This window comes from Cottoperca gobio, chromosome 17 (genome assembly GCF_900634415.1).
Source record: "Cottoperca gobio chromosome 17, fCotGob3.1, whole genome shotgun sequence".
In the NCBI taxonomy this organism is placed as follows: domain Eukaryota; kingdom Metazoa; phylum Chordata; class Actinopteri; order Perciformes; family Bovichtidae; genus Cottoperca; species Cottoperca gobio.
The window spans coordinates 5,663,769-5,807,947 of record NC_041371.1 but is presented as its reverse complement, the minus strand read 5'-3'; the positions used below and the strand labels follow the sequence as shown (position 1 = coordinate 5,807,947).

General features: G+C 41.7%; 9 protein-coding genes across 22 annotated transcripts in view; 4 read left to right on the top strand and 5 right to left on the bottom strand.

Annotated features, from left to right (window-relative positions):
• LOC115023064 (noelin-3-like) overlaps positions 1–6,759 on the top strand; it is a 10,204-nt gene extending 3,445 nt beyond the window's left edge. The window contains exons 3-6 of the mRNA XM_029454207.1: positions 1,088–1,243; positions 2,206–2,425; positions 3,393–3,499; positions 5,061–6,759. Coding sequence (XP_029310067.1) covers positions 1,088–1,243; positions 2,206–2,425; positions 3,393–3,499; positions 5,061–5,738 — 1,161 coding nt within the window. The 3' untranslated portion in view covers positions 5,739–6,759. The remainder of the gene's footprint in view (positions 1–1,087; positions 1,244–2,205; positions 2,426–3,392; positions 3,500–5,060) is intronic.
• A 15,905-nt stretch (positions 6,760–22,664) lies between these two features.
• On the bottom strand, positions 22,665–56,396 carry abca4b (ATP-binding cassette, sub-family A (ABC1), member 4b). Its single transcript, XM_029453072.1, has 50 exons — positions 56,328–56,396; positions 55,928–55,969; positions 55,096–55,208; positions 54,825–54,918; positions 54,491–54,632; positions 54,210–54,349; positions 53,189–53,316; positions 52,825–53,022; positions 49,656–49,745; positions 46,987–47,224; positions 46,139–46,278; positions 45,491–45,607; positions 44,983–45,180; positions 42,931–43,136; positions 41,960–42,136; positions 41,156–41,378; positions 40,675–40,896; positions 40,220–40,424; positions 40,033–40,125; positions 39,364–39,573; positions 37,630–37,807; positions 37,374–37,505; positions 36,985–37,124; positions 36,741–36,878; positions 36,171–36,352; positions 35,944–36,049; positions 35,060–35,265; positions 34,348–34,402; positions 32,947–33,119; positions 32,487–32,611; positions 32,221–32,319; positions 30,778–31,059; positions 30,553–30,585; positions 30,366–30,471; positions 30,190–30,264; positions 29,739–29,908; positions 29,427–29,604; positions 29,210–29,325; positions 28,747–28,894; positions 27,962–28,085; positions 27,568–27,697; positions 27,284–27,404; positions 26,892–26,954; positions 26,452–26,558; positions 25,513–25,654; positions 25,149–25,283; positions 24,733–24,836; positions 24,447–24,539; positions 23,951–24,200; positions 22,665–23,518 (listed from the first exon to the last, which is right to left on the bottom strand). Exons 3-50 carry the CDS (start codon positions 55,159–55,161, stop codon positions 23,402–23,404), a joined length of 6,915 nt encoding a protein of 2,304 aa, XP_029308932.1. The 5' UTR covers positions 55,162–55,208; positions 55,928–55,969; positions 56,328–56,396; the 3' UTR covers positions 22,665–23,401.
• Positions 56,397–57,911: 1,515 nt separating this feature from the next.
• Positions 57,912–88,386, bottom strand: LOC115022669 (rho GTPase-activating protein 29-like). Of its 3 annotated transcripts, XM_029453737.1 has the most exons (22): positions 88,201–88,386; positions 87,212–87,604; positions 74,088–74,231; positions 70,140–70,236; positions 69,936–70,008; positions 69,618–69,678; positions 68,841–68,990; positions 67,976–68,040; positions 67,744–67,854; positions 67,158–67,238; positions 66,678–66,845; positions 66,367–66,504; positions 65,781–65,968; positions 64,264–64,433; positions 63,791–63,925; positions 63,181–63,279; positions 62,299–62,462; positions 61,858–62,046; positions 61,615–61,752; positions 61,175–61,401; positions 60,530–60,830; positions 57,912–59,834 (listed from the first exon to the last, which is right to left on the bottom strand). In XM_029453737.1, exons 2-22 carry the CDS (start codon positions 87,510–87,512, stop codon positions 58,674–58,676), a joined length of 4,161 nt encoding a protein of 1,386 aa, XP_029309597.1. In that variant the 5' UTR covers positions 87,513–87,604; positions 88,201–88,386; the 3' UTR covers positions 57,912–58,673. The 3 variants fall into 3 exon arrangements, with proteins under 3 accessions (XP_029309597.1, XP_029309599.1, XP_029309598.1); XM_029453739.1 differs by lacking the exons at positions 74,088–74,231; positions 87,212–87,604; positions 88,201–88,386 and adding an exon at positions 71,131–71,395; XM_029453738.1 differs by lacking the exons at positions 74,088–74,231; positions 87,212–87,604; positions 88,201–88,386 and adding an exon at positions 70,645–70,689.
• A 2,881-nt stretch (positions 88,387–91,267) lies between these two features.
• acvr2ba (activin A receptor type 2Ba) lies at positions 91,268–103,092 on the bottom strand. The gene is made up of 11 exons (XM_029454092.1): positions 102,653–103,092; positions 100,316–100,523; positions 97,784–97,899; positions 97,191–97,342; positions 96,844–96,987; positions 96,223–96,366; positions 95,184–95,332; positions 94,849–94,963; positions 93,749–93,887; positions 93,378–93,502; positions 91,268–93,130 (listed from the first exon to the last, which is right to left on the bottom strand). The coding sequence occupies exons 1-11, from the start codon at positions 102,702–102,704 to the stop codon at positions 92,936–92,938; spliced, it is 1,539 nt and encodes a 512-aa protein (XP_029309952.1). The 5' UTR covers positions 102,705–103,092; the 3' UTR covers positions 91,268–92,935.
• Positions 103,093–105,608: 2,516 nt separating this feature from the next.
• LOC115022880 (gamma-crystallin N-A-like) lies at positions 105,609–108,332 on the bottom strand. Its single transcript, XM_029453986.1, has 4 exons — positions 108,312–108,332; positions 107,878–108,126; positions 107,276–107,421; positions 105,609–105,744 (listed from the first exon to the last, which is right to left on the bottom strand). The coding sequence occupies exons 1-4, from the start codon at positions 108,330–108,332 to the stop codon at positions 105,609–105,611; spliced, it is 552 nt and encodes a 183-aa protein (XP_029309846.1).
• Positions 108,333–110,296: 1,964 nt separating this feature from the next.
• On the top strand, positions 110,297–111,818 carry ly97.3 (lymphocyte antigen 97, tandem duplicate 3). Its single transcript, XM_029454006.1, has 4 exons — positions 110,297–110,551; positions 110,800–110,869; positions 111,248–111,370; positions 111,607–111,818. The coding sequence occupies exons 2-4, from the start codon at positions 110,821–110,823 to the stop codon at positions 111,717–111,719; spliced, it is 285 nt and encodes a 94-aa protein (XP_029309866.1). The 5' UTR covers positions 110,297–110,551; positions 110,800–110,820; the 3' UTR covers positions 111,720–111,818.
• A 1,002-nt stretch (positions 111,819–112,820) lies between these two features.
• Positions 112,821–118,376, bottom strand: rheb (Ras homolog, mTORC1 binding). The gene is made up of 8 exons (XM_029454222.1): positions 118,063–118,376; positions 117,173–117,244; positions 115,732–115,799; positions 115,558–115,640; positions 115,387–115,443; positions 115,000–115,047; positions 114,596–114,677; positions 112,821–113,612 (listed from the first exon to the last, which is right to left on the bottom strand). The coding sequence occupies exons 1-8, from the start codon at positions 118,112–118,114 to the stop codon at positions 113,520–113,522; spliced, it is 555 nt and encodes a 184-aa protein (XP_029310082.1). The 5' UTR covers positions 118,115–118,376; the 3' UTR covers positions 112,821–113,519.
• Positions 118,377–128,729: 10,353 nt separating this feature from the next.
• LOC115022856 (leucine-rich repeat-containing protein 30-like) lies at positions 128,730–129,965 on the top strand. Its single transcript, XM_029453961.1, is given in 2 exon segments — positions 128,730–129,784; positions 129,786–129,965. Coding segments are annotated over 2 exon segments (894 nt in total). The 5' UTR covers positions 128,730–128,989; the 3' UTR covers positions 129,885–129,965.
• Positions 129,966–135,765: 5,800 nt separating this feature from the next.
• The window catches only part of LOC115022547 (receptor-type tyrosine-protein phosphatase mu), a 146,020-nt gene continuing 137,606 nt past the window's right edge, over positions 135,766–144,179 (top strand). For all 12 annotated transcript variants that reach the window (XM_029453576.1, XM_029453574.1, XM_029453575.1 and 9 more), the window contains exon 1: positions 135,766–136,131. In XM_029453576.1, coding sequence (XP_029309436.1) covers positions 136,059–136,131 — 73 coding nt within the window. In that variant the 5' untranslated portion in view covers positions 135,766–136,058. The remainder of the gene's footprint in view (positions 136,132–144,179) is intronic.

Here is a 144,179-nt window from a genome sequence, read left to right as displayed (position 1 = left end):
CACAGGCTCTCGAAACACAGACGTTTACCTTCGAGCAACCTGGCACACCTGCATTCATACGGACGTGTCGCATTGTTTTATATCGTTGTTCATGCTTCTTTGTTGCCACAATCCTGCGAGAGATTGCAGCAGCCAGGTTCATAACCCTATTTTCCACTTCTGAATATATTACATGGATGACATCAACTGACTGAGAAGATGAGAACGCTCTCCATCCCTCCTCTACAGAACTGGAGTGTTGTCGTTTTTGTTTTTGTTTTCTGCAACAAATCATTCAAGGCCTATTGACAAGTTCTGAGTAATATCAGGCATTAAGCTTTTGATTGGGAACGTTATTTCTGTCAGAAAGTGGACTCGTTTTTATTATTTTCCCCCTATGACAGTAGCAATTTAATCTACAAACAAACAAATAGCACGGCACTGGAGTCACTCTCCTCAGTCAGTATGCCACATAACGTTGCTCTAGCCTACATTTTAATGTTGTATGCCAAAGGTTGTTCTCTGTCATTCACTGGGGCCTTTGAAACTAATGTACTAAGCTGCCTCAGGGCTTCAGTGAGGCCATTTCAGGATCCCTCTACCAGAGCCAGAAAAGTATGCAGGACACAATGTATGAGCGTTGTGCCACTTTGCTAGTGATATGCTCCAATAATGTTGGCTGGTTAGAATTAGAGTCAAAGAGAGAAGAGCACATTTATTCTTGCTCACAGGCCCATGAGCTTGTGTTAAAGCCGAGAGAGAGACACTGTGATGTTTCTGTGTCAAACATCTACTCTGAAATGTGTCAGCAAACCTACATTTAACCATTTGTTTTGAAATATGACTGCTAAAGAGAAATGTGTTTTAAAACAACGGCAAGATAGCAGCTGTAACAGTTTGGCGTCCATTTAAAAAGATCCAACCAGAAGCTCTATTCAGCTCACACATGGATGGTTAAAAGACAATCTCGTTGGAGGTCAAAATGTTGATTTGTTTATCGGGAAGTTAGAGCATGGCAGGCGACTGAACGGCTGAACAAGGAGGACATTTTAATCTCAAGGTGGACGGAAAAATCAATACTGCGCTGTTTCATTCTTTTCAAAAAAAGGTGCAGAACATGTCACAGTCAATCGAGGTGCTGAACCTGCGGACGCAGAGGGACTTTCAGTACATCATGAGGATGGAGAGCCAGATCAAAGGACTGCGGTCAAAGTTTCGACAGATCGAGTCTGACAGGAAGACGCTCGTCAACAAAAACTTTCAGGTATTTCTTCTGTTTGATGTTTAGCTGTGAAGAAACATCACAGGAGAGGCTGCGGAAGGATCTCCTCTAAGAGATACCTGCGAAGCATCTGAATAGATATAGTCTTTTTCCTGACTAGATCAATACAGGTCTACCTCAGCCCGGAAAAACAACAAGATGGTCTTAAGAGCTAGACAGGCTGTGAAGGCAGCATCCAGCATGTCATCCTAAAACTCTTATTTTGATGAGAGTGACAAGAGACGTTTAGCATTTCCCTGTTCCGTGTGTCTACACGCAGGGGTGTCAAACTCATTTCAGTTCAGGGGCCACAAAGCAGCACAATTTGATCTCAAATGGGCCGGACCAGTAACATCACAGCATAATAACATATAAATAACAACAACTCCGAATGTTTCCTTCGTTTTAGTGCAGAAAAAGTACATTCTGAAAATGTTCAAACTTAATCTTTTTACAAAACATTATGAACAACCTGAAATTTCTTAAGAAAAAAAGGAGCAATTTCAACAATAGTGGTTGTTTATCATTTACACATGTGTGTTACAACTTACAGATCATGTATCTACAAAATATTATTAATATTAAATTAGTTTTTGTTTTAATAAAGCTTCTTCTTACTCATAATAAACTTTTAATAATATTTTCCTGCAACTATTAACTACAATTAGTCTTTTACTTTTTTACGTTAATGCGCCAGAAAAACAAATTATACGCTTCTTTTGTAATAATCAATCAGTAATTAAAGTCTGCATTTTGTGCAAATGTCTACCAACTATTATTATTTAATTATTTACGTTATTGCAGCACCGACATATTCGCTCTCGATCTGCCCCTCTCTGGATATTGAGTCTTAGATGTCTTACACAAGTGTGATGTAGTGAAAAGAAGAAGGGAGCATTATAAACAAAGTCTTTTCCAGATTGAGAGATTTCTTTTCGCTGCGGTGTATTCTTGCTGTTTTCCAGGAGCTAAAGGGAAAGATGGAATCCCTGCAGCCGCTGATCCCTGTCCTGGAGCAATACAAGACAGACGCCAAGCTCATCTCCCAGTTCAAAGAGGAGATCAGGAACCTGTCTGCAGTGTTGATGAGCATCCAGGAGGAAATGGGAGCCTACGACTACGAGGAGCTGCAACAGAGGGTCCTGAACCTGGAAAATCGGCTCCGCAACTGCATGAGCAAACTCAGTAAGTCCATGGCGGGAAAAAAAAAGGCAGATCCAGGCATGGTGACCACAGATTATCTCCTGGTAGAGGGGATCATGGGCACGTTTCTTGCAGCTTTCAGCAGATTGGCATTTTAGATAGCGAGTATGGGACAGTAGAACTGCTACCGAAGGCAGAAATGGTGTTCAGGAAAACCTCAAAGAACAATTTTCCGAAGCTAAAAGTAAAAGAACGTAGCAGCGTGGAGCTTTGTAGGCTTACCGGCTGCTAATTAACACATCGCAATCCACTTACACAAAATCACGATTGAGAAGTTTATTTCACAAGTCGATTTTCTTTCTTTTGAATCCTTCTGGTTCCTTCTTTGCCATCTGCCGTTTGGCACCGAAAAGCTGTGTCTTTGACGTCTAACTCGTGTAATAAGATCAATCAGCTTTGCCTCTGATAAAAGTCTGCATAACTAAACTCCAATTTGCCACCTGCCATGTTCTAAACACTGATGGAGCCTGTCAAAGTTGTCAACATGAATCGCTAACATGTGGATGCTAATAGATGTGGCTGGAAATCTGCCGGAGTTTTGAGATGATTACTTAAGCATTCGTCGTGCATGAAACTTTGATTGAGTAGGTAAAACCGCAAGCTTGCCTGCAAGTATTCACCCGTTGTCATTTGGCACAATTAAAGTGTCTGGCAAGATGGATTAAGTGCAGCTACTTCAAATATTAAACCGGCGGTGACCCGTCTCTGACACGCAGGAGAAGTTTTTACTAGATGTTTCTGGTTATCCTCTTTATTTCTATGAGCGCAGAGAAGAGCATGTGGCAGATGGGGATGTCAAACTTTTTTTGTTTATTCTGTTTGCCTCAGATCAACGCAATCCAAGATTGATTCCAATATTACCATCATAACATTGACTGTACATTTATCCTGTGGAGCGGGTGCAGTTTTGTGCTGCATGTAACCAGAGCTGTGTGTGATGTGTCCCCAGCATGTGGCAAGCTAATGAAGATCACTGGGCCGCTGACTGTGAAAACTTCAGGGACCAGATTTGGAGCCTGGATGACCGACCCACAGGCGCCTCCCAAAAACAACAGGGTGAGCCGAGTTAATGGTCTTTTGCTGGATGTTGGGAGCTTTTGAAGCAACACAGGGCGGTTTAATAATTTACATACAACTGCTTCCCTCCTGTTGTTCAGTCGGGAGAGATCTAGTCGAATTACAATATCAAACTCGCTAAAAATCTTTTTTGGGATCAAACATAAAACATAAACTGTTGCTTGCTGGACATTTTTGGACATTCTTTCAAATGATTGTGAAAACTCACTCAACACACTTTATTATTGAACGTGTGTTGGGCACAGGGGCGTGTTTAACAGTCAAAGCACAGCCTTCACATTCACAACATCACGGCTGAGGCTTGTGTCTAACATCCAATGAGCATTAGACACATTAATGACCAGCTGTTAAAGTATGCTGCACCTTCAACACACACATTTCTAATTAAAAGTAAAGCAATAAACTGCTGCGACTTAAAACCGCCACGCACACAGCCACAGGGTAGAGTCAGAGAAGTGATGGGGAGGACGATCACTCTGTGCAGGTTTACATGTAAAGAATCAGATATCAGAGTTACTTAACAAACTGCATTGTGTGTATCTTTGAAGCCGAGGTGCTTCTGTCTTTAAATGCATTTGCAAAGCCAGTTGTTGTTGTTTTTGAATACAAGAATAACGTTGCATACATCAAACCAGACTAAATACAAGTGTTTAACATTACTATACAACTCTAACTAGCAAATCTTCTTCTCCCTTTTGCCGACACTTAGCTACGTGTCATTCAGTGCGACGGCATGAAGCAGGAAGTGCGTTGTGTAACCTGCATGCTTGTACGCGAACATAGACAGATGAAAAGAAGTAAAAAGGATTCATGCAAACATAACAGCGACCTGGAGTACTTATCAAAACTGTGCTTCATAGCACCAGTTGACTAAATGGTAAACGGACTGCATTTATATAATGTTTGTCAAGTCTTAGCGACCCCTCAAAGCACTTACACCAACACACACACACACACACACACACACGCACACACGCACACACACACACACACACACACACGCACACACACACACACTGGTGGCAGAGGCTACCATACAAGGTGCCACCTGCTCGTCTTCCCAAGGACACTTCGCCCTGCAGCCACAGCCAGTGGTCAAACACTCCACAGCGGATTTTAAACCAGTTAGTAAATAAAAACCTATCAAATTAATGCAATAAAAACTCCAAAACTATATAAAATAAAACTCCTATTCATCCCACTCGGATGCAGTATAAGTCTGAAAAAGTGTCTTTAAGTTTCCTACTATTCCCAGGGTGGTTAGAGTCGCCCTCGTATCGTCGTAGTTTGATCTTGTTCAGTACCAACTTCAAAAATAAAAGTCCATTATTGGCTTCAAACGACTTTTCATCCCCTTTTAAGTCTTACCAAGTTCTGTCATTCTCTTTTACAGTGAAAGCCATGTTTCATGAACATATTATAAAGATAACAAAAAGAAAAAAGATGACTCACAGAGTAAATACATTAGTGTTTCTTGTGCGTTTACAGCTGCCACAGTTTCCTGTAACATGACGGGAGGATTGTGTGTATTTGTCCTCAGGTCTGGTACATGGACAGCTACACCAACAACAAGATAGTGAAAGAGTATAAATCCATCGCTGATTTTGTGGCCGGAGTCGAGTCGAGAACCTACAACCTGCCGTTCAAATGGGCTGGAACCGACCACGTGGTGTACAACGGCTCTCTGTACTACAACAAGATGCAGAGCAACATCATAGTGAGGTACAGTTTCGAGACGGGTCGCGTGGTCACCCAGAGGGCCCTCGAGTCAGCGGGGTTCCACAACGTGTACCCGTACACCTGGGGAGGCTTCTCCGACATTGACCTGATGGCGGACGAGCTGGGCCTGTGGGCCGTGTACGCGACCAACCAGAACGCCGGGAACATCGTCATCAGCCAGCTGAACACGGACACGCTGCAGATCCTCAACACGTGGAACACAGAATACTCAAAGAGGAACGCCGGCGAGTCTTTTATGATCTGCGGGACGCTCTACATCACCAACTCCCACCTGACCGGCGCCAAGGTGTACTACGCTTACTCCACTAAAACCTCCACATACGAGTACACAGACATTCCCTTTCATAACCAGTACTTCCACATGTCTATGTTGGACTACAACGCCAGGGACCGCGCCCTCTACGGCTGGAACAACGGCCACCAGGTTCTGTTCAACGTTACACTTTTCCACATCATTAAAACCGAAGACGACTCTTAAGCGGAGGGACACACTGTAACCTGCGCACATGGGAAAAAATGGGTGGTTGACCCCCTGAATGTTCGAATAAATGTCATTACATATTTATTTATTTAATTAATTTGGGGGATTTTTATTCACTTTTATTTACGTCACCTTGATATTTGCCTATTTTTTTATATGAAGAGTTATTCCTCATGTGTAAACGTGACACTTTCTCTTCAACAATAAATGGACGCATAGATTAAAACACGTTCGGTGCATTATGAAACAAATATTTTCAATTTAATAATAGCACTTTTACTTAGCAACGCTCAGAAACGCTGAACAATACAATTCCAGTAATTTCGTTTTTTCTCTCCAAATTTAAAGCTTTTTTCCCCAAAAAATGAAGTCTTCATATTTATAATGATTTCTATTCAGTATTTCATTTTATTTAAGCCTCCTAATTTATTCACATTTTCACTAATTGCTCGTTTTGTTTCCTTTCTTTCCTCGCCATTTATTCATCATCATCTTGCTCATTTATTCCTGCCTTTCACTGCCTCCATTTAGCCTTCAATTTGTCTTTTTACTTCTCCTTTCAAAGGTTTGTTCACTTGACCTTGTACATGACAATGAGAAATGTGGTAAACCATAATAACACACCTGTATAGTTACTGTACATGGCTTTTATTGTATCTATGACGATTCTCAGTCATCCACGTCATAGGTATGTCTTGAAGTTCTAAGTCAAAGTACTTCCTCCTTTAATTTAGTACTTTTTGTAACTTTGTATGCCTTATTCAGTGCGGTACGTTCTGTAAGCCCAAGGATAGCAGCTCTCGTGCATGAATGTTGGCTATCCTAATAGCATTTTTACAGTAACTGTATATCTGTGTATTTTGTATCTGCACATCATTCTCCTCCTCTCTCGCTATATTAATGGTAAAAAAAAAAAAAATCCATTTATACGGACAACTGTAGACTTTAAAATCGGCATTCATTGTGTAAATAAGAAGTACAAATAAAATAAAAGTATTGTTTTCTGCGTATCAGTGTTCTCAGGAAACAGCATTGGTCAATTTGTTCAAGAGGCTTTGTCTGCAGCCAAAAGGAAACAATCATGAAGTAGCACTGCACGATGATTTAACGTGACAACACTTTGAATTATAGACTCGACTTCAACGATGCTTTTCTGCCAAAAGAATGTATTTCATTGTCCTCTAAAAAGGACACAGTGACATTGCTCATTTTACACTGCTGTAAATCTGTAAAGAGGTATTTGACATTTTCCTGGTAACTTTCAATCAGTGATGAAAGAAGTAAAAGTGGAAAACCTGTGTTACAAATACAAATAGTTTATTTACAATTCTAGGTCCAAGTACAAAATAATTAGCATAACAAAAATAAAGTAAAAACACTCACTATGCAGGACGGCCAATTAAATAGCAAATAGTAAATCACATTATTAATTTATAAATGTATACTTCACTTTAACGGTGGAGCTGTATATACTGCTGTGTCGCTAGTGAACATCAATAAAGTTTTCGTCTTATACCTATAATACTATCTATAATAATAATATAATATATAATAATATATAATATATATAATATATAATATAATAATATATAATAATAGTATAATATATAATAAATAATATAATAATTATAATATAATATATAATATATAATATAATATAATAATATATAATAATAATAAAATATATAATAAATAATATAATAATTATAATATAATATATAATATAATATATAATAATATATAATATATATATAATATATAATATATATATATATATAATATATATAATATAATAATATATAATAATAATATAATATATAATAAATAATATAATAATTATAATATATATAATATAATATATAATATATTACCTATAATAATATCAGAATGTATTTGTTTTTCATATTTTGTATTATTATTATATATAAATCTGCAAAGTAATTAACTAGTAAAATAAATGCAGTGGAGTAAAAAGTACTGAAATATATTATTATAATAGAATGGAAGTATAAAGTAGCAGAAAATGAAAATAATATAAAAATTTTACTTAATTACAAAGTATATATTATGTAGTAGTATTGACAGTGGACTTAACATTGACTAAACAATAGATAAATGTATTTCAACATTTTGTATGCACACGTCAGTCCCACTGCGATTTTGGACTGAACAATAGACGTTACATGCATCAGTGCATGTACACAGAAAAGTCAAACAAGTTTAATATGTGCCGTCAAGACAAGTGCAACGATCTCACGTCTCATCTTCTTCTATCTGCTCTAAAATAAACATGATAATTATTGTAAGCTAGTTCGATAAGAACTGGAGAAGAGTTTTGTGGCGAACAATGAGATTCTCAAGAGAAAATCCAAGAATAGAAGTTAATTATGAAAACTATTCTCCAACAGCCATATTTGACTCAAGCATTCTTGTCAGGCTAACAATGAAACGTTGATATTTTTACAGTGTAAAGCAAGTTTCCATTGCATTGAATGTAGCAGTGAAACTTTAAAAGGATTCTTTCTGCTCCAAGGTCGTGCTTTTGTGAAAGATGTCTTGAAGCAAGAGACGTGGCTGATAAGATACAGACTATTGTGAACAACTGGAATCCCCTGTGTTGATCAGGAGTCAACTGTTCAACACAACGTAGCGTGTTCACATTTCCACCTTCTGCAGTGTGTTGACTCATTAGGGAGTGTGGCGACCGCACGGTGTGTGTCATGACTTTAAGGCAGGGCGTCTTCAACGTTTTTCAGGCCAAGGACCCCCAAACTGATGGAGAGATCCCCTACTGTATATATTGTATAGAAGAGGCTTGAAGAGGTCCATGCGACGGGGAATTCTTTTAGTTCTCTCCTCTCCTTTCCTTCGCTCTGTGTGTGCGAACGTGTGTGTGTGTGTGTGTGTGTGTGTGTGTGTGTGTGTGTGCGTGCGTGTGTGTGTGTGTGTGTGCGTAACGTCTTCTGCCTCCATTTATCCGTTCGCTACAATATGTTGGATTCATGTGTATTTAAAGACATTTAAATTTGTGGGAAAAAGATTGGTTTAAAAAAAATATATTGTCTAATCAACCAAAAACGTTGCGACCCCGCTGCAGTAACTTTGCGGACCCCCTAGGGGTCGCGGACCCCCTGTTGAAGACCTCTGCCTTAAGGACTTTTTTAGCCACCCACTGGCTGCTGCGTGCCCAGAGGTAACGGTCAGCGTTGGACCAAATGTCTCCCACACTGCACACTCATACAGTACGCAGAAGCATGCACACACGTGTATGGACACATGAGTATCCACTGAACATGTTGAAAGTCTCCTGCAGGTCAGATCAATGCAGGTCAGCCAAACAGGAAGCATGTTAGAAAGGTCAGAGAACTGGCCACGGTAACTCACGGCCTTAAGAAACACATCCGGAAGGTATTTTATGTTGTGTGTGGTATTAACTCATATGCTTCCAGAGGCATTACATTTGGATTGAACTACTGTGACTCGTGCAGCAGGTCGGCTGTGCAGTAAGATGTCAGCGTGTTCTGTTCAATCCTGACAGGAAGTGCTGTACAAAATGTTACAGCTCCTCCATCTACATGAGAAGTCAACACACCAACTTTGCCACTGGCCAGTTTTCTTTTTTTTTTTCCAACCCAATATTAAACTACTCCACTCAGTGAGGCACACTCACCCGTGTTTCAGGCGGGTCCTGACCGAGGATTCGTAGCCCAAACTTAATATCTTCCAGATGACAAGCGACCTTAAACTGGAACACTAATGCTAATGGTGGCTAAATGGTAGGACTCCATCAAAACACTCACATTGCCTTCATTTTAAATCAGGGTTGACGTATCTTCCAGTACACATGGAAGCAACTGAAAGAACCTGCTTTTCTGACCACTGATCCACAAACACAGTGTGCACAATCCTGCTCAGCAAACAAAACTGTAGCCACATCGCATTTAATCAACTCTAAGTTTTTTTTCATACTTTTTTGAAAAGCATTTGTACCCAAGAATGTTTTTTTCCCCACAAACTTTAACTTCCTTGCTCATCCCTAATATTTAATGTTACAGAGGAGGACATGAAACTAAGTTTTCTGGGGCTTTAAAGTAAAGTAGCAAGAAGGTGTTTGTGTAATCCTAAATCATTTAAGAGCCTCCAGGCCAGTGTCACCTGGAATACAAACAGGTAGAGAAACAGCACATTGTGGTTTCAGCTTAACTTTTCCTGAGATTTGGTCCGAATCGTACACGATTTGACGCAAAGTGCAGACAAATTCAGCTCTGCTGTACTCTTGGGGTTCGTCCTTTCAGGGAGAAATACAACGTAAGTGCGAGGAATACACAGCAACAGGAACAACAACACGCAGGGAGCATTAAAGATGAATAAAGCCCCTGCAAGAGTTGATTTATTAATAAAGACGATACACAAACAGAGCAGAAAAAGCAAGTCGGGGCTGGGGGTGGATGGACCTTTCCTTAATAGTAGCAACAATACAGAGTGAGTAATTGCTTTTAAAGCAGACGACTCGCTGCAGTTAGATAACACGGTGCGCAAGCGTTCAGTCGACACAACATGATACGCCTTGGATGCCAGATTTACTTTATTTTCCCTTTTGTTTCCAGAGCTGTCGACTGAAATGACACAGATGTGCAGCGATACGGCTTCAACATCAAGGCTTATCATATTCCTGTTTATTAGGATTGTGTTGCTAGGTAACAGCTTGGGTTCAAATGTATTCCCTGTCAGCTATTCATATTAATATACACGGCAACAGGAAATAAAGCCCAGACTCATTTAGGATGCTGAATATTAAACAGTCTCTGGAAATGAAAGAGAGGCCGTACTTACTGTAGCACACGGTGCAACTTCTTTCGTGTTGACAGCCATTAGCCATCACCCAAATGAGAAACATAATTACTCTGGCCCATTTGATGCCGTTTTATTAGCATCCTCTGGAAACCCTTATTTATCATTATTACACTGTAAACATTAACATTCTGCTAACAGCGACTTTAGCTGTCGGTCCAGCTTTCACAACACTAAAGTATTAGAATAAAAGTGTGAATTATCATTTTCGCTGAAATGGAATATTTTTTCCATATACATTTCTGATTGTTTTGATTATAATATGTGATGCTACAAATCATCCTGACAGCTGTGAGATAAAAAAAAAAAAAAAGAAAGATCACCAAATAACTGATAAAATAGGGTTCAAACTTTTCTTGCTGTACTTACACAAACACCGAAGACAATCAAGACACACACACATTCTTCAAGTTTTTACTTCCTGTGCCAATTTCCCACCTAAATGAGGGAAGAAGATTCAGTTTTAACGGCGTCAGGTGTTCTCTTGTGCAACCGAGGCACGTTTGAGCGCTCAAGACAGAGCCACAGACTGATGTCTCTAAAACAAGTCAACTGTGGTGATGGAAGTCATTAAAGTTAACAGCTATTGGTGGCAGGAAACATTTTAAATTTACATTTAAAGCAGGACTGTAACAAGACAAGACATAGCCTCCATCGAGACGCCTCCCTTTGTAGGTCGCACTTTATAATTGGGTTTGTTTCAGATGAGTAACAATCTAAATTGTACTTTGATTGCTGTGATACTTTGACAAATGTTATTGTTGTTTTCAGTTTGAGAACGGACTGAATCTCTTTACCAGATCATGCTTCACTGCATTGTTCTTTTTGCTATAACATTTTTTATTTACCAACAAAAGCTGCTATTTTCCTCGCCCTCCTTGACCCCCAATATCCTGATTTACACAGCATAATAACCTATAAATAACAACAACTCCAAATTGTTCCCTTCGTTTTAGTGCAAAACAAATATAAGTACATTCTGAAAATGTTCAAACTTAAACTTTTTACAAAACATTATGAACAACCTGAAATTTCTTAAGAAAAAAAGGTGAAATTTCAACAATTTTACGCCTCAGTTTATCATTTCCACATGTGCGTTACAACTTACAGATCACAGTGTATCTACAAAGGCACACACATTCAGTCACAGGTATCTGGAACTGTATTTTACTTTATGATCAAAACAACTCATTTTTACACTTTGCAAAGTCATCCCGCGGACCGGATTGGACCCTCTGGCGGGCCGGTTTTGGCCCCCGAGCCGCATGTTTGACACCCCTGTGTTAGATACGAAACACACCCCAATGTGTGTGCATGAATAGAAATTTAGGGTTAGTATAAATACATTTGAATACTTTCAAAAACAATCCGTTTTGTATTATTTCTCAGGAATCCTCAACTTTGAATTGTTTGCATTAAACCCCGACAACACACTGTTCAATTGTTGAGCATTCTCGTCTTAATCTGGAGAGTCTTTTCTCGGCAAACTTGTCAACAAAACTCTAGAAATAGAGCTTTTAAAGGGCAGCATTTTAGTCTGTTATAACAAAGTGTCGGAACCAAAATGCATCTTTAATGGCAGCGTAACAGTTGGAGATTGTGTATAACTTTTAATGCAATCACCACAGTGGGAATCAAATCACCAGCCTGCCTCTTAAGTTTGAGATTTATACTACAAGAATACACACTTCTTGAACAAATAGGAAACAAAATTGCCGTCAACACTTTCCCTTATTTTTTCCCAACATCGCTCTATAATTCGTCCAAAAGCAATTATTGGCAAAAAAACAACAAAACACACGTACTCATGAGCAGCGTGAATGTCACATCCCCTCAAGCTGTTACGGATGATCAAAGCTACTGTAACGTTTGGTTTGTCTGTCCACCAAACCGAATGACTGAACCCAGAGGCGGTCGTCTGAGATCGTCTCAGATATTTCCTGGCGGGAGATAAAATAGAGGAAAATGAAGCTGGAATACTTCATGTTACATTTAGCAGGTTCAGAGTGGTAATAAAGAGATACGGAGACGTTTCGATAAAGAGATAGAGACAGCTTTTTGTCCTTCCGCACCACTTGTGTTAATATTGAATGTCACTTGTTCCCAGGTTTGCATTTCTGTATTTGGCCGTACTCCTCTGCAATCATCCCTTATCTGTGTGCACAGCAGCTAAAGGTTCGTCTCTCTGAATGAATGGGCCCAATAAACCTGTCACAGCCCAGACTTGTTGACTGCGTATTGACTCAGGTTACAGTGATCCATCCTTTTTATTAGCTTCAGTTTGGCGACAGATTTACAATGTGATGTTCTGCCCACACATGACAATGCCATTAAGACACAAAGTCACTTCATATAGTGCACTTGTTCTTGTTTTTTTGTTGCTCTCAGTACTTTTAGCGAAGAATACAACAGAGAACTACAAGTCATTGTATACTATTACTGCGGGGCTGTCAAGTAATCGTCGGCTACGCAACTACTGATACTTGAGACGAGTGTAATTGTTATTATTATTATTATTATTATTATTATTATTATTATAGGTATTCATGACTTAAATGTAGTGTAAACAGAAGACTATTGAACAATGTTGTCACTCTCACATTTATTGGCTGGTCTATAACACAAGACACAGTAATACACAACAACATCTAAATAGAAGATATTTATTTATATTGGGTAAAATACAGTAGTGCACATCACACCACAAAGACCGTACGTCCAAACCAAACATATTTTCAAAGTTTCACTTTGCAGCCTGTGCATCAAACTGATTATCACTTGTACAACCAGCTTCCTCTGTCCACGACTAGAATGAACCAGAAAAAAGGACAAAACTCATAAAATTCAACAAAAATTACCGACAATACATTTAAAAGAAAAAAGCGATAAGGACACCGCAGCTGGTGTAACAAGCATCATTAGGCCACATAAATTAAAAAACCTTCCACTTCTAATATGATTAACAGCAGAATAAAACATGGATATGCATAAACAATATGAACGCCACACAAACACACATATTATAGCTATAAGTGAGCTGCAGAGTTTTTACAACTTGTAGAGCGTAAACACACACACACACACACACACACACACAAGCCCACATTGCTTAGCAACTCTGAGGTTGTCATGTGGACAGTGGTGAAATGTAACTAAGTACATTTACTCAAGTAGAGGTACTTGATCCTAACGTAAACTTCATCAGTGGCAACCTGCCACATGAGACACAGAAACTCCGGGGATGATGCCCCGGATGATGAGTTAGTAACATACATTTACATAAAATCATACAGATAGAGAGGGAGAAGAAGAGAGGGAGGGGAGGAGAGAGGAAGAGAAGGAGGAGAGCAGGGAGGTGTCCCCCGGCAGTCTAAGCCTATAGCAGCATAACTAGGGGCTGATCCAAGGCAAGCCTGAGCCACCCCCCTAACTATAAGCTTTATCAAAAAGGAAAGTCTTTAGCCTGCTCTTAAATGTGGAGAGTGTGTCTGCCTCCCGAACACAAACTGGAAGCTGGTTCCACATGAGAGGAGCTTGATAGCTGAAGGCTCTGGCTCCCATTGTACTCTTAGAGACTCTAGGAACTACAAGTAACCCTGCAGTCTGGGAGCGTAATGCTCTAGTTGGTTTATAAGGTACTATGAGATCTTTAAGATATGCTGGAGCCTGACCTTTAATGGCTTTGTAAGTCAGGAGAAGGATTTTGAATTCTATTCTGTATTTTACCGGGAGCCAGTGCAGAGCAGCTAATACAGGAGTAATATGATCCCGGTTCCTTGTTCTTGTCAATACACGTGCCGCTGCATGTCACAGAACTTTCCACTAAATTGAGACGATCTATAGCCGTGTTCACTTCAGATGGGATGGATTCTAGGAAAGATTTCCAAGTTTATGACTTTCAAGTTTGCAATGTTGTGTAATATCTGAGTTGGACACGTATAGTGTATACTGTGTAGTCACTAAATTACGTTAGATTTGGGTTTGATCCCCACACACCTGAAACACATTAGAGCTCCTGTTTGCTGCTCTGTGGACACAAATGTTAAAGCAGGAAACAGATCATGTGAGGTGGAATATATATATAGACAAATATATATATATATATATATATATATATATAGAGTAGACACATAAGTAAACGGTATATTGCTATTGTACATACTCTAAATAGTTTAGGATATGTGGGTCAGCTAAAGGCCTCAAACATGTTTGTAAAATCTAGTCACATATTTGGTCAATTTTCGGTAAATGATGAAGTGATGGCGGTCGTCAGGTCCTGGCAGAGCCATCGGGATGTTCGGGATATACAGCAGTCAGGACAGATGCACCAAGATCTTTGATTGACACGCGAGCATGTCGAGGCATAAGCGAACAGGCCCTTCTTCCAGATTAACTTTCTACTGCTCACGCCTCAGAGATTGATCTGTGCCAAGGACTTGCGAGGCCTTGGCGTCGGTATTGTAAAAAAAGAGATTGGATCTAGTCTTTGAAGGAAAGAGCTCCCAGGGTTAAGAGAGAAAGAGCATGATAAAAAAGAAATGATGCCACTTTTATTAAATCACTTACAACCATTGTCTGGGATGTGCTCTCTGACACACACATACACATACACACACACACACACACACACACACACAGACACACACACAGACACACACACACACACACACAGAGAGGATTACGCGTATTTATAAGGTCAGTCTATTTTCAGTTTATTCTAAGTTCTGAGTTTTTCTTTAAAATTCAAACTATAATCGGAAGTTTAATCGGTATGATTTAATTAAGTGAAAACAGACAATAATACCACTCATCAAATGAAATACACTGAGGTCCACTCAAACAAGAAGACTGCTTTCAGTCTTTCTATAAGTTTAGAATTGCATGAAAACATCAGATAGTGCAGATGTTCTTGGTAGCAGTTCTTATGCACATACAGTAAGACGTTTTAAATCCATTATCTAAAAGTATTTTTAGTATTATCTTTGTGTGATTGTCTTTAATCATTACTCAATATTGGTGTTTGAGTTTCGTTGAGCAGGTGTTAAAGGCAACAGTTCAACATTGTAGGAACTGTATTACATCTTGTTTGTTTATTCCAGACACAAACACAAACGTAAAAGCGACAATTTGTAGTTTTTAGGTGTATTTTTGATCTTTGGACAGAACCAGGCCAATCTTCCAATTGTTATGCTAAGCTAAGCTAACAACCTCCTGTCTCTAGCCTCATACTTAATGCACAGACATGAGACTGATATCAATCTGCTTAGCTAACTCTTTGCAAGAAAGCCTATTTCCCAAAATGTACACAGAGGAAATTTGTTTTGTTATAGTTTCATTCACTATATTTTATTGGTCATTTTACCAGGAAAATAGCATTTTGTATTTGTCATGTGTGCAGTAGAAGTTGACAGTGACGTGCGATAAGCTGCAGGCTGTCAACCTTATTCTGTTTGACACATAGACTGTAAACATTAAGGGGCGAACAGTCGAGATGGGAGGGCACCACCTTCATTACACTCAGCACCTGCAGAAGCTTAGGTGGGACAAATGTGCTGTCAGCCTGCTCTGCATTAGGAAAGATTGAAGCACACCGTCGTTGTGTACATCAGCTGTTTCTAGAATCAGCAACTACTCTGGATTTAGTTGGACTGTAGTTGTCGATCAACCTTTGCGTTTTAGTGCATCAAGAGTTCTGTTTTCAAATATGTACATTTCTTATGACTTTCTCACTTCTAATGGTCTGAAATTAAAATCAATTAGACATTCATGAGAGATCCATATGCATTCCCCCGGGCAAATTATTCAATTATGTTCTGTAAATGAGGCGTGACTGACCTTTCAAAGGGAACTATTCCATTTCCACAATTGCCTCTGTGCTTCAGCTAATCTGTTTTGCATTTCCTGATGTGTCAAACGGGGCTTACAATATCAGAACATTTCAGACAGTGTCAGGTAACAACACAATGTTGAAGGCTGACCTAAAACTGGATTATAGTTGATATAATACAAATTGTGGCAGCCATATTGGAGGCTGGTGTGGGCATCACGCTGTGTGCTAGGTGGCTACACTGAGCAGCTAACCATCACTTTCTTGATTTGACTGATTAATGAACAAGGTGCAACCCATAAATGGATCAGGCGTCACAATTTGATGCTGTGCAGCAAAACACTGTTCAAACCCACAAAACTTTATTTAAAATGTATTTACTGATGAACCCAAAGTTTCCAGAGTAACCAAATGTGTTGTGTGCTGAATTTGGGGAAATGTGTATAACATGATGCTTCATGAAGAGTCGGAACAAGCTGATAATGAATATAGATTTTTTTTATATGGTTCCTGGGAAATAAAATATGTGTGATGTAACCACTGTCCCTTTTCAAAAAATCATTAATTTTTCCAATTTGCCTGCTGGAACTTTCCAATAAATGTGACTGAATCAAGCGAACTGACAGACGTGTAACTACATACAGGTTGTTCAATTAATGTAGTTTGCTTTGTTAACTTACAAGTTTATTATCCAGCAACTTTGTAGACCTACAGTAAAAATGTATTTATTTCTGCTTCATTAAAAAAGCACTTTCAACACAGCACAGATTTCCGTCTTCACAGCTGTTCTTTATTTCTTTCTGACCCGTAGATGAGACAAAAACAAACCCTTTTTTTTAGAATCCCAATCAATCGGACAAGAATAGCGGTGGAAGGCGATCCATGTCGATCCATCTTTCTCAATCATATTTTCCACCATCACTCCTGAACTCAATTGCACAGCCTTTAGAGGCAACAGAGTTATTCTCACTCCCCCCTTGGGAGTAACAGCATGGAGCTGAGGTGCTGTGAGAAAAGCTAATGAATGTATTTGTCATATCTCTAATGGCTCACTATATCACCACAGCACCTTGGCTTGGGGTTTATGGTAATCATGACTGCGGAGAAAGAAAAAAAGAAGTGTGTTCTGCTTTAGGATTTTCTTCTCTTTCTGATGAGACGGCTCGGCAGAACATTGAATTGACGGCGGCTTTTTTTCTGAGCCAAACTTGTGAAAACATTGACAAATGTGCTGTGTTAAATGACAGCCTAAAAACACAGAAATTGGTATTCAAATCAGCAAGAGTGCAGGAATGGTAAACTTATGATGAGTCAACTCTGCTATTGATCACAGGCTTATTTTAGCCCCTGAGGCCCACACACCCAGACCAATAACATCAACTTACTCTCAAGATGTCTTCACCGATACCAACTCCAGAAACTTTCTTTCACTTGCCTCTCAAATGTAATCCAGCAGCAGAACTTCATCTTCTTGCATTAAGTCCCGAGTGACTTTTTTTTATCTGCACTGAAAATGCAAATGACCAAGTGTCTCTGGTTCTGGAGTACAGAGCACAGCGTCGAAGACAAGTGTTCACGACAGATATATTAAGATTGATTTAAAAGTTAAAGTAATTAGTCCACGAATTAACATTTCTACGCCGCCCTTTCTGTGAATGTACCACAAATTATCAAGGGACGTTACTGTTCAAGTGCTGAGCAACTCCAGTGGGATTGCTGAAGCGTGGAACAGCAGCAGAGGCATATTTCATTTGTATGTTTTGGGAGTTTCATAAGTATATTTTATGTAGCATGAATAACTGTGTGTGTGTGTGTGTGGGGGGGGGGGGGGGTGGGGGAGGGGGTGTGAGAAGGGTGATATTTGTTCAAGATCTCTCAAGGGCGGCTGCTGCAGCTTCTGTGGAGACGAGAACACACACGTACGAGGGGATAAGATGATGGCTGGCTGCGTGGTTCTGATGCACTTTAAAAGCACAATTGATCAGCGATTCCTTCTATGAGCCCACAAATCCTTCAGACTTCAAACCCACTTCCTGAAGGTTAGGGGCACAGGAGTAGAGTAGATAACAGAGGGATGCCTCAGCAGAGACGCCTTGTCTTGTTGACACACGACATTACCGGGGTATTTTCATAAACCTACTGCCCTCATGTGGTTGCTGCTGGGTCACAGATGCATTTATTAAAAAAATACCATAAGACTTTGATGAGTTGTGGGATTCTCATGAAATACAAGTCATCACCTGCTGAATCCTGCAGGCAACAACATGATAGCCATGCAGCTCTTTCGCAGGGAACTATCTACATCCTTTGATCCAGTCAGTGCAGTCGCTGATCAATTTTACAACAAATGATTGATGATTCCTGCCTTCTCAAGGAAAACACCATTATCCGCAGCGGAGCTTCAGTTCATTACAGACTTTATCGACGGGCATGTTTGCTCTCCGAGCCGCCTGATTCTAAAACAATGTGGACCCGTTAGTTTTAGACTGCTTTGAATTTGTACATTCAGTAATCGGACCAACGCAATTGGCTAATTTTACAAATAAAGATTGTCAGATGGATACTTTAGTGAACTAACTTTAAAAACACACAATTCCAAGGTTACAAAATGTATTCACTATAGTTTGAATTCTGTTCCTCCGTCCATGCCTTTCATTTGACGTATAAAGTCGTTCTATATACTCGGGTGTCGCTTGAGTTTTGACCTCTTTGTGCTTTTTTTTTTCCTCTTTCTCAATTCAAATGTGTCATGGTGCCATTGTGATGCTGAACACTTACAGATAAAGCTGCAGTCACATGTCAAGCTGAAAGCATCCAGTCCACTGCAATCCAGACATTATTATGTTGTTATTGTACGAGTGAATCTCCTCTGTTTCCCTCCTTTCTGGCTCCTACTTGGACGGAAACTTTGTCTCTAATCCAGAACTTTATTATTTGCCCGCTCCGTGTATAGATATGTAAATAACCTTTTTTTTTGACTCCATCCTTCAACCATGCCACCCAATTAAACTTAAGACCCAAAATATCCTGCTGCACTGGCTCACAAGCTGAAACAAAGTTTGGCATATTCTGCCCACACATCACTCCCGAAAGCACTCACACTTCTATGCAGACTACAGATAGAAATGTATTCCCTGCATGAAATACTCTAATTCACACCGCGCTGGAACATTATTATTATGCATTCATACCAACCTTATCGTAACGAACACCTGATTGTCTCTTCTAAGTTTCGTGGATACGTCTTTCTTAAAGGGTTACTCCAGGGATTTAGTGTTGTACTGTACTTATAGTCGGGGGACATTTAAAAAGAATGGTCTAAATCAGGGGTGTCAAACATGAGATGACTTTGCAAAGTGTAAAAATGAGTTGTTTTGATCATAAAGTAAAAGCCTTTGTAGATACACTGTGATCAGTAAGTTGTAACACACATGTGGAAATGATAAATTAATACTATTGTTGAAATTGCACCTTTTTTTGTAATCTCAGGTTGTTCATAATGTTTTGTAAAAAGATAAAGTTTGAACATTTTCAGAATGTATTTGTACTTTTTTTGCACTAAAACGAAGGAAACATGTGGAGTTGTGGTTATTTACAGGTTATTATGCTGTGATGTTACTGGTCCGGCCCACTTGAGATCACATTGTGCTGCATGTGGCCCCTGAACTAAAATGAGTTTGACACCCCTGGTCTAAATCAAGGCAGCAGAGACCGAGGTCAAAGGGTCAAGCCCATAAAACCTGGGATCCCATAATGCAACTTGCTAGCATTTCTTTGTTAATCCCTCTTTGCCAAGAACATTGCCTCTCCTTTTTGGCTCCACATCGACACATGTAAAATTGGCGGAGTGTCCCTTTAACACGTGTGTGCCTTGTCATCATGCCAAAAGGCTGTTTGATCTCTAGATGTTGTTTTATGTGGACTTGTTTAAAGCCTTCACAGATGTGTTCGACTTCTCCATGAGGTGTTTGTCTTAACATCTAACAGGAAGCAGACATCAATATCGTATCATGTCATGTCAGTTTTGTTTGGCACAAAGTGAATGTGTTTTACATGAAAGTGCTTTAGAACTGTTTTAATTTGGAGCCAGCAAAATACAGTAGATCAAGGCAGAGAAATAAAGACTTTTAAGTTCAGGACAGTTTTATCTATATCGTAATCACTGCTGTGTTGAATGGATTTTGCAATAAACACAGTTGATCAAATGGTAAACTGTGTGTGTATTGATCTGAAGCAGAGCGCCTCGGATGGATTAGTGATTAGTACGTACAGCGGTACTAGAGGGTGAGCTGAGGTTGCGATGTTAATTAAGCTGGTAGTCAGTGTTCCCGTCAAAACCCCCGGGATCAGTTCTGTAGGATGAGCAGTTTCTTCTCTCTGCCTCATCATACTAGCAATGAAGTCTGTCTGACTCGTGCCACACTTTGTTTAAAAACTATTTGAAAACCTCAGCATAAGACCATATGGCAGCTACACAACGAGATAACTCAGTGCAGGAATATCCGTCAGTTAGATTATGAAAGCAACATGTGGACGGATAGTTTTGATATTATCTCAGGGACATGAGAAAAACCTTTCGTATTCTTTACTCAGAACACTTACATCACTGGGAATATGCTGCTGCATCGATCACTTACTGTGCACACCACCAGGTGAGCCTGACCATGAAATCTTTCATCTAAAAACATTTCAGTGCCTGATTAATAACTTGCCAGCAAAAAAAGGATTATGTGTTTTTTTACAGCATATATTCATGCTTCATATTTGGGAGAGGAATCTACTGTAGGCTACAGTATATCACAGTCTCACAGTATATAGTGCACTGACACTCGCTGGGTTAAAGAAAGGTATGTGTGTTTGGCAGTTTTCTGTTGATTTAAGTCTCTAATTTAGGCGGCAGCTGTAAATTAATAACTATTCTCATATTTGCATGTATAATATACACACTTCACATTCCCTTCACTTTCCTTTTGAAGCTGTTGTAGCCTATAGTGTATTCAGGCATTCTTAACAATTCTGTCAAGTTGCCATTTCATTAAACTTCATTAAATTCACATTTCAGGCACTGAGCTGATAGCTGAACTGAAAACTACCCATGACCATTAGCTCCACCTCGACTGGCTACAACATCAAAATAAAGCTTAGGCTACATGCTAACGCTAACAGCTAACCATTAATATTTAAAATACTAATAGTTTTTGACACTGGTAGTTACGGAGTAGCCATGCTGTGTAATGAAAGCTTAGTTAAATGTGTTACTTTTTCTGGAAGGAAGCCGGCTTGTTTGAGGAGATTAGCTTAGCTTAGCTTAGCTTAGCTTAGTTTAGCAAAATGAATAGAAGGAGGGGCAAACAGCTAGCTGGTCGCTCTCTACCAGCATCTTTGAAGCCCACTATTAACACATTCATTACTGTTTGTTTAATCCATGACGATCATCTTTATATTTAGTCACGGGGAGTCACATGCAGTCTACGAGCTAATAGCCTGGTATTTCCCTAAATATAAAAAAGATGTAGCCTAATAATATATTTAAAAGAAAATATGAATCTATAAACCTTGTTCAATTCAATCAATACACTCAGAATTGAGTTTTATATTATAGCTTTGTAGGTTGTAATGCAGGTACCAGTAGCCTATGGTGGCTAATGTTAGCTCACTTAGCATCATTTCCTTTGTGTCATGCACAAATTACAAATGTGTGTTAGAATGTTACTTTTGTTTTTGAACCTCATCTAAACACAATGCTGTTAAAATAGATCTGTGAACATTTACAATACTTGGTCATTGAATTGGTTCAGCAGTACGGTCACATTTCACAGCCTGTTACATTGGGACTCATTCGCTCTCCTACAGCGCCACTATTCATGCTCATCAGCTTCATCCAGATGACCATATGAGCAGGAGAGGAGCGTGAGATCCACACCAGAGAATTCATTAGCAGCCCTGTTTCTTTGAGGTAGCCAATGAAATTCAGCCTAGTGGGCGGCCTGAGGCAATGACAGCAATACTTGCGGCGCGAGAACAGTAATTGGACCTCGTGTCGGAGAAATCCAGGTTGTGACAAAGCACAGTGTCGCCTCGGCCTCCATGTAAATATTGCTCAGCCGCTCCACGGACCGGCGGTGGCTTTCTTAGCTTTTCACTGGAGGTCATTAGATTTATTGCAGGTCACATTGCAGAGTGAAAAGGTAGGGCTGAAGTATTTAAGAAATACTACACTTCACATAGACATTATGAAACTTCCGTTTTATTTGGGATTGAGGGTGAAGTACAAATCAGCTAGTGGAGAGCGCACGGAGCGTAAAAGTATAAAGCAAGTTTTATTTGGTCAGATACAAAATATAATTCCTCTTCATCTACAGCGATATTTATCTAATTACCCCACCCCTCCCCCGCCTCAAATTGAATCCTTCAAGAGGAATATTTCTTGCTATTTTGTACTGACACTGGAGAAAAACAGGGCAGACAAAGAAATACTGAAATGTACAAGAAGGACTGGAAAAGAAGAGATTGTAAATATGTTTTGGAAAAAAATGAACAACCGACATTAAAGACATTTGAGGTGTGTGTGTTCATGTAAACATAAAACAAAAGACTGCTTCTAAGGTGCTTAAGTATTCATTACACATAGAATATGTACACATTTGTACAAGCCAAGTCAATCTAAGCAAACATATTATTTTCCATGTTTCAGATGAAGCTGTCGTTAGTTTGTGCTGTTAACACACACGATGTGAAGTCATGTGTCAGCCATAATATTGTGGAAGATTATCTTGTAAATATGGTCCGTGGCTGGGAAAATTAACCGTTCTATCGGTCACTTTGGCAGGTTAACTGGCTACTCTCGTCTCGACTCTAAAAAAGCAGTTTGGCTAGAGAAATATTAAAAGTGCCTTTTTGAAATTGTAGAATGTGGAAAGTTATATCGCTGCCCTGCAAGAGTACCTTTCTGTGTTTCGGTACATTTACAAGTGACGATATTTCATGTTTTCCTCGGCACTGGAGAGATCTTGATGTCTTTTCTTCCGCCTGCTGTCCGTTTGTGTAACGTGGTGTCGTCGTCCTCTCCGGTCTGCTGCTTGGCAAAGTTAACAAACACCTGCACAACAGAACAAATGATTCAGCACAAAAGTAAAACTTATATAAGCGTCCCAAAGGCACAAAAGAGACGTAATGTATCCGCTCAGGATCGGAAGTCATAAAAATGTTAATGTCATGGTTATTAAATAAATCCTAAACGTGTCTTTTAAGATAAATATTGGATCTAATCGTTTTATGTAAGACATTTTATTTATGTGTGTAAGTTCAACTCAAAGTGCAGGAGGTATTAATTGATTTAAAAGGTTTCCTTTGAAAAAATATTATAACATGTAATATTAAAACATGAATTAATATTGAAGTCAAATGAGTTTTTTACAAGTTTGCATTTAAAAATGAAAAGAAAAATGTATTAAATCCAATTCTTCCTTTGTAAATCTGTCCCATGCATTACACACGGCTTGAGACTCTCATTGTCTTGGTTCTTAAGTACCTGGTCCAGTGTTGTCTGGGAAACAGAGTAGTCTTCGATGCTGAGCCTTTCTTTATTGGCCACCACCAGCTGGAATATCCTGGCCAGAGAGGACGAGGCGATCTCGTACTGCAGCGTGTTGTAGTGCTTCTCCCTCTGAACGCAGCCGGGGAAGCTGCTCTCCATGAAGCTCTCGACGGGCTCCAAATCTGGGGACAAGCCCGCTTTAGCTGCCTTAATTTTCATGGTCACTACGTAGCCGTCACCAAATCTGAATCAAAGAAACACATTGTGAAGATATTGAACATTTAAATTCTCTGAACTCTTCATAACCCACAGTTGTTGTACAACCTCATATTGTTCTTAATGTTAAAGTGTATCCTTATATATTAACAGTATCCACAGAAGCTTTTCATTCATTTGGAAGCTTACACATTTTCGACACCATCATGCAGACGATTGTGATATTAAAATGCTCCCCACACACTGAACTGCTAAAACACAGAACACCTCTTACTTGTACTTAAGATGCTGGATGGTACCCAGACACTTGAAGGTCCCATTGACCATGATGGCCAGTCGAGTGCAGAGGGCCTCACACTCCTCCATACTGTCGGAAAACAACCATAATCCATCTTTATTTTTACTGCAGCTATTTCACGTCTCTGAGCACTGGATCATAATTTATAGATCTCTATGGTAAAATCAAGAACATGTCAACGTATTTCATCAACAGTGGTTGGCAGAAAAGTTAACTGCAGCAGATGTGTGCGCTGGATTAATTTCATTATTAGATGTTGCACCTGTGTGATGTTAGCACCACGGCCCTGCCGTCCTGGATGACACTCATGATGGCGTTCCACAGGAAGCGTCGAGAGTGGGGGTCCATCCCCGTCGTGGGTTCGTCCTAAACACACACACACACACACACACACACACACAGGCACAAACACACAACAAGCTTGACTCTCCGAGCACATAATTTCATACAAGACCAAATCCTTATCTCTATCAGCATATGGCAAAGATCTCAGTTGTATGCCAATTTGAATTTAACGGCGCGGTCGCCTGCCAATGTAGAAAACATTCCAGGCCAGGCTTGACTAAACCCATATGGCTTGCCATCTGGATCCATGGACCATCTCATTGATAAATCCCTGCATAAAGCCCAAAAATCCAAACAATGGGTTCATGAAGTCATCATTATTGGCCGACTCACCAGCAGCACCAGCGCTGGGCAACCAATCATTGCGATCGCTGTGGAGAGTTTGCGCTTGTTGCCTCCACTGTAGGTCCCTGCGCAGCGGCCGGCATACTCTGTCAGGCCGAGCTTCTGGATGCCCCACTCTGCCACCTGCAGGGGGGGGAGGGGAATATGCATTTAGTGCACACGTCAATCCACATTACATTTTTAGGATGGGCAATCCCTACTGTTTACTGAGCCCTTCATAACAATGTAACAGCTAAATTAAAATGACAAATCAAACCGCAGTCAAAGAACTAAAGCTCTCTGTGCAGTGCTGACAGCAGAAACAAACATCCACTGACTGTTAAAGATGGAAAGCAGCTGGAGTCCTACTCACTCTGGGAATCTCTGACTCAGGCACCCCTCTGAGACGAGCGTACAGGTACAGATGCTCCCTGCCGGTGAGGAGCTCATCGATGGCATCAAACTGAGGGCAGTAGCCCATGTTCTGGTGCACGTCTAAAATCTCTGTCAGGATGCTGCAAAACAAGACACAAGGTGCCACTCATTGCTGTGGGCCAATGGAGCAAATAAACTGATGGGGTCTAACCACATCAACTAACCGTTAAAGTCATTCCCTAAAACATGTCATCAAGAGAGGAAGATTATTCCCCCGAACAAAATGATGTAAACACTGAACAAAAACTGCAGAAATTAAATGAAATCTTTGAATTTATTCTTTTAATTAACTACTGCCATTTAATAGATCTGTGATTACAAGATATTAGAAAGATAATAAAGAATCTAGTCATTATATATATATAAATATATATAAATAAACATATATATATATAATAAATATATATATAAATAATATATATATAAATATATAGATATATATATATATATATATATATATATATATATATATATATAAATATATATATAAATATATATATAAATAAATATATATATAAATATTATATATATATATATATATATATTATATATTTATATATTTATAAACAGGGTTGTTCTAACAGCTAGAATATTAGCACCTAAATCCCTTTGCAGTAGCTCCACTACAACACTCAAAAACTGGCTCCTAGCTTTTCTTTCTTTTCAGAGTACCACATGGGTGAGTTTAATAGTCAGATAGTGTCATCAAACAGAATTATGTCAGATTGACCTTTCCATGTTTAAACTTTCTAACTCATTGGACTGTTTCCGGTCATCTCCCATCCGGAATGGCGTGCTGGATAAACCGAGAGCAAAGTCTTGTGAACACAGTTTGTGTTATATCGACCAGGGACAGTTCAGACTGATCTTTATGTACCTGTAACCAGCCACAGTAGCCTCCCCGGAGCTGACATCAGTGTCACCCGTCAGCATTTTGAAGGTCGACGTCTTTCCAGCTCCATTAACTCCCAAAAGACCAAAGCACTAACAGGAAGAAAAAAAAAGGACAATCAGGCTCTCGATGCGAGGACACTTTCTGCTGAAACATTGACATTAAAGTGCTTAAGCGCACTCACTGTTAGAGATATCTGTTAGAGTTACCCTTCTGAAACTCTAATATTCTATATGGCTTCATAAAATGACAAGCAATGTCCTTGTACATTAATACTAATGCACATAATCTGCATGTCTAACAGTCGGGGTGGCAGCTTCAACAGTATGTAGGTGTACTTGAGCAAACACAAAAAGAGAAAACATAATATACGATAGAACAATATTAATAATAACTGTAAATGTAAATGAACTCCGTGCTTTTACCTCTCCTGCAGGGACACCCACACAAATCCTGTCCACAGCTGCCCTCTTCCTGCCCACGTACGTCTGTGCAGAGAAGGCAGGGAAACAAAGATGACTGACACATTTAGAGGTGAGGACAATTATGCCAGATGCTGATTTTTACAGCGTTAATCTGCCTGCATATAGTCTCTTGCTGTTCGGGGCTGTATGGAGTTTAATGAGGTGGGAATGAGGTCATCAGTAACTTTTCACAGGGAGTGTCCTTGAAAGCTAGTTTTGTGGATGTGCCCATAAATACTGTATTCCTTCGTCTTTTACATTTCCTTCACCTTTATACACGTGTGATTATGGATGAATGAATGAATAACTTGAAATTGAGATATCACTATAAAACAACAGCCAGTGATATTTACCTTCGAGAGGTCTCTGATCTGCAGGACGTCGGTCTTGCTCGCTCCATCATACATTCTCTGCCTCTCTGCTGCCACGTCATCGTCCTCGCCTCGTACTGAAGCCTGCTTGTAGTCTGATAACCTGCAGGGTGCAAGAAAACCATCTGTGGAGATGCATCTGATTCCTCTGAGAGTTCTGACCCTCTGTGAAACACTTTTCCTGGTGAAGTTTGCGTGGAAAGGTCGAGACGTTGGCGTAACGCTTGAGATGCTGAGAGTGTAAACTTGTACGGTCAGCGACTTACCAGTGGTCCAAGAAGAACCGGTACTGGATCAGAAGGTTGAGAATGAAGTAGACAAAGCCTTCCACTGCCATGAAAGCCATATTCTTCCCCACAAAGTCCCAGCGGAAAGGATCCTGCGTGTACTCTTCACCTGAAGACAGATATACACTGACATGAATCCTTTGTTTGGTATTTGTTATATCGAACAAGCTGCACAAACAGCGAGGACAGCGATAACTCAGCAGGACGCAGCTAGTTACTATTATCTACACAGCGTGAAATTAACCTTTGTTTACCAAGGGTACAATTATGAGAACCATTTCGGTTTACGTCGCCTATAATAACAATTATGCTGCATGTCTTTGAAATAATGATGTGAAACTGAAGGAACTGTATCAGCTCAAATAGCACTCACCGAATCTGGCGTACACATCAGTCACAGCTTGGTTCATGGCCATGTCGATGAGTCCCCGCCCCAAGCAGAAGTGAGGGAGCAGCAGCAGGCCTTTCTTCAGCCACTCATTGAACAGCAGCAAAGACTGTCAACACACACAAACACATTTCATACACACGTCACTCGAGTGCAGGATTGATAGAAACACATACACACCGTGTGCAGTGGACACACATAGTAAGAAATCATTCTCACTGGATATTCTTGCATCATCTCAGCGTCGTGTTCTCACACAACACATTTAACCGTCGGTGTTTAATCTCCACAATCGCTCGTGTGAAATCTTTTAATATTTGAAATGAAACAATCCCGTCGTCATATTTGTTTATTGGCATCTTAACCACTGAATGAGAAAGTAGAAGATAATTATTCTTCTGGGATAATCTCATCATTTTGTTCAATTGTTTTTTTTGGTGTGTGATCTGATATCGCTGTTATGACACCATTGCAGATTCTTGTGTTCACGTGTCTTTCATCGCTGGATAACACAGCTGTTAATCCATAACTCTGGTTAATTTAGCAAGCATTATATATAATCATGATCAAAATACACAATCAAAGTGACTATGAACAGCTGGGGGAATAAACAAAGGACATTATTCATTGATTGTTGTGGCTATAAATCATTCTGTAAACTTTATTTTTCCCCTCCTGTATATATCGTGTTTAAGACATGAAATATGCACCTTTACAATAAAAGATTAGACCCTTGTTAAGAGGAATTAACTGTTTAGCCTGTGTCTTACCTGATTGTTCTCAAAAAGCTCCAGGATGAAGGTGACGGCGCTGCTGTTGATGCCTATGAACAGGTTGATGCAGGACAGAGACACATACGCAGTGCTGGGGATGTTGAACATGTAGGACATGGGGTACATCATGGGCGTCACCGACCACCTATAAGTTAGAGAAAAGAGAAAGATATTTTAACAACAACTCCAGTAATCTTTCACCTGCGTTCATGTCATTTATGCATTTTGTTCTCTCTCTATGGATTTCCTTCATCGGGTTGTTATTCAGCTCCTCTTTTTGTTTTTCGAGGTGAGGCATCCTAATAAGGCCCTCTGGGTGCTTTCGCACTATAACACTAACTCAGCCGCACACACTCTCTCTCGTGTTACCTTTTTCATATCCTCTTTGTATTTTATTGTTTTTATTTAAGAGAAAAACAAAAGTGAAACAAATAAAAAGTAAGTGAAGACTTATAGTTACCCGTAGAGCAGAAGCAGAGCTATTAGAGCTGGCAGGTTGGACGGTGATGTGTAACACTTTTTATCAAAAGCCATGAAAATGCCAACGACCAATGCAGCGCTGAGAGAATAGTTAATCTAGGGGAGAACAGAAACGTTATTATTCACTTAAAGGAACAATCCACAACCTTTACACTCTCTAACATGACGATACACTTACTTTAAATCTTTCATCTTACCATGTCCCAGAAGAAGTTGGCCACCCAGTACACTAAGGGGCTGACCCCGCTGACAAACTGCAGGTGCTTGGCCTTCGTCACACGCTCCTGGATGAGGTAGAGGACGAAGCTGGCGGGGATGAAGGACATGGCGAAAATAACACAGATCGCCACCACGGCGTCGACTGAAGTGGTCAATCTGAGGAGGGAAGCGATCAAGTCTGGTCTTTGTTAAAAAATAAAGACATTAAATTGAGTAATTAAGGATATATATATATAAATAAATATATAGATTTAAAATCATGAAGCTTAAAGAATCAGTGTAACACTCACACTGTGACCTCGGAAAGCTGCTCTTTGGTGAGGTTGAGAGGGTGGTTGATGGCGGTGATGCCAAAGTCGACAGGTTTAGCGGACGGAGGTAGGAAAGCCCGCAGAATGGCGTTATTTGCCACGTTCATGAAGGCCACCATGGCGTGCCAGCCCTTGTTATTATACCATACCTGACAAAAGGAGAGCAGAGTTAACCGAACACTTCCCACTCACAACCTTCTGTGACATTTACAGTCCTGATGTACAACGTCGTGACCTGCAAGTTGATCTTCCTTATAGAAAACCTTAAGTGAAGAGCAAAGCTATGAAAGCAAGAGTTTACAGCCAAGCAGTTAACGTCCTTGTGATGTGGCAGACTTTATTCATTGCAGCGTGTAATATGAAAGCAAAGCACCAGAGGTAGACGTAACACCAACGAGTGTTTGCACTCCTGTGTCCACCCCACACGTACCTTAATGTTGAATTCACTTTCCATGAAGTGTAAGAAAGGACCGATCTCCCTCAGTGCAAGTCCAGAATAGTAACCCTGTGAAGAAAAGGATCATTGTAAACGGACTTGACGGGCTTTACGTCACGACCCTCATGAACAACAGTGTCAGTGTAACCCTAACCCTAACCCTAACCCACCGCTGTGATGTTGAGCATTCGTCCCAGCTGATGAAAGACGTTCTGGATGTCTTTGGGGTCGACGTCCAGGATGGGAAGCTGTCCTCCGAACGACAGACCTCCATATCTGTGGGACAGAGAACATTTACACTCCCAGCATCCGACACCAACTACACAAGAGGGAAAACACTAAAGCGCATATTGTTACCTTTGTTCATTCACCCAGTATTTGCTCTTCAAACTGTGAAATAAAACACAGAATGTAATTAAACAGAGGGGTGAGTCATGCGTTCATAGCTTGTTTGTAGCATTTTAATTATCTGTGTGTTTTGATTCAGCAGAGTTTTGAAGACGTAGTGTTTCTGTCTCCTTAAACTATTTTCTTTATTTGGTTTTAAGCTCTTTTTGGGGGTTTTAACACACGTGAACCCACCTGGTCCTGATGAGATCGGGGTAAGTTTTAATCAGGTAGTCAGAAATGTTCCTGTCCGTCATGTCCAGCATCGTGTCTCCCGTGGCCTCGAGTCGTTGGCGAGGGGGCAGGCCTCCGGCTCCTACGGGACAGATGGGCATCATGGTGAGCTTCTTGCTGGTGCTGCACAGGCAGGAAGGAGACGGGTTTCTCTGGTTCCACTCTGGACTCTGTAAGATGTTGCTGGCCACAGGAGAGGCGTCCGGATACTGCCACTCTGATGTGCTGTTACTACAGGGCATCCTGCGGGGAGGTAAGTGAAGGAAGGTAAAAAGGTAAGTCACATGATGCCTTAATGATATGTGAGTACACTCGATATTCAGATTTTATTCTCATTTTCAGATTAGTTTAATGTTAGCAGGGGAGAAATCTGGTTTGTGACTAAAGGGGAGACGCTGCAGGTGAATGAGGTAAACATATGAACTAATGCATCATCTTGAAGCTTCCCTTAGCTGATGACTCACATTGAAACAGAAATCTGAAATGTTATGTTTATTACAGAAATCTAAACATTGGATAAAGCCAGGTTAAACATTCTTGCTTCATTTTGATGAAATATAAGAGTCAAGAGTTTTTGGATATCTTTGCATCACTCCATAAATGTAAAAATACTTTCAACAGCCTTAAAAAAATACATTTTTGTATTGTTTTTAAGAATTTTGTATAAATCTATGAATGATATATGAACAAACCCCCCTGTAAAAAGTGTCAGAATATAGATAACTGGACAGTTTTCTATGAGAAAAAACTCATTTTGATCTTTATCTTTAAAGATGTATGTTATAAATGTCCATACATTTTGAAGACACTACAGATGAATCGGGTAAAACTAATAGATATCACCATGAAACTTCCCCAGTTGATCACTTACATTAAGACATTTATTTCTTGTTTTACAAAATGCAAATCAGGTATTATGTAATGCTAACTTTTGGTGAATATAGGGTAAATCTACATACACAAATAGATTAAAATAAACTCCTAAATGTGTATTTTGGATATTATTAGTCTAAAAGAAGACATGTTATGGAAGCAAAATATTTTTGCCTGTTAGTTATGTAGTGTCTTACCTTAAACATTTATATATGTATAAATATATATAAATAATGTATATATATATATATATATATATATATATATATATATATATTAATATATATAAATATATATATATATATATTTATATATATTAATATATATATATATATATATATTAATATATATAAATATATATATACATTATTTATATATATAAATATATATATATATATATATATATATATATATATATAAATATATTTTTGTATATATATAATATATATATATATATATATATTTATATTTATATTTATATATATAAATATTCTATCTCTGTCTCGTCCTATCCACAGTCCTGATACTCACTCTAGTGGTTCTCCTTCCATGCAGCGTGTCCCCAGGCCCGGTCTGCCCAGTAAGCGCTCTGTGAAGCGTTTCATTAGGGGGTCAAACGGTTGCTCGTTACTAAAAGGAAATGAGAAAATGTAAAGAAGAAAAAAATCAAGTTAAAGACACCGACTGATGAATTCTAAGTAGTATAATCACCACCAATCTGTCAGGCACGGCGATGCTTACGTGGTACATAACTGCTCATATAGACATCATCATTTCACAGTGTTTGTCATCCTGACCTGAAGAAGGTGAACTGTTGTCCGTACATCCAGGGGGTCAGGGTCAGACTTGGATACTCTCCGAACGGAGGGACGACCACAGTGAAGATCAGAGCTATTAGGACAAAACTGGCAGGAAGGACGATCTGAAATCCCCCAAAATATATAAGTGAGCGAAATGCTAAACTCTAGTGTATGGAAGTCTAACATAAACAGTTTGAACCATTACAAAAACACTCTGAGGTATACTCACATGTTTACAAATCGCACTATGAATTATGTTTTCCACTAGATTTAATAATAGATTTCATATTACACAAACAAATCCCAGTGTTGCCAAAGTTTTTCCTCATTGCACTTTCAAGTTACATATTCTGACACTTTAATTTGTTGTTCCTTAAGTTAAAATACACAACTCTCAGTCCACGCGTCACATTATCCAACCATCAACACTTCATGTCAACGCTGCGCCCCCCTGTACCTGTGCCAGGAAGTCTTTCTGGCTTCTTATGGCGTGGTGAAACCTCTTCACCAGCAGCGCGTGGAACTGCTTCAAGATCAGCGAGAACCCTTTCACCTGCCTGGAGCCCTTCCCTGCGCTGCTGTCTGATGCACCATGGGTAATGCCGTTAGCCTGCTTCACACCGTTATGTTCTGCGATCAACAGGAAAACACAGAGTGAGTCCCGTACATAGAATATCTACGAAGCAGTTTGCAAGAGAGGCGGCTGTACATTGAACTGAGCAGCACGTCTGAGGTTTCAGGTTCCATGCAGCTGACAAATCGTAAATGTGAGTAAATGTATGAATTTGAATTTAAAGCAGTGCTGTGCTAGAAAAGAGCAAGCAAGCAGAAGATAAAGACTAAGAATACCCACGTAGCTCCTGCTTTGTTGTTAACTGTACAAGCAGAGCATCTGCTCTAGATTCCAGACCTGGATCAATTAAACTGCTCGTACCAGATGTGTGAGGCGGAACATAATTAATGCCATTACATTGACATACCTTCAAAAACCCATAACTTTAAATGTAAATAACAAATGATTTGTGCACATGCTGATTGACCCAAGTCCAGAAGATTCCATAAAAAAAAAGCTTAAATTGCCAGAAGTCTGTGAAGTTGTCAAGTTTCTGACCTTCGTCTCCCTCGACAGCAACTTTGCTGTCGTTTTTTCTCCGGTGTAACATCCACTGTTCTAGAGGTGGGAGTGCACATGTGAGACACAAAACCCACACACAAAGCTAGAGCAGGGGTGTCAAACATGCGGCCCGGGGGACCAAAACCGGCCCCCCCAGAGGGTAAAAGAATGTGTTGTTTTGATCATAAAGTAAAATACTGTTCCAGATACCTGTGACAAAATGTGTTGTGCCTCTGTAGATACACTGGGATCTGTAAGTTGTAACACATATATGTAAATTATAAATAATGTTGTAATAATGTTGTAATTGCACCTTTTTTTTTTTTTCTAAGAAATTTCAGGTTGTTCATAATGTTTAGTAAAAAAAGATATTTCATTAAATTTGAACATTTTCAGAGTGTACTTGTACTTTCTTGCTCTAAAACAAAGGGGAACATTTGTTGTTATTTATAGGTTTGTATGCTGTGATCTTACTGGTCCGGCCCACTTGAGATCAAATGTTGCTGTATGTGGCCCCCCGTGAACTAAAATGAGTTTGACACCCCTGAGCTAGAGGGTTAAAACGGACACATGAAGGCACCACACACCACACCACACGCAAGTACAAGACAAGTCGCTGATGTTGAAGTTAGGGATTTACAGAATAACAGCAGCAATAAGAAGCTGTTCGACAAAAGGATTAAAGCGGGGTCAGGGATTCAACTCCAGGAAAAGGCCACGTGGAATATCAGTGAGGGTAATTACCAGGAGTGGTGGCATTATTGGCTGCTTCTCCATCGGCAGTGACCTTTATAAAGATCTGGGAGAAAGAAAGAAGATCCTCATTAAACTTTCTAAACTTTTCAAGCATTAAGTAAAAGCTCTTCTGCTTTAAATGCAGAAGTAAAATTATGTAAGTGTTTCATTTTCACTTTATTAAACATAACTAAAGATGTGTTGTGGACAGGAAACACGCTGCCGCGGCTAAAATGTTAATTTTGCCGATACATATTGGTATATCTTTTGAATAAAGTCTAATTGAAGATAACTTCAACCAGTTTCCAATACAAATCAACTTGTTTCAAGAGTTTTACGCAATTAAAATCTTGTTTCTAGTGCGGTTATCCTCCTGATTATGTCTTGTTTCCAGATATTGACGAAGAAAAACAGACTTTAAGGAGGCAGTGATAGACAAAAATCACTTGTTAAGATGGAGAGTTTGTGCAAGGGATATTTAACACCAAATAAAAGATGTCATTCCTGCTTTGGAATTGTAAAATGTATTATCAAAAAAAATTGTTTGCTTATTTATTCAAATGAATGCAATTTCTTTAACCTGACTAAGGGTGCTTTCTTATTGAGGAAAAAAACTAAACATAAAATCCAAACTTCGCTCATGTTACATTCTGAAAGCTCTTATTTACGACCTGTAAATGCAGCATTCAAACACCTCGACACACACAGAGTCAGTCCCCACCTCCTCCAGTGAAGTATCAGAGATGCCAAAGCTGCTGAGGCCCATGTCAGCAAGCGTCTCCTCCAGCTCCCTAAACAGGCTGGCATACGCTCGATGTTTGAAGCCCTTATTGGGGAGCAGAAAGGTCAACTCCTGGCCAATCATCTCGATGAGCTTGGCTTCAGGGACGTGGTGGTGGATGAGGCTCGTGATGCTGTCTATGTCCCCTGGGAAGAAGACAGAGAGTCATCATTAATGGAGCGTGTAGTTAAAGTGTTCCCAAAAAGACAGAGGGAGAGAAACTGCTTATTATGCCAAAAAATAAATTAAATAAACACTATTATTCAAGCACTAAAATAGATGAGTTAAATACAGTGTCCTCAGGCAGAGTTAGGAGGAAAAGGCACATGGGTCAATATCGCCACTGAATTATGAATGTGACAAAATTGTGTGTTCTGTTTCTGTGTCTGTTTTACAACTTGGATAAGTGGGCCAGTCATGAGAATATCAAGCAGTGCACGCACACACACACACACACACACACACACACATATACACACACGCACACGCACACGCACACGCACACACACATACACGTTTGCAGTACTTGTGAGGACCGTCATGGACTTAAAAGCCCTGAAAACCGTTTTAGTTATTTCACGATGTAGATTTCCGTATTTGTGTTTATATTTATGTCTGTGATCCTCTCGCTGGTTTTACGTTTTTTGTTGGAACAAGCTGATGTCACAGTCTCCTGTGCACCAATGAGGATTCAGTATTAATTAAGTGGATATTCAGAAACCTCTGGGTCACGTAACGGTGACTACGTTCATATTTCATGCACACAAACGGAGCGGCTCATGAGTACGCAGCTATCGTAAAAGAAATATGCAGCACACACTTACCATCCAGAACTCTGTCTAGATGTTGGGACTGGTTCTGAGACTGATCTTTGTGTTCGGTACAGATGGAGCAGGAACAGGAGCAGTCTGAGGCACAGTCGCAGTCATTCTGATGGAAAACAGGACAAGAACACCTTTAACAGTTTAAAGAATCCTGCCTGGAAACTGAAACGTGAACATCTCCTTGTGTGCGTCTTGCAGAGATAACGTACATTGTAGCTGCGTCTTACCTCCTTCTTCTTGAGATCCTTCATCCGGCGTACAAGTGTCAAATAGAAACCGACTCCAAAACAGTTCTTGAGGAAGAGGGGGGATCCACTACAGTGGAGTTGTCCTTTGGAGATGATGGCGATGCGGTCACTCAGCAGGTCGGCTTCGTCCATGTGATGAGTAGACAGGATGACTGTCCGGCCTGCAAAAGGGTCAAACTTTCAATAAAGTACTTTTCATCGACATGTCATTGGAATCAGAGGATGAGAAAAAAGTATATCACAACTTTAAAGTGCCTTTGCCAACAGATTATTGATTTTGTGACTGCAATGTTTGCTTCTGTTGTAGCAGTGTAGCTGAATTTTTCCGTTTGATCAGTTCACTACTTAATTCAAGTGCCTCAGGAGAGCTTTAAAGCTGTGAAGGATTTGGTTTCGTTCGTCAGTGTAGCAGTAGAAAAAAGGTGGACCGTCGGGGTGAGATGTGTACTGTTGGGGGTACAATGTGGATCTAAAGGGGTACCCTAACCCTAACCCTAACCCTGTTGGGCTGAAATATGGAGTCTAATTGGTTGAATGAGACATTTCTACCTGCTCTGTATTTCAGTAGGAGGTCCCAAATGGATCTTCTGGAATAGGGGTCCACTCCCGACGTTGGTTCGTCCAGGATCACGACTTTCGACCCTCCAGCAAACGCCATGGCGACTGACAGTTTCCTCTGCATGCCGCCTGTAGAGTGTGAGAGAGGCAACTGTTCAGAGCAGAAACAATGATGGAGGAATGAATGAAATTCTCTCTCGCTCTCTTTCACAAACACTTAGAAACATCAGTCCACCTGAGAGGTTCTGAGCCTCGTCGTCCCTCTTTTGAGGCAGCCCGAGGTCCACCAGCATGTCCTCGACCTCCCGCTCCGCGTCCTCCTGAGTGCGGCCCTTCAGCAGTGAGTAGAACAGGATGTGCTCTGCCACTGTGAGACTGGGTTTTGACAGTTTGTTTTAAAAAGTGATTCAGTATCTTGCATTCAGCAACTTCTATCGACCACAAAGTGTGAATAATAATACATGTGCATTGATTTTAACAAAGTCTGTTCCTTACTTTATTACAACAACACACAAAACTTGCTAAAGAAGTCTACTGGGGACAAACTAAAACCATTAGATGTGGACACACACACACACACACACACACACAAGTCCTGTCTGCATCATCTGTAATGTAACTCACTGTTTGAAGAGGATGTTGTGCTGAGGGCACATCCCCATGGAGGAGCGGATGGTGTCCATGTCAGTCCGAATGTCACTTCCATTAACGTAGGCTGTGCCAGATGTAGGAGGGAACAGGCCAGTCAGGATGGACCTGGAGAGAGCAGGAGCACATAAAACACAGATTGCATGACATGAGCATTGCCAACTTTGTGCTATAGGATCTTCAGGAGATCCCTTTGCAAGTTTTTAGACTTTGTAAGTGAAACTCAGTTTACATAGTGGTGGTTTTTCCAGCCCCGTTGTGCCCCAAGAAGGATGTGATCTGGCCTTCGTAAAAGTTGATGTTGAGACAGTTGACAGCTGGACGAGAACTTCCATCGAACACCATCACCAGGTCCTGAATCTGCACCCCCATCACCAGGCCCAATGGGTCGGGCTCAAAGAACATCTGACCTGCACAGAAAAACATGAAAACATGTTTGAATCTATGAGTATTTCATTATCTATCATCTCATATTATCTATCCATCATTGTGTCTATCTATATGTCTGTCTGTGTCTGTCTGTCTATGTGTCTGTCTGTGTCTGTCTGTCTATGTGTCTGTCTGTCTGTCTGTCTGTCTGTCTATGTGTCTGTCTGTCTTTCTGTCTGTCTGTGTGTCTGTCTGTCTGTCTTTCTATCTATGTGTCTGTCTGTCTGTCTATGTGTCTGTCTGTCTGTCTGTCTGTCTGTCTGTCTGTCTATGTGTCTGTCTGTGTCTGTCTGTCTGTCTGTCTGTCTGTCTATGTGTCTGTCTGTCTGTCTATCTATGTGTCTGTCTGTGTCTGTCTGTCTGTCTGTCTGTCTGTCTATGTGTCTGTCTGTCTGTCTGTCTATGTGTCTGTCTGTCTGTCTGTCTGTCTGTCTGTCTGTCTGTCGTCTGTCTGTCTTGTCTGTCTGTCTGTCTGTCTGTCTGTCTGTCTGTCTATGTTCTGTCTGTCTGTCTGTCTATGTGTCTGTCTGTCTATGTGTCTGTCTATCTATGTGTCTGTCTGTCTTTCTATCTGTCTGTCTATGTGTTTGTCTGTCTGTCTATCTATGTGTCTGTCTGTCTATCTATGTGTCTGTCTGTCTGTCTATGTGTCTGTCTATGTGTCTGTCTGTCTATGTGTCTGTCTATCTATGTGTCTGTCTGTCTGTCTTTCTATCTATCTATCTGTCTGTCTGTCTATGTGTCTGTCTGTCTATGTGTCTGTCTGTCTGTCTATGTGTCTGTCTGTCTGTCTGTCTGTCTATGTGTCTGTCTGTCTGTCTCTCTATGTGTCTGTCTGTCTGTCTATGTGTCTGTCTGTCTGTCTGTCTGTCTGTGTGTCTGTCTGTCTGTCTTTCTATCTATGTGTCTGTCTGTCTGTCTATGTGTCTGTCTATCTATGTGTCTATCTGTCTATGTGTTTGTCTGTCTGTCTATCTATGTGTCTGTCTGTCTATCTATGTGTCTGTCTGTCTATCTATGTGTCTGTCTGTCTGTCTGTCTGTCTATGTGTCTGTCTGTCTTTCTATCTGTCTGTCTATCTATGTGTCTGTCTGTCTATCTATGTGTCTGTCTGTCTATCTATGTGTCTGTCTGTCTGTCTATGTGTCTGTCTATCTGTCTGTCTGTCTGTCTGTCTGTCTGTCTGTCTGTCTGTCTGTCTATGTGTCTGTCTGTCTGTCTGTCTGTCTGTCTGTCTGTCTGTCTGTCTGTCTGTCTGTCTGTCTGTCTGACATCAACCTTGCAGTCTCACTAATAACAACACTTCCCACTTTCTCTTCTTAATCATCATCAGTTTAGAAAAACACACCTATTCTTTATTTCCTCTCTATTATTTCTCTGTCTCTGTGCCGTTCCCTTTCAGTCTTGTACGTCCAGGTGTGGTGTGTTCCCCTTCCTGTCCACCAGATGTCCTCAGTGTGTTCCCTACATGTAGGTGTCACTGTCCTGTCAGTCCTTCTTACACTGACTGCCTTCAGCTCTGTGTCTGTGTCCTCACCTTCCGTCCCTGAGTCCGGACACTCCTCCTCCACCTGGTTTTGAGTTTCCTCTTGTCGCTTCAGCAGCTCCCTCTCTCTCTCCTGTTTATCCCTCTTACTCTGGTGCTTACAAGCTTTCCTTATGCCTGAACCATTACATGTGTACGTCACCGGCGAGGCCCTGCTCTCGACGTCCTGCTCCACGTGGTCTGGCTCCAGTTTCCCAGGATCTGAAGTACACGGATCGCAGAGCAATTTCCTGGTTAGGATGTGTTTGATAAAGTTTTCTCTAGCACCACATAACCAGGGGAGATGTTGTGCACTCTGTATGAGATTTGGTCTAGAGCAGCAGTTACAAGTGGATTTGTAATAAGATGACTTGAGTGCATCCTACTAAACTATCTCCTTCCAAGATGCTGACTCGTTTCCTTCTCGGGGAGTTCTGGAGGAGGCAAGGGAGAAAATCTATCCTGTGGGCGTCCCGACTCAATACAAACCTTATATTGACCTTTCCAATACAACCACAAGCTTCCAGGGGGAATTAGAAGCTTTACCGGGAAGCAATTATTCTCAAACAAAGGCAGGAGTTCACTTCTCAGCTTTCACTTGTAAAACTGGGCGACAGACCTCCAGTCACAGGGCTGCTCCTCACTTACGAGGCATGTAAGAGATTCTAAAGTCACACTAACCTTCATAAGCCATTTCTGTGTGTGAGGTTGCAGCTAGTTGCCAGTATGAGGACTGGAATGGGAAGTAGAATGGTCGACCGATGCCGTACTGTCCTGTGAAGGAGAAAGTTCATATAATCCTCAGCATGATAAACTTGTGGTACCTATAAATATACAGTAAATCCTTCATGTATGTTAGCAGCCCGACCTGGGAAGACGTTATCCAGATACCAGGCCAGGACGGCGTAAAGGACAGAATCAAAAACCATCATGAGGATGGAGGTGAGGAAGGAGTAGGTGTCTTTCTCCAACGGGCTGGTCATGATGTTGTCCCACTGCAGACCCAAACCCTGCTCCTCATACCGCGACAGGTACTCTGTCCCGAAGCCAAAGGCCACTGGAGACAACAAGCTCTAGAGAAACAGGGGGACACAAGGATATATACTTGATTCACTGACAAGTGAAAACACCTTCAAATGTACATAATTCAGTTACAGCAGCAAGAGAAGACACTTTTGATGAAAGTTTGTTTCATCATGATGTATGACCTTGGATTTCATACTCACTACACTTGCAGAATGCTTGTGCTTAAACTGTATCTATGTGTTTTATCCGTATTTATGCAACACGCACGCAAAAAGAAGAAGGAAAAAAAAGACATACAGCAGCCATTTTCATGTTGGTGGTGATGCGGTCCTGCCAGGCAAAGCAGAGGACATGCGGCAGATAGAGGGTGAAGTAGATGATGCCGCTGCAGGCGGCCGCCAGGTTGGCCTTGTTGAAGAACACGCTCATCAGGAAACACTGCATGATCGTGGCGACGGTGAAAGTCAGCAGGAAAAAGAAGACAAGGACGGGGTTGCTGTAATTTAGCACCTTTCCACCCTGAGAGGAAAGAACATTTACAGAGTGGGATTATATTCAGGAGATCTTCATGTATACATCAAACCACTGCTCAAACGCCCAGTGCAACCATCAGCTGCATGTGTAAAACATTTCTCCTTCTACATAGAGCTTTTTTAACCCATCCACAAGAGGGCACCATTGGATGCTACAAAACATTAACCCAGCAATGTTAACGTGACCATACTTTCTCCAGAAACAATGGCTTCCTTCTTTCACCTTCTCTGTGCTGTTCTCGTACCATGATAATGGAGGTGAGCAGCGCAGTGCTTGCAGTCATCATGACGAAGCTGTCGATGAAACACGTGTACCAAATGACTCCGTTGTCGACCCCCATGGTTTTGAGAGTCTCCTTAAGGCGCAGCTCCTTCTCCAGCACAATGCTCTTCACAGTCATGGACACAGAGTAGATCCAGGCCAGCACCATGAACATGGGGAAGCAGCGGTTCAGTGTGATCATGAAGCTGGAGGAGAGGAGAGGAGTGAAGAGGGAGAGGAAGAAGAGTAAATACATGTCTCTGAAACCTCAAACTTAAAGCCACTTTGTGTAGGATTTGAACATGTTAGACTTAATAAAGAAATAGTGCTTTTAACTTGTGTTAACAATAACACACTTGTTTGTCTGGCTGCACTGATGTGTCCTGACACTCAAATCCCATTACATGCACGATCAATCGACCTACACATCGGTCAATCAATAAAGGTATCGATAAATGATCACATGCACAGCTAATCACACAGAAAAGTGCACACACGTGCATGAATATTTTCAATATTTACAAATCAATATATACATTATAAAGAGTGCACATCTGGTGGCCCTTCAGTGTGGAGGATAGAACATTTGTACTTGTGGTCAGGTAAATCTAAATCCTTGATGAAGTGTATTTATATAAAAGGTTATATTATTTAAATAAACCAGCTGTTAGTAAGACAGTGTGCAGGATTCATTTACTTTAATGTATCCATGTTAAAAGTGTTCATGGAGACAAAGCATTGACCATGTGGACGATCAGCTGTTACATGAAGTCACCGGTTTACTCACAGGTCGTCTACGTAGCAGGGATATGGCATCTGCTGCACGTAGACCCCGAGCGGCCAGTCCTTTCCTGTGTGAAGCTTGAGGATGCCGTGTTCGATCATGTCCTGCAGGTAGGCAAAGCCTCCCCAGATGTACCTCAGGTCCTCCATGGTGTCCGCTCTGGGGCCGGGGTCCCAGTACCTGAGAGGAGGACACAGAGAGGGAATGACAGCTGGTGGCTTTCAGTGGGTTAAAATGTGGCCACAAGATCGTTCATCACATCCCAGCATTTTTTGTTGGCACACACACACACACACACACACACACACACACACACACACACACACACACACACACACACACACACACACACACACACACACACACACACACACACACACACACAGCTCTTACTTAAGCGGATAAGTACAAGGCCCTTCAACAATCTGATTATTCAATTGTTTAGAGGCAGGACTCACGCTGAGGCTGTTATAGCCTGTTGGTGTGCAGTAAACAGCTAAAACATTCTGTTCACCCCGGGGAGATGAAAGGAAAATGCACGTGGGAATCTCACATGGGAGGATGAAAGGGCAGGTATCGAGTTAATACGGAACCACAAAGAGACTTTGGAAAACACATTGAGGCCAGCTGGAGAGGTTTCTCTTTTCCTCTTTTGAGGAATGTGACAAATCCATATAAATCTGCCCATTAATACGGCAGTAACAACATGAAGAAAATGAAGGAATGGTAGGTTGTCAGGGTGATTTGGATGTCTAAACGTGACTGGATTTGGATCCTACTTAACCCCTGTGGGAAAGCAAACCAGCTGCAACACCGTTGGTAATAACATGTTTATTCCCCCTTCTAGCTTCATCGTGGACATATACAGTGGTTCTTAATGAGTCAAACGTGGACACTTGGCTTCATCGTTACGGGTCACAAGCAAAACTGTACAGTCTTCGTAACGAACCCCCCACCACACAACTGCTACTGACCTGTCTTTGATCTTGTTGGTGCGCTCCACGGCGTCGATGTCCATGCGGATCTTGTACTTGACATGCGGGGGTACGCTTTTGGTCCAGGGATACATGTCCATGAAGACCACGCCGGCCCAAAACTTGCTCTCCTCGAGCAGGTACAAGGCCTGGAGGGTCATCTGGGACTCGTCCGTGTACGCCACAAACTTATCCAGATTGATGCACTGTGATCAGAGGGGAACAGAGTGTCGGGGGTTTGATGTCGGGAAGACGTTGACTGTCAGATAGAATGTTCTCCCAGATGTTGTTTGAGCCAAGAGCGATGATCTAAACAAAGATTATGCTCTATATGTGTGTGTGTGTGTGTGTGTGTGTGTGTGTGTGTGTGTGTGTGTGTGTGCTTAAAGACCTCTCATGCTTGCGTTGCTTCACACGTTTGGAAAAACCCATTTTATTGACTGCTTTCTGGCGTCATTGACTGTCGAATCCTCTCTGCTTATATACACACTACACAGCTCTACCCGTCACTTAGCATTGCCAAGAATATATATTCATATCAAATTAATCTTTACATTTTACACACTATGTTAATGTTGTGTAAACTAAATACTGACTGAAAGAAAGGTTTTGTTCATATTACACAAACTAGGGCATTAGTTGAATGAAGGAGTATAATTTGGGGTCTCGCAGTAATGATACCCTGACCTTTTGATAACGTTGTGTGTAGGTCTGTGAACTTCCATTGGCTCCTCACAGAACCATCTTTCACTGAGGCGATCTGGTGACATGGGAAAATCTGAGCTACTACATTCATTCTGCATCGACACACACATGCACACACGCACACAGACACATGCACTCATACATGCACACGTGTATCTAAACACACTTGAGCACAACTGCTCCACACACACACACACACACACACACACACACACACACACTCTCTCTCTCTCTCTCTATGAAACATGCGTAATTGCCATGTGAAACTATTACCCTACACACACACACACACACACACACACACACGCTGCTCTCTAACCCCCCCACCCCTGTGTACACCGTGTCTAATGTCTCCATTCACAATACTGTACAATACCCTGAGAGCGCTCAAAGGAAGAGGAGAGACCACTTCCTATTCATCTTTACGGAGCTATAGATTCACAGCACAATAATGTTCACTCAGAGATGGGCTGAGACCCTCACTGATACACATGTTCCAATAGGATTTCAGTGTGAGAAACATCCCCCTGATGGAGCGAGAGGACCTAATGCTAACTGCGGCAGTTACCCTATGGCCCAATGCTAGCTGACAGCTATGTCTAATTGGCTAAACCGCCTGGGTTTGTTTGTGGGGCGCTGAAGGGTCTCGATGCTTAAATTGGAGACAAAGGGCAGATTGAGATGCCCGCGCTGATAGGGTCTCCCCTGCACCCTTTAAATCAGCCCAGAGAGGAGAGAGGGAAGTCGTGAAGGATGGATGGAGTGATTTGCCCTCTTTCATTTCGCAGGCACAGGGGTCTGTTCCAATGCGGGGCCATACACTCAAACAGCATTGAGCTCATGGGGGGGTGGGGGTGACTCACTCCCATCTACTCTCCACTTTATCACTGGCTCCACAATGAGAGCAAAGGAGGGGGGTGACAGCAGGCTTGTTCTCCCCACCTTTCAGCCTACCGGACGGAAGAGTGTCTCTATAGCCGTGCTAAGTGGCCTGCTCTGTTTCAAAGGGGCCTGGCTGCAATCTCCTGGGAGCAGACCTGGAAGACTGATGCACCTGTCTGCAGAGCTGAGACTTCCTCAGTCCTGGGAATGTGCAACATTTGGAAAACACTGACTGGGGGCAAAGAAGAAACTAGAATTTGAAGTCCATGTCAAGTCGCAGTTTACGTCAAAGTATGTCCAATAGGGTTTTGTGATGTCACGGTGACCTTTGATCACCACATTCTGATCGGTTCATCCCTGAGTCCAAGTTCCTCAAAGCGTTCCCGAGGTATCTCATCCACGAGGATGGGACGTACGGACAACCTGAATCTGGCATAGACAGACGGACAGACTCGTGTTTCTTACCTCTCCGTACTTGTTGAACATGCGTATGAGCTGGTCGGTGAGGTTAAAAACGTTCCTCCAGTCAAAGTCGGGCATGTCCGTCTCCCTGTTCTCCTCTGGACCGTTGTAAAGGAAGTTCAGAACGTGCTTGGTGTTGAATTCAGTGTCCTGCAGGCTGTTGTCCATGAAGTCCCTCACTGTAGGGTTTCCCAGGGTGTCCTGCAGCGATTGACACAAAGGGTTAGAGTTACTGCTTGTAATGCGGACACATTACATATTTATCTTTCAGGAACTTGTGGCTCGAATTTGACTTGAATCGATCTCAATGATTGTTTGTTTATGCCCCTGTTTACTATTGTATGCTTCTTACACTGGTAATGTTGTAAGTACGACCTATTCTACTATTGTACTCCTTTGTATTTACGCATAAAACTACATTTCAATTACTTATGAATACTGCATCTGTGTGTGTGTGTGTGTGTGTGTGTGTGTGTGTGTGTGTGTGTGTGTGTGTGTGTATTATTCCTACTCTGATCATGTTCATCTGTACGCTGGTGTCGAAGAAAGCCCAGAGCTGAGGTCCCAACTCCTCCCAGGCCTTGGCTATATTCTGCAACCTCTCCAATTCCTCGAATGTCGTGTTGGCCTGCAACACACACACACACACGCACACGCACACGCACACGCACACGCACACGCACACACACACACACACACACAGTGTCAGAGAGTTACCAGCGCTGAGATCTGTCCTTTTCAAACAGCATACTGTAGGTAATAATAATAATAATAATAATAATAATAATAATAATAATAATAATAATAATAATAATCAAGTGGACAGTCACAGTAACTCATTTATTTTTCGCTAAACTCTCATTAACAAAACTCCTCTTGAAATTGAGACGTGTTTCGTGTGAGTATTGTTTATTTCTCCCCTCCTCTTCCCTTCCCTTCACTGCAGTAGATTGCCTGCCCCCCCACCCCCCCTCCCTATCCCTCCGCCCACCTCTGCTTCGGCAGTCAGCTCATTCCTGAGAAGGGTGGGGGTTTGGACGCATTAAAAACAGAGACGTGGAGTGGTGAAAGAGATGGAGAAGGAAGGAGAAAGTGAGTAGAGAGACAGAGAGGCAGGAGGAGAGAGGTGAGGGGTTGGGCGGGAGGTGGTCTCTCTTACGCTCTTTAATATCTTGTGGACGGCAGGGGAGTCGGGGGTGTAAAGGATCTTTCCCATCAGCAGGGGCTTCACTGAATTCCACACGATTTTTGTGATAGGGTTGGACTCCAGGGTCTCCATCAGCTCGTTGCAGGACGGAGCTGACGGTGGAAGAATTGCAAAAACAGGGAGATTATGAAAACAAATGATAGAAAAAGATATTGCACTTTCTTATATCCTCTACACATTAAGTTATTGAGTCAGTGAGTCCAACATTTCTAAATATGTTGACCTGAAACAATTGATTAAACACTAATTATTCAGGTTTTAAACATAAAATGCTAAAAGCATAAACAATTTAAATATTCAAAGAGGATCAGTATGCAAATGTTTCTGATGGTTGTTGTTGGGGATTATTGTTCTTCAATGCACAACAGAAAAAAAGAAAAAAACAATCTGCTCAGAGTTGGAAAACAAATTAAATGAACAAACAAACAAAAATAATTTATTCAATATTTGCATTTAATACCTTTATCTTTCCCTTGTTGGAGTTTAGCACTAAAGTTTCCAACGTTGTACTTTTATTTTGTGTCATTAAAGTTGACCTTTTATTTGCGTAATTAACTAAATAATCAATTAATGGATGTCGGTGTACAGCTGAAAACAAAAGAAAAAATGATATGAGATATGAGATACACATATAAATGTGTCTGTATCTGGTGTTAAAGGGAAAGTACATACATTTCCTGAATTATTATATATTATAAATGACACCGTCTGTGTATATAATGCTTGTATTAGTAAATAAAACGACACTACACACACTACATACTATAAAGACCATTACAGTCCAACGCCTCTTCACTTACTGGCAGAGTCGTCGTAGACATAGTTGCGGTACTTGGTGCCATTGACCCCCAGAAACACCTTGTAGTTGTTGTCCTCGTACCAGTTGAAGGACAGGACCCTGGAGCCGCCCCCCTCCGGGTATCCACAGAAGAGGCTCGACACGCTGGACATCACCTGGGAGAACGTGGGGGGACCCCCGCTTTGAAACAGAGAGGAAACCACCTTCAGGAGATCCTGAGAGCTCTCCCGCTCCATCAGCTGTAAGAGTCACAGGATGAAAGAGATCGTCTCAGTGGTCAACGTACCTGTTGATGTTTTAATACCTACATTAGATCCATAACAACTGTTCCTGTATTAACGAATCAGGGCTGAAATGCAAAGACTCGACCTCCTCACAAGGAGGGTGCAAAGCTAACTCTGATGTGATGAACAGGACTGGCAGTCTGCTAGCAGCTCTGTGCTCAAATATCCTCATTAACGTTGAACACAAACCAGATTTGAGGCTAATAGATAAGTTATTTGGTAATAATCCAGAAATATTGGACAAAAGCAAAATGGGTCTCGAGGAAAGCAAAGGATCAAGTCATGAAGATTCCTCCTCTGAGGACCCTGAATGTGTATTTGGCATCCCTAAAGCTGCACCGCTAGCATGGCTAAAGAAGCATGATGAGACACAGAGAGGACTTTACTGTCTGTTCTGTAGTTTACAAAAAGCATCCGATCACATCAATACTTGTCTTTTTTTTAAATAGTTGCTGGTGTGTGAAGTTATACAGAACTGTTACTGTAGAAAGAAAGAATATAAATACAGTATTTAAAATATCCTCTTATTTAAATGTTCTTTCACTAACTGTGTGGTAACACCAGGTGCTTCCAAACTTACAATTACAATCCATTTACTTTGATTTGACCCCAGTCTGATACACACACACACACCCTCAGAGGCACCCGGACTAGTTATATATATATATATATATATATATAATATAAATATTAAATATCGTCCGATCTCCAACAGGACGAATGAACGGTGAGAATTTGCTATTAAGTGTAAATAATTAGCTTTGAGCTATTTGACCTTTTGCCAGATAAGGAGCTACACGGCAGGTTTATTTATGTCCTCCATATTCATTGGCACTGTGTGAACAGCGTAACATAAACGATCACTAGGAAACAATAGTTTGGAAGATAAGCAGACATGTTGAACGGACGCCTCTCCTCACATGACGAGGACAGTCTGAGGCTGGACTAAATATCCTCCTATTGATGGAACACAAATAGCTTCATTCGAGTGCATTTCTCCATGCATGTATCATTTCCTTCCTAAAGAAATGGCGAGGAGGGTGCCAATAATTTGGAGTTTTATGTGTGAGAGTTTTTTGCTGGTTAATCCAAAAACATATAATCAGAAAATAATGAAATTAACCTAAAAATGTCCTCAAAGCTTCAGACGATCTCATCGGGGATCGCATTTTAGGTTGAGTTGAGGTCTTCCAGGAATAACAGCATAGCTCTATAATCCCCGTACACTTTTAAATGTAGAGAATATTACGACACTGATCATTAATCTGCTCATTCAGAGGTCAGTGATGAAAGAGACCGACACTCAAAGCTTACGTGGGAATACACACATGCATACACACACGCTGCACCCCTGATTTATTTCACTCTCTCCCTTTTCCTCCTTTTTATTGTATTTATTATTATACACACACACACACACACACACACACACACACACACACACACACACACACACACACACACACACACACACACACACACACACACACACCACACTAAATTGAAAGGAAGGAGAGGTGGGTAATGAGAGCATTTGGCTCGCCTTTCTGTCACCACGGTGATACGAAGGTCCCACCTACAGGATGTGTCACCTCAAAGGAATGTCTCGCTCTCCCTCGATCCCCGACCCCACCACCCCCACTCCCACTCCCACCATTCTCTCTCTCTCTCTCTCTCTCTCTCTCTCTTTCTCCCACACCCTGCCTTTTAGGTAAAGATGGGACACACCACCCCCTGGGACATACAGTGAACGTGCCGAAACACACAACACAATCCCAGTCAGTCTGTGTGTGTGTGTGTGTGTGTGTGTGTGTGTGTGTGTGTGTGTGTGTGTGTGTGTGTGTGTGTGTGTGTGTGTGTGTGTGTGTGTGTAACTATCCCAATTGGTAGAGATAGTGTTAATAAATGCACATCCCAAGATCAGTGAAGAGAATGAGCGTACAGTATGTAGTGCACTTGATTCTGATCTGTATACGTATTAAATGAATTGTGTTAAAGTGTTAAAAAGGGATAAAGACACATGAACAACTATTATGAAAATGTCACGTGACACACAATTTGCATGTGCATGCACACACACAATTATGCATGGATATATACATGAATGCACATACACACACACCCTCACACACACCCTCACACACATATCAAGTGAGCCTACAAAGACATGCATGTGCGGTTCACATGTAGGTTGTTAACACACACATGCACACCAGCCCACATTGTTGAGCCCATCACTCAGCCTCTTCTGGGAACGATTCTCAAACTGGGAGCAGCGGAAGAGGCGAGTTTCCTGCAGGACTAAAAATACTGGTGCCTCTGATCCTGCAGGACTGACGAGGAGGAGAAGAAGAGAGGAAGGATTGATGGACTTTGGAGCACTTACAACTTGGATCTTCTCCGAGGTCGTCTTAAGAACCCGACCCCAGTAGTGCAGGTCAATCCCCTTGGAGCTGCTGTCCATAACCTGAGGCATCTGGGGAAACAAAGTCATAAGATGCAACAATTAAGGAAACAATATTCATACAGTGTTGAGATGAATAGAGATAAAAATAACAAGTTTAACACAATAGACCCTTTTGTAGCAGAACCATCGCTGCTGTGATGAAGTCGTGTCCCGTGAGGACCTGAGACAGATACACACATTCATATCCAACAAGGACACAGTGAAGCAGCACCCCTAAAGTACTTCAGACTGAGTACTTCCAAGAACTGTTTGTTACTAAGAGGAAACAACTTGCAGTCCAACCAACGACCTCCTCGTCAAAACCAGATCCCAACATGCATTTGGCCTTCCTTTTCTTTTGTAACGCACTTTGGGACTCGTGTGTATTTATGAAGGAAATTAAGCGGTTTCAAACTTGAACTCTTATCAGTTTTGTCGATATGAAAACATGCTGCTTCCCCCCCCCCCCCTGAACCTCCTTCGATGACCTCATCTTGAGAAACCATTAGCAGCACAGCGTTAGAAAAGGCCCGGTCAGAGCAGAATACTGAGGGCTACGGAAACCACGAATGCAAAGACAAACACGCACATGGGATATCCTTCCTGTCGCATTCCTCGCGCTTGCATTTCAATGAACGAAGGAAAGAGGGAGGCGGGGGGGGGGGGAGAGAGAAAGCGAGGGGAATAGGAAAGGGAGGGTGCTGAGAGGTGGAGAAGGGAGTCAGCAGCGTAAGACGTTGTTACAGGGCAGAGATCAGTGTGGTAATGGGCTTTGTAGAGCTAATGGGTTAAATACAAGGATCCCCACTAAGATGCTCCTGTAGTAAACACTCGCTCTCTCGGTAAGTGAGTCACTGAATCAGATATGGGGGGGGGGGAAAAGGTTTACTCTGATACGATCCATTACCCCAAACTATGTCATTGAGGTACATTGAGTGTCGAGTTACATCCAGTATTTTACACTTCATTTGCATTCAAATAAATCTTTTTTTAAACGTTTGAATAGTGCTGACTAATTAAAGTGTAAAGTAAATAATTATTCTGCCCAGGTTAGAACAGTGTGAAGTGGGCGGGGCTCAGGTGATTCTGTGCACCAATCAGAGCGGAGCAACTTCTGAATCAGAATCTGATGCCAGTTGGTGGGTTATTGCTCACTGTCAGTCAAATCTGATCAAACCAAACCTACACAGAAGCCGATGAAGCAGTTTTTGAGTGTTAAACCCAGATTTTACTTTGTTGTTGCTTATTTAGTGATGGATATTTAATATTAGAGTTTTCAGGAGCTTTACGTCATATCATTTATCAAAGTACAGCACTGTTTTGGAGAAATACTGTGCAATAATATTTTTAAATACCTTGTGGCGCAAGTTCTTTTCCATTCGCTTACACCGCAGTGATTTTTGCATTCTTACAATATGAAATATTTTATATGATATTTAATATCATATCGGCTTTCGACCCTGAGGAGGATACGCAGGTATAGATAATAGATGGATGTATGTATGTTTTCTATTCTATTTAAAATAAGGAAAAAAAGATGCAAGGGAAAACAAATAAAATAAATAAGAGAGTGACGTACTACATACGCTAAAAATAAATATGCTAAAATATTACCATTCTTACATCCATCAAGGCCGTACCTCTTTTATGTTACTCCTACAACTGCATTCAACCTTTAATGCTCTTTGATTATAGATCTCATGCCCAAACATCTTCTCAAATATTCAGATTCCTAATCTTTGTGATGTCCTCAAGAAAGAGGTTAAAACAACACCGCAAGCCTGCCACGCTCTTACTGTTTCAGTGCGGCTGTCTCGCAACCAGATAACCAGGTATGCTCTTTAGACTGGCACCTGTTGGTAATGTATTTATACGGGGACGGAGCAACACGTCTTACAGAATACCTCACATGCTGTACGTGGGGTCGAGCTAAGCCCATTAGAGAAACAGGCCAAGAGGGATAATGCCATAACCCTGAGCCAGTCACCTGACTCACTCAGGCTGACTCACAAAGAAGAAAGTGGAGAGTGACAAGTTTACATATAGCACCGTTTGTTGATGTATAAAATAAGCTGAGATAAATCTATTTCTATTTCACGAGTACATTCAAATAAATAGCTAATTAAAAATGGATTTTTTTCCTTTGATTAAAAAAGGAGGATCTGTGGTGCCCCCCTGTTCACTCCGCTCCTCTATGTTTCCTGTGCAAACAATTTCAAACAGCGGCCATGATTTATTCCAAGCCTCAAAGTAAAGCCAGTGAGCGAGCAGGCCTGGCAGAGTGGAGTCCCGGCTTCACCAGCAGCTCCACGTCGAACAATGAGCCATCTGACATCACGCCACAATTCACAACAGAAACTCACCCTGGATGGAAAAACTAATCTGTCTTCCTCCTCCATTATCAACTTTCCTTTCTACATGCGTCGCATGTTAAAGGGCAGGTTCATCGAGGTTTTTAATACTGTATTTATCCGTCCATCTTCATTCTCTCTGCAAATATTCCACAGTACATTTGCCTGGTGTAGCTTAAACAATATGATGTGTGTCCTTGAAGGATAAGTCTGGTGAGTTTTCAGGTTTTTCTTCAAGAAATCCCATTAAAGCAAAACCAAGAATATACAGTATCTTATTGCACTGTGCCATGGAGCTCAATTGTTGTCCAAAAAAATATTAAAAAGACATCAGTGAGCCACGCTGTTGCACCGGGTGACAACTTCATTCATTACTATGAACACACACACACATTTTGACTCAATTCCAAATGTTCCTGCTGCCAGAAATACCAGCTAGTGCATCCAATATGTATCAATTCACCCCGGAAAACAATTATACTCCTGTTAAAATCCTGTTTTCTAAATCTACAGTGCCCTTCTTCAGGAGGAACAAACGGCGTCGGAGCTGAGTGCTACAGAGAATGTCGGGAAATCCGAAAGTATTGAGAGACGGACTAACACGTCGCTAACTCGGCCTTCGGAGGATCTGTCATTGGAGAGGATGGGATGTATGGAACAACGTCCACTTTCCAACAGGAGGCAATAAAGGTCATCAGAAATACAGGACGACATGGGAACATTTGAGAAACGCGGACTTTTATAATATGAATATTCACCAGTTGGAAGATTTTGAAGAAGTCCAGATTAGCATAGAGGATGTCCTCTATCCTCTGCAGCCTCTGCTGGCTGAGGGCACACATGGCGTTGCGGACCCCGTGGAGCCCCAGGCGACTGGGGAAGATGATGAAGCGCTCCAGCAGGGCCTGGCTGCAGGCGATGTCCTTCAGCTGCAGGTCTGGGATACCAAACGCAAACTGAGGAATAAGAAAAGAGGTTGGGTTTATTGTGGGATATGCACAGAACTCCTAATGTTGATTATAAACTAGAAACATGTCAGTCCTTCTATTTGTCTTTATTTAATAAGCCAAGATGATTTGATATCCGTCCAAGCTTCAACTTCTCCCTCTCATCGCTCCAAACCTGTTCGAGTCGTATTTCTGCATTGACGAGTTGGTAGACGACGGACTCAGAGAGGCCGGCGTTTCGCAAAAGGAAGGCCGTGAAAACCTCGTCATCCTTCAGAATATCATCTATCTTCAGCCCACGGCCTAGAAGAAACATCAAGAGCAGAGATGGGGAAAGGTTAGAAGCGCTAAAAACAATATTAAGCCGACCGGCTTTGGACCAACAGAGGAAATGATTCACAGCAAGACAGATTGCCAGGGACTTTCAGGATCTTTCAGGGGAGAGTCCAGCAAGAGGATATGTGCTTAACGCATATCTCTGCCAAAATGTTCAGTCAATTTGAACTGAAGTAATATAAAGAATAACATTCAGGCCCGGTCATGAACAATCCTGTGCGTATGAATGACCACGATAACGTGAATAACACCACTCTTCTGGATACATCTTTGTGTTGTGCTTATATAATATGATAAGTGGTTATCCAGTTAATACAAATGTATAAAGTTCACATCCAGCAGTTGGAAATCCAACATCTGACATCTCAAATGATGGTGAACGATTACTGCCAATGCAAACTCATTTAGTAAAATGGCACATCAAAAAAATGAGAAATTGAAAGTGAGAAGTGAGGAGGTGCCATGACGAACACAAGAAACCAAACAGCAACGAAGAGCGGTTGTGTTGAAGACTAAACAAAGTGTAGCGTTTGTTCCCCGTCAGGTTAGGAGTTTATTATAAACTGGAAAGTAAATAAAACTTTTTAAAAGACAAATCCAGCTTTGGTTTGATGTCTTGGTCAGAGAGCTATAATCAAAGATGGCCGACTTCTGTCAACAGTCTTTTAAAGGCAGGAAGTGTGGGGAAGGAGAGTAAGGGGAATAGCATGCAGCAAGCACGCCGGCCAGCCACGATTCGACCTGGAGACTTGAGTAATTTGCGCCCATGTGGTGCGCTGCCCTAACAACTCGGCTCTCTGGTCGCCCACAGTGAAGAGGAGGTGCTGCGGCGTGAACCATTCATCACGTTTTCGCATTACCTAACACCATAGACGGGTTGTTGCGTAACGTTTCCATGAAGTTTGAGAAGGACGATATTTCATGCCAAAGACGGCCGAGCTGCTGGACCTCCGTCTCTTCGAGCAGAAGCTCCTGGACATCAACGTAGAACCTTGCCAATCTAGAACAATCCAAACATGTATTGTATACAATGTTATACTGCATTCATACAACCATATCATCTGTAATCAGCACTGAAGCAAACGTGTAAATCAGTGTGCGGTGGAGGTTTACAGGGTTATAGGGCTGTGATGAGGCTTACACTGAGTTGTTGTAGTTTGAGACAACGCCTGGAGACTCTCCTCTGGTTGGATACCTGAAGCAGGGGTTGTTGACGTTGCAGAAGATTCCCTGGATCCAGGGCAGAATCCCTGCTGACGGCATGGCCTTGTTCGGGAAATGACCTGAAGAAACGCACAACACAGTTACGGGCGTGCGAGGGCTTGCAAAGGGATTTTTAGAAGAGTTGCCTAAAGCTTGTAACATGTGTTATTCTCTTCAGCAGTGGCACATTAGTATTGACTTTTGTACTTAATTTGTACTGAGATAAAAAAAAAAATACTAAGGCTGCTTGTCAATGAAGAGTTTGGTCTTACATTCATGTTGCTGGTACAGCGGATTGGCCTTCCTCAGCCACACCAACCCAATGAATAACAACACCGGCCAACAGATTTCAACCAGGAAGCGAACCTACACAGTAAAGTGGGAGTTATGAACAGAAAGAATAAGGCAGAAACAGCCATGAAACAAATCCTCATCATGTTGAGTGTTTGTCAGAGAAAGCTGAAGTTTCTGGTGTTATTTTATTAGATTTCTGAACATTTCTTCCAAAGGTTTCGTCCGACCCACGTCGCATAAATGAAATACCTTCTGCCTCTTGCGGAGGGTCCAGTTTTTCCACAGTAACAGGCGGATCTGAGAGCCTGTCTTCATTGCTCTGCAGCTTCACCCCTGGAAGGGGTCATCAGACTGTGACGAACCTGCACGTACACAACTCCATCAGTGACCACACAGAGGTTCACTTCTCACAAAGACATTGGACCCTGGACCCTGGACTACAGACTCGGGCTTATATTAAAATATATTTTACTCTTCATGGTCGACCATGTTTGTTTTTGATGAAAAATGGCACATCTACTGCTACAGATCAATCCTCTGATCTATGGAAACATTATTTCCCCAAAGGAGAGACAATTATTATAATTTGTCTTGAAATGCTCCGACTTTTTTGACCCGACTCAAACTTGACGGTACGTGGCCTCAGCGTTAACTTGGATTTGTTTAAGGTGACGACAACCTTGGACAGACAAAAGCATACCACTCAAAGCACTTGGAAAACATACACCCACTGAAGTGCTGCTGACAACACCACCTCCTTAAGGTTTGCTGTGTAGGCATGTTGCTTAAAAGGAGGAGATTACTCTACAGGAAAAACAAAAAGTTTGTTTCACATTATCGAATTATTCAAATGTGTAGTTCCAACAGCGTTATTAACAACATATAAGCATGATGAGATTAACAAATGCAACGTGTAGCCGCTCTATCACACGGACAGATTCCAAAAAGACACATTCTATTTTGAGCTGAGAAAAAAAAAGCAAAATTGAAATGCCAATCACATACACAGGTTATGTTCAGAGGAGCTCAGAGAATGTCGGACATGAGTAATTTGTTCAGAGTGACATGTCCAATAGATTACCGCAGACTGGCAGGCTGAGGATGCGGGGACACAAATACTTGTCTGGAAAAACAAGAGGACAAAGACTGTGAGACTAAAACAGGACAATGAAGGCTCCCACATCATGTCTCACTTCTCTGATATCACCTCGTTGCTCAAACAATAATGACACATGACAGGACTTCCTTGCACAGAAACGTGTGGACATTTTCTGGCATTGCAAAACTGCTGCATGTTAAAGTAACGGATGTGGAAAAAGACACTTTTAACTGCATCGACCAGGATTTCTATTTTTTACACCATTACATTAAGTTAGAATCCAGGCAATGCAAAAACAGTAATTACCAATCACAAAGCAGCTTTTACATGATCTTACAGCACATGCTATTGTGTCAAACAAAAGACCAAAGCAGGTCCTTACCTCTTATGGAATGATATAAAAGTCGTACGACATCTAGAGAAACAGGTTCACAAACCAGCTGAAGTAGTGGCAAACATTAAGTAAGGTGAAATAGCTCTGTCTCCTAGCTGCCCACTCTCTCTCTCTCTCTCTCTCTCTCTCTCTCTCTCTCTCTCCCTCTCTTCTGCCTGCAGGTCAGCAGCACTCCTAATCTGATTGCTCTAATCTCCCAGCTCAACATGGGCAGGCAGAAAAAAGACAACAGTCATCCATTTTGAAGCAGAATTAGGGGTATATCTGCTGGAGGAGAGGAGGGTTAGAGAGAAAGACTGCCCTGTGGGGGAGAGGGGTTACAGGATTGATCACAACAGGAGCCAAAAGGGTTTTTTGAAATGTCCACGAGCAAGAGTCACCTGCACGCTTCTTCCCTCTGCAAGAAAGTCCTTCAGCTGCACAACTAACACATAAATCAGAGTTTTGACGTAGTGACATGAGAGATTCCAAACTCAGAGATAAGATGTCTTTGTGCCGTACATGTCTGCAATGACTCGCTCCTTTGAGCAGCTCGTCGAGGTGTAGCAGGCGACATGGGTGATTAGATTGGAAGAATTTGAAGGCTTGACAGTTTGACAATAAAAGCACTTGAACCCGCCGTGAATTGTGTGCACAACAGACGAGCTTAACCTGAACCTGAGGTAAATTCAAGGCTTAACTCTCCACAGAGCTCGGTGTAAGCATGTCACACAACTCCAATTTGTCTCTCGGATTTGTAAAACACAAGAAGAAGAAATTAGGGCTGGGCGATATGGAGAAAATCCAATATCAGAATATTCTTTACAGATTTTTGATAAATAATCATCAGTGATGTGGATATAATGACTATGGCAAAATCACAGTTCAGAAAATGACATCGATTTACTGCGACGCATCCGTTAAAACCAGGAAAAGACGACACTTTTGGCACAATAGGCCATCCAAAATCATAGACGTTATCTAGTCTCATGTCAGGATGTCGATTTAATATCGATATATTGCCCAGCCCTAGAAATACACAATAGGATGCATTACAGGTTGTATAAATATACAAAACAAAGTACATTTATGTCCACAGGGCTACACCAAAGCTAATCCAGTTACAGGTATAACCACGGTTCTCTGAGACACTGAACACACATTGGAAAAGAGGGGAAACAATAAGTTGATTAGTCGATGAGCAGGCAATTAATGGCAGATCATTTGATGCTTTTCTCTTCAAAAGGGTTAGGGTTAGGGTTAACCCTAACCCTAACCCTAATAATACATCACATTCAGAAAATGTGACAAATGTTCTGTCATTTCATGATAGAAAATGTATCACATTGAGAAATGAATAGATAATGAAAATATTAAGCAGCTGCAGCCTTAGATGTGCCTTTTTCTCCACTTTCTCCAACACAGCCACGAGTTTGATTGCAAACATGTATGAAATACAAAAAAGCAATTAAAAAAAAAAAAAGGGACAGAGTGATTTGTTCAGTTGGCATAAATAACACATACAAGTAAAACTACTTATAACCTGAGTCTCTGAACAATAATCTAAAAAGAAAAACTCAATTGGAACAGATGTAACAGTTTCAACTACATTTTTAATTTGCAGTCATTTTCTTTCTGTATAGTCACAATAATGCGATGAGACAAAACGACTGTGACAATCATGCAGTATGTATGAATGAATATAAAAAACGTAAACAGATACATAACGTTTACATACTGAGAAAAGATGTACCAATCACAGGCATCAAAGGACAAAGAAAAAAGAAAAAGTTGAATTCTTCTGAATTAAAAACCTCATGTTAAAAATACTTCCATCCGTTTCTTATGGAATAAAAATTAAGCAATCTTTAACATTGAAAAGGCACATTAGAATTTGAACCTGCATTAAGTGCATTGTGTGATTACAATAAAATACAATTTCATATCAATTTACATGAACGGAAAGGTTCAAGTCAAACAAGGAAAATGATAAGACTTACAATTCTTTATAGGCAGATGTTCATTTGTGGTTGGCAAATCTTCTTTGACGTAAAATAGGATAATTCATGCATTTGTTATTTAAAAACATGACACTAAACATTCAATGTTGGCATCACTTATTAGTATTTATTTGTTTTGAATGCTTGAGCGACCAACCACTATTGACATTTTGAGTTGAACATGTAAAATACAATATATTAGTACTTATAACACTTTCATGGTTTATTTTCACAGGCCTACATTTTCTCCCCCTCTCCAGCTTGTATTATAAAACATGTTTTTTTTTCCCAGTATACACTATGGCACAGATACATTAATATTTACACATATAATATGTTGTTGGTTTTTTTGGCGTCAGACAAAATGGGCCTCTCTGTGTTCGAGCTCCTGCATCCGTCGAGGTCGCAGTCTTTGGTAGACGGGTTTATTGTCACTGGGGCTGAGGTCGTCGGGGCTGCTGGGGGGTGGGGACTGTGGGGGCGAAAGGCTAGCAGAGGTCGAGCCCCCGGGGTCAATGGCGCTGTCGGCAGAGTCCTGTGTCTGGAGCCGTGTCAGTGGGGGGCTTGCAAGGGCAGGGGACGGGGTGACTACCTGGGCAGGGTTGGAGGGGGCGAGCGATGCGCTGGTGGCGGTGGTGACAGTTGTAGTCCAGTTTGGAAGCATGCTAGCTCTGCTGTTAACAGAAACGGGCGGCTTGTAGAAGGTTCCGGGAGGAGGCTGCAGAGTTCTCGGCGCCCTGAGCGTTAGTGGAAGGTTTGCTGAGCTGCTGGACTCACCGACTGAGTTATCGGAGTCTTTTTCCCTTTTAGAAGTCCAGCCAGCCTTGGCTGACACCGTGTAAGGGTTGTTGGAGAATATGTTGCTCGCACTACTTGTGGAAGGCACCACGGAGGCAGCGGTTACTGCCGGGCCAACAGTGACGGGCATCGTCGCCTTCACAGGTTGTACTCCAGAGCTGGCGGATGGCAGGTTGGCCACAATCATAGCAGTCCTGGGCGTGACATCATAGTGCTTGTACTTCCTGTCCCACGTTCTCCTCTGCATCGTCTGTGTGTCAATGAAAGGAGTGATGTAGTAGGTGCTAACCCTCGATGAGACACTTTGGCGAGCCTTTTCTGGCTCTGGTATCTCCTGTATAGATTCAGAGACGCGGCCCCGCTCAGCAGAGATTGCGTCGACTTTAACAGCAGTGTTGCGGTAATTCCTGTCGCTGATCTGGGCGGGGTTGGGCAGGCGTTCTAGCGGCATGCTGATGGGTCGAGACACATGTGTGTTGCGCTGGGTACGCAGCTGGATCGTTGGTGCCACAGCGGTGGTGGAGGGGCCGGTGGTGCTGGGACGGCCAAACACTAAGGTCGACCTCAGCACATCTCCTTCACTGGATGTCTGGATCCCGTTGAGTCTGTCCAGCGCCGAGTCCTCCGTTCTGTCTGTTCCTGGCTGGACCTCCTGAACCTCATTCATGATGTGTGAGGATGGGATTACTGAGGAGTATCTTTTGTACACTTTGGCACTCTGGAGGGACATAAACAAGAATTAGATTACAATTGTTGAATCACATATGAATGACACTTTGCTTTAACAATGTAAATGTAAATCATTTCATATTTCTTTTTTTAAAAGTACTCAACCGATTTAGCCTTCATGATGGACAGTTTGATAAATGAAGAATAATCAAACTCGATGCAGCAGAACCAAAGATAACGTCTTTTTTATTCAACGCATTCTTCGTCGTCCTTCCACTAATTCATTGCCGAACTACTTTGATTATCAATTTATCGTTCAAGAAAGTTGTCAGGCAATATTGATATTTCCTGCTTTCTCTGTTTTATATGGTATGAAACTGAATATATTTGGGTTTTGGACGAAGAAAACAAGAATTAATCTACAAAATAATTGCCAAATTAAATCGATAATTAAAGTAATTGTTAGTTGCAGCCCTGGTGCCTACATTACCTACAATGATACTCGATCTGGGTGTGTTATGCTAGTAGCGGCTAATGTAGCCTCGAACAGAGAGGAGGAGCTACAGGTCTGGTAAACACTTATTTCCAAATCCACACCCCCAGAATAGTTTTTCAAATAATTTTTAAACCCGTCTTCTGCCCCAAACAACGCTGACTCATGTGACACTTGCACCCGTAGAACTGTTGAGCCACAAAAACCTGATATGAGAGCAGCATTAGTCGCAGCCTTAAATCCCTCCTCACCTCTTTGATGTCCATCAGGGAGGTGGAGTGTCTGCTAAGCCGCTGCACCTTCTCTTGGGGAGTGAGTCTGGGGGAAGCCTGGCCAGTGGTGGCGATGTCGGAGCCGGACAGAAGCGACGCGTCAAACACCGTTTGGAAGTGTCGCACCAGCAGCTCCACCATCAGGGCCTGGTAGGGGTAGTCTACCAGGGAGGACAGGGACACCTCAGCGTCTGACTGTCGGGGCTTGACCAGTGTGGGGCCGTAGATAATGCCCAGGTTACTCGCCGTCATCTTGTTCTCCTCCGCCTGCTCGGTCACTCTGTGGTGTAAAGAGTGATGATGACTTTAATTTAAAACGAGACGTATTTCAGGTATAGTTCAGGTGTTTTTTGTTGGGGGGGGGGGGGGGTTGTAAGAACAGAACATGATTCAGAATCACAGGACAGACGGACATTTTTTTATATTGGTGGTGGTGTCAGATTTGAAAACGGGACTGTGAAAAGAGGATGAGTTGTATGTACTTTGTGCCATTTCCTCTATGCTATAGGGAAGTCTCTGTTTCCCTTTGTGTCTTATGAGGAAGTGTGTGTGTATTCGTATTAGTGTCGAGAGCGGCAGACAGAAATCCTCACAATGGATCGTGTGTTTGTTCACCACCCTCACCTGTTGAGGTGAGCTATAAGGAAGCGCAGAGTCCTGTAGTTGGCTGTAGGCAGCTGGCGGAGAAGGTCTCTGATCTTGAAAATGACTCTGTTGAGCTGGATGCTCGCGCCCCCCTTCTCTCCTGAGCTCTGAGGCTTATCAGCCTCCTCCACGATCACTCTCTGGCACTCTTTGGCCAAGCCGATAATGTCGTTGTAGTATCGATACAGGATCAATGGCTCTGGTAACTGTGCACAGAAGGGGGGAAAGTGATGCGTTTGTGTCCTTGGCAGTGGGAACTCTACACTACGTGCCAAGTTTAAGCAGCATCCCTGACCAACTGCTTTGTTAAAATAACACATTTATAATAAAGAATTGAACAGTGCTACGTGCCACAATATCGAAGTTACCCACTAATATCCAATAACCGTCTAACTGTTTAGTAACGATGTTAGACGCACCTGTCTCAGGTAGAGCTTGAGGACGTTGCTGATGTCGTGAGGTGAGAGGTCCGACAGCTCAACCAAGTCCTTCCCGTTTTCAAACGCCTGGCAAAGCTTCTCGACACGCGATTTGGCGCCATTCACGCGATAAATCCCCTGTGAGGAAGAAACAGGTACGGGGACATGATCATCATCATAACTTAATGATATCTCAACAAGCACAACAATCCAAGATATCAAGAGACAAACAACTTAGTTTACCTTGATGTTGAGGGCTCGACTCTCAATCTCAGACGTGCACTTCTTGATGATGAACGGGACACCGTCTGGGCTGTTCTTCGCTGCTTGGGCAAAGTCGATCCCAAACAGTTGAAGTCGGCCTTGCAGCTTTTTATGGCCACACTGGATCGCAAGCGTCTCTAGACATTTCTTATGGCAGGTCAGAGAGCACTGGCAAAGAAAGGGACACAGTTAAATTCAGGATTATGAAGTGGCCGATGGATTAATACTTAATTATTGTTTGGTCTCTTCTTGTTTTAGGTCTTAGCACCATATTTATCATTTGCAAATACTAGTCGGCAGCCAGCTGGCAACACATAGTGGCTTCGTTCGCTACATCTACTGCTTCTACTGAACCGTCATGAATTAAAAACACACACCAGTATCATTTCTCCAGCTTGACAAAGAGTAGATGTACCGTACCTCCTCGCACTCGGCTCCGTGGAAAACCACCAGACTATCGCACTCTCTGCACTTAGACGGGGCCCGTAGTTTTCTCAGCTTATGGGTTTGAGCGGCTTTGGACATCTGAGCGTTTCGGAAGGGACCCGGAGAACTGGCCGTCTCGGTCACCATCTCTGCCAGGCCTGAAAATCAGAGTTGCTGATTGATGAGGGAACTACACGCAGGTGACAGTTCCCGTTAGTTTAAAGCGGAAACAACAGAACCTCTGTGACGGAAGTCTCTGATAATGACACGTCTGGTTGTTCACACAAAGAATAAATTAGGAGATGATAATTAGGATAAAATGAACCGAATAATCACGGGCACTTAACAACATGATGAAATAACAGAACACCTCCAGGCATATAAAATGTGTCGATGTCATATTCTGCTTTAAGAAATACAGAGAGCTGATATTTAATGCATAGTTTTACTTCCTCATCATGCACACGATAGAAGAGCTGGTTCGCTGCTTCAATTCTAAAATGAGAAAATGTACAATATTCACTGACTGGGAGAGCTCCGCGTAGATACGGGAAGTGTAATGTGACGACGTATGCCCAAACTAACATGACCCCAATCTGTGCAGCTCTGTCAAGTGTAAAAACATTGATGTAAGCGAAACCCACGCACACAGTGAGGCCCATAAAGAAAGCACTATATGAGGAGTGCAGCAGTCTCTCACCATTTCTCCCTCAACTTCCCTGTTACATAATTGAACACACATTGGCTGCGTTACTGCAGATACATACTGAAAATTGATATGTATATTGCGATGCATCTGCCTGATGAGAAGGGGACACATAAAGTACAGTCATAAAGACACACACACACACACACACACACACACACACACGTTACCATTGTCTGAGGGCGACGGTGGCTCTCTCTCATCCAGGTCATCAGCTGAAGACATGGTGCCAGTGGAGGGAGTCCTTGGCAGCCGTCGTTTGAAGTCACCTGCACGTACACATACAAGTCATGAATTTGTACATGACAGTGTCCAGTGGCCAGTTGTGAAAGTACAGTGTTACCACAGGGACAATCTGCCGGTGCTTTGCTGAGAACAGATCAGCTATTGTGCTCTACACGTGTACATGTATGTGTTGATCATAGCACAGTGTTGCTGGCAGTTTCAGTTGTAGAGGGAAGTGCACTTGACACAGAGTAGTGTGTGGGTCTGGTGTGCAAAAAGGAAGTTACAATAAAGAGATTATAATAAGAAGAAACATCAGGAGAGTTTTCATGCTCTTTTGGCTTTGTTGTGATTTTGACATCAGGCTGTTTTCTCTTCTCATCTTCTCACCGTCTTTATCATCTTTAACTTTTTCCCAATATGACTTCTTGATCTCCTCTGTTAAATGTTTCATTTCTTTGTCCCTTGTATTCTTTCACAATGTCCTTGTGCAAATACCCTCAAGACCTTTTTTTTATCAATAAAAAAAAAAAGTTTGACGTAAATTCCTCTTACCTGGACTGGCGGTGGGGGAGTCCATTGACCTCGACTCGCTGCTGCCTCCCGCGCTCTCCGAGTCGCTGCACATCCCGCCCTGGCTCCCCTGACTGCTGGAGGCCCAGGCTCTCAGCGTCGCCTGGCTTCTCAACGCTGCAAGAAAGCACACAGACCACCAGTCACACACACACACACACACACAGAACAGCAGAAGAAATACAGCTAAATAGCAGTTTCCCGTTTTGTTATATTCTTAGAGTTTCAGTTATTTTCAGAGACAAGTGGTCAAACAGATATTCTAGACTTATGACGAGTAAGCAGCACACAACGCTTTGATTCAGTCCTGAGAACATTTCCATGACACACACACACACACACACACACACACACACACACACACACACACACACACACACACACACACACACACACACACACACACACACACACACACACACACACACACACACACACACACACACACTGAGTACCTTGTATGTCCGTGCTGCTGTTGGACCTCCGCTCCCTGATCCTTGCCGGCCGCTGCAGGGCGCAGTCCGCCTCGTCTCCGCTCAGCATGTCACAGGAGTTGATGGATGCCTGTGACAAGTTGCCGTGGGAGGAATGAGTGCTGCCCACTGACCTTTTGTTGATCACAAACCTGGGGAAATAAAGTCAGCATTTAAGGTTGTGCGTGATGAAGATTTATATTGTCCCGGTGTCAGTAGTATTATTACATTACGCAGTGTGTATCTGTGGGGATTGTTGATCAACACCGGTGACTCAACCGTTACTTCTCCAGGCACTGAGACTTTTGGCTTTCGGTTTCTGGCACATCATGTGTTTTTCTAACACCCACTATCAAAACTCCAAGCAAAAAAAACATGGAGCCCGGTGTTCTGAATAAGCAAGCGTGTACTTAAGATTCTTATATTGCCTCTTCACACCACACCTGTGGGATCTCTGCTGTATTAAGAGAGCCAATTCATTTCATTGGAATGACTGTGCCTTGTATTAGGGGCGTACTTATCTGTCTATTACAGGCTAACCTAAGCTGTTCTGGAGACCCCCCAAGAGTTTTGTAATTCCATAGTTGCTAACAGATGTTGATGAAAGTCATGAAAGCTCCATTTTAATTTGTTATGAGTAACTTCAAAGCACTTTCAGAAAGAGCAAGTTGTGCTTTTAGTGTAATTAAGAGTGAAAGAGAGGATTAGGAACAGAAAACTGAAATTAGCGCAGCCAGCAGACCACTGCGACACAGAACGTCACATGAAACACGTCAGGGGCTGCACAATAATGGAAGCACTAAAGCATTAAAGTCACATTTTAAGCCACAAAGAGTTCTTTCAATCAGCGTCACCGCTTGTGATTTACACTTTACTGTACCAAATAGAATAACATCATTAATCTTAGCATTAACTTAGTACTGAGAAAGTGAAGCACGGCTTATTGTTTTAGTAGTAATGTGTGTGTGTGTGTGTGTGCGTGTGAAGTGGATTCTGACACTGCTTTGACAATCTAAGTAGGAGTCTTAGAGACAAGCTCTAACCCAGAGTCCAACTCTCACGCTCACAATCTCCCCTGCTGCATTCAGCCTGCGCCACAGATATTTCCTGAGGAAGGGCAACAGATTCAACACGCATTCTGTCTCTCTTTAAATCTCTCTCTGGCTTCCTCCCACTCTGACTCACTGTTACCTTTGCTGAAAGAAGAACTGGGAAACTTTTGAGTTACTTGGAAGATATTTTGAAACACTTTCCTCTTACGCTGACGTTTAATCCAAAAAACAACCATTAATCCTGAAACTCTGACTTCAGCCGGGCTCATTTCACATCATGAGCAACAGTCTGTCACGTGCTCATAACAAATGGGTGTCGCAAGCACACTTCTTAAGCTCGTCGGTGAAAATACTTCCACAAACGTCTGACTTGGGATTGATTTGAATAAAGCCGTGCCAATCATAGCTAAGCAGTTTAAATAGTGCGTGTACACAGTCCTTTGGTACCTGGCATTGTCAGAGGAGGTGGAGTCTAAGTTCACGCGATCTTTAGGCAGATTTCTGGGCAGGTTCCTGACGAACTCGGCATAGCATTCGCCCGGTTCGTACAACTTGGCACTCTCACTCAGGACCTGGTAGTGGGCGGGGAGCGACACAGTCTGCGCCTGCTGCATCTGGAACCAGTTCACTGTCACCTGAAGAGAGAAAGATTGGTTTGTTGAAAGAAGAGGCAGACATTCTTTCATGTGCTGTACTTTCAATGGTTTCCGTTCAATATAAACAACAAAGTATTTGGTGCAGACTTGAAATGCTCGACAGATTTCTGTTTCAGTACTTCTGTGGACACAGTTTGATTAACCGCTCCAATCTTAATAACACGTACAGTGCGTGTCAGATGGCTTGGTATGTGATTATGCAAGTTTTTAACTTGACCTTTACAATCCCAAAAACACATGTCATTAAAAACATGTGTCATGCATTGTACCTGGAAGATACGTCTATAAAAAACTGAATGTTATGGGACAATCCGGTTTCCCTCCCTCGGTTCTTTGGCTTGTTAGCCGACTGCTAATATCACACACGGTCCACTCACAGCTTTGAGTGTGAGGTCACACTGGAAGACCATCTCTCGGATCTGTGTGAGGATGGTGCTCTTGGCGTTGGCCAGATCCCTCCTCCTGACGCCTGCGTCAGCCATACAGCTCTGGTACTGATCCTGGGCCTCCTCCGCCTGACCACAGCAATGGATACAGGAAATGAGTGAGGGCGTGGATGAAATGCTTAATTGCTAAGAATTCAACTGCAATGCAGTGCTGCACAGACAGATTCTGACAACTATGCATCAGAGACACATGCCAATATAAAGTGTCCTGGTGTGGTAATCCCCACTTCTCCCCTGCCTACCTTCTGCAGAGCCTCCTCTTCCAGCTTTCTCTTCTTCTCCAGCTGTTTGTTTCCAGCATTAGACTGCTCCTCCTGGGAGCGGTTGGTAGATGAGTGGGCTTTCTGGTACTCCTCTCTCTTCTGGGCCTTCAGCACTCGCGCTTTACGCAAGGTTGCAGCTGCCTCTTGCTGCCAAAGCCACACAGATCAAGTAAAGAAGGCCGTGTGATTAAAACAGTCGTCATACATATAATCAGGAACACCCTCTGGTTGATTAACCTTGCATGTGAAGTGATTATGAACACTGCCAAGAGGGCTCTTATTTCGTATTACCATCCAAAAAGGCATATTGTTATGAATCACTGATGGTGCAAATTAAAAGAAAATGCCCGATTGTATTCTGTGAATTTAGCTTTACTGACATTTACGTATCTGACAGATGGGTCGCAGTGCTATTGAGCCAATAGTATCTGATAGTGTGTATTGAAACTCATTACATACCATTTTCTTTTGCTCCCTCTGCCACTGCTCCTTGATGTCTTTCCGCAACTTGTCAAGTTCATTCTTACGGCCCAGAAGAGGCTGAGAGGAGATGGAAGGTCAACAATTACGTTGGAGGAACACGATTTCCAATGGGCCTTTGCTCAGACAGAGGTTTGTTCTCAAAAGCCAAGTCATAAGGATGTTAACTATATCAGAGATGTTTGTTTCCTGATCCGCAAATACAATTACAGAATATTACTGTTGACTACAGGATTACAGGCTTTCTGACTTAAAAGGGTCTGAGAAAACAAACAAACAAAGACAGAAATAAAGAAAACTGAAGAAGTGTGCACGGAGTCATTTTCCCCAGCCACAGTGCATTTCCCTACAGGCCTTTTATTTGTGTGCACTCTTTATGTGCATCAGTGTCAACAGAAAACAGAAATGTATTCCTCTGCTCCGTGAGACAGTCCTGCCGGTGAAACACTCAAATGAATCCATCAGCAGAACGTTTGAGCTACACGTAACGGCTTTGTAGTCCGGTAAGGTCACAGACTCGAGTGTTCTTTGTGAGCCACCGTCGACTTTTTCTCGTCACTCTTACCTGAATAAATTTGTTGGTCTGAAGAGCCATCGCCGTTTGAGTAAGCAGCTGTTTGTATTCAATGTCGTTTTTAAATGTGGAAACGTAGATATCACTGAAGGGCATGTAGTCCTTGGACAAATGAAATAAAGAAATTAACATCGGAAAAACAATTTCATAAGAATATTTATCTTAATTAAAGACATAAAGTAACAATTCTATGCTAATCACACATGATCATCTCTTCTGTTACCTGTTGACTGGCCAGTGTCTTGGCAGACTCCGCCATTTTGGCTGAACTTTTGGCATACTCGATATCTAAAAGAAAGATGGTTGTACAAAACAATGAGGAATTATTTATATATAAAACCATGTGCAGTTAATTTAATCCAATTTCATAATGCTGGCCTAAAACAAACTCATTCTGGTTATTACATTACACATTACAGTATATTACATATGTCTTACACTGACCCAAGTAGATGTCATTATAAATGGAACAGACAGTAAGGCAAGAAGGCAAATGGTGTCTGCTTGTTAATACAGTCAGGTGAAGCATAAGCATGCAGACTCTAAGATAGTGTGAATATGTATATATACATATATGTATATAGTAGAAGCATAACCACAAGATTGATTTGGAAATTCCAGGAGTCTTGCCATGGCCATTTAATTTAAAATACTTTGAAGTTCCTGAACATATCGGCTACATTATGTGAAGGAAAACACCCGTCTCTGCATTTTAATGAAGTTTGCCTTAAGGTAGAAAGGAATGAAGCCCTTATTCCTGACTGACTGCGCTGAGGTGCCGTGACTAAATGGCTGGAAATGCCCAGAAACTCTTCTGCCACTTCTGAACTCAATTAACAGTCAAATGGCATATATAGACTCAGGGGTCTATTTGCAAAAACCCTGCTTTAGTCCTGGGTCAAACACAATTTACAGTTAACTCTCTTGAACAGTGGCAACAATTCAATCTTGTTTTTCGCAGCGCAGCTTAACAACAAGGTTGAATTTGTACCACTGTTCAGAAGTTATCAATCACCACATCTTGTCCCATAATATCTAGGACAATATCCTAGTGAGGTAATCCACTGTCAGTAGTCTGAACGTCTCACCCATAGCCAGTCGTTTCTCCATCCAGGCCAGAAGGTCTTTGATGTACCTGGACCAGGCCTTGGCGTAGAGTAAAGCAGACTCCACCCCGCTGTCATTCTTCAGCAGGGTCAAGTCAACTTCTTCCTCCCGTGACAATGGCACCTCTGGGCCTGGAGACACAATGAAAACAATAACAAAGTCAATCGAAACCACATGGTATCAAGAAAATGTGCAAAAATGTTGGATCGATGGTGTCTCCGTTCTATTATCCCAACAGACGTGTGTGGGAGGTGAATGAAAAAACACATTCAGGTTAAAGTGGACACTGTAGGAGGATGTGTAAGTGCCGGGCATCTTTTCAAATAGTCCAACAGCATTGCTTTTCTTTTTACTGGTTACACTGAGATGTACCCCCCAACCCATCCACGATCCGATTTAACACAAACCCCCATGTGTTTCCCATCCCACACGTAACTACTCCTAAACAGGAAAGGAATGTCAGATATGTGGACGGAGAGGAGAAAACGAGCAGCTAGTATGAAAAAAGCAGCAGAAATAACAGGGGTGGAAGCAGAGGCTTAGGGCGGGTCTACCTCAGGCATTCAAGAGTCCAGAGCTTAAATCACTCAGCTAACTCACAAGCTGACACTCTGGACTGCCCTGGGCTACAAAAAAAAAAAGCAAACATTAAATGCTTTTTAAAGCAGCCATTAATAGACTATTACATTAAAAGGATTAATCTATTTTTTCACCAACGTTGCTTCGAGGTAAATGGAGAAAATGTGCGGAACACTTACCCACAAGGTCACTTTTCTCTGAAACGTATCCCTCGGGATCCAACGAGAGATTGTCAAAAGACTGTGAAAAAGACATTTCAGATTACAAGGAGGGAATGGCAGACATACAATCAAAGATAGACATCAGAAGCAGCTGGGTTTTCAACACCCCAATTAAGTACAGAAAGCAAGTCTTTCAGGCTTTTTTTAAATAGAGGCGTGGTGAGATTGCCGCTTTAAATGCACCCTTTTGAAAATACTGTCATGTTTGAAAACAAAGCTTTACAAAAAAAAAAAAAAGCTGGCTTGAAAGCTGGGAAAAGAAAAATGGTGTCTCACCCTGCTTCTCTTGGTCTGGGGGATCCCCAACCCTGAGCCGTTGTCCACATCTCCCATAAGGAAGTCAGAAACTCTGAGGGAAGGATGTGTAGATGTATGTCAAAAGCGCAGTTTGAAAAGGTCAAAATAACAATATATTCAGTATTTAAAGGGCTTTAAGCAATTGCCGTTGGTGTTGAAAAGGTATACAGACATTGTACTCACACATTGCCGAATGTGAATGCCAAAGTGTCAATGGATGTGTGTATCTCGCCAAATATAGCTTTTGTGTTTTCTGGGTTCACTTCCTTGAAGTTAACGCCTGTGGAGGGTGATACAAAAACACAAAACCTTCCATTACAAACCAGCTAAAGTTCAATCATTCAACAAATGCATTTCCACAACTAATGGGTAATGAAGAGGTCGCAGCAATATAATTAAAAACATGGAAAATAGATCAAAAATACATTTTAAAGCCCAAAAAATGTATTAAATGCAGATTAATTAAATGTTTTGGTTTTCTTTCTGAAATCATATGTAATAGAGACCATAGTTAACCGTTTGGCTTTTGTGGGGAGAGGTTTATATCGCCTCTATAAAAAGGGCAAAAGTTGTTTCAACTAAGTGTTGACATTCTCCTCGACAGCAGACAAAATGTTTAACCCTGCAGGGTTACGCAGGGTCAAGAGTTTTAAAGACAACGCTATGAAAACAGCTTAAAAGTCACAACCATTTGAGCCGAAGTAGTCAAAGGGCAATGGCATGTACAATCCATGTCTTCCCACCAAATAAGAAATGTCTGCTCCTGAAAAGTTTCAAGGATATTCAAGGAATATTCAGAAACAATCCCAACTGTTCCCGCCTTTGTTCCTGTGTGTTACAATCCCATAGGCTATCTTCCATGTTGATCATGCACCGAAAAAGCAGTCAGTTGTGCACATTCTTGTATTTGAACTCTATTGACAGTCAGACGTCCACTTATTTTAGAATCATAAGGCCATCAAAGCTCGACATGTCCTCGAGAAAGAGTGCAAGGAGCTTTCCTTGTGAGGGAACGTTTTACTCAGCAAGACATTTGCAGAGAGCAATCGGAGGACCCAAAGAGACAGTGAATTCCGACTAAGCCGAGTACTTCCTGCCTACCCGCAACAGGAAACACTCACACAGCTTGAGTTCTGTGACATGTAACACTATATACAACTGTGACAACACTTACCTTTTCTCTCTGTCACCTGGCATTGTCGTCTAGTAACTAAGAAAGAAATCTCTAGACAGTTGCACTTTGCAGTCCGCTTTCTAGCTTTTGTGCTTCCATTTTCTCTTCATAAGAGCAAGTTCGATCCATGAAAGTGGAGGTTGGGTAATTGTAAAGTTCCAACCTATGACGAAACATAGAAGGGTCATGGCATGCTGGGATGGGGAGGCAACCCCAAGATCCAGCGAGACTCTTGAGGACACCGAAAAAGAGGGGAGACACCGAGTAGCAAGCCTCCCTGCCGTGCACCTCCCTGGCCCTGAATGCTAGCGTACAACTCTGCACTGACTTCTTCCTCAGGACATCCTGTGGGTCTCATAACAATGATTCCAGAGCTCGGCCCCCCCTTGTCACGATTGAAATATGGAAACTGCATCATTCAAGTACAGGGGCCATTGTTTTCTCACGGCTGAGTCGTAACTGGGACAATTAGGGCATGAAAATGTTTTTGATGAGTTAAGAGCCATAATGTCATTTTTTGATCATTCTGGCTTGACATCACTTTATTTCTCTGGTGTTATGAGCCATTAAAACATACTAAAATATAATAGATGCATTAGTGAGTCAAACTGAAACAATTGTTTATATAAATTGTGGAAAGAGTGTCAATTGTAGACACAACAGCATGCTTTTCTTAAATTAATTAAATCTACAAAAGGTTTATCTTCATAGGGACAGAGAAATGCCTTTGACATACAAGATTGATTGGAGTAAACAAACACACTCTGTCAGCTTCATGCATCTTCCCTAGACAAAGGGGGACAGAGAGCAGGGAAAGAATTTCAATAAGTTGAGGAAGTTGACACTTTTATTGCAGTACCCTGCAGTTCTTCAGAAGAAGGAGGGGGACATGAACACTCTCAAAATGTGACCAGGGAAAGAAACCTTGTCTGGGTCTGCTTTGCACCAATGAGTCAGTGAAAATACACAAACAGAGAAGACGTACAACACTACATGTAAATGGTATTTAGAACTGGTTAGACAACCATGTGTTTGTAGAGGAAGGGAGAAGGGAGGGAGGGAGGAGGATGTCTTTCTCGGTACGTTCTGGCAGCTGCCCAAATGCCCCAGGTGTCATGAGCATCAAAGAGCAACATGAGTGAAGTGACGACACACTCTGAAGACACTGAGACGCACGAGGCCTGTTATCATCCGAACCTTTGAGTCCTCATCTCTGATGTCTCACTGATTCATTCTTTCAGCTTCTCCTTTTCAGTCCTCCTCTGGCCCTCTGACTGTGTCAATATTGTGTTACCTACTGGACATTAGGGACAGTCCAACCAGGGTGTCCGTTGATGCAAGGCACCCCCTTGTGGACAGGCAAATCTTCCACTTGTCAACAACATATGCAACTACTGTAATTACTGCGAGATTAAGTTGATATAATCTACAGTAGCACCATCATTCCATCAGTGTAAGGTAGTCAACGCATGTTTTTATGCAATTTTAGCATACAATATAATAAATATCTTCGTAATACTACTTCCTGAAAATGATAACGTCACCATACCCATACATTTGGTAAAACCTTGATTGAGTATTTTTGTATTAAGGGACGCACCAATCAAATGGTTTTCTTCTTTCAATAAAGATTCCAATACCTCAACTCATCCAGTACAAGTCCTCTCTTCCTCTCAAACGTAAGATGTGTATGTCCCACTGCACAGAACTCATTGTGATCATTTCCGTGCGAGTCAACATGAGCTCGAGGAGGATCAACCGAGATGGTGACCTTCGATATGCAAAGCTCTCGCAAGATGGTTGAGATTGGGCATTGCACTCGAATGGTTAAGGTCAGGATGGGTTGTTGGGCAGCGAGTCTCGCTAGAGTTTTTGCAAATCTAGGGTTAATATCTAGACGTGACCATCGAGGATTACTGTGGCTCAATGAGAAGGCGGTCATAACTGAAGGAATGTAAAACTGTATTTACTGTGGATCAGTCTTATCATGGCAGATACCCGATCCGCTTAATAACCGTATTGGCGCCGATACTGATTATGCGCATGGGATTAGTTCATCACTATTTATATTATCAAATGTAATATGTTGTACTTTAGAAATTTGGGGAATTTTAGGAAACCTATTTAGTTTATTGTAGGTGTTACTGGGCTTCCTAGAAACTGAGATCTTCAAACATCCTTTATAAATGTGTATGAACCGTCAGTTATCAGTAAGAATAGGCTTGGTGCCATGATGTCGGTTTCATCTCGTCACTGTCTGTCCTATAATTTAAATTAGTCTCAATAATCCTTCGGCTGATCTAACACTGGATCTCTTTTGTTTCCTTTTGGCATTCTTAACATTGATAACGCACTAGTCAGTGGTTTACAGATGCACACATGCATTCTTAAGGTTTTTAAGGAGTAGGTCACCACTCAGATATTGAGATAAGGCAGGTGAGCTGTCAGACAATCTCACACCTCACGAAAAAAGAATGAAGACGCATGGATGTGCTCGACTGACAAGCAGCCTGCCAAGGGGCCTCCGCGGTCGCTGAAATATGGAATGCAAATTACAGTCATGTAGTCTCCGCTGTAGAGATTCTTGTGTGCAAGTCAAGTGAAGAAATACCCCTGCAGTGGATCACATTTCTAACACACTGAACTCGTGAGTTGAGATTCCTTTTTGTTTGTATTTGTTCAGGTGGAAGGAAACAGATCTGTTGCCGAAAGAGTGAAAACTTCTCACACTGTGACCTTTTAGAAACAATTCTCCAACTCAACTGACCAAGAAGAGAGCAATACAAATATTACTGCAGGGTATTTCCAACACTAGTGTGCAAAACTGATGTAGGCCCGTAAACCTGGACCAGTAATGCAACAATGAGAGTTAATGCCAAGATATCTGAGCATCATCTTTGAGTGCTTTTAACTGCATGTCTGTGTGCGTCCATGCATGCTAGTGAGTAATTACTGACCTTTGACCTTGGCAATGACTGTGCCAGCCGCTCCCAGGATGTCTACGGAGTTGAGGGTCTGGTGTTTGCTGATGACGGACTTGAGGACGCGAAGTAACTCTGCCAAACGTTCCTGCACCACATCCTGAAGACCTTCCAGATTCTCTAGAGAAAGAGAAAAAATGAGAGAGGATACACATAAGTAAGTCCGCCGGGTTAACAAAAGTGTGATTAACTCCGAAACCCAACTACCATGCACATCACACATAATTATGTATTCGTCAAAGTCGCCACCATCACACTACAGTTTGAGTCACAGGTTAGTCAGTGTGAAATTCCTTTCGTCTTAGCCACACATCACTCAGCAAATACTTTGTCATTACTATGAAACTTTGATGTCATCTAATCCAGACATTTTCCCTCAGGGCGATTAATACATTGTGTTTTATCTGTCTGCACGATCGTGCCATCAGATGAAATCTGGAAGACAGTTATGGTTGAGAGACAGTGACGAATTATTGTTATGAAACTTCTTTTCTGCTTCCTCCAGGCAGACAGTGACACCATGTACACCGGAAAAGGGATGTGTCTATGTAAACATGTCAAACTGTGTCAGTCGCGGTTATGACATTCTCCCAGGTGGAGTTGATGAATACGCAGAAATGTTGACGTGCTTTTTGAGTTTTTGTGGTCACAAGTGAGGCCAAGTCAAACTTATACTTTAGACACGTCCCAGTTAACATAAAAAATGTATCTGTGCAATAGCCCTTATGGGTTTCAAAATCTTTGAGTTATGATAGAGTTAGGAGTTACAGCTAAATATCTTCTTTAGTTATTCAACTTTGTTACTGCTTGAGCTCTGAATAAATACAATTGTGGTGCAGAATCTTAGTTTGTGTATGACACAATTTGTACAATGCAATCCCCTCAAACTAAATTGGGTTGAAGAAATCTAATCTGAGCGTTGACTGAAGTGGCACATATGGTAGCTATTATGCGAGCAGACTTCTTTCTGCAGCAATCAGCAGACAGTGTGAGGGGCAAAAGAAAAGAAAGAAAAGTTGAGGAACATCTTGCATTTTTCTCTGTTACTAGCGGTTTTAGAAGATGACACTTGAGCATGAACAGAATGTAGAAAATGCATTTAGATTACAAGCCATCCCTTTATTTTGTGAAACATAATACATTCTAAATCATTTTGCTATGAAAGGGATGCATTTCCTGTAGAACCACACACACACACACACACACACACACACACACACACACACACACACACACACACACACACACACACACACACACACACACACACACACACACACACACACACACACACACACACACAGTGATGACTAATAAACAATGTATCTGTATTTAAGTATCTGAATGAATTCCCTCTTCACAATTCTATAGGCTCTCTGTAGATGTCAGCACTTACAGCAAAATACACTTTTTAAATCAGTGTGATTTAAGCTCTTTGGGTAAAATACAAGATGACTCTTCAAACAACAGGAGAGGAGGAGTCTGTCTGCCGCTCTGATGCATCAGCTGAGGCTCTGCAAGTTGCCACCAGACAATAGGTGAGTTCATGTCTAACTCACTGTTTTGGAAATAGCAGGGACACCGTCTGGAAACAGAAAAGTCATCTGTTTTTCATCAAGGCCACCCCACCAGGCAGTAGCATAAGATGAGAGACCAGATTTATTGGAACGTTAAAAGGCATTACAGAGGGCGTGAAAATGAGAGCCTGTGTGTGTGTGTGTGTGTGTGTGTGTGTGTGTGTGTGTGTGTGTGTGTGTGCGTGCGTTACCCATTTGAATCCTGTCTTATTCAAAAATACACACACTAATTTAATTGGCTGGTACAAAACATGGTAGAAGAGACATAATCCGTAAACGAGACATAAGCCCTGGCCATCTGTGACTCCATTTCACAAGAAACGACAGGAGCGATAGACATTAGTATCGACGCTAGGACAGGAAATACTTTGACAGTGAATTACCAGGGAACATCACACAAAGAAGACTTGAAGTTACTCTCCAGATATACACAAAACTAAAAAAGGACACAAGAGCAACACTTTGCTGATTAGTAGCTAACCAATCCCTGTCCCTAGCTCCCCACCCCCCAGGATTAGAGAAAATGCATCCTGTAGAGCAGGGAGGACTCACCTGCTCACCTGCCCCAAGGCGAGAGGTCCCTGGCACTGCAACACACACTTTGAGGTACCCCTCCCTACTGACACTGACAATGGTCTTTCATTAGGAACCCTCCCCTTCCTTTTAACCTTCATTCTCAGTTGTCGTCACCAGGGTATTTTTGGTTAGGCCAGTGGTGTTTGAAGATTTGCTTATCAAAGACATGTGTTTTTTTTTTACCATTAGCATATGAGAACCATTCCTAATGGAGGTCCACACCTCAGAATGCTCACTTAGCATGACAGAAGTGAACAGTAACGTAGGTTAGGGTCACCAATTTCCCTTTCCTCTAAAAAAAAGAAGCATTTAATTGCACTAATCTGTTCTTCGGAGAAGCGAAGGGGACACACATTGTGAGGAAATAACAATAGTCGTGATGTTGTGGCAACAAAGACAGAGGGAACTCCTGAGACAATCTGCTGGATTGGAACTGAAGCCATTCAGGGCATTTTTTCCTTGGATTGGAATTGGCTGTATCCTTTGTTTACCGTCACCCACTGCCAGCTGTCAAAAACTATCCACCGCACAGAATTAAAACACTGCAATGGAGTTGCACAAACAAACGAATAGCAGCCATTGATTTCAAATAATGATATATGACAGCGAGCTTCCACAAACAAAAGACCCTGTCCTCACTAATGAGAGCAAAGCTAATTTGGGGGGGTTAAAAAACCTATCGTGCCTCCACTCAAGCAACATTTTGCACAGCACTTCAAAAGTACTGGGGAAGAAAGGCTGTTCTAATCCAGTGGATATTAGACTTCATGCAGACTGCATTTTTGTTATGTAGAGCAGTCAAACACTTTCAAAATTCTTTCCTAGTTCTAGTTCTAACATAGGCCTACGTGGGCTAATCATGCACTTTGCTACGGATGGGAATCGAGAATCCTAGATTCCTTTGAATCGCATGCCTCTGTGACTATCGATTCCTCTTATCGATACTTTTTGATAGTTGCACATGCGGTGCAATGACGTAAAGCCATACGCACGCTGCATCATGTTTCAGTTTCTTTGGGACCTCTGCACTCTTTGTCCACCTAAAGAATGTATCAGGGATCGATAGGGGAGTCGATATAGAACCGGTTTGAAAAGAGGAATCTGTATTGAAATAAAAAAGTATCAATTTACATCCCTACACTTTGCTGCTTGTTATACGAAGAAAAATATAAATTGAGCATGAAAAGAATCTGCAGATACTGTATTTGAATCAAGAATTCAGCTTGGGAATGTCCACACTAAAAAGCCAATTTAAACCATGTCATTAAATTTAGCCAAAAATAATATTTTTTTAAGTTTTAAAATGTTTTATTCAAAAGGTAACGAAAAAATAATTATATAGATGACCTTTTTGTCCAATACAAGTGTGTTCATGGCTTAACCTCCACATTGTGTGTGTGTGTGTGTGTGTGTCAGCACAGTCTGTGTGCAATTAGGCTACTCAGATCATTGTTACTTCTCAGCTCTTAAACCCCAGATTAAACAAATCCAAACAAAAGATCTGTATTTAATAATCAGAAATGGGAATAAAGTTATCAAAACAAGGTCAGATTTTGTGCGACAGCTCATACTGATCATCACCATTGTTGCCCTTTGAATTGTGTGAGAGGATCTGTGCTCACTGCAGCGTGAGACAGCTGAGAGAAAGCTGGTAAAAAATCAGTGGTGAGTGGTTTTGTCCCAACAATGGCATCAAAAAGGGCACTGGAAATTTGCAGCCAATTGTGGGGGCCATGCCATTGTTTTGGTAGAGATAACAGCGCTGAGGCATAGAGCTGGGCCATATTGTTTAAAGGAGGACCCCCCCTGCCAACACCGACGCAGCTCAAGGCTGCCTCGTCTTTCTTTACAGTGCTGGGATGAGCTGGTGTCCCAGCCACGCTTCACGCTCGCTCTGCTTCATTTATTCTCTGAGAGATCAAGACCTCCCTCCCTTTTAAGAAAATAAAGGTCACAATGAAAAACGCTTCTAGTAATATGAACGTTTGACTGCGATCTAAATCTACACAACGATATAACAAAACAAAAGTTAAAAGTTCACATTCAAGACAGTGGAAGTGTTAAATGTTTGGCATTTTGCTTGATGATTATAGTTGATTGACGGATCTTTTTCTGTCGAGTAATTGTTTCAGCTCTATATTAGAGTTTCATCTTACTAGTCATGATTATAGTTCCTATATTGAAACACAACTCCAAACAGCTGAGTGTTGAAAGCTCTAACTGTACAGAACAGTATTTTAAAAAGTCCCCCGTCTGGTAGATTAAACATGTCTATATTTACTTCCTTTCAGATAAACACATCAGTGTTTCATGACGTCACTACGACAAAACCATGCTGCTAGACGTATTACTCTGGGCGTGCAACATCTCTATTCAAGTTTGCAATGCAACATGTATAACAAGACCAAAACATTCAATGTGAAACATCTCTGCTTCACAACATGAGTCCGTATTTAAAACAAATTGAAATCAATGACAGAAAAAGCAACAATGGATTCCACTAGTGACTAGTTTCCACAGGATGAGAAGGGATATAAAAAAGGTCAAGAGAAACTTCTCAAACAACCCATCCAGAATAATCCTCTTCTCTGCTGTCAATCTGTACGCTGTTGCAAAAACTATAATATATACTCATAAACACATCATGTTTGGAGTAGCACTTTTAAGCATGTTTAAGTGGAGACTCAACTTAAAACAGTAGCTCAAACATTTGCCTTTAAATTAATGTCTACCCTTATATTGTTGTGTGTGTGGGGGGGGGGGGGGTGTCCCATTGTGTCTAACAAAGCTCATTGTGTGTCTGGTGCAGAGAATGACCAATCTAATCCAAATCTTCAGGTGGCCTGACAGAGGTTACAGCCTCTACTCCCCCCACTGATAACAACAAGCAATCAACTGGCCTGTCTGGACACGCGATCTGCTCGACATGAAACAAGCCTCAGCAGCTCTGGTGGTGACACAGTGCTACTTGGGAAACAGCCGCGGGGCATTACTGAAAGACCGAGGAGGCCACATTTCTCCATCAGCATCCCTCCTCCTTCTCTTCTTTTGGGAGGAAAGGGGGGGATGATGGATTTACACCCGCAGCAGCAGATGATTTCCAGGTTGATGTTTTTAAAGATGTATCCATCAACCTCATTCCAGGATGGTGACACATTGTTCTCTGTGGTGACTCAGTCATCACCCCAAATGCTCCCCTACAAATGGAAACGGCCACTTTTTGTCTGTTCCACAGAGACACCGGAGCCAAATATGCTACACTCAGATTAGGGTCTCTTCAATTACAAACCACAAGGCCAGAAAACATGAAATACTCACTGTAACAGACTCTGCTTGCATTGCTGAGCTGCCTGCAACCTGATCTGCGACAGGTGAAGTTGTTTGGTCAGGAAACCATCTCCAAACACTAATTCCCCCCCCCCCCCCCCCCCCTGTCCAAACAAATGCAACATTGCTGGGTGCCTCTCTGTCTTTCCCATGCCTTGTTTGGTGACAGAGCGGGCCCCAGACATCACACAGACAGTAAACAGCAGGCACTCCATAAACAGCTACCTGCTCTCAGCCCATTAGTGAACTACACTCTGTGAGGTCTGGACTTCACAGTCAGGCTAATTCTTTGACACTTCATTACATGTTTTGGGGGACTCTACGGCAGGTGCGCGACAAGCATGCATTCTTGACTCAACACACAGTCTATCAGGTACACACGGAGGGGAGACAAAGCAGAGAAGGAAAACAAGCTTTTACACAAGAATCCAGTCCACACCATAGAGTTTTAGACGATTAAGAAACCAACTAAATCCACTTTGAATTTTTGTTTTAGTTTTACAAAATTGGATAACGGTAATCAACTTTTATTATAATTAATCTGTTAATTATTTTCACAATTTATCAATTTGGGTATAAAATGCCACGGTGACATTTAAAACATATTCCTAAAAACCCAAAAGTATTCAATTTACTATGATATAAGATGAAGTAAAACAGCAAATCTTCACATTTCAGAAGCAGGAACCAGACAATGTTTGGCTTATAATGTTGTAAAACAATAAAGAAAAGCTGGTATTGTTAGCCAGGTGTATTTCACTAGATGTCCCATATGCATCTAGGGGTGACTTCACCTTGAGAAGCTGGCTTTGCGAGCTTCCGGAAGGAATGACGTCACTTACTACCGTATGGGAATGTGTGTTGGAGACTTCTACAATATTGGGAAACAGAAATGACTCATTCTTCCAGACGTGTGAAACGGGGGGGGGGGGGGATCTATGAATGAGTTGGGACAGGCATGATTGTGTCACGCCTGTTCCAACTCAATGTCCTTCAATTCAGTAAGCATAACGTTAACTGTTTTTGGTCTTCTACAAAAAAAACAAAAAACAATTTGACTCGCAAATTAGCACTACAAGCCTCAGCCCCCCCCCCCCCCCTCTGCTCAGGCCTCATCCGAGCTGTACATTTCAGCAGGTCGGCCCAATGGCCCAACAGTGACGGCCCCTGCTAGCAGGAGCTCCACTGGCCAATCCACCCCTCGCCATGACCAATCTCCTACACAAACATCCAGAGCCCATAACCATAAATCCCACCCCAGGAAACACACCCCAACCACAAGCTTGCACAAAAACATCCTTCAGCATCACAGGGGAAAGTTACTGCCCAACAAATCTCTCCTTTCTTTCTCCTAAGAGCAGCAGGCAATTAAACTATTATGTGCTAGAATTGGGCTTTTCTTTCAATTGAAGGCACCACCCGCAAGTGTCCACTTCAGTTGGCACAGGGGGGCACTTGTTGGAGAGGGGGAGATATTTGTGGCAGCTATTGCTGTATATGTTCTTTAGAGAGTAAAACAGGGTTTCAAATGTTTTAATCATTCTTCAAGCAAATGAGTCAAGGAATAGAATTATTCTAATCTATTAAATGTACTCTAATAACCCTAATAAAGGCTGCAACCAACACTTATTTTCATTAGCGATTAATGTGCAGATTATTTTCTAGATTAATCAATAACATTTCTCAAAGTACAAGGGGATGTACTTAAACTTTCACAAAACTCAAACTCATATGTTCAGAAGCTGAAACAGCATTTTCTGCCATTTTTGCATGAAAATGACTTTAACAATGATCTTAATAGTTGCCGATTGTTTTTCTGTCGAAGCTAACTAATCTCTATTTTCAATGAGCCCCACAAAACTAAACATTATCATATAAGTGCAGTACTAACCTTTTTGAACAAAGAAAAACGAGTCCATGAATAAACAACTTGAGTTGCGTCTCACAGGGACTTGTTCACCTGTGCTGCAGATTGTAACAAACACTTTGTGAATATATTATCATATAGGCCCACTTCTCTAAAACTAAAATAAAGCCTGCCTTTGTGACAACAACACAGATACAGACTGGTACTGCGAAACACACAACAATGCAGTTTAACTGGAGAACAGCCAGATCTTATCAGTGTCATGGTGACACCAACTGCACACAAAAAAAGTCAGTTTTCATAGTGAAACTAGAACTTATGAGTCAGCTAGACATGTTCCTCCTCATTTTAAGACATGCAATACCTCTTCTCACACAGCACTACACTGTATGCAGAACATGTTCTGTTTATCTGTGGTAAATACGCTTTCAACTACACGCTCTGCAACTATGCTGAGAGTTGTTTGTTCTACCCTGAAGTGGATCTGTAAAAGACCTGGCGTGAAGCACTTTTCTTTTTCCACCTGAGGCTGAACGGCTAAAATAAGTAACCCAAACTCCCTGAAGGCCCAGACACAAACAGAAATCCAAGAACTAGTGGCGACAGAAGAGAGACCATTTTCACAACACTCTCGCTGAACACTTCATTCCAGGTGGCCATGTTGTTGTGAAAATATCCGTGTATATGAATGATCAGATGAAATGAAGATGAAAAATGTAAAGAGACTACGTGTGTGTGTGTGTGTGTGTGTGTGTGTGTGTCCTCTTCACTTCAGTTGTTCGTTTTAGTCTTTAGATCCGCTTAAAGATAAAGGCCCGAAAAAGAGAAGACGGTGAGGGACACATCGCAAAAACTAGGCCGACAGACGCTCATCGTAACGGCCCGACATTAACCGACGGCCGATAATCTGCTTGGGGAGTCACGACCTTTAAGCGAAAAAACTTTCAAGGATATAGAATTTCCGACAGTGTCCTGATGGCTGAGGTAACAAAGGCCATTTTAAAGATTACACCTCATCCTGTTCAGCCCTGTTGGCCTGCACACTAATCATAACTTCCACAGCACATTTCTTAACAAGCATTCCTAAACTATTTTTGGCTGATGAGGACAAACCACACTTTTGTTTTGTTTCAGCACATTTGTAGAATAGGAGACACTTCTGAGAAAGATGTAAACGTGTTCTTCCAGTGTGGCCACATAAATAAACACAAAACAAGGATGTAAAGTGATGACGAAACTAGGCTTTCGCTTCGTACGCGAGCTTGTGCAACAGTAACATTCTGCAAATGACTCTTCATAGTTGACAAAGTGAAAGATCAAATTCTTCCAAAATACCAGTTTTGTCCCATATAGTTCAGATGTCACACACACACACACAGGTAGTGATTCCCCCTGGGACCATTCAGTCAATGTATAGAAATATAGAAATATGATGGCGTGTTTAATGGGTTGCATGGACTGTAATTGCGCCCCTGAGATATTTCACTTGGATTCCATAAAAAAAATGGTATCAAATTTCCACTTTTCCCCCCCCAACCTGAAAACTTTAAATGAAAAGACAACCTTGACTATATTGCTTCTGCTGAGTTGTATTTATGACCACAAATCTAAGCTGAATTATTTTTAGGAGAGTTTTCACAGTCAATCTGCCTCACACCTACCATTAGTCTATTGAAGGCACTATAGCTACAAGTGAACATTTGTTCTAAAGGAATGCAGAGTATGCAGGAGAGTGGGGGGATGGGAGGGGGACAGCAGCTCGGCCGTGTGGAGGACTCCCTTTTCATCCTGATTAAAACCATTAACCAAGCTGTCTTCTGCAAAGCAATACAGACTCAGATATACATTTCAGGATGAAGGAAATATTCAGACTTTTTTTATTGCATTTCTCTTTTATTATATTGGCTCTGAAATGCTGAACACATACTAGTCTTGTACTATGTCTATTAAATGCTTGTAATGTTTACATCAGGGGGGAGTAAGCTATGGAATTAAGTTATTACAACATAATAAAAGGTTTGACTTACTGATACTACAAGAATTTACTGAGTGGTTTGATGCATCATTACATGATTTGTGTTTTTTTAAGTAGACATTTGGGGGAACTGGAAAAATGTTTAAGATCAATGTTTGACTACAAGCTGTAAATTCATATCCAAAATCGTAGCCGTTGTCTCCTTTCAAGACAATATTGACGATTTATGCTAGACTGCTGACAAAATGTTAACAATTTGTTGTTCACCATTTTGGCTCAATGTGACTGAAATGTTATCGAACCAAAGTTTGAGTGTGATGCAAACCGGTGAGAGGTTAAAGGGTGGTGTGTGTTGGAACGTGCGAGTGGACAAAGATCATCATGGGACAGCATGGGGACGGGGACAGGGGTCACCTACTCAGTCAAAACTCATACCGCTCAGCTTCACATTCTTTTCTTGGGTTACATTCTTTGACAGCTTTGGCTATTGTTGGGCAACATTTCTTTGCAAGCACTGTGACTTAGGGCCAAGTTATGAGAGAAAGTGTAAATCTACACCACAATCCGACCCTGGGGAATCAATGAGTGTGAAGTCGTGGGTGTGAACGTGGAGGGTCTAGTTAACTCAAGCTTACGGTGACGGATGCAGTTCCCCAGCGGGTTTCCGTCAACCAAACATGTGCCTCCAGCTAAATAGTGGCGGGTGTCCTGGGAGGAAAAATAAGCATCTCCCAAGCTACACTAAGGAGCTAAGAGACCCACACTGAGGACAATACAAATCTGCCAGATGCCAACAGGCACACAGCCTTCAGCATTGTGTCGGTTTCACACAGTACTCCAGTGACAGACCTTTCCAAATATGAAAAGAATAACACGAGAGCTGGCATGTGCCTCGCTGACCTCTTCCCCGCTTCCCTCACTACCTTGTTCCTGCAGCTTTCCTCCACCACATGGAAACCTGTTGCTGTCAGGCTGTTTATCTTTTCAAGCATAAAAAGCTATGACATGCTGCTGATCCCACTAAAATAACAATGCGTGCAGAGATGTAGCAATTTGTAACCCTGCCATAACTGCTAAGTTTAGCGATTTAAAAAAAGAAAAATACAGATCAAATCTCTGTTAATGATGATACAGTGTAGTCACTTAAGGAAGTACAACTATGCTGGTGGAAATGAAAATGAAACAAAACTTCTCATACAGCTAATTGTAATTGCCATATGTTTTTGACATTTCTAATTTAATTTCATTGAACAAAGACGATGCATTTTCATGCGTGTTCAATTTGAGTTTAATTAGTTTGAACCATGCAATAGACTGTGGATGGTATCATTTAACGCGTTTTTACCAAAATAGAGACACAGCCTGTTGTTTTTTTCCAGACTGTGTAACCCTGTTGATCCCTCAGACAAAAAACATGAAGTCATTAATCCAATCTAATTATGGATGTTAAGACATACACACACACTAGGAAAGATGTAGATGAATGTAGAATGTCATAAAGCACTTTAAAGTTAAGCAAACGCGTAATGACAAAAACATTGAGGTTATTGTAATATTTTCTATAAAGCTATAAAGAACTGACCAGGCTCTCTGGAAGAAGATATCTTTTATCTCAATGGGACCTTCCTGGCTGAGTAACGGATAAATAAAAGAAAAATGTGAACCTGGTCATAAAAACCTCCCCGCTAAAGAGAGAAATATTCAAAGGGAATAATTAGTGTCTGTCTTTAAGAGACAACTGCCAGGTTTTGCTCCAGGGCAAGCAAACAGGAGCCAGATCACTTAAAACAATATCAGGATGTACAGTACACGGGGGCTGTTGGGACGAATGATCAAACGCTCAAAACTATCAGACTCTAAATCACATTTTAGCTCAGATGCAAACATGTCTTGTTATTCTGCTTGCTAGCTTCAAAGGAAAGTCTCAGTTTCAGTTGTGGTTTACTGTGGCAGTCTCAGTCACGTGACAGTGTACGTATATTTGAAGCTTGCTGTAAACTTGGATTTTATTTGAACTGTGACTATCTTCGCTACCAATTAGTAATGAAAATGACTCAATGTTTACTTAGACAGCAAACCATCTTATAGTAGCAACATCGTGCACGAGTTGTTCCACCAACGCTCTTGCGTCAGTGTCTTTGAGAAAATAATAACAAAAATAAACCACTAATCCAAATGACAAATAGCTGAATGAAATTATAGAGTCATACGGTATGATTTCATCCCCTCCTGCTCAATAAGAGCTGTTGTTAACGGGGAGGCAAATATCCCAAATGTTTCTGTGATTGCTCAGAGCAACACTCAGCACGACGCAAGCCAAGGCTTACTCGCTGAGGCCTCACTCCTCCAGCCAGAGGAATGGCTAAACAACTCACTCCCACTACCAGACCTTCAGTTGGACCCCGGGTTGTGTGTGTGTGTGTGTGTGTGTGTGTGTGTGTGTGTGTGTGTGTGTGTGTGTGTGTGTCTTTTCACAGAACAGCAGCAGTAGTAGTTGTAACAGTGCAAGTCTCACATTATTGATTACACAGAAGGAAAAAGAATAATACTACTACTAGAATAATGCAGACACCAAAAAGCAAAATCATAAATTGATAAGTAGATTAAAAATCTTTAGGTTTTCAACTGAAAAAAAAGAAGCAATTTTACAATGTCCCTTTTGTTCGGGGATTCTTTTTTCCTGACAATTTATAGAGTAAATTAATATTAATAATAATATAGTAGGTTACCATCCGTGTATATGCTAGTGTGAAGCCTTGTTAAACACTACGTGTGTGTGGTTGGAGTGTTTGTGTGTGTCTGCAAACAAGAGCGAAGCCATCTAAACCAAGTGTGAAGAACACAGAGAACGAAAGTGTGTGTGTGTGTGTGGGTGTGTGTAGTTGTTAAGAGGCTAACAACACTGCAAGCGCTCCAGCATGTTAGCGGTGAGGCTGTTTTCACACAACACTCCAGGTGGTTCTGGCTGTCCGTCATGGTGGCAAACTTTGGGCTTTAGTTGTTAATTAATCTGTAACATCACAAAAACACACAGAGCTTTCCTGGACATCTAATCCTTTTACAGTACCAACTATATTCTGTGGGTGTTAGCAGAACAGAAGGCATCAAAGCAGGCAACACTGTCTCTGTGATACACTGCCTATGAGTCAAAGAAACATGTTCCCTATAACAGCGTTTAAAAAGCTGTTGGTGTGTTTAGGAACTCGGATTCCTGTAGACAACTGACCAAACAAAGACAACATGACATCTTGTCAGTACATTCCCAGTGTATCTACCATGGAATTTGCTGTTAGAGAAATCTAGCTATCTACAGCATCTTTGGCTCCTTTCTAGACAAATAGTCAGCATTGAACAAAGAGAAATCCATTACAGAAGAGATATGTTCTACACAGATAGCATCCTCGCCTCTCAGTGAAGGCCTTACTCAAGTGGCACAAGTCTAACTTTCTTGCTCTTATCATGCTATTGATATTGCACTCTCAACTATTACCTGAATGCAACACATTCCCCATACAATCTGGGGTTTGTTGGAAGAAAGTCTATCTAAGATATGCAAGAAATCCCAACTTGAGTGGAAAGTGACGCACACAAAAAATATATAATTATACTGTTATTAGTATATAAACCATAGATTACACTGAACATGCACCATTGATATGGGTAACAAGTATTCAATGGTGGATTTTCTTTCTTCAACTATGTCATTTTATGGTCTATGGCCCTGACCCCCACAGCTCCTGCACTAACACCTCCACATTCCAGCTCTGTCTGAACTCACCTTTACACTGGAAAGCCTCCTTTAGGTTGAGCAACACATCAGCAAACCCCCGTACATCATTCACCAGATGCATTACATACTCCGGATCCACTCCTGGTGCCCCCACGAGATGAGATGTTAGCCCCATGCTGCTCAGAGGATTGGGGTTCTTGGAGCTGCGGCCCAAATCCCAGGTTTTGGTGGATCCTGCAGACAGAGATCCTGTGTGGGGGTAGGAGAGATGTCGTGGCAGACCCTGGGTATGCTTAGTCCCACCACCACCACTACCACCACCACCGCTGCTGCTGTTGTTCCTTAGCATCCCAGCAGCCACTCCAGCTGCCACCCTTTACAGGGGGGTACAGCAGGCCAGCTAGCCCCTGAACTTAACACGCTGCCCTGGTCCCTGGATGGCTGAAAGACAGAGAATGATGGATGAAGATGATGTGTGTGATTGTTTCTCCATCTCCAAACTCATTAATCTACTGTATAACTGACATGTTAAAGACCTGTTTCATATGTATACTAACCACCAGTAACCTGACCCAAAGTATAAACAACACATCCTGTAACTTGTTAGATAATCACTGTCTTACAGTTTTATAGAGTTTAACGTTACAGCATAACATATTTATGGTCCTTTTTTGTATTTTGCGCCACAATATGATTGACCTTTTTACATTGCCTTAAGGCTAACGTTACAATGGTTGTTACGTTTAGCAACGTTTTGCAGTTGCTAGCTTGTTTTTGACATAACGTTATCTGACAATACTTAACAGCACTGCCACACAATGCCATAAAAAGAAAATAGTAAAGAAAATAAACACAGTTAAATGAACAAAACAAAAGCAACATCTCGGGAATTAAATACAAAACTCAAGCAACATTGAAAAACAACACGACCTCAACATTTCTTTTTTCCGGACAGTTTACAATGAAAAAGTGATGCTGTCGACCGGGGTCATAAACTGCTTTGCTGGCACAGCCAAAAAAACGCTACTTAAACTCACCTGCTCTGCATTTTACTGACATACTGGCCACGATATCCAAACAAAACTTCACTTAATGGAGCCTGTGAAAACCCTAGAGCACTTCCGTTACAAAAAACAAACTCCAACAGCCGCTGAAAGTTGTGCGCTTTGAGTCACTGTACATCGGAAAGTAGCCTACAATCAGCAACTCTCGAGTCATTCGTAATTTACTAGTCGGTTTGTCACGTGACGATACAGACGCGTTTTGATTGGCCAGATCCTCTCAACGGGTATGGAGCTGTGATGCCTTCACGTACGGAGCGGACGTTTGGGCAACTAATTGAACGGATTAGTTTTACATTTACTTGCCAAGATAGTGTAATGTATTTTTATTGAATATATGTTGCATTTGATAGGACACTTTAAATAATGCATATTTATGATTGTAACCTTCTTTTTCGCTTAAAAACATTTAACTATCAAGAGACCTGTTATCACGTACCATGTCAATTGACGTTGGATTGTTCGATGACCTTTGAATGTGCTGAAAAACAGTAGGCATTTTTAGCATAATATTCAGACTTGGAAGAGCACCAGACATTACATTATATTGCTAGTTTATAGGTTAATACAACAGCATGTCACATTTGTAACAATTGTGCCATACCTTATGTTGTGTTGTAATTTAAAGTGTTGCCCAAATTGCTCAATTATGACGTTTCTTTCACTTTTTGTTTCAATGGCTGGATTATTTGACACGAACACTAGAATGTAAACTCAGGAATCCCCTTTTCTTATCTGGAATAGATCCTCATTTAACTCTGTTAGATCCAGCCTCCAGTGCTGTAGTACAGTCGATTATTGTTATTAGTTGGCCTAGTTTACTAAATACTAATATATGACCTTTGACACATTCATTATATCATTTCTGTATATTTAAACTGGGCACACCATGCTCGTATGGAGTACACTCTTCTGTTCCTGTTCAGCAATAGATTGTGACATAAGTCTTGCCAATCATTTTAAACCCTACTGTATTTCAGACCCAACAACACGATAATAATATCACTACTCATTAGGATAGAAAATATTGAATCATCATGAAAGGTTATTACATGATTATATTAATAATTCAAACATTAATATGTTATTTTAATAAACTTACTGCAAGAATATATTTGTTATACATTTTAAGATGTTTTTTAATGTCTAGGCAGGGGAAATTTATGAGTATAGCCTCATTACTCTGGTTCATTTACAGATTAGATCAATGCGTGTTATAAATAAACTCATTTAACCAAACTACTGACACCATCGCTGCCCTCTAGTGGTCATATAAAACCATAGGACACCTAAAGGATGTTGCATACACGAGAAACATATTGTTCTCGTGTTTCAAGATTCTTAAAAAGCTTTTTGTATTTTAAATATGATGATGGTGCTGTGTTATGTACGTAAACATGGTGAAACTGAACCAAAAAAAAGGGAAAGAATTCAATTTACATGGTTAATCAGTGTTTGTCTTTATTTCAATATACAAAAAGATGGATGTATTCTCATCTAGTTTATATTTCTAAGCATTTCAACTCACAGATAAAGTTACCATTCGTACTGTTTTAGTGAAACCAACCAACATACACCACAGGCTCACACACACACACACACACTCGCGCACACACAGACACACCGCACACACACAGTACATATAAACAGAGTAGGTCACACATTCAGTCAAACATCCATTCACTATATGAGAAATGAACAATATGTCGACTGTAAATCAAAAAAAAAAAGATTTTGCTTTCACAGGATTCACACATGAAAAGGAAGAAACCCTTTACATTTGTCAAGTAAATATATACACGATAATTGATTTCTTTTTTTTGTCTTTTCTTTTTTTGATGATGAAACTGACTCCATGTTAGTGTTACTAACGAGGTACTGCATGAGGTAACTGGTTTTCTGTTCAGAAGAGCTGGGTGTAAGACAGCATTTAGAGGTAACAAACGATCACGGCAGATTTTCCTTCCGTGATTATTGTTTTTCTGGCACAATACGTGAAAGCACCTGGGTCACGTTCAGCTCGCACAACAACTCAACCCACAGCATTTCTTCAAAATCAGGAAGATTTAACATGTGTCCTCATCAGAACATGATCCAGGTGGGATGAGATGTACTTTATTGATCCGCAGAAGAAAACTGCTAAGTCACAGCTGAGTTTAACTACTTAAACTAGGATATTCACGTGACTATTGCTGTATAATAAATATTGCTGGACTCTTGGACCACGCACATGCCACTTTTTACATGAATCACAATGGGGCTGCATTATCAAATCAATCAATCATGTAGTTGTAGACATTATTGATGATTTCCAAACACTAAAAACATTATTCTGTGTGGATTGATGTTTTTGTTATCCCCCCCCCCAAGCAAGCGTTACAGACCACTGTTAAAACCCCCATCTTCCCACAGCACTATTCACAGCACAAAAAGATGAGCCTGTGTGTTGTCCGACGTGGTTAAACTATCAGCGAACAGGTCTGTACATCACATCAGCGGGTTAATATTGAGGTAATACTGTTCAAACTGGCATTTCCAGTAAGGGGCCAATCATGGAAGTCGCCAGCACCAAACCATTAGGGATTTCTTTTTGTCGTTTCTGTTGATGATATACACACACTAAGCTTTCTAATGCAAGTGCTACCTACACAGCTTCTGATTCAGAGGAACTGATACCATTATTCATAGAAATCAGTAACACAACCACCATTCTTAAAAAAAAAAATATATATATATATATATATATATATATATATACTTATATATATATATATAAGTATATATATATATAAGTATATATATATATATATATATACTTACTTATATATATATATATAAGTATATATATATATATATATATATATATATATATATATATATATATATATATATATATATATATGTATATATATATATATATAAAAATATATATATATATAAAATAAAATAAGTCACAGGGCTTGTTGTCAAATTACTTTTAAATATGTAAATGTGAAACTGAGAAATCCCTTTCCGTTTCTGTGAAATGAGAACAATAACGCCCTGATTTTGTATTTTTAAAAAAGATCAGTGTTCGGCAACTGTGTGTACAGGTCTATTTACAAGAATCTGCCTCTTCTTTTAGGTTTGTACAGCATTAACACCATGACAATGGGTCAGGCTCTATTTAAAAAAAAAAAAAAAAAATCTCCACAGACAAAGAAGCCCAATCGGCAATAAAATATCTCAACTACTAAAACACAATAAAATACATAACACAATTGATATACATGTAGAAAAAGCCTGAGGTACTTGTCAGAATATCTGAGGTCAGTCTGGAGGAGTAAGCAGCTGAGGGCTTACCCAGTCAAAATACACAAAAAAAACCAGAATATTAGCCTCACATAATATCATTAGCGTTATATTAACAAAGAATACATGTACATCTACAAATCCTTGAGTAGCCTGGAATAGTCACAGCAGCATAACGGACATTCAATGTATGGTATTCATGTTATGGTACAACTATGGCATTGCATTTGAGGCAAAGGCAACCATTTGAGCTCTCCTTGCATGATGTACAGTGACTGAGGTATCTGGGGGACTGGTGTCCGACTGAGTCTATTGAACAAACACCCATGGAAAAAAAAAACAAAAAAAAAAACAGACATGTTGCTTACTCAAGTATGGCCCGCGCAAGGATAAACCCCAACTATCGCTCCATGGTTCTTACTTTTAAAAACACGCTCCATCCATCTCGCATCATTTAGTCTTCAAATTCTCACACATACATTCACTCACTCACACACACACACCGTTAAAATCAAGAATGTGTAACATTGCAACTCCAGATAGCATCCGTCAATGCCCCTGGCACTGGCAAAGGAGTAACTCTGTATTTCTACAATTAAAAAATAAAATAAAATCCAGGAATATGTCCATGATAGCTAGCTGGATAGCATGGCTCTCAACTTAGAGAAAGTGTTCCAAAGAAGCCTACTGGATACCTGAGAGGTAGTTCCCCGGGGACAAGGCGCTTGTCCCAAATCTTCAAAAAAAAAAAAGAAGCCCAAAATGTCCAAAACAACGGCTCAGCTCCCGCTTTAGCTCCTCTCTTGCGATAAAACAGCTGTGCTCCCATTTCTTTTAATCTTTTTTTTTTTCCATTCTGAGGCATTCACAGGTTTTAAAATAAGGGAGCACTCCAGTTTCAGAAAAAACAAAAGAAACAAAACAAAATCGAGAAGCTTCGACCCCTGAGGAAGATGAATATATTTTTGTCTAACAGTCTCAAAACGCTTCCTCCGAGGTGTGCAGCACGTCGTCCGTGGTTTTGGAGCAAAAGTTCATTTCATTTGGCCGCAGACGATCAAGACCAAGACAGGAAAAACGACAACGACAACAACTTATGAGGTAATAAAAATAGACTAACACAAAAGAAATACATGAGGTAATGACGACATTTAAGATTTGACACATGGGTGTTATCAGATGTGCCCATCGCATAACTTATTACTACTTCAAAAAACTACAGCAGATGGATGTGTTAGTAGTAGGTCCGACTTTAAACACCAAAAACAACCCAAAAGAAATACCAGTATTGGGGTAAAATAGCAGCTGCGTTCAAGTTGCTAGTTTTCTTTTAATGTTTTAAAATATTCACGGAGATCCGCCGAGTTTGGATTTGAAAAATAAAATGTCAGGAGCTCGGGTGAAGGATGGTGTCACTCGTTCAGGTGCTGGACTCTTTGGGAGGTAGGTCCTCGTTGGTGAGAGACGTCACAATGCTGACGGGGCTGTCTGAGGTAGTGCTGCTGATTGTCCTGGCGATCTGGCCGATGCGCTCCTCAACGCAACCGGCGGACAATCGCGCCTCTGCGTCGTGGTCCCAGCATTCTTCTATGGTCTCACACATCTGGCTCAGACCCTGTAGCAACAAACCACAAGTTTCAGGAGAGTAACTTTGTTGTTCTAAACATTTTTCCAAGGAAAGAAATCCCTCACGTTTTCTGTGGCCTACAAAAGGTGTAGACGTTTCAGGAACAACAAAAACATAACTCATTCGGAGAACTATGACCTCAAATGATCGCGCTGCAACTGACTGGAAGAAAGGATGCATGACATCCTGGTGTTGCAGTTCAAAGTGCGGGAGCTATTCTTCTACTGTTACTCACAGGATGTTTGAGCCAGCAGTCCTTGATGGCTGGACGCATCTTCTTGTGCACGACCACATCCTGCAGATCCTCCAGGGAGGGATGCTGGCCTATTTCTTCTTCAAAAGGCAGCATGTATTCGCCAACTGTACCCGACAAGGGACATCGAGGGCATAGGAGGGAAAGAATGACACAGATCAGGTCAGGTAAATAGTGCAGCGTTTGGATTTTGAAAATCTAGAACTTGCAACTGCACACATTAGACCTTTAACCTAGATCAGATAGCTTTCCCAGGAAAAGACGAAAACTAATCCTTTGTTTATTAGGTCAGCCTGAAGCACAGTGACCTTTCACCTGCGAGCGAAGCAAAATTCCTGCACCGTTTGACTCACCGTCCGTCTCTGTGCAGCGAGACACCAGCTCCCACAGCACCAAGCCCATAGCATACATGTCTATCCTCAGGAAGGAGTCTCGCTGGAAGTTGATGGCTCCCTCCAGCACCTCTGGAGCCATGTAACGCCTCGTACCCACCTGACAGGACAGTGGATTCGAGTATTAGTATATGCATGAATGATGTTACTGAAGAGTAATGATGGCTGGTAACATTTGGAAACTGGCCACAAAGACACTTATTGTACCCAATCATGCCACTTAAAGGAACGCCCAACAATGCTTTAGTATCAACTGCATGAACTGCCTCTACTTAAAAGCGGCAATCTCCAAACTTATCAAGTTATTCTGCAGCCAGAATAAACACTTGAACTCGTCATGATGAAGTATTACGATGTCTCAATGTCAAACCCTACAATAGGAAACATGTGCTTTGCTCTTAAAGGGGACATCCTATGCTCCTGTTCATGCTGCTAGTTTGGGTTTCTAGTAGAACATGTTTGCATGCTTTAATGTTCATAAAACAGGTTGTGATGAATCTTTTCTCACCCCGTGTGTCTGAATGTACCTGTGGTCACACTCTGTTATAGCGCCCTGTCCCTTTAAGCCCCCGCTCAGCTCTGATTGTCTTGCGAGAAAACTACAGCACCGTATGCGAAGGTACTTCTCAAGCCGTAGGTGGAGGTACTCAGATGTGGGGGCGGCGGTATATTCTAATCAGCTTCTAATCAGCGTGCATGTGACACGAGAAGAGGGGCCAGATCTGAAGGGCTTGTTGAACAACGGTGTTTTCTGACCAAGGCTGCCGACAAACAAGCGACTGGGTTGTGCTATTTCACAGTTTGCGGGTAGGTGGGCACTCCAGACACTGAAATGTGTGCGCTCAAGCACCGGAAAGTGAGTTCTTTAACAATACGTCACCTTTATCTCCTGCTTATTATAAATACACTATAAATAAACCTCTACAGAATAGTGCAGATATGAAACACTGCCTGCATAAATGTTAACTATTCAATATGTACTAGATTGCAACTACTGCGTAAAGCCTGTGTGAACATTTCAGAGACGTGGGGTAAAAAGCAGCGGTGAAGTGATTCCATACCTGGCCGTGAGTGTCTCCTGGAGGTTTGCCTGGTTCGAATCGCACAGCGAGCCCAAAGTCTCCAATAATTGCAGTCAGATCATCTCTAATCATCACATTCTTACTCTTGAAGTCCCTGGGAAATGAATTTCAGGAAAAACTCATTAAAATGCTGTAATTATAGGAGATGTTTAGTCACGCGCAGTAATCCGTGGGTACTTCCAGGGGCAAAGTGACTAATTCAAGCACAGCCAGAAGAGGGCACTGCTATTTAAAAAATAAAAAATAAAAAAGTAAAAGGTTTTCAATGTTTTGAGGTTCGGGCAAGGCGGGGCAAAGTTGACGTTTTTCTCTACCTGTGTGCAATGGTGGGTTTGGGCCCCTCTCCCTTGTAGCTGGGAATGTCCTCATGGAGGTAAGCCAAGCCCCGGGACATGGTTTCTGCTATGTGACACAGCTCAGTCCAGCTCACGGGGTTACCCTTCAGGTGGTCTGTCAGTGAGCCCTGCACACGCACACACACACACACACACACACACACACAAGAATCTTAAATTTGCCATCTGAATAGCGTAGACTTACCAGCGGCGTCTAATTTCACACAATAGAGCTTAAAATATCATTCAAAATACAGAGAGAAGATGTAAACATTAAAGCAAACAGATGACACGTGCACGTGTGGCACGGAGACAATTACTGGAACTAAAGATGCGTGCGGCCTCTGCCGTGGAGAGAGGGTGCAACAAGGACAAGCCTTGAAAGCCATTGCACAAATGTAATGCTACATGTTGTGGTTATGGTAATTATTATTTAACCCTGTCTTCATGTATTAATACCTTTGTTGTATAGACCAACAAACAGGATATTCTGCTAGCCTTGAGGGGTTTCATCACACCGTATCATTTCAGGCACGCGCTCGTTATAACATATCGTCATTTCTTGACAGCAGTATTCGACATAATTGCCTGTATTATTTTTTAAATTACATGCTTTAAAGAAAAACACCATTTAGAAGTCTAAGCACCACAATGCTATAACTTTAAGGTATACCAGGTACAGCAGATGTGCCATAAGTAATAAAATCCACTTTAATAAAAGCTGTGATGCCCTTGTTGTAAATGAAAGACCTCTGCCAATATTGGAAGCTGCCCAGCAGTTCTAGTAAACAAAGACGCACTATACCTCAAAATGAATTTGCTATACGTGGAGAGAGAGAGAGAGAGAGAGAGATAGAGATATATATATATATATATATATATATATATATATATATATATATATATATATATAGAGAGAGAGAGAGAGAGAGAGAGAGAGAGAGAGATATATATATATATATATATATATATATATAGAGAGAGAGAGAGAGAGAGAGAGAGGAAGATGTGGACTCACCCTCTCGTGAAACTCTGTGATAAGCCACAGCTCCGTCTCCAGGTTGCTGCCGTGCTTCTCTGAAGCGATGTACCGTAAGAGGTTTTCATGTCGCATCCCAGGAGTCAGGAATATATCCCGCTCGTTTTGCCACGACTGCTTGTCCTACACGACCACACACAGACCAAAACTGTTTTCAGGACTCTGTGATTTATACAAGCACTTCTGTGCATAGTGTCACTTCCTCACATGTTTCCCCCAAAGGCCCAGTGTGCGCCTCTCGTGTATCAATATTACAAAAAGCATTACGCATTGGATTTTCCCAAAAACTATGTATACCCAGTAAACTTTGCAAAAGCCACAAGTTCATTTAACAATACGTCCAGCACCCTGGAAAACTCTTTCGTTAGACATGTTATTTGTGGCTACAACTCAGTTCCAAATAGGTAAAAGAAATAATTTAAAAGGATATTTAATCATCCAGATGGTCAGGAGTCTTTGAGGATTTCAAAGATCAGACGATATATATATATATATATATATATATATATATATATATATATATATATATATGGCTGTGACTCTAAAGTAATGTTAATACATGAGAAGCACAACGTGGAACAGGATAACAAAATGACATACCTGAATAGGGAAGACCTTCACAGCAACGTATTCGCTCATTAACTGGGCCTTCCAAACACAACCGAAGCGGCCCCGAGCTTTGATCTCCAGCAGCTGCAGTGGTTTCAGACCTACCAAGGGGGATGGAGGAGATGGTCCAGGATCCTGAACAACAAGACAAGGAAAACCGCTTAAGTCTGGATCTTCTGCTTACATCGATCTAGAACACGTTTGCCCTTACAGGATCCTGCAGGAATGTAACTGAAGAACTGGATGATTAGGATAAGTAGTGGCTGCAGTACAGAAACAAACACGCAGACTGATCTCTCTTTACGCGAGAGTCAGACTGGGGTACGGCGTTCCCTCACCTCGCTCAGGTCTACGTGGCCGTAGGGAGGTTTGCGGTGGCGGTACATCCACAAGGCCAGAACGAGGGCCAGGGACAGCACACAGAGAGGCAGCAGGGAGTACACAAGCACGTTGAGAAGGGACGGCACTCGGGATGGAGGCCGGATGATCACTGTCAAGGAGGAACGGAATAATTACAGCGTGTCAACTTTATTACATGTAGGTCGAAAGCGGCATCCGGGCTTCCCACGGGGACTGCAAAATCTGATTTTAAAAAAGGCATTTTATCTAAGATTGTTCAGCCTTGAACCTTGAGTCACTGTACAGTCTGTGAAAAGGCAACAGGTGCGTTTAAAATCTACTTTGTTACCTTCTAGGAAACTGAAAATCGGGATTAGACGATGCAAATAAAAAGGTATTTTATAAATAACCAAATGTCTTACAACAAGGCGTCACTCAGCAATATATTAACAAGGAAGAGAACGTCTATGCAACACAACATGATGTGTTTTACTACGAGATGCAAGGCTAAGCTGCACTCCCACTAATCGGAGGGGAAAAGCAAAGACCTATTTTTTGCGCGCGCTATATGTGGGACGCATTTGCGGCTCACCTCGGTTGCCAATGCCAATCATGTCAGGGAGGTGGGTGAATCGTTCATTGCAGTAGTTGCCCTCGCAGCAGCAGAAGAAGACCTGAGGGTTTTCCTCCATGGAGACACACTCATTCCTAAAAAGAAAGAAAGAAAGGAGACCACACACACACACACTTTACATTATAGCATCGATAACCAAATATAGAAAGAAGATTCAAGTCAAGCCGTGTTAATAATAACAGTAGGGACGAACTATCATAGTAAAACTGTCATTTTGTGATCTAGACTTCAAGAACCAAATGGGCGAGTGTCTGACTCGTTTTCTTTTTTGCTTCTAGGGTAAATAAACCCTGTGTGAATAAATATAATATTTTGTCCTTTTTATTGCCAGGACTCCGGCTTTAACCCGAGCGCTCCTTGGTATTGGCTCCTGGTTAAATTGCCAACATAGAGGGCAGTTGAGCTGTCGGTCACGACTCAGAGGAATCGCAGGGTTTCTAACACATCATGCACACGACGACTCCAGAACTGCACTTAAATGCTATCATTAAATCTACGCAACATTGTCTCTACACTTGCTTAAAATTGCCGAAACACTTTTGTCATTTTATGGAGATTTTCACTTAAATTAAAACGTATCGGAATAATCCATTTACAGTTATAATTACAGCCAACAGCGCTTCAGGTCGAAGCTCGAAACTGTCAACAGATTTGTACCTGCATCGAAAACCTACAATTTGTCAATGCTGATCAACATGTCACTCATAACATTCACTAATCTCTATCCTTAAAGCTGCAGGTCAATCTCAGAACTACTACCTTTAATAATAATTTACAGAAGCAGCTAATGACTCGTTCTTTTACACACACACACACACACACACAGACACACACACACAGATGTGTCATCTGGGGCAGATTAGTATAGCTCTGTTTGCTCCAGCTGGCCTTGGTGAAGCCACCAGGTCTGCAGCTTGTTCAAAAGGCTGTGGCTTGAATAATAAAACAGTAAAAAGTTTGCTGGTGCTGCACCGCTCTGAAGTGGCTGCTGATAAAAAAAATAATAAAAAAAGGGGGAGATTGAAATTCCCCTGCTGACTTACAAAATCGTGAATGGCCCAGTGCCACCGTATCTATCTGCCATCATCCGGCTGTGGACACTGAGCTGTACTCTGCACCGTCGATACAGATGCACTCTCTCCTGCTTACGCCCAGAAACACTGAACGTGAGCTCCGCTGGTTGCAGAGCCAAACATGTTTATGGAACTTATGGAACTTATGGAAATCACCCCCCCCCCCCCCCCCCCCCCCCATCTAATAGAGTCTGGTTCTATATCAAGATTGGAAATGTAATTTTCAAATAACTTCAGTGTATCTCAACCTGTTCGGCACGGCTGTACAATTTGTATGGTGGAAATGTATCAAATATTCTACATTAGATACGCTGTGCGTGTATAGATACGTGTATGTGTGGATGCAGTGGGCCTCATGCCTCCTAGGTTAAGTCTGCTTTGATCCGCGTCGCCTTTAGATTACTCGATTGTCAGAAAATCAATTGAGAGCTTTTGGGATAATCCATCAATTGTTTAAGCCACTTAACAAGTAAAAGTGCCAAATATTTTGATGAAATCAGCTTAACTGTGTATTTTTCCTGCCTCTCTCTGTCGTATATGATTGTACATTGAATATCTTCAGTACATCCCCCCCCCCCGTCGTGAAGGTTATAATCTTCTGTTCGGGTTGAAAATGTTTTCGAGAGGCGTCGATTCAGCCGTGTGATCATTGTGGAGGATGTAGTTTGTGGCGCTGTTGAATTGTATGTCTTTATCCAGACAGGTGTTTTATTATTTGCTCTACCCCATTTATAACAACGAGGGTCGTCAAAATAACAGACACCCCCCCCCCCCCCTTTCTGGATAATAAACTGGCAACTGTTTGTATGTAATGTGTGTTGAGATTTATATTTGTGATAAAGAGACGCAAATAAGTAAAAACAAATCTATATGCAAATGGCTCACAGTTAATTCGGCAATATGTCCTGCATCTCCTTTATGTCGTGTTTTTATGTCAAGTTTGGTTGTTTTAGGGCTGCGACTGATGATTTCTGTTTATTTGAATCTATCATTTACTCTGTAATATGTCAATTAGAAAGGAACAATGCCCTTCAGTGTTCAACATGTCCTCTTAATATTCCTTAGATGAATGGAAATGCAGGATTATGAATCCTTTTTAGAATTTAGACTCATCCTAGTATAAGAGCAGTGGGCAGCTATTATATATACACAGCGCCTGGGGAGCAGTGTGGGGGTCTGATGCCTTGCTCAAGGGCACCTCTGCAGTGCAAAGACCTTCCATTTACAGTCATATAGAAAACATTAGATTAACAGCATTAGATTTCTGTCCCCAGGTCAAAGATCTATAGATGTATTGATCTACATGGGGGTACTGAAGCAGATGTTTGTGTTGTACTCCCTGGTGTCGCTCTGGGTGTGAGCCAGATACCTAAAATATAAATGCACGGCGGCAGGTGAACTCTCTCAGTGACCCGACCTGTCGTAGCAGTTGAAGTCGTCCAGCCAGCAGCCTTTCTTCACCAGCTTGATGGTCCCTGAGGAGTTGAGCCAGGAGGCATAACAGTGCAGTCGCTTGTCCTTCTCCCCCTCGCAGCGCTCGAAGCCGCTCTGGTTGGTCCTTTCTGTACGCCAGTTATCATTGTAGTACACACACTCCCGGGTCTCTGCTTCGCCCAGACTGTACCCTGAGATGGACAGAAGGCCTCAGTCAGCTCACATCGTAATGAATAGAAATTGAACAGCGGAAGCATGGACATATGGCGCAGGATCTGCTCGATGCCACAAAGAAACATCACTGAGCAGAGCCTCTATCATCACTATGGCACACGGCCAACTTTGGGAGCTCTCTGTAGTGAAAGGGGAGTTCCTCTGGGCAAAGAAATTGTTGCTGAATTGTAGTTCATCATAATCCTATTCACTAAAAGATCTTTTCAGAGAGTAACAAGTAAAAAGGAGGAGAAATTATAGAATTTAATTAGCAATAGAAAAACAATGGTATGCCCTACTGTGCTATAGAAACACACCAGAGCTCTACTTCTATAGATAAGGACTGTGTGTCCTGCAGGAGGGTGACACATCTGGAAACACAGATAAGACCTTCTTCTTTAAGTGCTTTTACTGTCATTGAGCAGGAAATACTTTCCCTAACCAAGCCGAGATGTAACAATAGCTGTCGGTCTCCTCCTGTTTCACAATTCCTTATTGAAAAAGGGTTTATTATTTCTCTCTGGGGGATTTAATGTCGGGCATACTCAAGCTACGCATGTACGCGTGTTTCGGATGAATAGTGAAGCAGATAACATGATGTACATGTCATTTACTTATGTCCCTCGGACATTCGTGCCTAATCTTTGTTCACAGAAAAAATAGTGCATGTCTCTTTAAATCCCTGCCTATATGAGGCTGCCCATCCCCCAGTGTTACCCCCACCAACCCATTACACACACACAGGCACGCATCCACTTACACATACATACATTTAGTTGTCCGGCAGCATACAATGGATTTCATTATAGCATATAGGGATGCATGTAATGACCAAACATCATGTTCATTATTAAGGAAGGAAGGTAGTAAGTACAAACACACACAAACACACACACACACACGCCACACCACACACACACACACACACACACACACACACACACACACACACACACACACACACACACACACACACACACATGATGCTCAATGCTCCATTGAGCCGAGATGGCATTTATGATATCTGTGGTCACATGATCCTGGAGGACTTTTACTACAAGATCATTCCCCAACCCCCCTCCCTCTGTCACTTACTGAGGCTTACACCACAACAACATGAATTCAGGAGAAGCAGCTTACTATACACTCCGAGTCCTAATCTATAAACCAAAAGGGCATTAGCTACAGCGCAGTTTGACAGCTGTGCCTCAATACAAATGTTATTACAGTTCGTGGAAAAACTCAAAAAGTGAGAGGGCAAAGTGGATATCATTGTTTCCAAAACAACTACAGGGAATGCCTAGCTAGGGGGGGGGGGGGGGGGAGGGGAAGATTTACAATAAAGCATACGAGTTACAAACGCTAGCAAAAAAAAAAAAAAAACGCCAAACAAAAGAACAACATCCCATATATCCCTATTTCACGTGGTAACAAGTCGCAAGCTTTGGAAACGGAGCTGTGTAACAGTAACCTCGCTTTAAGGTAAAGACCTGACTTCAGACAACAGCTGCCGTCTCATCAAATCAAACCCACATTGATTTATGAAAATCCTTTCCAGAGAAAGTGTGTTTCCAAAGGCTCTTGTTCAGAGCTGTAACCACAAACAGGAGTGCAGACCTGAGATGTAGCCTATAAGGTTTCAGGATGTTGATGCAGCTGCTGCCTTCTATTCCTGCCACTGTTAAAGAAAGGCGAGGGGGGGGGGGACGCAACAGTTTTAAATGTGGATATATGTTGTGGGGGGAACATATCAGCATTAAAGACTGTACTCGATGAGATTTCTTGTTTTTTTTTTGTACATGTAAAGTCACAGTTTAATATTCCCGTGTGAGAAATATATGCGTGTGTGTGGGGGGCAAACAGAGAAAAGGCGATTATAGGTAAGAGAATAAAATCCTCACAGCTGACCGATAGTATCCACTGCCAACTAAAGTTTAAACAACTAACACACGTAAACTCGCTGGCGGGTCGAAATTTCAAACGCAGACCATTAAACACACACACACACACACACACACACACACACACTAATGTGTCCGACTCGGACTCGGGAGGAAGAAAAAAAAAAAAAACTGTTGCAAATTCAGAACCAACAATAGCTGCTTACCTGCGCATAAAGTTCCCAGAAGAAGTGAACAAGTCAGCCATGAAAAAGACATGTTCCGTTTTTTATTACAGGACCGATATTTCCCCCGCTTTCCGTCGCGAACATTAAAACTCAGGTTGTCCAAAACATCAGTCCAGGATCAAAACGACCACAGGCCTCCGGTCCCTCCAGCAGCCTAACCACCACCACAACGTGTGTCAATAGCCGCGACGCTGCAACAATGTTGCAAGAAAAGATAGGAGCGATTAACTGACTGCCACACTTGTTAGTCCGCTAATATGGGCAGCATTTCGCGTCGGAAGTGGATCCAAAAACCGAATGGGAAGCTGTTAAACCTTCCGAAACGAAAGCTCAGAGCTCTTTTTGAGGTTATTCACTTGAATAGTAGCACCGCTGCATCGGGAGGGTCGGTCGGGGTTTACATGCATGTTACTGATCTGTGTCCAAAATGGCTTCTAAATGGGGAATGGGCTGCAAACAGGGAAACCCGGATGTGTAAACACAAAGAGGGGAATTCAGGCAGCCAGCGCGTGACCTTAACACGACACCGTTAGATAGACGCCTGAAATGACTTTATTTCAGCCTCGTACAGATTATTTTTTTATTTTTTTATATCGTAAAAAAACTAACAGCAGGATAATGAAGCGTTGGGGAAAGATGTCTGCTCTGCACGTTGGTGTTTGCCCCGGTTACAGCTGATATACACTTGCACTTTCTGCGGACAGAGTTGGTATTTTGTACTTTTCGGCTCTTATCTTATTTAGCCTGGGGTTTAAATTATATTCTCCGGCCATGGTTTCATTCTACTGGTTACAAATGCAATATGTTTAGCTTCTTTTTAAAAGTAAACACAGTCTATATTTTCATTGTATTTATATTATACCAATACAATAAGCTTATTCTTACTAATTTAAAATATAAATGTACAAACTAATATTTACATAATATAACCTATTAAATCTTTTTGTCCGTATCAATGTTATAAATATCTCTTTCAGCCCCACAAATAGTACAATAATACATTCGGAGGAATTTTTTCTTTCTGAAAGATCTTTTATGCATTAGTGGCAGTGCTAAAAATAGCTGACCTAATTTGGAGTTACAGGATACAATAAATGCTATTTAAAATGTATTTGTTCTAAATACTTATTTCACAGCCAGGCAGTATTAAATATAAAATATATCTCACACAGCAAAACCAAAAAATAGAGCCAAACCGTGGCTCATATTGAAACACTATGCATTTTTATTATTTGTATTATTATCACAACTCAACAGTAAGAGGTTTGACAATAATCTCCCCCAATATCCAAACATGATATTCTTTTAATAGTAGGACTACTTCTGTTAATAATTGCTAAATAAGCTGTGACATGACTTCAATAATATATATTTTAAGTGTTTTGTGACAAAGGACAAAGTCTACCCACTCATCAAGTCTCCCAACCAACACATAATCCCTTTTAGAAGTATTTCCCTCAACAAGGTTAAGGTTTAAGTAATTTCCTCTTCACTAATTGGGTATGCTTCCCTTTCATAATCTCCCCATTTAAGAAGAAATGCTTACCTCCATTAGAGCAAATAAGCAAGGCTTATTAATGAAACGAAAAATATGTCTTTAATAATAAAATATCATGGCACATAGTTTGCTTTATATAGCATTTAAGACATGCTCTTTCAAAATGCGAATCCTTTGTGTAAAAAAATGAAATCCCATAATGATAGAGAATCAGCGATGACATTGTTAAAAAGCCATTAAGCCTCGCTCACAGTTTCCCTCTCGCTTTCTCATCTTTGACATCCAGACTAATGGCATGTTAGTGACATTCAGACAATTCATGCACTAAATGGCGCAGGAACAGGGTTAGTCATAGGTAATCGCCCTTAAACTAGTGCCACTGTAACTCTAGACAAAGCATTTCCTCATTAAGCCATCCTTCATTGACCCTGTAACTCGATCGAAGCCATGAGCGAAACCTTGTAAAGATAGGTGTTCTGTTGTCATGACAGTTGGAAGAGAAAGCACACGAGTGCTCATTAAAGGTCCACCGGCCACAACCGTGGTGTGACATTCCTAACAGAATGAGAGCATGAGGGGGGGGGGGGTGATGCAGTGGTGCATAAATAAACATGAAACTATGAGCTAATAATGTTGCAAAATGCTGTTAAATACAATTCAGGCCAATACACTACTTGTACTGCTTTGTACATTCATAAACACACGTGTGCATAACATCATGACACACAACTGACACACCCTGAATGGATGACATTCATATTTTGCTCAGAATTTGGAAGAAATTGTAAAAAAAAATCTTATTTTTCATATGTTTGTGTCACTGATCATCGTGATCACTTTGAAAACCCCTGAGGTGAGCGTCACGACTTCACAGTAAAATAGAGGGATGACACTAGGTGGTAGCAGAGCTCCCCGGGGCAGGTGCAGACACAGCTTCAACCTGTCCAATATCTCTCTTTCACTCTTGATTTAGACGCTTTATATGTCGGGAGGACACGCAGTTTCTATTGTTCACTGCTGACTGCCAAACGTTCACTTGTATGAGGAGTGTGTTAACAGGCTGGGAGACTGCTTGTGTCTTTGTGTGTTTGAATTATTTCAGGGGTGTTCAGGGGTATTTAGAGTATCTCATTTAAATTGGTAACGGATCCCTTAGTTTTGTAGTTATGATACATAAGAGAGAGCAATTACCTGAATCATAGCCTGCAGCCATTTCTACAATGTGATGCGGTGGTCAAGGGTTTCACACTGATTGAAGTTATTGTCGGATCACTACTTTATTTCAGCCTTTGAATAATTTTGTACAAAAAAGAATAAAAAAGAACAACAAGCAATGTCAAACATTTTCTTCATTTTTTTATTATTTTACAGCCCCACAGAGTCAGCGTGGGGCTGTGTGGTGTGTTGTTCCTCATTGCCTGCGACGGTGAGACGGTTTTAGAAGTAGTTTGCCACCCTGCGAACAGACTGGATGCTGGGGTTCTCTGCCTGCCACTCCATGTGGGTGGAGTAGTTTCCTCTCTCCACGATGTACATGCGGCCGCGGTAGTTGGGCTCCTCATACAGCACCCAGCTGTTTGGGAACATAAATAATAAAGTTTAAATATATCTAAAATGTTAAATATGCAATATCAAGTGTAAGTCAGGGGATTGTCTAAAATGAATGTGTAGGGTTTAAAGGGTCAACATATAAAAACACATTGCCTCACTTACCTCTTGTGGTACATAGCAGAGCATTGCAGATCATTTAGGCTTTATTTTTGTTCTGACATATCCACCTCTTAGCTTCTGTCTTTTCTTAAAGAAATGTTTTCTTTTATATATATTAATGTGGGGCATTTAATGTCTTCAATAAAGTGTTGGGAGTGGAGAGATGACAGGAAATGAGGGGGAGGGAGAGAGAGAGAGAGTGAGCGAGAGAGCGAGACAGAGAGAGAGAGAGAGAGAGAGAGAGAGAGAGAGAGAGAGAGAGAGAGAGAGAGAGAGAGGAGACAGAGAGAGAGAGAGAGAGAGAGAGAGGGAGAGACAGAGAGAGAGAGAGAGAGAGAGAGAGAGGAGAACAGAGAGAGAGAGAGAGAGAGAGAGCGAGACAGAAGAGAGAGAGCAGAGAGAGCAGAGAGAGCGAGAGAGAAGAGAGAGAGGCGAGAGAGACAAGAGAGAGAGAGAGAGACAGAGAGAGCGACAGAGAGAGAGAGAGAGAGAGAGAGAGAGACAGAGAGAGAGACAGAGGAGAGCGAGAGAGCGACAGAGAAAGAGGCGAGAGAGACAGAGAGAGAGCAGAGAGAGACGAGAGAGCGACAGAGAGAGAGACAGAGAAGGAGACAGAGAGAGAGGCGAGAGAGACAGAGAGAGAGAGAGAGAGACAGAGAGAGAGAGAGAGGAGCGAGAGAGCGACAGAGAGAGAGACAGAGAGAGCAGAGAGAGCGACAGAGAGAGAGCGAGAGAGAGAGAGAGAGACAGAGAGAGCGAGAGAGCGACAGAGAGAGAGAGAGAGAGAGACAGAGAGAGCGAGAGAGCGACAGAGAGAGAGCGAGAGAGAGGGAGATGCAAAATGGTAACAAAGGCTCTCCAGGGACATTGTGGTTCATGGTCAGTGCCTTTAACTCTTTGGACACTGGGGCGATCCCAAAACAATGCAGGTGAATGGATTCTGTCTGTGGTGCTAAAAGCATTGAAATATTAAGTTAAAAGCTATAAATTCAACTCTTTGTTTCCTCTGGTTCATTCACAGACCTTGCCAGAGTAGCAGAGACACTGTTGGAAAGATATGCTGCTGTTACATTTCTAATGCAACACTATAATTACATTATCATTTTAATGTCATCTTGTGATACTGGCCAGGATCTTACATTCTTGACAAAAACAAAAACACTCTCACTCTCCCAGTGTTTCCTGTCTCCGGACAATAAAGGCTATAATTCCAAATTAAATAAATAAATCTTTAAAATGATTTTTTTGGGAGTGAACTGACCCCTTTAAAAAGTGTGGACAGGATCACATAGTTATACATTACAGTGAACTCGAACTTTCTAGCACGTTGGTGCTCATATGTGATCTCAACAGGTTAAACTAACTAACTTTCGCCCTGCCGCAGAGATACTTACGCTCCATCTCCATAAACCTTGGTGGAGTTGACGCAGCTCTTGGTCAGGCCTCGGGCTTGCAGGAAAGGACAGTCCTCGCTCAGCTCCACACACTGGCCTGAGAAGTTGTCTCCCTCGAACAGCTCCATCCTGTAGTGCTCTCCATGCTGAGGAGGATAATGACATGCCCTCTTGCTGAGTCGTAGCAAACATATTCGCTTCAACTGATGGCAAAGGACCAAGGCCTCGTCCTTTATGTGACAGGGACTGTATTGTATGCGCAAACACTTACCTATAGAAATGTAAAGGTTAAATGTTCCCAGAGGACAACATGTACTGTACAGCCCACGCTCTACAGTATGTCTCAAGTGCACTTTAATGTGTGATTTCCTTTCAGCTGATGCCGTTAATATATGTGATTTCAAAACCTGCAAGCTGTCAATATGCTTATGTACGGCATGGCTTATCATAAACCTATTGAAATCAGTCTGACTGACTTCTTTCAAGAACAGATGTGCACAAATGAGGCCACACATATGCCAGCCTTAAAAAAAAATAAAAAAAAATAAAAATATTTGTCTGTCCCTGGGGTCTCTCTCTCACACACACACACACACACTTACCATCCTGATTGGCCTGCAGGAGCCCATGTGATCGTTATGGGCATTCCAGCGCTGGAATTCGGGGTACTCTCCGTGCTCCAGAATGTACTGCTGGCCCTTGAAGTCTGGGTGGTCAAAGCAGATGTAGGCCCCGCTCTCCACGCGGACAGAGTTGACCCTGTTCATGAAGCCACGGTCCTGGAAGTTGTCACAGTCGCTGCAGATCTCCAGCTTCCTCCCAGTGAAACATTTTCCCTCATAGAACACGATCTGTTTGTTTTGCCACCACAGTGAAGATTCAAATGTTATTCTCCTGACAGATACTGATTTGGAAAGTGCTGCAAATAATAGTCAGAAACATATCTTGTAAAAGTCGGACCAGTCGGCGACCTGACTGCCTTTGTGACTGACATTTGTTTGTGACACACATGATTCAGTTTAACTGGGATACTCACCTTTCCTGAGTACTGAGACATTTTTCCACTTTTAGCTGTTCCACACTAGTCACACTGTCTAAGAGTGGAAAAATGTAGACATCCACATATATATGGCCAACAGAGAGTGTGGTGGTATCGCGAGGCAGAGGCAACAAAGGCACAACAATGGGGGGTTTAGACATTTTGCCACATGGACAGTTTCCCATACATGTGCCAGTGCTGATATTGGAGTTTGGCTCTGGGTGGGGGCCGAAACAATAGAGCGAGAGAGATTTTGCTATGACTGGGCTTTGGGAGTGATGTTGCAGAATACTATTTGGATGGTGATGGGGAAAACAAACAGAGAGGGAAAGTTAAAGGTGAAACCACAAATGGCAAATAAGAAATATGTAAATAACAATGATTTGCGGTCCCAGTTCATGTCTTGAGTTTTGACGGAGGCAGGCTGAGCGGAGCATCCCAGATGTCGGACTCCGGAGCAGATTTCCCCTCCGGGTTTTCTTTACGGATCACTCTCTGTTGATGTTTCTCTGCTGCTGATCCAGGCAGGATCTCTGGATATGCTTAGACCTTGACCCATGAAAAATTCCCTCCGTAAAAACATCAAAGAGCACCAGTTTTAAGGTTAGACAGATGGAGCAGCATACAAAACTGATAAAAGCTGTTTTTCATATACTGTATGACCCCCCCCCTCTCTTTGCCTCGCATAGCATGGAGACAAAACACACAATTTGAAATGATTTACTGGACTTGAGTGGCTCTTTAGAAATGAGAAAGTTCAACAAGGTTTGGTATTCACACAATCAAGGTCACAAAATGTGTGAAACATTCTTATCGGGTGTGTTAAATCAACAATGATAGGGACTTTTTCATCAAACGAGTTGGCCTCTTTTCTTTTTAACGGAACACTTGAATTACACCAAAAGAGAAGTGATATAATACATCTTTAACCTTTTTCTTTGTTGTAAAGCATCGGCGGCATTTTTCAGCCAGACATTCGAGAACGTGAGGAATGTTCTGCGTGTACCTGAAATTCAGGTGATATTTCTTCTGCACCAAAGAAGATATGTTGCTCTTCTGTGAGAGACAGACAGACAGAGAGACAGAGAGAGACAGGCAGACAGACAGACAGACAGACAGACAGACAGACAGACAGACAGACAGAGAGAGAAAGAGAGAGAGAGAGAGAGAGAGAGAGAGAGAGAGAGAGAGAGAGAGAGACAGACAGACAGACAGACAGACAGACAGACAGACAGAGACAGAGAGAGAGAGAGAGAGAGAGAGAGAGAGAGAGAGAGGAGAGAGAGAGAGAGGGAGAGAGGAGAGACAAGCCATACAGAGAGAGAGAGAGAGAGAGAGAGAGAGAGAGAGAGAGATAGAAGAGAGAAGACAGCCAGACAGAGGAGAGAGAGAGAGAGAGAGAGAGAGAGCAGCCAGAAAAGCCAACAGAGAGAGAGAGAGAGGAGAGAGAGAGAGAGAGAGAGAGAGAGTACAAGCCAGACAGAGAGACAGACACACAGAAGGAGGGAGATAGAGAGGAGAGGGAGATAGAAGAGAAGAAAGGAGAGAGAGAGAAGAGACAGAGAAGAGAGAATAGAGAGAATAGAGAGAGAGAGATAGAGCAGAGAAGAGAGAGAGAGCTAGAGAGATAGGATGAGAGAGCGAGAGAGACAGCGACAGAGACAGAGAGAGAGAGCGAGAGAGAGAGAGATGACAGAGACCGAGAGAGACATGAGACTAGAGAGAGAGAGAGCTAGAAGAGAGAGAGAGAGAGAGAGAGGAGAGCGAGAGAGCGAGAGAGAGAGAGAGTCTTTCAACCTTGTTCATTAGTTTCAGTCTTTGTATTGAGTGGATTCGTGAGTCTGGTCAGTTAAAGAGCACTGAGGTAAACACACTGTGCCTTTCAATAATATATTCTCGTCTCCTCTTAAGGTTTACATCCAGCTATTAAAAAAATCTTTATCTGTATCAAATGGAGACGCTCATATTTGCTTAAAAGCTTCATAAATGATTTGCAATAGTGCACAAAGGGTGGTAGAGCTCTGACATAATGCAGGAATCAGCGCGTTGGGAAACTGTTACCCTTGAACACAGTGTACCCAGGGTGGTGAGGTGCTGAGCATATAGACTTAACAGAGAAACACCGCTTAATGGGACGTTATTAGGACGGGACAAAAGTATGAAGGAGTATAAAAAGAGGAAGAGTGGATGAATATATCGCAGTCATTGGCAGAAACAGAGGCAGACGAATCAGCAAGGTACGTACACAGGAAGCAATACTTTATAGTTATAGTGCTTATTCAACCTTCAGTTCTTTTGTCGAAATGTGTTTAATAACAATCAATATTAGTTTTTTGCCATACAAAAGTCAATATCACTGCCGATTTTGCTCATCATTTAAACTATATTTTTCAAATCAGTTCCTAAAAAAAATCACGAGATATTTGAAATCAATGCAAGTATTGTACATGTTGCATCGCTCATACGTGTGCTTTATCTCTCGCAGGCCGCACTATCGAACAGAACAATGAAGTTGTTGCTCTTGGCTCTATCCGTCGCCCTGCTGTTTACAGCTGGTGAGTCTGTCACTTATTCTCCACTGAATACACACAACCTCTGCTGCTGTGCAACAGAGACATCTGCTTTCTCTTCTAGTCTCGACAGTACAGGAACAACATCAGCAGAACCTGTCACACACACACACACACACACACACACACTCACTCACACTCACTCAAAGACATTCAACAGATTGTAGGACATAAAAGTAATTGACTTACCTGTGAGAGCGCATCATCCTGTGTGGCTTCAAGGAGATTAAACTTTGCTAATTACTTGCATTGTCCCAGGATCCCTTCAGAAAACACATCAACCAACATGATGACATCATTTAATTAGATACACTAAGGTCACACAGAAAAAGAAAAGATAATGACTGAAATATTGCTTTTCAGGTGAAACCCTGAACTGTCACCGGTGTGTCTCCGAGAAGGCCGGAGGAACCTGCGAGCTCTCTGTAGAGACGTGTAAACCAGAGAAGGACGCCTGCGCTGCTGCCAGGTTCCTCCAACCTCCACGTGAGTAACATAAGGTTGTATTTATGTATGAAAATGTAGAATATATGTGAATTATCTGTCCGTCTGTTCATGCTTGAATTATATGTGTTTATTTCTTTCTCTTCTCTTGATCCTGATCTCAATAAGACTACCTGTTTAAATAAAGGATTTAATTCAATACAAAATACAGTATAAAGTCAGCTGCATGTTTTAGACTCATGTAAATATGTAACAACCTTTTGTTTTTACTTTCTTAGATGGTCAATACCAGAAATGCATGGCTCTGTCAGACTGCGAAATGCTGAAGATGAACTCCTACATCGATATCAATTGCTGCACCGAAGACATGTGCAACAGTCTTCGAAAATGACAACGTCTCGGAGAATCTTTGAGCAAGGCACTTAATCCCAATGATTCCCGCTGACAGCTGCAAGCGGCTGCCAGGTGGGAACGCATGTTTGAATTCAAAGCAGCTATTTTTTTTTTTGAAAAACTAAATTAGTTCTGTCAAACCGTTCCCTTGACAAATAAAAAGAAAGTTTGAAAAGAAAGCGAGTGTCTTGAAATCTATGGAGTTTTCTTATTACTTTTTGACAGCCACATCAAGTCAAAAACAAAGCCCGCCTACTATCATCCTACCAGGTGTTCAGTTCATGTTGTTTTCAGCAGGTTGGGGGTTACTGTAAAGATCCCTCCTCTGTTAGACATCTAGCAAAGATGAAAATAGAGCATATGGGCTTTGCAATTATTTTATTGCTTTATTACATTTAATATTCATGACCTCTAAGTTTAAAATAACATCTTGAGGTTTGGTTTATTGCGAGGAGAACTCTGCTTATCAGGGCGGTAAGGGTGTGGTTCGATCAGATTGACAGTGAGCAAACAACCCGCCAGCTGTCACCAGATTGCTATATCCACACTGGTTCACTGAAGTACATGACATCATCTTCTTCAACTGAGCCACGCCCACTTCAAACCAGTGAGAAGAGCAGAGACACAACAAACAATTCCTAAATCTCTGATGTGAGATGAACAGAACTGTTGTAACTTCAGCAGAACGTTGTGTATTCCTGCAGGATCCCTGACTGACAGTAACACGTTGAGAAAAAGCCCCTTTAAAATGCTCCTCTTTGTCTGCTAATGTATCATTGATGCAGGATATTGAACCTCTCGTGTCATCTTTTAGTTTTATGCTAATTGTTGAAAATACAACATGGAAAAGAGGTGCGACAAAGTGTCATTTCCCCCGTTGCTTCTTTGTGCTGAATCTCAAACAAACTAGATCATTACCCAGCCTGCACTTGGCTCCCGCGCCCTCCTCGATGCATTCCATCCTTTCAAAGTTGTGCGTCTGCTGCATTTATTACCATCTTTTATATCCCACGCTTTGAAAGGCGTTAAATAAACAAGAACCTGCCTTGCCTCCCGGTGCGACAAAGTAATAAATCACACCCATGCTTTTTACATAACCACTTTTTGCTTTAATGATTACAATCAAAAACATTTGTACAACATTTTCAACATTAGAAAATGGATGCAGATTTTTTTTTTTGGCTGACAGTAACCGCTATGAAAACAAACCGAGGGACAGAGAAGTGGGTACTGCGTGGAGATGGAGTAGAAAAAGAGCTGTTATATATTGGAGGGACCAAACAGCTGGTGATGTATCAGAAGAAACGTCGGCGTTTTCAGAGCGTATGCACGGCAGACGTGACATTTCTCTTATCTCTTGCTATTTCAAACAGAGAAGGACTCGTTGCCTATATGGGAGCTGCAAAATGAGGAGCTAAGATGCGTCAAGCCACTACTATCTCTGGCCTTAGTTACGGTAGTCGTTATTACCGAGCACAGGAAAACGTTTTTTCTGATACACCCAAAATGAAGTTCTGCGTTTTGCATCAGTGAAGGGGAGGAGGGGTGGATTGTGGGAGACAAGGGAACCGCCACTCATCCTTTTTTTATTTAATCTAACACACAAAGAAAAACGAGGATGACAAAAGGGAATAGGAAATACTGATAAATAACAAGTGGATTCAGAGCCATAAATAGACGGTATTGGATATTTCGGACCCTGGAGGGGTGGAGTCAGCTGAGGTGGAGGAGAACTGGCAGCTAGCCTTCAAGTAACGGGATATCCCAGTGCAGTGTCCTGTGTGTTGGTCGGGCGGCTCTACATCATGGAGCAGGACGTTTTTCCTGGCTGCACGCCGCCGTCCATCTTCTCTGCCTCAAGGATCATCCTCCGGAAAACCTCCACGGCCGTCTGAGAGTGAGAGAGAGAGACACACACACACACACACACACACACACACACACACACACACACACACACACACGTCACATGTCTCACTCATACCACTTAGCACTTGCAGCACATGCTACATCCAGTGGATCCTCACTGGCACAGATTGTTGTGCATTTAAAGACAAACACCTGTTGTTTACTAACTTGATTTGAAGGAGATAAATTATTTTTATATTATTTTATATAGATTATCCCGAGATAAAATTGAGGGAATCTGAGAAACTGTGGATGCAACATGCTGCATCTTGGATACACTTTTGATCCATTGGTAAATCTGCATGAATTAATATCATTGGCCACTTGAAGGCAGTGCTGTAAACATTGATATCTTGTCGTTGAGTCGATAAAGCAAACCCTGTTATCAAACAGTTATGACCCCGAGCAACCCCCAATGGCAACTACTTATAGAGCAGCAGGTACAGATTGCAAAATGATTGAATTGGTAACGCTAAATAAAAATGCTGGCCATAAATAGCATCAATGTGTTCTGATCTAGTAAAGATCTGAACAGGAGACGCTGGTTTGATACAATAATATATTTCAGCTCTTCCATAAACTGAGATATCCTGACCTTTGTTCATGGTAAAGGTCACGCTCTCTACTTCCCATAATGCAACTTGATATCATCTCTTTGTTAGACCCTCCCCGCCTGGTAAACACCTGTCAAACGTTTGCTGTTACACATAGACAGCCTAGACAAGCCGGATGATCATCAGAGTATAATTATATTCGAGTAATTCTTTTTGGAAAGTTCCCTTCAGAGACGTGACTGAAACAGATCTGACTCAGCACTTTGTCAGGCCGATCACACTGAAGCTTTGTGACAATTTAACCATCAAATTAAAGCCAACTATAGTAATACAGCATGAACGAAATATACCAAATGAGAATGAGACACATACAGAGTTCTTGCAGCTGAATATGATGTGCGCAGCTTCTTACCTGGTTCTCTTTAGCTGAGGACTCCATGAAGGCAGCGTTCCAGGATTCGGCTAATGCTTTTCCTTCTTCACAACTGATTACTCTAAAGGAAAAAAGCAAACACAGGATAAAACACATTAATATTTCAGAGTTAGGCCACTGAGTTCACGTCTGATTCCACTGAGTAAGGTATATTTGAAGGGAGCTACACACCCACACACACACACACACACACACAAGTAATAACTACGCTTGCTTAAATGGTTTCCTTCTTTTAGGTCATCTGTGAACAAAACATTAACATATGCTCTGTATTTCTGTGACTGGATACGAAAATATACAGAAAACCGGCAAGTGCTATGCCCTATTTTTTATACATATTGTCTGTGTTAGATCTATATTAGTCTGTGTGTGTTCGGACATACCGCTCCATATGTAGGTCGTTCTTGTTTCCGACGAGCATAATTGGAACTCTGCATTAGAGGGAAAAGTAAACGGCACATTGTCATTTATGCTCGATAAATTACATACGTCTTGAAATGCCTTGGGCAGCAGCAAGAAGAAGAAGAAGAAGAAGAAGAAGAAGAAGAAGAAGAGAAGAAGAAGAAGAAGAAGAAGGAGAAGGAGAAGGAGAAGAAGAAGGAGAAGAAGAAGAAGAAGAAGAAGAAGAAGGAGAAGGAAGAAGAAGGAGAAGAGAGAAGAAGAAGAAGAAGAGAAGAGAAGGAGAAGGAGAAGAAGAAGAAGAAGAAGAAGAAGAAGAAGAAGAAGAAGAAGAAGAAGAAGAAGAAGAAGAAGAAGAAAGCATTACTTACTGAACTTTTCCCACCATGTCCAATAGTTTTTCATGGATAACTTGTACAACTTCAAAGCTGGAACAAACGAGGGGGAAAGTTTCTTCGTAAGCATTTAGAGGCACTTTCAACTCATAATACAGAACTTCATAGAGATGCTTTTTAAAAAATCAGAGGGGAGTAACAGTTAACCTTTTATTGGATGTAACTGAATACACCAGAATGTAACCGTTGATATCTATGGAGTAGGTCTGTGGGAAGATGGAGTACTCGTCCTGTAGTGATAGAAATAGTGAAGAAATTAGTATGCAAAGTTACACGTTATGGAATAACAAAATATATTTACATAGAAATCAATAACCGTACCTGTCCTGCTGTGTCTACCAGCTGAAGATGGTACTCCTGTCCATTTATTGTGATCATTTTAGTAAATGCTGCAGTCAATAGAAATGATAAATTAAACATTTTAATGGATGCAGAGCAAGAAACGTCCTTTTAAAAATAACCCTGATGCAAATACTACACCATCCCTACTACACTGCATCTTCACTGCTCTACGCTTTCAGTGTGCACTTCTCCGTATGGATCCATTTTGATACCACTGAGTTCATCCAGCACAGGAATGTCAATATCTGCCTGGAGATGGGTCACATTATCTACAGGACTGAGGTACTGCGCTGCCTGCAGCATCTCGCTGACCCTTCACTTTATACCCATCCGGAGATTATTTACAGATACAGACCACAGACATACACACACACACACACACACACACACTCGAGAAAACGCAGGGCGATATTTGAGCGTGCGTGTCGGGAAACAGAAAAACAGCCTACAGGTACGGTTCAGACTCAAATCTCTGGAGTGTCTGGGAATATGTGTGTTTACAGTAGGAGGCTGATGAATTACTGCGTGTTCTCTCATTCGCTAAGATGTACTGTTTAAGTACCTTCAAGCGAAAAGTTCCCTCTCAGTGTTTTCCGAGTTTATTCCACTAAAGTAAACAAGGTTTAACTCTCACTAAACTCCACACCAGCGGATTTCTCCAAAGTTCCTCAAAAGAAAGTGTGGAAACTGAAATGCGGCGTAGTGTTTGGACACATTGGTGTAGAGGGAACATGGCGCTCTAGCTGGGTGACAGCTACGTGCTATCATTCTTCTTCTTCTTCTTCTTCTTCTTCTTCTTAGTGATATCATGTTATCAGGACGTACAATTCACAAATATGACGACATCACCGAGCACTCTGAGAAAACGTAATTGGATATTTTTCTTCTATTTTATAACATTTTATAAAGCAAACAATTCATTTGAAAGAAGATGATGGTTAGTTGCAGCCCTGCAGGAAATGTTGCATCCATTTATTTTCATTATTATGACCTTCTGAGAGAAATCTGTGATTTTGGGTTCTATAAATAAAACTATACTTTGCATATTCAAAAGCCTGATAACCAAACATGTCTTTGCACATAAATAACGGATGATTCAAAGCAGGTGTCAAACAGCATACACCTCACATATTTGCATAAAAAAAGAGATGCAATGCTAACTCAAATGTCAAGATATGTGTCAGGGTTTTGCACAGTGTTTAATAGCAGAAGTGGGCCACCTTGCCTGAAGAACACCCCTGCTAACATTATAAAATACAACATGAGGGGGGGAAAAAAGAGCACAGATTTAAATACAGCAACATTATATTTAGTGTGGCTATTGTTTAGACTTTTACTTACTAAACTAAATCACTTAGAAGAGATGTAACTGAGAGGTTTACCACTTTGTTTTGTCAAGCTGTCAACAACCCCCACTTACTGTTTTCTATTGTTGGGTCATAGGAGTCCACAAACTGGCCTTCCACAAACTGAATAGTCAAGGAGGACTTTCCTGCGAAAACACAAAGGAATATTGTAAACAGGTTAAATGTTAGACGATATATAAATTGGACACAACTATAGTGTTAATCAATCATGGACTGTGGATCAGCTGTTCAGCATAAAGATGACAAAGGGATTTGACTGATCATGGAAAAAAAACAGTATCATCATTAAAACTTCAAATGACCTACTAAATTCGACAAAATATACCATAAAAAAAACACCCCCATTTAAATACCACGGGAGGATGCTTAGTATATCAACTCATTATAGCGTAGGCAACCGTAAACATAATACGAGTCTCTGTGGGAATATTTCAGGGTTTGGCGTTAGTGCTGGTATGCTGGCAGGGCCTGGAGTCGTTGTATCTGCGTGTGCCATCGTGCCATACTGAAACATCCCCTTCACCGCATACAAACTGCGCTTCTTTGCTTTCAGATGTGATAAAAAAAAAATAACAGTAATGCGTCACATTCTGGTGGTCGTTCAGGCCTTCACAAATCATGGCACTGACTATCCAGGGTTAGGGTCACTGATGGAGACGCATCAATATATATATATATATATATGAATATATATGTTGAAGACATCATGGGAGGCCTCATGTGATAAAACCACGAAAAGACATGTCTCACATGGTGGCGCTCATTCGCCCGCTGTGAGAAGCGGCATGACGGACCGTTCTCCCTATAATTTAAGTCTATTATAGGAGTCACATAATGGACTCAAGTTGACCAGAAAGGCCGCTAAAATTTTAGCCTCAGCGTCGCATATGATGCCATTGAGGTATTCGTGTACTCCAATGTGCAGCATCTGGTAGGGACTCACCTACGGATCTGTACCCGAGGATGGCGATTTTTCGTGATTTCGGCTGCGGCATATCTCGTCCTGGCTATCGCATCTAGTCCTCGGGGTGTACCGCAACCTCCAACCAGAATGGCATCCAAATTTTACGGGTGCAGAGATTCGGCATACAGCCTCCAAGATGACAGCAGGGATCCCTCTTCTTTGCTTTTTATTATTTATATTAAATGAAGATGTTAACGTCCACGGCTTGGAAAAGGAATGTTATTTCAGGTCATGCATAAAAAGCATGGAGTATCTATAGATCTACAATAACTGCGTCACTCCCCTTTGCAATGTGATGAATTAGTAATTTATGCTCCGTCCTAATTGGCTGCACGCGGAGTGAAGGCGGGCATCGATGCCTGTTGTAAAGCCCTGATTGGATGAGACAGATGTCCTTCAAGCAGTCGTGCCCGCTTTCTGGAATATGATTGGCTGCTACACGCATTGTCACTTGCTGGGTGGTCAGGTGCAATGTTATTCTTATCTTTAGGGTCAGGGAGCAGGGGTACTGGCTTTACTGCTCCAATGAAGACGTCATTATTTTTATTTGTAATTATTTTTAACACGGACAGACTGTACTGTTTCTGTAATGAGCTCTAGATAGAGAAAAATAAATGTGTGACTACAAAAATATAATTCATCATACGGGTCCTACTGTGGTTTGTTTGTAGTGTCTTGTAAACCCATGTGGGCTGGGCACATTTTGGTGCATGACACTAATACATTACTAATTTAGGCTACATAAAGGTTATATAGTAGTCCTATATAAAATTACCCTAAAAGAGCCTAAAATAAGATCACTATTTACTAGTTATTCAGTATCAACGATACATCATTATTGCCCGTATAAAGATTTATTCTTCTACTTTATATTTCTACTCCACTACATTTAACATGCAAGTATTGTACTTTTTACTCCATTACATTTATTTAATAACATTTGTTACTTTGCAGATTCAGATTAATAATACAGAACATATAAATTAATGAATTATTATGTATTATTAATAGGTTAAGATATAAATGTTATTGGACAAAAGGGGTTAATTCACTTGCTACCCAGCACTATATGAAGAAGTTGAAATTAGCCCAATTCTTAAAAGATGAAACATTGAAGTGATGCACAAAATAATTCATCAATACTTACAATCCAGCAATATAGATAGATATATAGAACTTTATTTATTGTTGTACAGTGTATCTAAAGAAACATGTAAGAATAAGATGAGACTGTACTGAAGTATTGTCTTATAAACATATAAAATAACTTTTAAAATGATGCATTGCTAGAACATACACTACAAACTGTTTGTATAATAGTTAAAATCAGGTCCACTTTGACCAGCATGAAAGACTCTGCTTACACATGAATGCATCTTCTGTATAAAGGATACTTGTCATTCTGATAATGCTGTATTTTTAAACTATGGTTTAAGTTTAATTTATTAAGGATTTGAATACTTCTACCAGATGAGGTCGCTGTAAACTCACTAGTAAGTGAAAATATAATAAAGGGATTTAAAATGTTGCTAATAGAACTAAATCATGACAGTATGAGGAAGGCTTTGAAACAGCATTAGAGATGCATAACTGTGTAAAATGAACATTTCTGAATATTTATAAAATATTGTCATTGAGTATATAGTATTAACACAATAATGAGAGGACTATGACTTTATAGCATACAGTACACACAACCAATGTTATTAAAATTCTACCAGACGATTGGATAAATAGACAAACTCTGCTTGGCCTACTCTCACATTAGCCAGTAGATGTCCCCATAACACCATTTATATCTCACACAGGAGCCACTTAAAGAACCAGAGGCCTGTCTGTCAGAGCTCAAATAACTAGTATCCTGTATATTCCCACAGAAACGTCACTTTCTAATTAATGTTTATTTCCATCCATCTCTTGTGTTTGGTTCAAACTCTTGGTTTCTCAAGCAAGCGCATCCCTCACTCCAAACACTTGTACCTCAACAACCTCACACATACATGAGACTCCTCACATCCCTGATTATCTGAGCTGATAGTGTATTCCATTATAGACGTTAAAATACCCAGGTCTTATTATAACTGTGGCCTTTAACCAAACCGCAGGCATGCAACAATACCGTAGGAACTCAGGCCACAATTAGTGGGTTAGGCCACAGGAATTCAAGGCAGGCGTGGCGAAGGTGGCGGGATGATGAGAGCCCTCTTTGCTTTTAAATAAATGTGTGTCAATCACTTCTTAGTACATCACAAACACGACTGGTGCAGTTTGTAAAACTTTAGGGATTTTTCACACAGCTTAAATGTGAGTTTACAGAGTTTTGGAGCAAAACTCTTGGTAATTATACACTCTCTCAAAAATAGCACATAGACCCAGGGGTGTGCAGTTTTTCTTGCCCTGTGACCAATGAAGTCCCCTGTTTCCCTGTCACGTCCTGCGCTATTACCACTTAATCACAGAAATGTCCAACTCCCCGTCAGTAAGACCCAACTGTTTTGCCTCCACACACACTTCTCTGCACTGGAGACAAGAAATCACTGGTGTCAGCAATAGGCCATTTGTTCTGCATGACATTGGGTGTCAAGAAAAAAAAAAAGAAGCTCAACTGAAATGGCTGAAGGGTGCTTGCAATCACTGGACACACACACACACAAACACACACACACACACACACACACACACACACACACACACACACACACACACACGCACATGAACACTGTCACTGCTCTCTGCCGCTCCCTCCTCCAATCTCCCTCGCTCTCTTTCTCACACACACACACACAAACACATGCAAACACACACACACTCTCACACACACACACACACACACACACACACACACACACACACACACACACACACACACACACAAATACACACTCATGCACATGAACGCTGTCACTGCTCTCTGTCGCTCCCTCCTCCAATCTCTCTTGCTCTTTCTCTCACACACACAGACACACACACACACACACACACACACGCACGCACACACTCTTGTAGGAAATTATGATGACCAAGAATAGGTCACATTGGTAATACAGCCATGTTCTAGCCAGGGATTACAGTGTGCTGACATAGGCCAACAATAAATACTCCCTGCGAGAACAACAGGTGTCTGACAAGATTGTTTCCCTTTAATAAAAGGCTTACACAAGACTCAGAGAAATAATACATTAAGCTCTGTCAGACATGTTGGCCTTTTATTGCTTCATCCATTGTAATTGGAAAATTCCTTTTTTTCACCCCAACAATTAATCTCACAGAACCCGGCGTGCATCGAGAGGAAGATGTGATTAAGGTGCGCGACCGTGAACGTCGTGAGATCGATATTCTCCTCACAGACCATGCTGAGGGTTAAAAAAAATTCACTTTAGATTTCCAGTCTCTAATTTCTTTAGCTATGCGAGCTAATGGACATGCAGCTGGAGCTCGTGTTTCTGAACCCTGGGTGTGTGGTACCGGCGCCAGCCTCTTTCAACTCACTGTGAAAGCACCCCTGGCTCTGTTAGTATGCCAGCCTGAGCGCCAGCGGAGTGAGTCAGCCACATCCTCCAGCTGGGTCTGTGCCACCAACGGGCACCTGGACCCACTCGCAAACCTCATGAAACGCAATGCATATTTAACTCAGGGGAACGCATTTGTGTGGCATTTTACAGCAGAGAGGCTGTCTGTCTGCGAGATGCCTGCAGGAAACACGATGCACTTTTTATTTCACTCATCTTTGAGACGTTTATATACCTATTGGGTGCAACGAAGCCTTTTTAACTGGCAGATTCCCACTTCAGGCTGTGCCTCAGCCGTTGGACCGAGTCCAGAGTCACACAGGCCTGAAAGACAGCCATCGTTATCCAACTCTCACAAGGTGTCATTGTAGGGATCCAATGATTACCATATCAGCACCACATGAAACATTTATGGCTCGCTGGCAGTGATGGCCTGGCAGGAATCCTAATTTCTAGAACAGAGCTTGTCAGATCCCAATGTTTCAAGTTCTGGTCGACAGGAGCAGAAACATCATCGGTGATGAAACTTGTGATGAAACTGTGCTGACACTTGGGGTCAAAATAAAAACTTTCATTCGTAAAAAACACTCATGACTATTGAGACTATTGAGACCTCTCCTTCCTCTGTATTGCTGCTGCATTACTCACTTGCTATAACCCTGTAATGCAAACTCGTGCAGCTCAACAGTCTGATCTTGGTGCTTCAGGATTATGATAACCAGACTAAATTTACTTTTCAAATTAGAGAACTATTGCTGATGTTGGCAACAATCTAGTGGTCTGAAACTACTTCAGGAAGACTTTTTGAATTAATAATCGTGTTTGTGCCAAGTCAGTCCCAGGCTCCATGCTGGTCATGCATCATATATGCAGCAATACGGGCGGAAGTCAAGCCACACACTGAGTGACCTGCCCGTGTTGTGGACTGTGGCTGTCTAGACTTTGTCCCAACATTAATGCTATGCTCTCCACAGTGAGTATCGGGTTTTTTGGGGGGAGTTTTCCTCATCAGAATTGGGGATCTAATGATCGAAAGTGTCATATAGTCCACTGTAGGCAATAAGTCCTCCAACCCGGAAATGATTTAACATTTTGATGGGTTTCTGTTTAAATGCCTGGAATAAGGAAGTTAACACAAGTAAGAGATTTACTACATAAAATAGGTCAGTAAATACCCCACTCCTGTTTTGAATTTTGAAGCTTTTTACAAGGCCGCTGCTAACAAATGGCTAAATGAGACAACAGAGGCACTCAGGGTCATTACATCTACTAACTCGTCCGCCTTGACAGCCTCCTTGTTTTTACTCAAACTTTCCAAAATGTAGATTTTAAATTTTTTCTTCAATCTTTGAATTGAATTTCAATGTAATTTCAATTGGAGGCTTTTTTTTGCCCCTTTCATTGGGTTGAATTTGGAGGTAATTCTGACCTTTGCTCCCAATTATTTCTGACTTCTGCCGGCACCAGGCTCTGTGTCTGATACAGCTTTGGAGGAGAAGTTAATTATTGTCGCTCCTGGGTATCCAGAGAGTGACAAGGTCAGAGCCTGACCAAATAAATCAATGGATCTCATTGACATTGCAAAGCATTGACAGCGTATCGCAACACGATCTCTCGCCAACTGCGCTCACTGCACGACTGTTTTTTTTGTTTAGCACTCAGCGGCCTGTAGGAGTGGCAGAGAGCAGGTGAGACCCAGATAGGCTGCACGCTGGTACTTCATCACCTCGCTTGTTGTTGTCACGGCCACAATTGGTTTGTACTCCACATCTGCTGCATCAGCAAAGTCAGGACTGATTTGGTCACTTTGGAGCCCAGTTAGCTTTGCTCACTGCACTTCCCTGTTGATTCCAGCCATCATTACAAATGGTACCGTTATTCGGCGGAGTCAACCCGGATAGCGCTCTCCCCCGAGTGACTTTATTATCTATTCATCATGTTGTCCCAGTTTATCTCAAGATGAATCTGGTTGCTTCGCTACATGTCAAACTACAGATACCTGGCGTGTGGCCCGGGGAAAGAGATTAGCAGATTACAAGATACTCAGCGGAGGTGCTTCAGTTAGAGTTGATAAGGAGGTGAGAAATATTCTAAGAAGATGCAGAATGCTTATGAATTGTGTGTTCAATTCGTCTTCAAAGTAGGCTTGAATATATTAAAACTGCCGTGACAATTTGCTAAACAAGCTAGGGGCAACCTCAGTGTGTCCAATCGGGTGAATAAATGCACATTTGAAACATTGAAATGTTCTTGGCCACGTATTCAGCCTCCGAGCTGACTTGTCGGACACTCCCTCGAATTTCCTCCCCACTAATTTGCATTGCCGAGTGGATCCTTTGTGTCACCTGGAGGTTTGGACAGAGCAATGTTGCAGCCAATTTCCAGATGCTAATTAAAATGTGCGACATTTTTTGACTAAAATGCACGGCCTCTTCCACACACTGCATTAGCTAGGCCGGGTGCGTGGATGTGGAAAGTGTCCAGTGGTGTGAATATTCACATCTGCACCTGCTGAATAATGGACCATTATCTTCTCAGGTGGCTCGTCATCTACCCCATTCACATGCTCTCTCCCATTTCACGATGCTAATGTTGTCTGGAATACTCAATAGGCCTGCAAAATGCATATTTCTTGTCTCTTAGACCTGATCTCGTCTTGTACTCTGTCTAAAGAGGGAACATATTCTCCAATAAGAGTGCTGGCTGCAGGGAGTAATGTGTCTGCAATATAGACTCTAAAGAGCTTCAGGTCTTGGCAGGTACTTCTTACATTTCGACAGCAGACAGACACCTACGGCAGATTGTGAGGCCGTATATCATCCGTCCTCGCTAGAACCCTCCACGGTAATGAACAAGTAATAATGGTATGTATCTTGAACTTGAGTCTCTAAAGGTAGCTCATCCAGAGTCATTATTGTGCAGCATAACCAGATGAGCTTTCTCAAATGAGATCATTTTTGTCACCCTGAGGACTGGAGGGTGCAACTGTTCTCAGAGTGAATAACTCATCCTCATTTGGTGCTAATGGGACTCCGTATTAAAGGTGTTGTGTGAATGGGAGAGCAATGGTAAATCCCATTTTCTTGTAATTTAAATCTCAAGCTGTTTCCACACATCTGTTCCTCTTGGTAGAAAGGAAGACTCATTTGGGGGGGGAAGAAAAAAAGAAAAAGCATGCACGGCATAAAAAAAAAGCATTTAATGGAGATTCATGCCTCACAGGATTATGACGAAGTGCCAGGCGACGGTGTGTTAGGGAGAAGTATGTCATGATGACATCTGTCTGTCACAGAAATGAGCATTATTCCCTCCATTCATCCACCTACCTATCTAGCTACCAGCCCCCCACCCTCCCCTCCCTCCCTCCCTCCATCTGTCCATCTCAGCTTTTTCCAGGTATCGCAATGGTACAGTTAACCCATAATGAGGGATATGCATATGAAGCCACGTTTCTGAACCTCGTGTTGCCGCTTCGGGGATGTGTTTGCACATGGGGGCGGGGGGGGGGGAGAGAATGCTCGGTTACAGCTGAGGTGTCATTTTGTCCCATGTAAATAAAGGATGGAAGGATATAGCAATCCTGCTGTTTGTGAAATTGGCCGTGGCACGTACATACACACAAGAACAGATCTGCTGGTAAAAAACAAAAAGGAGGGCTGTATAAGAGTTTGTGATAAAGTGTCAGCCAGAAAGCCTTTTCTACACAAAGTTACTGCGATACGAAGGTGTTAACACTTACTAAATAAATGTCCATTTGAGACATGCTGCACAAGCAGCTGCCTGAATGGGCAATGCACCCCAACAGCCCTATCTCCAGTGTCCAATTCAGCAAGCACATGATTCAACCTGTCATTCATAAGTGCTGATGTAGCCGTGCTCAGAGCAGAGCCACTGAGTCCCCAGAGTTGGATATCACTGCTAACTGTCATCCAAGTACTTTGATTACTGCGCTGGGAGAAGAATGATGACTAAGGCCACTCTAAGTCCTGGTCAGACTCTGTGAGGCTGTCGAGCAAAGTGGATCAAGTCCAAGGTCCCATTTACACCCCCAACGTTTATATAAAGTGTTTACGGCTCATGAATTCAGAGTTCTCCTGTTGCAAAAATCTTGTTAATCATTTGAGTGACAGCGATTAGAAAATGATTGGTGCCATGAAACAAATGTGAAAGAAATTAATGTTGATTATAGAAACAAAAGTCAATTTATGTCCTTTTGTTTGACGAAGATTGTATTTAACTTATTGTTTTACATGATTAGAGAACAAGGTAACTCTTCATTTAACTTCCCCTATTGAGCATTTATAAGCTGTATATACATATTTAATACATTTATTATAACACACTGTAATGTTGTTGTAAGCAGATATAAAGTATTAAAGTGTTTATTGATGTCGCATCATAACTGTATGCAGACAGACAGACAGGCAGACAGGCAGACAGACAGACAGACAGACAGGCAGACAGACAGACAGGCAGACAGACAGACAGACAGGCAGACAGACAGACAGACAGGCAGACAGACAGGCAGACAAACAGACAGACAGACAGGCAGACAGACAGACAGATGATAGACAGACAGACAGACAGACAGACAATAGATAGATAGACAGACAGATGATAGATAGACAGACACACAGACAGACAGACAGACAGCCAGCCAGCCAGCCAGCCAGACAGACAGGCAGATGATAGATAGATAGGCAGACAGACAGACAGACAGCCAGACAGACAGATAGAGAGACAGATAGACAGACAGACAGGCAGATGATAGATAGATAGACAGACAGATGATAGATAGATAGGAAGACAGACAGACAGACAGACAGACAGATAGATAAATAGATAGACAGACAGACAGACAGACAGACAGACAGATGCTAGATAGACAGACAGACAGACAGACAGATAGAAGATGATAGATAGATGGACAGACAGACAGACAAGACAGACAGATGATAGATAAGACAGACAGACAGACAGACAGACGATAGATAGATGACAGACAGACAGACAGACAGCAGACAGACAGACAGAATGATAGATAGACAGACAGACAGACAGACAGACAGACAGACGATAGATAGATGGACAGACAGATAGATGGACAGACAGACAGACAGACAGACAGACAGACAGACAGACAGATAGATGGACAGACAGACAGACAAATAGATGGACAGACAGACAGGCAGACAGACAGACAGATAGATGGACAGACAGACAGACAGACAGACAGACAGACAGACAGACAGATAGATAGATAGACAGACAGACAGACAGACAGACAGATGGACAGACAGACAGACAGACAGACAGATAAATAGAAATACAATTAAAAAGGTCACATTGTACATAATAACATAATAAGTTAAACTGAGAATAGAAACTTTAGAAAGGACTATAATGTTAACAGGGTGGAAGTAAAGTGTTACAGTGAACAATATTTAGACCTAAAAATGTGGAGTATGGTTGACACAGCAGCTCAGTGTACATGCTGTTCTGTACACGCTGTACACTCTGTAAACTTGTATTGAATGTCCGTCTGTCCTGTAGGAGGGATATCTCCTCTCTCGCTCGTTCTGAAGTTTATAATGGTTTCTTCTCTGTAAAGGATGTTTAAGAGTTTTTCTCTTTCATCTGAATTGATCCTGTAAGGGTCTAACTTTTGACATGGAGCTAAAAGAGACTTGACTTCACTCAGTGTTTAACACTGTTGTCTCACAGCAGGAAGGACCTGAGTGCAAACCAGGCTATCTATAGGGCCTTATATTGATGTACTCCTGGAGGAAGTATTGACAGGTTTTACTTAAGCAAAAGTAGTAACACTGCAATTAAAATTCTCTATTACAAGTAAAAGTCCTGCATGGTAAATACCACTAAGGTAAAAAAGTGCAAAATGTTCTTTATACATGGATTATTATAACATACTGATGCATTAATGTGTAAGCAACAACTAATTTGCACAATTGTATACACAGTTGGGTCATTTAATCTTAATTTCATAAACTCATGTTTTGTCTGTAAAATCTTAATATGTTAAGTAACTTGTAACAAAAGCTGTAAAATAAATTAAGTACAATAAAATGCACAATATCTTGTTCTGGATTGTAGTGGAGTAGAAGTATAAAGGAGTATGACATGTAATGTAGAGTCTCTTAATCGCCTGTACTGTAGGTGTGAATGTGTTTGTCTGTATAGCCCTGTGGCACATTGAGCACCCTGCGTCTCAACAGATGCATGATGGGATATCTCCACCCCCCCTACGGCTGTGAGCTGATTAGGCAGACTTACAGTAAAACGTATTCACACGACTCGAGGTAAATACTGGAAAATTATAATATTTGACTCTTCCCCCCCCCCCCCCCCCCCCCCTAATTTGACATTTTAAAAGGAAGTGGAACAAATAGCTTTCAGAGAATTCTACAAAGATACTAAGAGAACTCTGGAGAAAAAGCATGAAGAACTTTTTTCCTCAGTGTGTAAGTTGCTGCGGGGAAAGACAAATTCAAAAATGTAAATGCGCTACAGTATATGGTTTTACATAAAGAGAGATTCTCCCCTCGGGGGCCACATGAATGAGTTCTGAACAGCAGTGGAGCTATCTAGGAACACACTGGAATGTTCCATGTCCTTTTGCACTTGAGTTTAAACCAGCGCATGTCTGTGCATAAGGTTCCACTAATACCTTTAAGAACTGTTACTTTTTTGAGAGATGATTCAGTGTTTTCACGGCTTGGTGCCATATTTAAGTTGAGATAAGAGCTCAAGCACAAAGGCGCAAGGGGCCGACAGGGGGAAAATAAAAGTGAGAAGAGATTATTTGTCGGCCAGAGATGGAATGCTAAATATCTGAATTATTTTAAATGCCAAATGTAATACACTTACAAACGATAGCAGGTGTAGCAAACAGAATAATGTGTGCCACGTGTGACAGCGTTTGTGAGCACCGATGTATTTTAGTTTGTACCGTTATGAGATCATGGCAGTGACCTCATCTGATTGAGCTCGCACAGCATCCTATCCCCAGCTCTGCCTTCCGGTAGTGGGTGGGGAGAAGGGTGCTATCTGTGGACATGTAAAGTGACAGGACCAGCTGGGGTATGAAATCCAGTAAGACAGGCAGTTGGTATGGAACCACGAGCCTCCATAGTACTCTGTTACAGCTGCCTGCGACTCAACTTGGTTAGAAAAACTCAGCCAGGATTCAGTGTAAGTGCTGCCAAACATCAGGAGTTCTACAACAACCCTCAGAAGTGATCATGTTCCGCGTGGCTCGCTCAAGAACCCTGGAGATCAATCAGCAGCCATTTTTCTTAGCAATCCTATCACTGTTGGTGATTCAGAAAATCGCACGCTGACATCTTGTTATAGGTGAATAAAACGGTACTGCGAGGACGATGGGTGGGAGGCAATCTCGCGGTTTTTCCAACAAGGAGCTGAATGAGGTGAGTGTGAGCAGGAAGAGTGGTGGGAGAGACGAGCAGCCCAGCTTGTCTTCGGCTGCTGAGAGGATCCGCAGACACGCCACGGTGCACTTTGGCTACAGCACCCTTAGCCTGGCCATGCGGGCGCTCGATGAGATCCCTTCGGAGCTGTGGGAGCTCCGAGAACTGCAGAAGCTAAACTTGTCCATGAACTGCCTGTGCTCTCTGCCGCCTGCCCTGGGCTGTCTGGACAATCTGGTGATCCTCAACTTGTGGGGAAACAACCTGTCCAGCCTCCCCGCCGAGATCAGCCTCCTGAAGAAGCTACGCGTGCTCTTCGCCTGTCGTAACCGCCTGAGCGAGGTCCCCGAGGAGCTGGGCTCCTGCACTCGCCTGGAGGTGCTGAGCCTGGCCAACAACCAGATCACAGGCCTCCCCGGCAGCTTGGCAGCCATGCACAATCTGACCAAACTCAACCTCAGCCACAATCGCATCGTTCACATCCCCACCTGCGTCTACAGCATGAAGGGCCTGGTCTTTCTTCACCTGGCTTGCAATCGTCTGGAGACAATTGCGGACCAGATCCAGGACTTGGTGAACCTGAAGATCCTCATCGTGGAGGGAAACAGTATCCACTCTCTGCCGAAGACGCTTTGTTTCCTTGAGTCTTTAGAACTCCTCAACGTTGACTTCAACGACCTGCAAAATGTGCCAATGGAAATGTATCTACTCAGCAGGCTCGGGAGGTTGGCCTGCCACCCGATGGACTAAAGGACTTCATATTATTCACAACCCCCTCCTCAAGCCTATCCAGGAGGTGCTGCAAGGAGGGCTCAGTGCCCTCTATAACTACCTCAAGCCCACGTGAGGGTGTGTGTGTGTGTGTGTGTGTGTGTGTGTGTGTGTGTGTGTGTGTGTGTGTGTGTGTGTGTGTGTGTGTGTGTGTGTGTGTGTGTGTATGTCTAAAAGAGTCATGATGGGATGTTAGCACAAATCGGACCCCCGGCACGTGCCAGTCATGCGGTGAGTCCTGTTGCCACAAACTGCCTGATTGTATTAGTATTTGAGTATCACTTGAGACCATCACTGAGTATTAATATTCTTTTTTTATGTAATGTCAAAACTGGGTTGAATATTAAACAACAAGTAACTGCTGTGTCATGTCTAAACATTTGTTAATCCGCAGCAAAGCGGTCAGGACAAGTCGCTCAGCTCACGCAAAGATTCACAGGTCTACATTTGGGGGCTGATTAGTGGGCAGATGATCTTGTTTGGCCTGTGGCAGTGAGGGGGGGCACGAAGCTGAGTTCAGCTACATACTGTATCAGATCACGGGGATCAGGTGTGTAAAGTCAGTGGAAAGAACAAGTGAGGGGGGCTTAAGATCTGCAAAAATAATAAAACAAAACAACAACAGGGACTTAAAGTGTGATTAAATGTTGTTCCACTCCATCAGATCAGATCAGAGCTGCCGGGCGGAGGCTCCTCTAAGGTTGTCGGGTGTTGTCACACAAACCATTTGAAGCGATGAGAAAAACAAACGTACAATGCATGATATGATTGGAAATGTGGACTATTGTGGAACCAATTCAATTCAATTCTAATAATTTAAAGCAAACTTAGATATGGTTAAAGCTCAGGGAGCTTGTAAGTGGACATTTGGATTATTTTGTTACACTTTTGCAGCTTTGCTAATTTGGAGCCGCACTTACTTTAGTACAAACATATCAAACATAAAGCAAAAATAAGTGAGTTTACACATGAGGCAGATCATGCACTCATATCCTCTTGTGCATATTCAACCAGCACTAGAACTAAAACTCCATATTGTTATGAGACTTTTAGTGAAACAATATAATCACATTGTTTGATTTTACAAAATAATGTTATCCAAATTATATATATATATATATATATATATATATATATATATATATATATATATATATATATAAAAAGAAAAGAAAAGTGAGTTTTATGATGTAAGGCACAAGAGTGGAAGGAATTCATTGGACGTTTGATTAAATCTACTTTTAAAATACACTTTCCATATTGTAATATATCAGTATCAGTACATTTATGTTACTACTGTGATATTGGTGACACTCCTAATACTTCAACTCACATTAAGATACTTTCAGTCAAGTGTACGACGTGAAGAGCATATCGAGGTAAATGTATGCGTACGCCTAATTTCTGTTTTCTGATGTCAATTAAAGTTTAAAGTTTGTGTCGACTTGGCTGCTCAAATATTAATGAGGTTCACATGTCACCACATTAAAAGAGGTCAAAAACATATTTTATCTCCCACAGTGAAGATAGAGTGTGCTATAGCAAAGACAGAAAAGTGACCTCTGTTGGTATCTACCTGTAACTACTACATTCACACACACACACACACACACACACACACACACACACACACACGATGAATCCCTCCTGAATAAGTCTTTGTCCTAGATAGTGATCACGGGACATGTTGTCAAATAAAGCTCCTATAAAGTTATTGCATCGACGTGAGTCAGATGACCTGAATTCAGGTTTCAGTGATCTGTGGTGATATTACTATTTTAGTAATAATACAATAAATATATATATATATATATATATATATATATATATATATATATATATATATATATATATATAATGACTGATATTCACAGAAACTGTTTCCTTTAGTCACTAACTGGAGCAGGGGTAGACAACCTACGGCTCTGGAGCAGGATGCGGAATAACAGATTTTAATCTGATTTGTTTGCTTTGCCTTCACCGCAGGGTTCCCGGTGAAGCTTGATCTATGGGGAGAAATGAGCAAACAACAAAAAGTAATATTGAAAGACATTTCAAGAACGAGCACACTGCATTTCTGCATCTTAAGATAGTAAAGGTCGCTGACCTCTGAAACACACTGATATTCTTGTAACTTAATAACCAAAGTGGTGTCAGGGAGCCACTTTAGAACAGAGACCTACAGAGAAGTAAAACTCGCTTTAACCACTGTGACAATTAATTAAAATGAATCTTTGCAGTCTGGAAATCCACCTCAGTCCACTGAACGGTACTCACTCAATAGTGGTCAGCTGTTACACCGGGGATCGCCCGTGACTGCAGTAAGCAGACTTTGCAGGATTTTGCTGATCCTATTTAATTGCTGCGTGCTCCGATAACTTTGCTTTATAATGAGACACTGTGCGAGATATAACAACTGGGGGAGCATAGATTGGCACCCGTGCTCTTCATTCAAAAAGGTATTTTTAATTCATAAGCCAAAGCTTAGAAAACAGTTTAGCATCAGCAGCAGCAGCAGCAGCAGCCAGTGACTTCCCCATAATGAAGGACAGCTAATCAATCTCGTATTGAGCTTTTGACAATCAAGGCTCGGGATAATCACAAAGGAATTAAATGTTAAATTCACTGTTGTTTGGCAGCCACATGAGGAGAGGCTTAATAAGACTTTCTTTGGAGTGCGGTTTAAAGTTCTTTGATTTATTCCGTCACACCGAGACTCCTCACATAGGGCGAGTTGATTGGCATTTATTGACAAACAGCATTATACTGCCACTTATGTCAATTACAACAAAGTGTTATTTAGCTCATCGTTCTTATGTTTAACTGATTCAAACTGTTCCTGCAGGGAGAAATATGAGTGAGGAAAGACGAAGGACATCAGGTTCTTCTTTGGCTGGTGGCGGCTCTCCGCTCACCTGTTCAATAGCTTGTTGGGATGTTGTGTAGAAGTCAGCGACAGTGAGTCACTGGAACAGTAGAGGCCACTGTCGTAACCTTTGAGGCCTTAATATGGATTCTTTTGATCCTGGTCTGGACTCAATCTTTGGAGCTACTTCTTCCCGACCAATCAGTGTAATGTCAAAGCTTCTCCGTGTCTTGCTTTGAGGGTGTGAGGAAAGTAAGCTTGAGAAAGGTTACCGGCTAAAGCAAAGAAAGACAAAGTGTCAGGTAGAGTACATGGTACATGGGCTTGATTTAGCTATCAGCACACACGGTTCATACACAGTGGTAGGCTACTTCTGCAGCTTAATTGATTTAACATTACAAATTATGATTTGATTGGAAAATATATTCACATATTGATGTGCTGTGACATCTGAACACGACATGTTGTGATTGAGAGTGCTTGGGAAGTTGTAAAAGTTGTGGATAAATGGTGGAAATAGTTAGCTAAAGTATAGATGATTGGTTGAACAGTTAGCTAAAACTAAAAGTGTGCAACTTGCAGATCACAGAGTATCTACAAAAGGCACAAACATTTAGTGGACACATTTGAAATGAGCAGTTAGTGTAGTTTTTACACTCATCCCGCGACCTGCATTGGACCCTCTGGCGGGCCGGGTTTGACCCGCGGGCCGTATGTTTGACACCATTGGCCTAAATGCTCGAAATTATTAGCTAAAAGTAATAATTTGGAGCTCAACACGGGTTGAAACATGAAGCTAAACGTAATGGATAAACGGCAAATGACCAGATTCTACTCCTCCAAGCGGCGGCAGTGGTACAAATTGAAACTGCTATAACGATATCTGTCTCGATATCTTTAAATACAGTTTAAAATCAATACAAATATATTTATAAAACACCGGGTGGTGTTGACTGAAGGAGATACTATAGTCCATCTGATAGGGCTGTGGCAGTAGCTTTGAAAACACTGTAGTAGGATGTTATCCTGATTTATTTGTTGAGCATGACTTAGGGCTGTGTTTATGAGGAACCAATGAGACACAGCCCTCAATCACACACTCACAAACACACTAACTCTCTTTTTCGCTCTCTCTCTCTCTCTCTCTCTCTCTCTACAACGACGCTGTCCATTCATTCCTCCATCCAATCGGAGGAGTTTACATTCTCGTCAATTCCCGTGACAGCTGTGCTCAGGCTGGTATTCCAACTGTTGCAGCCAAGACAATACCTTAAGACCACAAAAAGACAAGTGGCGCTTCTATGAAAAGCTTCAGCTATTGTTGAGTGAACACATGAAGAAACATAACAACTGGAGATGTACGTCCTTGACAACACGAGGTCATTTCGAGACTAAATGTAAGACCCATGTCAATCTGGCTGCATTTTTAATTAGCCATGAAAACTGCTGGTACAAGTGAAACCGCCGTGTGTGTTTATGCATGCAAAAACAATAAGGGAACGACATTGTTTGACTTTGTCATTAGTTGCTTCTCCATCCCTTTGTTTGATATCGCTGTAAGAATATCCTGGGGGTTGTTTGCACTCGTCCTCTCAGATAAGATTAATTTTTAATAACAAATATTTGTATTTATTGAAGTAAGGCATCATTATTGATTCATCGAAGCTGAAAAATAACGCGTGTGATGACGCAGCCAGGTCAACCACTGAGGTCCTCTTGAAGGTCAGCCTGGGTTTCCCCCCTTTAATTCGGATCAATGTGTGAATTTGATCAGAAAGGACACACAAGGTGAACTTTGATTAAGAATCCAGCGGGCAATGATTTTAAGGAAATATTAAGTGAATAAATGTAGGTGTCAAGTTGAGCATGAAAAAGGCTTATACAGCATATTTAGTATTGTAATTAATAAAATCACCTTCCAGTGGAGGTTGGTAAAACATGTACTAGTGGTGATAAATGAAACGTGACATTGTTTCAGTACAGTACAGGAAAGTACAGGTCACATCACATGATCATCATCAAGCATTAGGTGTTTAGAATTGTAGAAATAGAAAAATGATGCATTACGTCTGTGTTGAGCCTCAGACACTGCAGCTGTAAAACATGGTTCAGTTCATCTACATTCATCTGAATGGAGTCGACAATACATTTTATAAAGTACTACTCCTGCTGTTGGAGTTTAACAGTTAACTCATAAGACATCTAACAGGGATTTAGACCACTTGGGTCTAAGTGACCTCAAACATGGAGGATTAGGATAACACTGTACAGTTCTTTGTCTTTTAATTGCTTCTTGGCAAATGTAATACATTTTCTCATGCATGTCCCACATAACATATAACATGACTGTACAATCACCTGGTACACCACCACACCAAGAAAAGTCTATTCCACCCACTGTGTGCAATTATCAATGCCATGTACAATATTCACTCTTACAATGTTTTATCAACGACTCTGTACTTATACTATTGCTACTGTATTTTATTCTATTTAATTGTGTACTCGCCACTTTACTTTCTTGTTCTTTTGCTGTAACAAGGTACATTTCCCCGACTAATAAAGGATTTCTGATTCTGATGACATAATATTTCCTTATTTGGTGAAACAACAATGCTTTTTGGTCATTACCATGTCAATATTTTTTACAAATTGTGCTTCAATAAGATCATAAAAAAGGAAATAATTAGTTAAATTGGCAATTCCTATTATTTCCCCACATGCAGCAGTGGCGTATGGGACCCTAAACAATGAGGAAGTAAAGCAAACGTCAGCAAAATAAAAATATTTATACATAAAACCTTTGTTGTGTTAAAGTCAGATACTTTATGATCATCTAAATCTCTCAGACGCTGTATCACAATATCACTGACTATGAATGTTTTATTACTACCTTCAATTAATGATGGCTGAGTGGGTAAGCAGCCCACAGGTTCCTACGTGGCCCAGGTTAACTGCACTACTTTACCTCAAACAACTTCCAAATAAACGCCAATAGAATCCCGGTCAGAAGCAGGAGGAGGGGACACCTCCGCCTGTCCTCTCTCCTCACAGGCGGGGCTCACACGCGCCCTCTACCGGGCAGACAGCACGCACACAGCCGCTGCTCTCATGGAGCTGCCGGACACACTCAATCCACGCGTAATTCCGGAATCAGGACTCACTCACACATTCCTCCTCCAAGTGTGGAGCAAGCCGGCAAGGAGCAGCCGTGTCGGCGACAGTGTCCTCTCACACAGCACGCTAAGGGACGGAGGGCAGGGAGAAGACACTTTAGATTCAACACTCCTTAAAAGTATTGGTAGGATTCAAGTTGCAATAAAGAAAGAAGAGTTGCCAGTTAACCCCGCGGCTGGGGGTTAACGCTACGACGGCGCTGTCGACATGGATAAAGTTATCAATTGCTTGTTTGCTGCAATAACCCTGCTGTTGTCTGCACGAGGGGAAGTTTTTAAAGGTAAGGAGGATTACCTGGAGATGTTTTGCATGTACGCAGTCCTGTTTTATGCCACAGTCGGGAGGCGAAGTGGATTAGAACAGCTCTTAAACTCAGTTTACCCACTATTTAGTCTGATATTTTGCTCGCAATTTTAAGGCTTTAACTAATGTTTGTGGTGTAAGTTTGCTTTAACTAATGTTTGTGGTGTAAGTTTGCTTTAACTAATGTTTGTGGCGTAAATTCGGTTTAACTAATGTTTGTGGCGTAAATTTGAGCATATGTGGCAGGGTGAAAGTAACGTAAATGATATGATGGTGGCATTCTATAGGAAAGAAATCCGCCTAAAACGTAAATTATGCTCACGTTTGTCACATTTGGCCGATACAACACTGGCACTCATCGGTAGTTTGTTCTCACCTTCTGTGCCGCTGTGCGCAACGAGCAGGTGCGCCACGGCACCGGAGCCACTCCGCTGCGTTCAATGCCACGGTTGACATGAATACAAGTGTAAAGGATTGTAATGTTTGTCTTGTGTCTAACTTTATCGTGATTGTCTAATGTGATTAACCTCGAGGGATTCACTCGCAGAAGTGTCACTGCCTGTGCGCTGTTGGTTGCATACGGCGAGGCGATTATCCAAACGAGATCTCCTGTCATTGTTTCACCGTGAACTGCGAGTGGACTTTAGTTGTTATGTCTCAGTGGACATGTGGACATGTAGACATAATGTACAGCCACTTTTAACGTGAAGTTCCCCGCCAAAAATGCCCAATGTAAATTGTGGGCTAATCCTCCTAAATGCAAAAACAATTGAACTTCTACGCATAATATCTTATTCCATGTGTCATACATCTACACTGTCATTTATACACGACATGACTGAACACCTACACTGAACAAATGCATAGTTCATATTGTGTGTCTGTGTGCACTTCACATACAACAAGCCATTTGAATTAAATGAACTGGTAAAAATATATATTTTATTTGAAATAGAACTGCTCCCCTCGCACACTCTCTGAGCACACACACTTTTGCATGTTTCTGAAAAGTGTTTTGAGTTTCACTGCAAATTTGATGGATTTGTTGTTCCCCTGAATGACTAACTGATTGTTGATGCAGACTTTAGATAGAAACACAGCCCTCCTACTCCAAATGAATGATATTCATACAAGGGCAACATTTGCAATCGGTCTATTTGAAGCTTTGTGAAGAAAGAAAAAGTTCATTAGTACCAGATAGGGATTTGACTGAATGACTGAAATAATAGAGCAGACTTTCACCGTCAGTGTAATGGCCACAGATTGCTCAAGGGGACTCAACATTCAGTCTAATTAACCATTTCTTCTGTCTCTACAATGGCATTATATATGTGGGGAAAAGGCACATTAGCCTATATTAATGGCAATCAATATAGCGGCAATGAATGTGCAGTCTGAGGGTGATCCATACTGCCAATACAACCAGAGTTGCATTTAAAAGCTTGATTAAAAATATGGCCCCTGAGTGTGTTTTGATTTGATCTCCTGCTTGGACTCGGGTGTGTGTGTGTGTGTGTGTGTGTGTGTGTGTGTGTGTGTGTGTGTGTGAGGTGAAGTTGTTGTGTGATGTGTGGCTTCAGTTAGAGCTGTATGCGGTGGGATTCAACAGACGACTGATTCATTTTCCAGCGAGCCTGTTGGGGGCAGCATGGTACACATATAATATGATACCCAGATGATGAAGCCAAGCTGCTCCGAGCGGAGGACCAACGACTCAGACACATAGATCACAATTCAGATGCACTTTGGAAACTATTTGTGTCCAGATTTCTGTTTGATCACAACTCAGATTTAACAAAACAACTTAGCTGCTCAATAAATTACATTAGTGTTTTATTTATGCGTTCCCACTTTCTTCAAAGAGGACAACTGCTATATTCAGAGACCTACAGAAGATGTATTAAAAGTGTTTTTTTAAATAAATAAACTGTTTTTAATCAAGCAGTATGAAAGCCAGGGGTCAATTTTCGTGACTGAGAACTCTTGCCCTGCAGCTCAAAGTATTCCCAGTCCATTGTTGTGTGAGGTTCATCAGTCTTGCCCGCTGGCAGCCTCAGGACTGGGAGATTTATTGGAGTGTGCTGCACTGTAGGGCTCCCAGTGGTGCCCGAACCATCGACAAATGTGCTCCTAATTGCACGAGTGTGTGTGTGTGTGTGTGTGTGTGTGTGTGTGTCTGTGTGTGTAAATATGTAAACCAGGAGGAAATCAATTGGATGTGTGTTGCTCTCTCTCTCTGGCTATGTGACGGCTTAGCCACACACGGATGGAGAGGTAGAGGCTAAATGTGAGCCCGTGCATGTGGCTCGAGACATTTGTTATGGAGAGTATGTGATAACAGCTCGTGTGATAATTAGATCACTGAGGTAACCAGAGCACCGGTCTACTCCAGTGCACCGTATCAGTGTGCAGCCTCAACTCGATCACAGAGAAACAGTCCTTCGGAGGGCTTTTAATTTACGCATTAAAAAAAAAAAAAACCCTCCATAATCAGGATCTCGCTGTATCAGTTTCATCTCCTTCCCTTTTGTGAACTTGTTTGTGCACCTGCATATCTGCTCCCGGTGGCACGGGAGAGATGAACTGCCTCCCCCCCCCCCCCCCTCCCTGTTGCACCCACAATGCCCACTGTAGGCTCCAGGTTCAGAGAGAAAGCAAAGAAACAACACTATAAATCACTTGTTGTGTATGGCCAGTGCTTCTGTTTTATACATTATGAGGACATGTGTTTTTTTTTTCCTTTTCTAGAAGCTCTGGCCTTTGATATCTATACTCTGTCTTTTTACCCGAGCACATTAAATTCCAGGGAGCTGTGCGCTTTGTTATGTTTACCACCTTTTTTCCAGCAGCCATAAAACCTGCCTTGTTTTCTGATAGGGGTGAGCCGTGCGTTGAGAATAATGCCCATGCTTGGAGTGTAGAGCTGTAGTTTGTCATTGCTGAGTGACTGCTGCTGATAGCGTCCTGGTTGACCGATCCTTATTGCCATCCAGGCGGTGACTAAGGAGTAAAACCGCACACTGGCTGCTTTGGGAAGATAAACAGCACTTCATTTGAAGTCTGGAAATAATTTAGATAAGTTTTTCACTTATGAAATGTTTCTTTTTTTTGTTTTTCTTTTATTCTCCCAGCTGACTCAGATTTAATAGAGACTTTTCCGAAAAAGGTGTCCTGAAGGGTGGCAGTTTCCTTTGTTTGAGCCAGTGGAGAATGAAATTAAATATGCATGTGATTTCTTTTTCCTTTTTTTTTTCTCTCTATGGCTTCAACCAATGTTGAAAGAGAAGGAGAAAAAAAAAAAGCTCCATGGTGATTGATGATAGTACAAAGCAGAAAGTGAGGTGTCTACATTCTTCTGTAACTTTGCTTTTCAGACACTTTTATTATGATGATAATGAAGGTGGTGGAAACACATGGATTTACTGAAGCTGTTCAAACACCGCGGGTACATGTGTGAGTTCCCACAAAAGGTGGTCTGCTGAGTGTGTCGGCGCTGTCTGTCTTAAGACTGATCATCGCTGGTAGACACATGAGGTGTGTCGCTTTTTAAAAACTATAAGAACTTGCAAATATTAAGCGCCGCTGCATGGACCAGGCCATTCGTTTTGAAGGGACGAGACTGCCGGGAGCATTCACCAGTAGAGAAGTCATAATTCTATAGGAGGAAAATAAAGTCACAGTGCAGGACTTCAGCCGTTTATATCACCTGTCGATATCAGATCTTTTACACCCAATAACCAACAACATTGCAACGCTTAAATCCAAATTACACCATAAACTCTAAAGGTTAAAAAGTATGTTGCATTGGTCACGTAAAAATATCATCAAGACCATCCGCATTGCATAATAATATATATATATATATATATATATATATATATATATATATATATATATAAACAAAATCTTCTTTCTGAAGCATCATCAGCAGCACATGTCAGAGCCTAATGTCCTTCCAAATCAAAGATCAAGATTATTATTTTTCTTTGAGAAATCCATCACATAAGAGGACGATATCTAATGTTTTGCTATCCCCATTAGACTTATTATATCAGAATAACAAAACATGTTGCATTCTGAGCGAAGGGCACACAGCTTGACGCATTATGCAGCTTTGTTTCAATGGGAAAAGTCAGCATCTGTTCTCTGCAAGTTGCCACGAGGCATTCTTGGAAATGGTAGGAAATCAGTAACTGAAGGAGCAGATAAGGGAGGTTGAGGAAGTCGACACACCAGAAAAAGTAAACAACATTTCATCACAAAATAACTACCGAGACACCGTTAACATCACAGATTGATGATGCATAGCAGTGCAAGAGTAACCAAGGATGCACTTTTTAGGCAGAAGGTAACATAACTAGTGCAGAGATTTTAATCAGGCGTGAGTCTTGAAGAAGAATCTCAGATATCTGCTGTAGAAACTTTATTCACACAGTTTGTGACACTTTAAATGGGACATTGTGTTAAGTGTCTGGCTTACACAACTCCACCAACATAAGCCACATTAGTTTTAATCAAGCATCGGTACGATTTCCAATTTTGTAATGTCACGTATCTCATTTTCTTCTGTTAAAACAAACTTAAAATTAATAAAAGTGGTATTATAGGTTGGCTTAAGATGGCAACACGGAAAGAGCACTCTATTTGACACGTTTTTTTTAGTCGTCTCTCTACAGAAGCACACGAGTTTTAAAATGAGTGAGGTTGTCCTGACTCTCAGCTTTAATTTGGAGGTGTTTTTAAATCTTCATCAGATGAGTGGTGCGTAAAGTGCAGAATCCTTTTTAATAACGTAGACTCCAATTTTAGGGCACAGAAAGCAATTGGCTTGCACATTAAACGCCATGTAAACGTAAACGCTGATGCGACTTTGTTCCGGTTAGATCAGGGGTGTCAAACATGTGGCTCGGGGGCCAAAACCTGCCCGCCAGATGGTCCAATCCGGCCGGCGGGATGACTTTGCAAAGTGTAAAAATGTATTGTTTTGATCATAAAGTAAAATACTGTTCCAGATACCTGTGACCGAAATGTGTTGTGCCTTTGCAGACACACTGATCTGTAAGTTGTAATGCACATGTGGAAATGATAAATTGATAATATTGTTGAAATTGCACCTTTCTTGTAATTTCTGGTTGTTCATAATGTTTTGTAAAATGATAAAGTTTGAACATTTTCAGAATGTACTTTTTTGTACTAAAACAAAGGGAAGATTTGGAGTTGTTGTTATTTATATGTTATTATGCTGTGATGTTACTGGTCCGGCCCACTTGAGATCACATTGTGCTGCATGTGGCCCCTGAACTAACATGAGTGTGACACCCCTGGGTTAGATGCTGGCGTGGTCCTATTCCTTAAGACCACTAACAACACGCTGTCTGCCCGTGACTTGTAGGCTACCGCGTACGTTTGTTTACTTTGCTGTCAATCAGACTCAGACTCAGACACACCCCTTCAGCTGGCTGACATAAAAAGGAGCATTTATGATATTTCCGCTTGATATGAAAATACAAATCTGTTAACAAAACATCGACATTATTTCACACTGACTGTGATTTCAGTAGGTCTTGAATGTAACTCTTCTCCTTGCTCTGCCTAAGAGTGCCTCTTTGTTTTCTGTCGTCATGTTTTGATGTTAAATCCTTTCTATGCAATGACGATCAGGCATCAGCTGACACTCCGCTCTGCAGCGAGTGAAACGCATGATAACTTGGACAGGGTCAGATGACTGACCTGGCTGGTCAAGAGCATTCCACTGTTGACCATAACAAGCTCTTTGGGAGCTTCCACTGTATGTTTAAGAACATTGTCCTGCTGCTCTGTCCTAAGATTAGGGGGGGCTTTGTATAAAATGCCTATGATTCCCACACCGAATGTGAAATTAAAGCTCATTTTAAACCTTAAAGCTTAAATTAAACCTGAAAGCACTGTGAAATAAAGAAATGTCTCTGAGGTTAAAGTGGGGGGGGGGGGGGGGGGGAGTACAGAGCCAACACAACAACAAACATGCAACTGTCCAAATATACTCACGGACTCCACTGGAAGCATGAACGTTGGCTAAGTGCTGGGACATCGCTGGCACTTTCAAGCGAAAAAGAAAGTGAGTCAAATCTTGGAACGCAAAGTCTACCAATATGGCTCCTCATCTTCATATCCCTGGAGTGCCACTCCACATTCAATCATTAGCTGTTGATTAGCAAGTGATTTTATTTACATTCTTGAGAAGCAGTAATAGTTTGAAGTTCGCTCTTGAGGCCGCTGATGTGGATATGTTATCTGGGAGCTCTGCAACGGAATGATAATTGGCCTTGAAATGTGACTGTGTGAAGGATGCTGGACAAACAGAGATGCTCTAATTATACACAGCTCCTTTTTCAAATGAAGAGGATAAAAGCTAATGAATCGCACACAGGCCAGTGCAGGGGCTGCCTAATGAAGAGAGAGTGAGAGACAGAGAGGGGAGTGTTTGTGTGTGAGAGAGAGAGAGAGAGAGAGAGAGAGAGAGAGAGAGGGGAAGTGTTTGTGTGTGTAAGGCATGCTCGAACAATTCTGTGATCTCATCACCATGTCAAAAAAAAAGAAGAAGAAGAAAACTCGGTAGAAAAACAACTTACTATGCAGCAGATCATGTTTACCGAAGTCTGCATTCGTCGTAGGTGGCTCAGAGAGTCCAGGCACGCAGGAAAATCTCACTAATTAATGCTCCAAGGGTCTCAATTGTTATTAATGGTGACGAGGAGGAGGAGGAGGGGAACGAGGGAGGAGCAGGAGAAGCAGTTTAAATCGGGACATTACAGTTAGGCCTTTTACATCTGCGTGTCAGGGTCAGCTCACTTTTATTAAAACAATTTTAAAAGTATTTTTTTATTTGAAAAATGTTTCACTCCTGCTATCCTTAAAAATGAAATCTCTATGAGGTTTTATTATAAATATTAAATTGACCACGACCCTGCCACATTCCTCACTTATCTTTAAAACCTGCTGTTCAATCAGCTGCTTTCTATTCAGCATTGTCTCCTGAATGCGAGGGGTTATTATGTGGACTGAAATTGATTCTGATAGAGCGCACTTTGGGTTCAGGTGAGCGTACGGCCTTGAACTACATGGTGAAGCTTTAATTTCAAGTCTGTCAAATAAAACTCCTGCCGCCGCTTTTTGACGCCAGAGACACGTTGCTGAAAAGGTGCAAAGTTTCTTGTGTCATTTCATGAATAACTCAAGTTGCCTCCTTCACGGGACAAGTGCACTTGCTAACTCGGAGGGGACTCTGTGTCATGCCAAAAAGCTGTCCGCGTAGGCTGCTGCTCCTCACACAAGCGGTGGTGGTGTAGGTGGTCGCATGGGGAGGAGGAGGAGGTGGGGGCTGCTGATGCTACTGCTGTTTCACCTTGTCTCCTGTTATTTATTAGGCTTCTGTCAAGGCTCAGGCGGAAGGCAGGTGTGCATCCCTCCGTTCCCCATCCGGGCCTTACGAGTATAACCAGGGGCAAAATTCTCCATTACTGTCAGTCTGAATCTTTTGCCGTCACATTAGCGCACGTCATGCAGTCATTAATGCATTAGGCCTTGTTTGAGTGCCAGTTATTTGCATTGGCTTTTACACTGTCTATTTGCCCTTGTGCTAAAAGCTGCCTTGGCTGAACCTATTGACCATTTAAGTGTTCAATAATGAAGCGATCCCCGAGGATGAATTAGGCCTCAGTGGTCCTGTTGAGTAATGGTTATTAGGACGGGGGGGGGGAGGGACGACGACGACATTAACTATCATATACATTTTCATGGCCTTTTGAAAAGGTCACATCGCACAATTTTATTTACTTACTCTATGTTTTTAATGCAGCTGTATCCTCTAGCATATGATCTCACCGCTAACTGTGGAGTACATTATTATCCACCCTTGTCTTCCACTTCTTCCTCCCAAACTAGAATGTACCTGATTTACACTCCTATCGTTCACACTCCGGCGCCTGTTTGGAGGCTGTTATCTGTTTGTGGTGGAGACTCCTCGGGGAAGCATACAGCCGATAA

Bases quoted from the DNA above. Each gene is read 5' to 3' on its own strand.
- abca4b (XM_029453072.1), bottom strand. From the start codon at position 55,161: ATGAAGACAGGCTCTCAGATCCGCCTGTTACTGTGGAAAAACTGGACC. The intron at 42,137-42,930 runs GTCAGTAGCAGT...TCCTCCTCTCAG, and splicing joins ACCAACAAGATCAAAGACAG to GTACTGGGACCCCGGCCCCA. The intron at 36,050-36,170 runs GTAAGACGCAGC...GTTTTCCATCAG, and splicing joins AGGATCTCAAGAAGAAGGAG to AATGACTGCGACTGTGCCTC.
- LOC115022880 (XM_029453986.1), bottom strand. From the start codon at position 108,332: ATGTCTCAGTACTCAGGAAAG. The intron at 107,422-107,877 runs GTAAGTGTGTGT...TATCCTCCTCAG, and splicing joins CCTGCAGGCCAATCAGGATG to CATGGAGAGCACTACAGGAT. The intron at 105,745-107,275 runs GTAAGTATCTCT...GTTCCCAAACAG, and splicing joins AAGGTTTATGGAGATGGAGC to CTGGGTGCTGTATGAGGAGC.
- acvr2ba (XM_029454092.1), bottom strand. From the start codon at position 102,704: ATGTCTTTTTCATGGCTGACTTGTTCACTTCTTCTGGGAACTTTATGC. The intron at 100,524-102,652 runs GTAAGCAGCTAT...TGTCCATCTCAG, and splicing joins TCTGGGAACTTTATGCGCAG to GGTACAGTCTGGGCGAAGCA. The intron at 94,964-95,183 runs GTAGAGAAAAAC...TTCATTTCCCAG, and splicing joins AAACCCACCATTGCACACAG to GGACTTCAAGAGTAAGAATG.
- rheb (XM_029454222.1), bottom strand. From the start codon at position 118,114: ATGCCGCAGCCGAAATCACGAAAAATCGCCATCCTCGGGTACAGATCC. The intron at 117,245-118,062 runs GTGAGTCCCTAC...GTGTTTTCGCAG, and splicing joins CCTCGGGTACAGATCCGTAG to GAAAGTCCTCCTTGACTATT. The intron at 115,800-117,172 runs GTAAGTGGGGGT...TATTGACTGCAG, and splicing joins TGACCCAACAATAGAAAACA to CATTTACTAAAATGATCACA.
- LOC115022669 (XM_029453737.1), bottom strand. From the start codon at position 87,512: ATGCTAAGGAACAACAGCAGCAGCGGTGGTGGTGGTAGTGGTGGTGGT. The intron at 70,237-74,087 runs GTCAGTAATTAC...CACCCTCCACAG, and splicing joins AGTCATTGCCAAGGTCAAAG to GCGTTAACTTCAAGGAAGTG. The intron at 63,926-64,263 runs GTACTCAGTGTG...GCTTTCTTGCAG, and splicing joins CAGCAGCACGGACATACAAG to CGTTGAGAAGCCAGGCGACG.
- ly97.3 (XM_029454006.1), top strand. From the start codon at position 110,821: ATGAAGTTGTTGCTCTTGGCTCTATCCGTCGCCCTGCTGTTTACAGCT. The intron at 110,870-111,247 runs GTGAGTCTGTCA...ATTGCTTTTCAG, and splicing joins CGCCCTGCTGTTTACAGCTG to GTGAAACCCTGAACTGTCAC. The intron at 111,371-111,606 runs GTGAGTAACATA...TTACTTTCTTAG, and splicing joins CAGGTTCCTCCAACCTCCAC to ATGGTCAATACCAGAAATGC.